Genomic DNA, 144,179 nt, shown 5'->3' on the forward strand with positions numbered 1-144,179 from the left:
AGCCCTTTGATGTTTTTGTGGCTCAGGGATAACTGTTACTTCATATGAACCAGCTGTTTAATCAAAAAGTTCCCTCCCTGGTGCTCCACTTTTGAGTTTTCCAGAAAACTTGCTTTATTGACACATGCTCCTGCTAATTTCCACAATAAAGCAGCAAAAGTCCCCCTTTGCTGCTTTCGGCGGAATCTTCCTCAACCTGATTTCTGTTCCTTTCTGCCAGGATAAGGCTCCAAATGCGTGAAGGTTGGCAGTATTTTCGCCAAGACAGTATGGGCAAGTGGCATTTGTTGTAATAGCAAACGTTTGAGTCTATTGAAGGTTGTGTTCGTTCGCTGATTATTCTGACTTTTTTCCTTCATGGCGTGAATTTATTCCCATGGCATTTTAAGGATTTAAATTATCTACTGCTGCAGGCCACATCTTTAAATTATCTCCTGCTGGCAGCCATTGTGAACCCTGCTTGAAACTCTGGAAGCGTGGTCTATTTTAATTCAGAAGGATTTCTTCCATTGGTAGCAATTTGAAGGCATTTGTTGATAATATTAAGTGCATGGCATAGTTCCTGCACACTGCTTTTATTTAGGGCAATTTTGACAGGTACACTCTCTGGAAAGAATTGCAGACAAGTGATAAAATGTTTTACTTCATAATAGTTGTACTTTGTTCAAGCACTTATTGGAATGGATTTGGGGTGGGCACGAGGATCCCTTCCCTAAAATTGCCCGGTTGTAACTCACAGATTCCTTTTTACAGCTTTAAATCTGCAGCTGGGAGAGAAGGTAATTGCAGCTTCTTCTGCCCACCCATTCTGGCAGCCATTGCTTGCATTCATAAACAGTTTTTTGTGGTCTTTCAGTCTCCTGCTCTATTATTTCTAATAGAAAGGCCTCTGGTTCTTTGGTAAAAGTTACCTTTAACTCCCCGCCCCCAGCTCATTATAAATCATTTCCCAGAAGTCTTTGACTTTCTTACAATGATAAATGATAAAATGTACCCATCTGACAGTAACTAGTGAGGAAGATTTCATTTGTTAGATTGTGTTGGCTGTCTGAAGCTAGCTGTCTCACATTGGCCAAATTAATAAGTTGGTTCCCTATGACCTTGAATGTGGGGTTTGCTTATTGCATGTATATTCCACCTGTCCTTCAAAGAACTTAAGGAGGCATACATTGTTCTTTGTGTTCATCTCTCCCCCTGTCCCATTTTTTTTTATCCTAACAACTCTGCGAGATAGGTCCTAAGCTTTATGACTGAGGATGTGAACCCTAGTCTTCCTGGTTCTTGTCCAGAACCCTTTAACTACACTGTACTAGCTTTTAAAACAAAAAATGGCTAATGTAAGAGATTCTTGTTTGGGTCAAAATCCTAGTGTGGTGGCTGGGTCTGGGTAAGAGGCTGGAATTGGGCTGCCTGTGTGCTAGCAATGGTGAATCTCCCATTTGCTTCAGTGTGAAATTAAACTGTGTTAGTTCCCTCTATTGAAATTTTGGGTCTTGCCATAAGAAGTAAATCACAAAATAACAAAGCATCCACGATGAAAGCTTTGGTTAGGAGTGCTCCGCCATGGGTTTTCTCAGATACATTTTTCTGATGTTGCAGAATCATACAAAAACTTAAATGATTTTTGTGTGTGTGTGATAGTCCTTACCTGGTCCACAGTTCACCTACTTGCGTTTTATCTAAGTTATCTAGGTTGCAATCCTATAGCACTTTCCTGGGAGTAAATCTTACTGGATTGATTTCTCAGCAGAAATGCACAGGGTTGTTACAGTTCCTCATACACCTTGGAAGTAATTCAGTGATTTTATTGGAACATAAATGCTGAAGCTTGCAGCCATACTTCTGCTTTCTTGCGTGGGCCCCAAATGCCTCAAAATCCAAATGTTCTACAGACTTCTTTGTGAACTAGTCTATAAATCACAGAAAGCCGCAATGATGCTCTCTGCCCAAGAAAGACAAGTTATTCATGTAAAAGAAAACAAAGGAGAAGTCAAATGTTATAAATTTATTTCGGGACATTGATTTCAACCTCTTTGGAAGCTTATGAAAACTTCAAGCAGAAATTAATACACTCCCAACAAAACTTTTTTAAACTTCCAGTAAAACAGTATTTTAAATGTGTTTATATATATTTATATTATATATATTTATATGTTAACTTTCAATTTAGGGAACATTTTAGCAGGGTTAGCTTTTTTAAGAAGGTTTCATCATATACTTCATTCCTCTGACATAGCTCTCTCTTTTTTTGTCTGGTTGAAAGGATGCAAATGAGGTAAGAATTAAGGCAAACCTAAAAGTCATGCAAATGAATACATTAATATTCACTGACAGTACAAGCACATGTCTGGACCAGACTCAAGAACTGAGGAGCTTCCCTCTGTCCACTACATACAGCAGAAGGGTGTCATGTTTGCTAATGAACAGTTTACACTACCATGGGGTTTTCAGTGTCACTAACATTACCCAGTTTAGGAGACATATAACTAGCATCAGTAAAACATGAACAATAAATAGTATATAGTTCATTGCAGCATGGAAGTGCTGCACAGGCATCGGAGGAATAAGACTCATGAAATGACATTGCACACATCACATCGTGGCATTTTTTTTCTTATAATATATACTTTTAAAATTCTGTAGCAATTGACATTCTCATGCACACAAGTGTTTCAAACACAAGAAGCAAGTCCATTGATAGGTAGTCCAAGCAATTTTTTTGTTTGTTTTGTTTGTTTGTTTGTGTGTGTGTGTATGTGTGGAAATAGCTGCAAACTGAATGGAACATTTAAATTTCTGTGCAGTCCATGAAAGCATTTTTACACGAGCTCATTTCTGAATGTCACACTGCAGGAGTAATACAATGGAAGGGTCGCTCTTTGCAGCTTCTTTGAATTCATCCAGTGTGATCTGGTCATCATGGTTCTTATCCATCTTGCTGAAAATCTTATCCACTCTTTGCTCCGGTGTGAGGCCATCTTCGTTCATTTTCATCATTATCACAGTGCCCACCATCTTATAAATGGCCTGGAGGAGAGAGAGAGAGAGAGAGAAAGAAAAGTTCATAAGGTCCAGCACAATTAGCCTGGCCTTTGAAACACAAGTCCACTCAGAGGCAAGTCCTTTTGAGTTCAGTGGCACTTATTTACAAGTAAATGGGTATAGCTTTGCAACTTAACTTGTAATTGCGCAGTCTTGCACTTTTAAATTTAGATTTCAACTAGAGAGTTAAGCAGGAAACATGAAATGCATTATGCGAGGCTGAACTGCTATACCAACGAGTATTTTCATGTTTGCTACATGGTGTTCATAAGCTAGTGAGAATCTTGCATGAGCATCAGCTATTCTGCAGCGAAGTTCACAAACCACTAGAGATAATGTCTAGGGGATGCTCAACATTTGGCTTTTGGAAATGGGAAGGCTACAGTGAGAGAACTACTGGGGATGCATCTGCCAGAGAGGGCCGGGAACAGACAGCAAGTTTTGCAGTTACTGCAGAAGCATATTTCTATTTCTCATGGGACTTAATGATGTCAGGTATATAGGACAAAATCAAGAAGTCCACTCAGTGACTATGCCCTGCATTTGGCATTGCCAGTTACTGGGGGTCAGACCTACTCTTATCTTCTTAACCCCATCCTGTGTTAAATTTATATAGGCTACAACTCTACTCATCAACTAGAAGGAAGGTCATTAAATTGAATGTCTACTCTGCTTTGGAGTACATATGCTTAGGATTGACAGTTTACCCACAAAGGCCCCAAGGGAATTGACATTATAATCGTAACTATAAAACTAATCACAGAACGGTTTTCTTTTTTAAAAGCTGTTTCTTACGTCACGTGTGACAGAATACTGGAAACAGGCTTTCAGTGTTCATTCAGCCTGGATAGGTCAGTTGCTTAGAGCTGATAATGGCAAGGTTGCAGGTTCAATCCCCGGTATGGGACAACTGCACAGTCCTGCATTCCAAGGGGGAGGGCTAGATGATCCTTGAGGTCCCTTCCAGCTCTGCAATTCTATGATGATGCGTGTAAAATCTCACCTCTATAATTTCCAGCATCTCCACTCTTGTGATTTTTCCATCTCCATCTAAGTCGTACATATTGAAGGCCCAGTTTAGCTTCTGTTCAAAACTGCCCCTTGAGGTGATAGATAGCGCGCAGATAAATTCTCTGAAGTCAATGGTTCCGTCGCCATTCTTATCAAAGGTTCTAAAGGCATGTTGGGCAAACTTTGAAGCATCTCCGTAGGGGAAAAACTGCAAAATGAAACACAAATGAAAGTATTAGGAGGCAATGTAAACCTCTGTATTGTTCCCTTTGTGTATTGAAGTATAAAATGCATGGTAGGAGCCAGGCATTAAGCACCCCTAGCCCTACTGAAATATTTGGTTTTTTAAGTGCTTCCCTCTCTTGCCCATTGGACACCACTGTAACTCAGCTGACTTCAGTCAAACTATTTCTGAGTCTGTAGCCTTGGGTCCCTTTGAAGATGACATCTTGGCTCTAATTCTATAAAGTGCCTGCAGAATTTATAATATTATAAATCAAACAGAATTAGCTATTTCCAGCTGCTGTCATCTTATGCCAAGAAGCCTGAGACTTATTGGCTTTCATCAGGGCTGCATTTCTCTTTTTTCCTTTCCTTTTGGCCTTACTTATGAATTCTAATAACCATGAAATTGTCCATTTATGAAATGAAGACAAAGTGTGTCTGTCTGACCTTCTGTAGCATTGAATTTCATGGGTGCCTACATATCGGCTATCCAAAGGGAGAACAGAAAGTTATATTTATTCTCCTTTGCCATTTCTGCTTGTCCGGTCTCATTTTGTCCATTCCTTTATATTATGACGATCTGGAGCAATCAAGATATTGCTTAGCCTTGATAGCACAGCAGGACTGGGAGAGGAGCACAGGATCCTAACACATCTGCACAAAGGCATGGTTTGGCCGTCATGACATGCACACCAGGCTGAGAGGTCCAACTCCTTCCTCTTTACACATCTTTTAATTACTTGAAAATGAAAGTCACTCCCATATTTGTGATTTTCATTTAAAGCAAACACCTTACGGGTGCCCAATGTTTCTAAGAAGGATGCACTTTGCCATGATAGAAATTATACTTAGGAGGGGAAAGGGAGTAGTTTCAATTTCCTCGCGGTTGCTGTCTCTTCTCCTTTCACACACACCGCCCCCCCCCAGCATATTTTTAAAATTCATACAGTCATAGTTTGGGTTGCAAATGTGATCCGTGCAGGAGGCACGTTCGCAAGCCACAGTGCCGTGTCTGCGCACGCAGGTGACACGATTCGTCGCTTCTGCACATGCGCAAAGTGCAATTTAGCAGTTCTGTGCATGCACAAGTGCTGAAACCTGGATGTAACCTGTTCCAGTACTTCTGGTTCGGTGCGGTCCGTAACCCGAAAATGCGCAATCCGCAGCATTTGCAACCTGAGGTATGACTACTACGCAACAATGCTTGCTCATGGAACGTGACTGCATTTCTGAAACCTATTTCTGTTCAGAAAGTAAACCCTTCAGGAACAAGACTGACAGAAGGAAGTTAGACCTGCTACTAGGAAAACCTTGCTCTGTGGCCTTTCTGGCTCTGTTTCTGCTGAAAAGACAATCCAGCAGAGCCAGCCTAAAACCTAGAAAGATTTATAAATTAGCAAAGTGTGGGTAGCATTAGGATCTTTGGTTTGGGCAGTGGATCGTCCTTGTAGAGTTCCTTGGGAGGGAAAACGCAGCAGAGATCAATGCGTTGCCAGAAAAGGCTATTCTAAAAGGGAGGTTGTCTGTTTGAGTACCAGCGAGCCAAGGCTGAATCCAAGCTGGAACAAGACGGAGGAGGAACTCAGGATAAAGAGAGTGGAGCCAAAAGACCAGACAGGCAAGAGAGAGTGAAAAGGTGACTTTGACCTTTCCCTGTCCTTGATTGCCAACCCTTGTCAGCTAGGCAGTTAGAGAAGATGGCAGACCAAGAGACAGAAATGGGGACAAGATGGAGGCAAGCTGGCAAAAGCAAAACTTTTGATTCAGTTAGTCATGGTCCCAAATGCCAGCTTTATTTTGATGTGGGTTAAACCACAGAGCCTAGGACTTGCCAATCAGAATGCTGGCGGTTCGAAACCCCGCAACGGGGTGAGCTCCCGTTGCTCGGTCCCTGCTCCTGCCAACCTAGCAGTTCGAAAGCACGTCAAAGTGCAAGTAGATAAATAGGTACTGCTCTGGTGGGAAGGTAAACGGCGTTTCTGTGCGCTGCTCTGGTTCACCAGAAGCGTCTTAGTCATGCTGGCCACATGACCTGGAAGCTGTATGCTGGCTCCCTTGGCCAATAAAGCGAGATGAGCGCCACAACCCCAGAGTCAGCCACGACTGGACCTAATGGTCAGGGTTCCCTTTACCTTTACTAAGACATTCTCTTGTAAACCATAATTAGTTGTGATGGGATGAGGAGAAGCAGACAGAGGGATGCCAGGACTAAGAACATTCATAAAAATAGTCACCAAAGTAGCGCACGGTGGATTACAGTTAATGCGTAGGTTTACCTAGAACTAGTTACTCCTGCATCGGAGAGTGAATGTGCATGCACTGTAGGTCCGTCCCAGGGGGGATATAATTAGGTCATTCTCCTATTGGGGAGGGGGGCAGGAAAAAGAGGGCAACTCATTTTGTAACTAGCTCTGTAATGTAGCAATGGGAGCTGTTAAAAATATGTGCAATTCTTCCTGTGTGTCGGTGACAGTGTGGAGTAGTGGTTAGAGCATTGGGGTAGGACTTGGGAGACCAAGTTTCAACCGTGCACGTCCCTGGGATCCCATCTGCTGTACACATTTAAAGCGGTATCAGCCGTGGCTTCCCTCAAAGAATTCTGGGAACTGTGGTTGGTTAACGGTAGTGAAAGTTAAAAAGGTAAAGGGACCCCTGACCATTAGGTCCAGTCGTGGCTGACTCTGGGGTTGCAGCGCTCATCTCGCTTTATTGGCCGAGGGAGCCGGCGTACAGCTTCCGGGTCATGTGGCCAGCATGACTAAGCCACTTCTGGCGAAACCAGAGCAGCGCATGGAAATGCCGTTTACCTTCCCGCCAGAGTGGTACCTGTTTATCTACTTGCACTTTGATGTGCTTTCAAACTGCTAGGTTGGCAGGAGCAGGGACCGAGCAACGGGAGCTCACCCCGTCACTGGGATTCGAACCGCCGACCTTCTGATCAGGAAGTCCTAGGCTCTGTGGTTTAACCCACAGCGCCACCCGCGTTCCTTTTTTTTAGGCAAGCCCTATTTTCCTACAGTTCTCAAGAGTGGTTTAACAGTTTATATTCATGGAACTCTGGGAGTTGTAGTTCCATGAGGACAATACTCTCAGAACCCTTAACCAACCATGGTTCCAGTTCTTCTCTGGTGGGGAAGCCATGACTGTTTAATGTGCCACAATACTGCTTTTAATGTCTAGTGCAGGTGGGCCCTTGCTTTGAGCCAGTTAGTACCTATCGGGTCAAATCTACGAGGGACATAAAAGGGGGCGGGAGAGGAAAGCTTGCTCTGAACAACCTGGATTAGAGGAAAAGTAGAATATAGTGGTGCCTCGCAAGACGAAATTAATTCGTTCCGCAAGTCTCTTCGTCTTGCGAGTTTTTCGTCTTGCGATGCACGGTTTCCCATAGGAATGCATTGAAAATCAATTAATGCGTTCCTATGGAAACCGCCTTCAGACCAGGTCCGGGGACAGTCTGTCCCCCGACCTCTTCTGAAGGCTGGGGGGGGGACAAGGGCTTTTCTTCCCACCCCCAGCATTTTAAAAAACCCCGGGACAGCGGAGGACTTCTCCGCTGTCCGGGGCGATCTTAAAATGCTGGCGGGCGGCATTTTAAAATCGCCCGGGACAGCGGAGGACTTCTCCACTGTCCGGGGCGATTTAAAAGCCCCCGGGAAGGCAGGCAGGGGGGACAAAGACTTTTGCCCCCCGCCCGCCTTCAGAAGAGGTCCAGGACCTCTTCTGAAGGCGGGCAGGGGGCGAAAGTCTTTGCTCCCCCCGCCTGCCTTCAAAAGCTGTCCTGGACAGGCTTCGCGGACCTCTCCGCAAGCAGCGGAGCCTGCGCGCGCTGAGATCAGCGCGCCCAGGCTTCGCGGCCCTGCCGCCCGGCTTCGGAGCATTGTTCCGAAGCCGGGCGGCGGCGGGAGGCGTTCCCGCCCCGCCGCCCGGCTTCGGAGGAGCCTTCCGAAGCCGGGCGGCGGGTGGAGGTCCGAGTATAGTGGGGAAGACCCGCTGCGCTTCCCCGCTGTCCCGGAGATTTCCCTATGGGCTGTCGTCTTGCGAAGCAAGCCCATAGGGAAATTCATTTTGCGAAGCGCCTCCAAAACGGAAAACCCTTTCGTCTAGCGGGTTTTCCGTCTTGCGAGGCGTTCGTCTTGCGGGGCACCACTGTATAAATGAGCTAAATAAATAAGGTGAAGTTGCTCTGAGCAGAATGCACCTACCCACTGCTCTGGTCGTCTTTCCTCCCAGTTTGGAGGATGGGTATGTCTGTCCCATTTCTGCTGCATATGTGACTGAACAATTCCCAGCGCACAGACTCGGAAGACACTGTCCTGTTGCATCTCTGAATGAGTTAACAGACCTAGGCATTGCCTTGTTTTAATGAATAGGCTCACTCTGCACTGGGCCTCATGGGAAAACGGCCTGGGAGCCCTTCTAGAGACGGGTAATTCTCAACTCTTAATTCTTGGGGGCGGGGAGTGTGCTTTGGAGTAGTTTGTTGCTAGCTTCATTCAAGCTGATAATGAAAAGCTAAGGCATGTTGACATGCATCGTATTAGCACGAGAAGGAGTACTTGCTGAAATAAAATAACACCTCGGGCTCTGTTGCCGCCCGTGTGCATAGGCTCAAACTGATACGATATACTACTTCTTACACTTCTGAAGGTTTCCTTCGCAACTCTATTCAGAGAGCTGTAAATGGAATACAGTGGTACCTCGGGTTACATACGCTTCAGGTTACAGACTCCACTAACCCAGAAATAGTACCTCGGGTTAAGAACTTTGCTTCAGGATGAGAACAGAAATCGTGCTCCGGCGGCGCAGTGGCAGCGGGAGGCCCCATTAGCTAAAGTGGCGCTTCAGGTTAAGAACAGTTTCAGGTTAAGAACGGACCTCCGGAACGAATTAAGTACTTACCCTGAGGTACCACTGTATGTGAATCCAGTGAAACAGGCAGAAGACACCCATGCAGAGAGACCACAATTCCCCCCAAGTTATGTGCCATGAAGAACCACATGGCAGGCAGAACATCAACAGACGTAGCCTTTTCTGCCGCGGCACCCTCGTGAGAGGAAATGCTGTCCCAGTTTCAATTTTCTGCCCGCCATGCGGCTACCGGGGCCCCTGTCAGGAAGAGACATGGCAATTGTGTTGCTTGCCTTTCAAGTATTCTCTAACTCAAGGATAGGGGCCCTGTGGCCTTCCAGATGTTCCCAGACTAACCTTCCCATCAGCCCCAGTCAGCATGGGCAATGACCAGGGATGCTGGAACCTGTAGTCCAAAAATTGGAAAACGCAGAACGCCTACAGTGGTACCTCGGGTTAAGTACTTAATTCGTTCCGGAGGTCCGTTCTTAACCTGAAACTGTTCTTAACCTGAAGCACCACTTTAGCTAATGGGGCCTCCTGCTGCCGCCGTGCCGCCAGAGCACGATTTCTGTTCTTATCCTGAAGCAAAGTTCTTAACCAGAAGCACTATTTCTGGGTTAGCGGAGTCTGTAACCTGAAGCGTATGTAACCTGAGGTACCACTGTATATGTTTCCTACAAAAGAGACACACCTGAAGGCGTACAGGTTCCCCATTCCTGTTCTAATCGCTCCTGCCTGCAGCTCTCCCTCACTTCTAGAGAGAGAGAGAGAGCAGAAAACAGGGAGGCCGAAGAGCTGGGCTGCGCTTACAGTTAAGTGGGCATAGGAAGCAATTGAATGAGCAAGTAACAATGGGTTACTGCCCACAGGGATCTGCCTTGCCATGTCTGTGCAAAGGTCCAGGCACAAATTTTAAAAATAAGTCACCTGCAAACAAAAATAGGTTCATTTTTAATCCTGCTCACGTGCACTAACATTAAACTGGCAAAGTTGGAACGCCATGTGGTATAATAACGGGCAGGGAAATATCTAATGACAAGCATCTCAAATGCTCTCAGTGAAAAACGAAGTCTTCCAGTTTCAGGTGTAACAATAATAAACCTTAGGTTTTTGATCTCATAGCTGATTCCTGAACCTAGAGTGGACCCCCCCCCCTCTCCAATACTGGGATTGTGTAAAAAAAATATTCTTCTAATTAATTTTTTTGCTCACTCTTCTAAATAACATATTCACATCTGTATTCACACACCAATACCTGCGATTAAGTTTCCACAAGAAAAATCAATGGGTAGGTAATTTCCCTAACCTTCTTGAAACAAACAAAAAAACCTGCCAACTGAGATAATTCTCTTAATCAACTTAATCAAGTGAGCTGGAAATGATTTTGTATCTTGCTATCTTTCGGCGCAAACATTCACACGAAGTGGAAATTGGTGATTTCACTGCCAGCTGGGACTGCCTCGGAGGATGGTCGCATACTATAAATGGATGTATCACGCTCGTATGCAAACACTTTGTGCCTGGAATTCCAATTAGCCTGGGGATTCCCAATATCTTAAACATGGGTATAAAAGGGATTAATTTGTTTCAAAAGTGTCAATCCTGCTATTCTTTTATTGGGGAATTCAGAGAGGTCAACAGAGTTGAGCTGGGGTTGGGAAACGCTGGCCGTTCAGATGAGCTCCATCTTCCCTGATCATTGGGAGTGATGGAGTTTGGAGTCTCACTAAAAAAAAACCTTGGTTGGGGAAGGGAAGAGACCCATAGATCTCAGATGCTGAATGAAGTACATGCGGTTTGCATCTGTAAACATCGGCTGTCCACAGTTTACTGTTTGTTGCACTGCTTTTTTATTAAGGCTATGCATCCCATCTAATATAGGGATGCGGGTGGCACTGTGGGTTAAACCACAGAGCCTAGGACCTCCCGATCGAAAGGTCAGCGGTTCGAATCCCCGCGGCGGGGTGAGCTCCCGTTGTTTGGTCCCAGTTCCTGCCTACCTAGCAGTTCGAAAGCACCCCTAAGTGCAAGTACATAAATAGGGACCGCTTTCTAGCGGGAAGGTAAACGGCGTTTCCGTGTGCTGCGCTGGTGCTGGCTCACCAGATGCAGCTTAGTCACACTGGCCATGTGACCCGGAAGTGTCTTCGGATAGCACCGGCTCCCGGCCTCTTGAGCATGATGAGTGTGCAACCCTAGAGTCGGACACAACTGGCCCTGATGGGCAGGGGTACCTTTATCCCGTCTAATATCTATATATGAAAGGGCAGATCCAACTCAGCCCTGAGCTGATTGAGGATTATCGGACTGGGCTCACCATCTAGCAGCAAACTACACAGTAAAGCTAAGCAAAGCTGGAAGCTGCACTAATTAATGAACAAAAGCAATGTGTTTAAATAATGCTGACATGATTAAACTACTACCTGTCGTGCTTAAAGTCACACTTTTAAAATTTCTACTGGGAGAAGAAGAAAAAAGCTGTTGGTTTTTTTCTTCAGAAAATGCTTTAATGAATTAGATTTTCTGCAGAAACTGCTAACATGCTAATGATTACACTCTATAAATTCAAGCTGCAATGACTTCTCTAAATCTGTTGGCTTGTGTGTGCAATATTTTGAATAAACTAAGTTTGAAATTCTATCCTTCTGAAGAAAATGTGTTATGATCACACAGTACCAAGTTGCAGAAATTAAATTTCTGAGACCACCCAGACCATAATCATTCCAGTATTTAAACAACAAGAAGTAAATCTTTTCCCTGGGAATGAAGTCCTTTTTTCCAGAATTGGTTCACAGCAAAAAAAAGGTGCTTGGGGGGGGACCCATAGCTTTCATTTTTAGAAAATAGCTGGACTTTTTTTGAACTTCTGAAGAGAGGAAAACTTATCTATTATCCCTGGAAAGAGCTACAGAAAAAGAATACATGTGAAGACGTGTTGTTAAACTCAGCAGATGTCTAAATTTAAAACACCACCTTCTACCCTTTACAATATTTTTCTCTTGTGTTAGCTGTGGATTGGGTGTAGCTTTCTGTTTCTGGATTACTACCAAATTTTAAACAGCCACAGGAATTATGCAAATTCAACAGGTGAAGTTTCCACCACCTGCCCTTCATTGTCATACTAAAGAAGCTGCATCTGTTGTATTTCAATCTTACTGCACAGTCCTCTTGCCAAGAAAAAGTGGATGCCCTAAACGAACCATGGATTGCTAACATATTTCCGTGCATGTTCTCTCTTTTTAGGACATGCAAAATGTTAGCAGGTAACACGTGTCCAGAAACCACCCACCAGGTCTCTGTCTTATCAGTTTCGCCTTACTGTTAGCCCAATAACACCTGGAAATTTCCATGTTGGCTACTCCCGAGTTAGAGAATTGGAGCTGGACGGGGAAAATCCAGGTTCAAGTACTTATTCAGCCATGGCACTCACTTTGGATCAGTCACATTCTCCAAAATGTGAGAAAATTCACAGGGCTGTCGTGAGAATAAATGGGAAACGGCAGTGTAGAATGCTTTGAGAAAATTAAAAAAATTGCGGAACACAGGAAAACGTAATCAATAACATAAATATGAGAAGAATCATTCCCTTTGCTCGTGCCTCTTCTAAGGCATTCCCTTCTAATAAAACATGACTTGTACAATCCATTATAACAAAGAAAGGAAACTAACTCCCCTACACTAGATTAAGTGAAGCATGTACAGTGGTACCTTGGTTCTCAAACGGCTTAGTCGTCGAACAAATCGGCTCCTGAATGCCGCAAACCCAGAATTAAGGGTTCCACTTTGCGAACGTTTTTCAGAGTTGAACGTCCAACGCGGCTTCCGCTTGAGTGCAGAAAGCTCCTGCAGCCAACTGGAAGCTGCACCTTGAGTTTTCGAATGGTTTCAGTAGTCGAATGGACTCCCAGAACGGATTAAGTTCAAGAACCAAGGTACCACTGTACTCAAAAGAAAGGGGGTGTCAGGGACTGCCATCAGCTTAGAGGCAAGAGGGAGAAGGGCAGCTGGATTACAGAGAGCCTCAAAAAATCGCGGGAAGCAGCACTTCCTCAGTGGAGGAAGGAAGCCCCGCCTCTAGTGGGGAAGAGCTGCAGGGCTCGGAGGACGCAGGAAAGAGCCAAGACGCCGTGCCTGAGCAAAGCAGGGAGGTCCCCCTTTACCCAAGCCTTCCCTGCACAGTAGGCTTTTGCGCAGAGAGGGGAGGCGTCGGTTGGGGGTCAAGAGACTACTCTGCTGGGGAAAGTTTAAGGACCGCCCATTCTCAGATTCTGCTAGTGTGTGAGCAAGACATGGAATAGAGGCATTGTGAATATTTTGCACCAATAATAAAGCCTTTGAGAAGACCAGTGAGGGACGTTGCCTGATGGCTTTCGAGCAACCACATAACGGGGGGTTATGTTTTCTGGGAGAAGTTGTCTTTGCCCTCTCTGGGGGATACTTCCAATCTCATATAACAAAGATGTTTAACTCTAATTGATGCAGGGAGAGATTAAGACCAAAGAATAAGCTGTCCTGCCAGGCTTAGCTAGCTCGATACCTTTCACCTTGGGAGGGTTTTTGCCCTCTCTTTTCCACCATGCAAACCCTGCCAGTAAGAAGGTCTAGGATGGATGCTGCAAGCTTGGACTGCATAGCTTAAGCAAGCCATCTTTGCCCTTAAAGGTAAAGGGGTAAAGGGACCCCTGACCATTAGGTCCAGTCATGGCTGACTCGGGTTGCGGCGCTCATCTCGCTTTATTGGCCAAGGGAGCCGGCGTACAGCTTCCAGGTCATGTGGCCAGCATGACTAAGCCGCTTCTGGTGAACCACAGCAGCACACGGAAATGCCGTTTACCTTCCCGCCGGAGCGGTACCTATTTATCTACTTGCACTTTGAGGTGCTTTCGAACTCCTAGGTTGGCAGGAGCAGGGACCGAGCAACGGTAGCTCACCCCGTCGTGGGGTTTCGAACTGCTGACCTTCTGATCAGCAAGTCCTAGGCTCTGTGGTTTAACCCACAGCACCACCCATATCTTTGTCCTTACAAGCAATTTAGAAACATTTACCATTTTGTAACTTAAGATCAAACCTATCCATTCTGAAGGAAATCAGCCCTGAGTGCTCACTGGAAGGACCTCATGAGAAGAGAAGACTCCCTGGAAAAGACCCTGATGTTGGGGAAGATTGAGGGCACAAGGAGAAGGGGACGACAGAGGACAAGATGGTTGGACAGTGTTCTCGAAGCTACCAGCATGAGTTTGACCAAACTGCGGGAGGCAGTGGAAGACAGGAGTGCCTGGTGGGCTCTGGTCCATGGGGTCACAAAGAGTCGGACACCACTAAACAACAACAACCTAAGTTAAATAGCCCTATTCTGCGCCATTGCTGCGGTAGGCTTTGCCTTTGCAGGGTTCAGGTACAGTGCATCACCCATGTGAGACCCTTCCCTCTCCACTAAAGCACCTTTCTTTTAACTAACACGAAAGGCTGAGAAAGATGTCTGCTTCTTGCCTGTTGTTTATCGCCTGCACACACGGCTGGTCTCAGGTGCAACTGTAGCTTAAATAAAGTTCTAGCCTGCAAAAATAATCTCTTGACTCACACTGATGGGAGAATTAGTTACTAACCAGCAGGAAATGAATTGATTTTGAATTACAGTGCCCTCTAATTAGATCTGAACAATGAGAAGCCGAGGGCACTCAAACAGTGCCATAGGCTAGCACACTGGCAGTCTTCCCCTTATGCAATGCTCACCAGCAGTCCCATCGGGCATTATGGCTGAAACAATTACTCTGATAATGACGTCAATGGTTGGGGCTAAATATGTGCGACTTTGTTGTTGATTTTCCTCCAACCCACTAACTGCACTGAATATCCGTGTTTGAAACTCTGCTGAAGACAATATAGCACCTTAAAATCAAATTGAGATGTGAAATATATTGGAATCCTAAATTGTTGTGGTTATTCCAGTTATTTATTTGTCACTTTTCAGGGCCGGCTATCACTGAAAGCTATGAACAGGAAAAGAAAAACCCCCGCAGAAATTCAGTATAAAGCACTGTGTGTATACAGGCAAAGTGGTGTGTGTGTGTGTGTGTGTGTGTGAGAGAGAGAGAGAGAGAGAGAGAGAGTGAAATTCAGGGGGTCACTGAATTTTATGTGAGGGAAAATTTGGATGCAGGTGATACCTGACAAAACTTCACCGGGGTTGGGAAGGAGGGTCACCATATTGGCTTTGCACTGCAAACAATGGGGAAGATTCACCTTACTGATATCAGTAAGAAAGCTACTGCAGCCGGATACCTTACTCCCGCTTATTACCTGTGAGCGTGTCCCACTGAATATTGTGGGAAATGTGAATTTTACTTCTATGCCTAGGATTGCATTGCACATCCATCCCATGGAAACCAGTGAATTGGCTGGATTGTACCCATTGTTCTCAATCAAACTTAACACTTGCTTCATTCTCGTTGGGCTGCATCCACACTATATCTTTAAAGTACATTCGATGTACATTTCCCGTCTCAAAGAATGCTGGGTACTGTAGTGGGCTAAGGGTTGCTGGGAATTTTCACACTGTGGGGGTGGGGTAAACTACAGTACCCAGAATTCTCTGGGGGAAAGAATGTATTATTTCAGTGGCCTGCAGCATCACAAAGCATCCAGTATACAGTGGTACCTCAGGTTAAGAACTTAATTTGTTCTGGAGGTCAGTTCTTAACCTGAAACTGTTCTTAACCTGAGGTACCACTTTAGCTAATGGGGTCTCCTGCGGCTGCCGCCGCGCAATTTCTGTTCTCATCCTGAAGCAAAGTTCTTAACCCAAGGTACTATTTTTGGGTTAGCGGAGTCTGTAACCTGAAGCGTCTGTAACCCGAGGTACCACTGTAATAGATGCTAGTCATCATCTGCATCTCTCCTCAACTGGTACGGACTGGAGGGTGAATGTGGGGTCCTGTCTTCTAATCGAGACATGATACACAAAAAAGCTACAACTGGCAAGGGCAGGGAAGCAGCCGGTTGTCTTCTTATTGAAGTTTCCTTACACTTTTGATAAAGGCGAATGCAGACAAATCCAGGATCAGAGACTCGATCAAATAAGGGGAATGATAAATGCAGACGGGAAGGCAGGGAGCAGGCATGTAGGTTTTATGAAACCCTGTCTTTCATCAGGAAATTTGCCAAAAAAATAAACTCTAGATCAAAGGGATAATATTCATCTCATGGGCCCTTCGTGCTTTCAGTGTGATCCCCTGATCTGAACATTGTTAATTGCGGACAAAAACCTCAAAGTTCCAGTTGTATATTGATTACATACTCAACTAGTCGTTCAAATTATAGACATGAGTAAATGCAAAAAAATGGACTTAAACTGCGTATGTTATCAATACAATCCTAGGCACACTTATCTGGGAGCAAGCCCAGAGAGTTTTGTGGGCAAACATGCACAGGGCTGTACCGTACGAGATGCAGCTTTTAAGACTTGGAGTTCCTGGGAATTCAACTTACAAGTGTCTAAGCTGAAGCCATAAAATTCTCCTCAACCCAATGTGCCATGGACCAAGAAAGAAAGGGCAACCATCCAACATGGTTTCCAGTTATGAACATACAGGTACAGTGAGACTTCTACAGTACATAACTTGTAAGGGCAAGAAAGCAGAACGTTCATTAAAATTTCTTTTTCTGGGATATTTACAACTTGAGTGTTCTGTCTGAACTGTTCGATCCTTTTCATACAAATGCATGTCCCAGACAGAAACAGTGGAGCAACAACACACAGCGGTTCTTGAAATCTGCCAAATGTTAAAGAGCTGGTTTAACGTTCACCTTCTGAAATTCAATAAAGCCTCTGGGTAGCTGCCTCAAGAGACCAAGGAAGAAGGAAAAGCTCAGGGTTTTTTTACCCTGAGGAAATAATTTTGATGTCAGTTTCAACAGAACTGTATTGAACACTTGAGGATACAGTGGTACCTCAGGTTAAGAACTTAATTTGTTCTGGAGGTCCGTTCTTAACCTGAGGTACCACTTTAGCTAATGGGGCCTGCCGTGCCGCCGCTGCACGATTTCTGTTCTCATCCTGAAGCAAAGTTCTTAATCTGAGGTACTATTTGGATTTTGACTTGCATCCTGTTCCCCGATGAGTTCTGCCAGGGGCAGCACTGAGATAGAGGAAGCAAGAAGGCTGGCAAATGGCAGACTGGGTTTGGTGACACAGCACCCAAATGGACCAAACCCTCCGCAGACTGATGGAATTGCAAGAAATCGCTCAACGATGTGAACCAGTGGCTCCAGGTGGGTATTAAACGTAAAGGGTAAAGGGACCCCTGACCATTAGGTCCAGTCGTGGCCAACTCTGGGGTTGCGGCGCTCATCTCGCTTTATCGGCCGAGGGAGCCGGCGTACAGCTTCCGGGTCATGTGGCCAGCATGACTAAGCCGCTTCTGGCAAACCAGAGCAGCGCACGGAAACACCATTTACCTTCCCGCCAGAGTGGTAACTATTTATCTACTTGCACTTTGATGTGCTTTCAAACTGCTAGGTTGGCAAGAGCAGGGACCGAGCAATGGGAGCTCACCCCGTCACGGGGATTCGAACCGCCGACCTTCTGATCGGCAAGTCCTAGGCTCTGTGGTTTAACCCACAGCGCCACCTGCGTCCCCCAGGTGGGTATTACTCGTAGCACAATGGCCAGCTCTTGCATGCAGGTCTCAGTCAATACAGGTGCCTCTTCTGTTAATCCCAGCCAGTGTGTGAGCCACCAATCAGAAGGGCTGTGAAGAAGAAGGGAGGGCATTTGGGCTGGTGTAGTAGCTTGCCATGGCACCCGCTGAAATTCCCTCTTCCACCCAAGTCTTAAAGGAGTTTGCCACATCTGGTAAATCTAACGTAATGGCTAAGTAAAGATGCTCTACATTATTCACACGTGCTGACCGCTGTACCTCTCCCTGCCAGTACATTGATTCCTATTATTATTATTATTAACCTGCCTTTTACCCCAAGGTCCCACGGTGGGTTACAACATTAAAACACAATTCTTTTAAAGAGATTTGGGATCTGGCAGCAAATAAAAGCGTAAGATGCCTAACCAAACTACAATGTACATTGCTTTTTACTGGCAAAGCAAACAGTTGTTGTTGTTGTTGTTGTTGTTGTTATTAATTCAACTTATACACCGCCCTATACCCAGAGGTCTAAGGGTGGTTCACAACAAGACCACAACATTAAAAGCAAACCAAAAGCAATACCCCAATAACCCACCCAGTGCAATTCTAATAGCAGTATGCATTAAAAACGAGAGCAGATTGGCCATGTGAGCCACCCAGGAAGTAATCTAACACTAGCTCTACCTTTCATGGCAGGTGGATATTGGCCCTAGTGGGGTAGAGGGAAGGGGTATAATATCGTTGCATAATGATGCCCCCTTTTCCAAGTCGTACAACTTAGTGCTGTCTGCTTTTTTCCTCCTCTGCCCCTGCAATGGCTCCTGCACCTTTGATGGAAGGCATTAATTCAACAGCTGAAACTTTCTCTCAAAATAGAATTTACTTCTGTTATTATTTAGATTGCCAATTTGTGTGTGTGTGTGTGTGTGTGTGTGTGTGTGTGTGTGTGTGTGTGCGTGCCTAGTTATGCAGACCTTAAACGCACGAAGGCCCTGCCAAAAAAGAGTTGGCAATTTTAGCCCCATCCTCATTTGTCCATTAGGGAAAAAACATTGTGGGCTCAACCACCATTGCCTGGGCACAGTCTTGTGCCCTTGTAATTATCAACACATATAATAAATATATCATTTCCCTACTGAAAGGGGAAACACATTTTTATTTCTAATTTTAAACAAGCCTCCTACTCCCCCCCCCCCAGCTGTTTTTCATTAAAAAAATATTTCCAAGCTTATATTGAATATTTAAACTCTTGTCAAGAAGAAGCTGAAAACAACTATTTATAGACATCACAATGTGCAGATGAAGAGATGCTTCAATATTATTTGTTTCTTTTCATAAACAGTATCTTGGGAAGGCACTGGAAAATTCACCCTGACGCAATGCGAGCCACCCAACCAGCTAATTAATGTGCTTACACCAGGGATGCTATTGATGCTTTTCCACAGCGAATAATGAATATTGGTTTAACATAGTTCTCCCGACAGGCTTGCAACAAACATTTCAGCTTATTTTTAGACGGGAACGGACAGCGAGCATCCCTACAATATTTCAATATTCACATGCTAATATAGAGGATCAATGTTTGTGGATGTAAAAGGATGCGGTCAGGCTCTCTGACTCTGAATAAACCAGCACACATGGGCTTAGATGGACAGGCAATCATTAATATTTCCTTTTCAAATCCTTATTGCAGAAACCCATGAATAAAATAACCAATTCATCTTTTTTTTAAATGGAGCAACTGTGTGACCTTGACTTTCAGCCTCCACAAATTAAGATTTGACTCCACCAATTGAAATTATCCCCACTGTTAAGCCAACAATAGCACTAGTTGATTAATCTCATTCTAGTCTACCTTGCAGAGTTGTTGTGAAGATAAAATAAGAGCTTGAAAGACGGAACCATGTACGAAGCCTTGAGCTTTTTGGAGGAAAAGCGGGGGAAACAAACAAATATGTAAGATGCCTTCAGCAAACTTGATTTGAAAGGGAAACACATAAATGTGTTATTTATAACACATAAATGTTATAATTAAACAAGGCTTTTGTGATGAAGGTATTATATCACTGGTGACTAGATTTTTTTCTTTTTAACTAAATTAAAAATATAAACATATCTCTAATTTGATAGACAAATAAATTACAGCATTTCAACATTCAAAATTAAAACTAGCCATGTCCTTACATATGGTATAATATAAATATTGTCTCTGAGTATACAAAAATTCCCGTTATCAGATCATCATGAATAAATTTACAACAAGCAATAAAATAATCATAACTTATAGAAATGGAAATCATAACCAATTATAATACTCTCTTTCAAATTCCAATAGCCCTTTGAAGGGCTCTTATTCTTCCTCACATCTCTTAGCATCTACTGAATAATTTTATTCGGTATAATGAATAGGCAGTCTTGAATAAATTGGTAATATTGAATAACATGTTGCCCAGAGCCGATCTGAAACAGTGTCAAAGTTTAAACATTGAATATTGCAAATATACGGCTAAGTCTACCAACTGGAAGTTAAAAAGCGTCAAACTGGCCAACTTTCCCCTTGTAGCCTGAACTTTAAACCCTATGGCCTATGCCTGTCTTTAATTTAAATTCAGATATTGACATATCTAATTCAGTCAGTGACAGTATAAACTACAGAATGGGTTTTCTCTAGCTAACTAAAGCTGCAATCCTTATATGGGGGTAAGCTCGACTGAACTCAATGGCACTTACTTCTGAGTAGACACTGTGTAGGCTTGCACTTTACGTGAGTTATTTCCAGACGGCTCTTATCTGATTAATGATACTCACTGAACATTTTGCGCCCCCTGACAATGCAATGATTGATTACCTAATCCTTAAGCCTGCAATCCTATGCAGTCAAGCTGATTAACATGCCAAACTTCATAATGGTAATTCATGCCTCATTCCTAACTGGCCTGGATTAAAACTAATGATGAAGATGTAAAAGACTTTGCATGGTATTAATCCGAGGCTATCAGTTCCCAGAACTCTGAAGGTCAACAAGGCAGCATAGATGATCCCAGAACACACTAAAATTAGGTTTTGGGGGGATTTCAGCTAGCGCTATTTGTAGAGACACGCAACAGCAAACATGAGATTAGGAGGGCCAGACCCCAAATAGCCCTATTTTTACTGATGAGACAGCAATGAATCCAGAATCTCACCTCCGAGTGATTATCATTTATTTCTACAATACCTAAATCCTCTCTTTAAAATGGCTTGAGGCGATGTGCAAAGCCGAATAGCCCCCATAAAGGCTCAAATACAAAATCACAATAACGGAACAGCATCGATTGTTCTCCAAAGCCTGAAAATACTGGTAGAATTTTCAACCATCATTTTTTTTTTTTTTTTAAAGAAGCTACTCTATGGGTGCCATTGTTTTAGGTGTACTTTATATGTAAATTGAGAATTGGGGAATTCAAATACACGTGCTTTGTCTTTGCTTCTTTTGTACTGTTTGCACGCGGGTGGCGCTGTGGGTAAAAGCCTCAGCGCCTAGGGCTTGCCGATAGAAAGGTCGGCGGTTCGAATCCCCGCGGCGGGGTGCGCTCCCGTTGCTCGGTCCCAGCGCCTGCAGTTCGAAAGCACCTCCGAGTGCAAGTAGATAAATAGGGACCGCTTACTAGCGGGAAGGTAAACGGCGTTTCCGTGTGCGGCTCTGGCTCGCCAGAGCAGCGATGTCACGCTGGCCACGTGACCCAGAAGTGTCTCCGGACAGCGCTGGTCCCCGGCCTATTGAGTGAGATGGGCGCACAACCCTAGAGTCTGTCAAGACTGGCCCGTACGGGCAGGGGTACCTTTACCTTTTACCTTATGGCCACAAGCAATAAATACTGATTATTTCCCATCTGTGTTGCCATTGAACAAACCCCCATAAAACACAGGTGATAAAACAGGGGTTCCCTTATGATATCTGTTGTGGGTGCTTAGTGGACTACAAAATTTTAAAAGCTAGGGGATTTCTGAAAGCCCATTGAACCTGTTTGTGTATCTTTTAAGACAAGGAACAACGTATCTTTTTCCCTTTGTTAAAAAAATCCAATAGCTGAAGATATAAGGAGAAAGGGCTGAGAACATGTTTTTGGGCTTCCCATGGGTATCTGGTTAGACACCATGAAGAATGGGATGGAGTAATATAAAATTATATATCAGTGGAAAGATAATTTAATGAAAAATGTAATGCAACAGAGTTTGTTCAGTTATCTGTATTCTATCAGAAGTTATAGCTCAATAACCAGAACAAGGAAGGTAGCTTTCCTTCATTTGAATGTAGCCAATGAGCAGGAGTGTTTAGAGAGCCAATCAGGTGCTATGAGCCATCAAACCTCAGAAATACACTTTCCCCAAAAGGTTTCCACAATTTTGGCCACTGGTGTAGGTTGATAAAAACCATCCTTTACCCAGTGGTGGAGCTTCATGCTCCGGCACTGAGGGGCGGAGAGGAGGCAGAGAGCAAGCGTAGCGTGGCTGGCGCGTGTCTCAAGGGCATGGCGCGTCCTGGGGGTGTGGCACGCCGCTTGCAGGGGCATGGCACCCAGTGCAGGGGGGGGGGCAGCCGCGATGGCACCCCACCAGGATCGTGCTGCCGGGGGCAGTGCGCTCACCCTTTTCCTCCACCAGTGCCTTTACCCGGGTTCTGCCAAACCTCTCTTCTAGACTTCCAGTCTGTTTTCTGCCTACTTTCTTTCTATGTGTTTCCTCCAGTACCCGACTTTGTAGTTCACTCTCTGTCCTGTCAAGCCTGCCGTTTCTTGTGCAACACTGAAGGAACTGTGGCGTTGTCTCTGGCTCGCTACGGACAAAAATTCCTACTCACTTCCTGCCACGTTCAAAACCTTCAGCGCCTAGCCACTGTTAAGCTCCGAGATAAGGTAACTAGACAATACTTTGCTCAAAAGTTGAATCCGTTGTGCAGAAACTGAGCTGCAAAGCTTTTCGCAAGACCTTCGCTATCTTGCAATCCTTTCAAGATAAACTTTATTCAATCAGAATTACTTCGCTGCACAGACTCAAGGTTTTGCTAGAATGTCAGAGGCTTAACTGGAGTTCAGACAGGCCCCCTGCCCACCTAATACCCCAGAGTGCTCTTCAGAACAGGGTGGACCCTGCCTCTCTTAGGGTGGCAGACATTACTCCTGAATGCTTTCCACTGATAAAGGTGCTTTCAATTAACAGTGCACTACCAGAGCCAATAAAGCGAGATGAGTGCCGCAACCCCAAAGTCGGCCACGACTGGACCTAATAGCCAGGGGTCCCTTTACCTTTTTACCAGAGCCTCGTGCTGAAAGGTAGAGTCAAGGTATTAATTTAGCATAAAGCAGGAAAATGCAAAGCTGTGCTAGGCTTAATTATACAAAAAAGGAAAAAGGAAAAAACCTATCTCCATAGAGACCTAATGCATGTGACTGAATTACTCTGGGGTGAGCTTTTGAACGGAAAACCATTATTGGAGGAGAAGTGTAGGATGCATATAGTTCAAGCCACGCTTCAGTGAAAAATTGGTACAATTAGGAAAATCATTAAACCTGCTTCCGTAACCTACACTTAAGAGATCTTGATTCCGGAACGAAGGAAACTTAACCAGCATCCTACCTCTCAGCAACCCTGGGATACTGCTTCACGACTCTATACTTTCAGAATAAAATATGGAGCACAGATTAGTGGGTGCGAGACCAGCTGACAGATCATAACCGTGAATGTCAGTAATCTGAGAATAAAGAGTTCTGAATATGGCTCCTCACATCACCATCTTGTAACTAGTGCAACCCACTGAAAATTAGCAGAATGCCTTGGGCTTGCTCTGGAGATGCATTGCTGCATATCAAAAAAAGCACCAATGGCTGATGACAGCAGACCAATGTAAAGTGGTCTTACTTTCTTTTCTTATTTCAAGCCGAACACCCAAGATTAAAAAGGGTTGGATTTCACCAGAGCTATTTTTCCAGAAAAAGGGGTGCCGCAACTCACCATGAACGCCTCCCTTGTTCTCTTATTGTTATTATTTATTGAACTTATATACCGCCCTATACCCGGAGGTCTCGGAGCGGTTCACAGAACAAAATCAAAATATAAAACCACAAAATATATAATCAAAATAAAAAGAACAACCCAGTAACACCCCCCCCAAAAAAAACACATTTTAAAAGGGCACAGGATGCCAATCAAGTCAACCAAGGTAAAGGTAAAGGGACCCCTGACCATTAGGTCCAGTCGTGGCCGACTCTGGGGTTGCAGCGCTCATCTCACTTTATTGGCCGAGGGAGCTGGCGTACAGCTTCCGGGTCATGTGGCCTGCATGACTAAGCCGCTTCTGGCAAACCAGAGCAGCGCACGGAAACGCTGTTTACCTTCCCGCCGGAGTGGTACCTATTTATCTACTTGCACTTTGATGTGCTTTCGAACTGCTAGGTTGCCAGGAGCAGGGACTGAGCAACGGGAACTCACCCCATCAGGGGATTCAAACCGCCCACCTTCTGATCAGCAAGCCCAAGAGGCTCAGTGGTTTAACCCACAGCGCCACCCGCGTCCCTCAAGTTAACCAAAGACCTGGTTAAAAAGGGACATTTTTTGTCTGGCGCCTAAAGGTGTACAATGAAGGTGCCAAGTGAACTTCCTTGTGGAGAGCAATGACAATGACGCCCACCTGAAAGGTGCAGGAACCCACCTTAGAAATGCAGGAACTGAGTTCTGCCAAGTCCTGGCTGAAAAAAAGCCATGGATTTTACAGGTTTTTAAATGTACCAGTGCTGGGCAAACTGTCAGTTGCGGAAAAGCTACAGACTCCTCTATTTAACAGGAGACTTGCAGGGATGATGATCAGCTCTGAGGCTGCCAAGTTCTCCGTCAAATAAAGGCCAGCTATTCTTATATCCAGGCACACACATCCCTCTCAGCCATGATTTTAACAGGATTCATTTAACAACGTCATGCACATAATAATTCCAACATTGTGCCGGGCTTCATGGCAATTATAGCCTGCTGCCATCTGTAAAGTTTGCCGGGTCTTAAATCTGCGATTGCTGTCGCCGGTGATGCTGTGCGTGAAACTGTCATACTGCAAGGTCCCTGGAAATTATTTGTTGGTTCACTGATAGGATGGGACAAAGGGCTAAAGCCCTTCTGAAGGGAAGGAAACAGTCACATTATTCATTCCCCTATCTAAACGAAGAAGAAGAAATAAACAAATAAATAAGGGAAACCTTGATCGAGGAACATTTAGAAGTGGTAAAGGACTAGGATTTAAGAGACACAACGTCAGCACTAATGATAGTGGTATCTGGTCTGAACCCGAACACACAAACACTTGCTATCATTTTCTCTCCAATAGCTGGGATTTATGGGATGGGGTGACGTACTAAGGCAACTGGTAAAAAGATTTGCTTCGGAGTTTGATAACAACAAAAATGCTTCAATCAACTTTAAATCAAAGCAGCAACAGCCTTGAGAGCACTTCAGGATCCTTGGAGAACAAATAATAACCTAGAACGGGAGAAACAACTCAGACCTTTCTCATTCTAGATTGCCAGACATGGCTTGTAGAAATTATCCCATTTGGTGAAATAGGTTCTCTGTGTTCCTAATAATAATACTAATAATCTGTTGCCTATTTGCATTTGCTCATCTCTTTTATACAAATACTTCAACAATGTTGTTGTTGCTTTCCTGTTCAGTGAACTTAACTCTTCCCTTCGTCTTTTAAAATCTGTTCTAATAGGTTAGTGTGATTTTATTATATATTATTATATTGTGCAAGCGTCTAGGAGGCTAATTGCATTTTGCTACCCATCTGCTTTGCATTAAATCCAGTGCTGGGATAAAATGCTAAGAGGAGAAGTCTACATCTAGGGGTTAATGCTTGAAAAGAGCCTCTGCGGAAGCCATAGCTTGGATGGAAGCATTCTACCATAGTTTCAGAAGTATGGGGAGAGCAAGGTCTGATTACGCAAGTGGCTGACAAAATGTATTCTGCACATGTTCAGACACTGCAAAATATTTCAGGGCTGGGCTCTTTCTAAAATGAAGACTTGTCTCTCTGCTGGCTGCTCCAAATGCCTGGCACCAAATGCACATCTTCCCATAATTGCATTTCCATACTGGAAAGGATTAACCTATTGAATTTCTGCATGCCATACAGCTGCTAAAGGCACAAACCCCTACTTTTCTCCAATGCCAACCCTATAGTAAAGCCTAGGCTGCCTTGGTAGACTCAGCTTACCTGTGAATATGCGAAGAGATTTCTATGCAAAGAGATATGAATTCAGTTTTATTATAAGCTAACTAGATAACTTTTGAATTATGGTGCTGGAGGAGACTCTTGAGAGTCCCATGGACTGCAAGAAGATCAAACCTCTCCATTCTGAAGGAAATCAGCCCTGAGTGCTCACTGGAAGGACAGATCCGGAAACTGAGGCTCCAATACTTTGGCCACCTCATGAGAAGAGAAGACTCTCTGGAAAAGACCCTGATGTTGGAAAAGATGGAGGGCACAAGGAGAGGGGGACGACAGATGACGAGATGGTTGGACAGTGTTCTCGAAGCTACCAGCGTGAGTTTGACCAAACTGCGGGAGGCAGTGGAAGACAGAAGTGCCTGGTGTGCTCTGGTCCATGGGGTCACAAAGAGTCGGACACGACTAAACGACTAAACAACAACAAAACAACAACAACTAGATAGTGAATGCTTTGACTTTGGAGAAATGCTTAACCTGTTTGCAAAGTTCTCACATTTCGCATTTGCCATATGGGGAGGGGATTCTTTAACATCCACTTCCAGTCATACCTTGGAAGCCGAATGGAATCCGTTCCGGAAGTCCGTTTGACTTCCAATACGTTCAGAAACCAAAGTGCGTCTTCCGATTGGCTGCAGAAAGCTCCTGCAGCCAATCGGAAGCCCCATCAGATGTTCAGCTTCTAAAACTAGTTCACCGTCACTTCCGGGTTTGCGGCATTCGGGAGCCAGAACATTTGAGAACTAAGCTGTTCGAAAACCAAGGTACAACTGTACTGTGTAGTAGTATTTGCAGAAAAAATTACTAGGGAGTACCTCATCTCAGATTAACCCACCACAGGAAAGAAGCATCCTGCTTTCTAGGGGAAAACAGAAGGACAAACTACAGAGATGACTAGAAAATAGGACAGACACAGGAAAAGGGGCATTTAGGGGGAGAAGAAAGAGCAGCTCTTTAGAACCACAGGGGTTTCTATGGCCTACCGTCCAAACGCTTTGGGTCCCTTCCAAGTCTACAATTCTGTGATCAATCACAGCTCTGACTTCACTCACTAGCTAAAAACTCTGATGAGCAGAAGCAAGCAAGCTGCCTCATTCCACAGAAATCACTTAGAAGAGTACTTGTACATTGTGCTTTAGAATTTTCTTTCCAGGGGGTGGGGGTGGGGTTAGAGACATTTTTTTTTAGAAATAATAATAATAATAATAATAATAATAATAATAATAATAATAATAATTTATTATTTATACCCCACCCATCTGGCTGGGCCTCCCCAGCCACTCTGGGCGGCTTCCATAAAAACCAAAAATACAGTAAAATATCACACGTTAAAAACTTCCCTGAACAGGGCTGCCTTAAGATGTCTCCTGAATGTCAGGTAGTTGTTTATCGCTTTGACATCTGCTGGAAGGGCGTTCCACAGGGCGGGCGCCACTACCGAGAAGGCCCTCTGCCTGGTTCCCTGTAGCTTTGCTTCTCGCAATGAGGGAACTGCCAGAAGGCCCTCGGCGCTGGACCTCAGCGTCCGGGCAGAATGATGGGGGTGGAGACGCTCCTTCAGGTATACAGGACCGAGGCCGTTTAGGGCTTTAAAGGTCAGCACCAACACTTTGAATTGTGCTCGGAAACGTACAAACATAGAAAAAGAAAAAGAAAGCTCAAAGTCTGAGCCTGTTGCTTGGGGACACCACTGATGGTTTTCATAGGGAGATGGAGCAGGTTTTAGAGGTAGTGCCACAAGAAGCAGCCGGGCAGATCCAAGACAGCAGCAACATCAGTGGCCAGCAAAATCTAATTGCTTTGTTCCAGAACTCCCTTGGAGTGCAATCCAATATATGCCTACTCAGAAATTAGCTCCATTGCGTTCAATGGGACATACTCTGGGTAAGTTTGAGGTCAGGTCAATGGTTTGGGTCATTTGCTTTCACGTCATTCAAAGGGGCTATTATGGAAGATAAAATAATTCATAATCTATAAAACAGCAGCCAACGAAATAAATTATCTTCTTCATTATGTTGGAACCTAACATTATAACCACCATGCCTTGCAGGAGGGTTTGATTTTCAGGTCAATTCCTGAAATTTCTGAAGCTGATGGGCCTGTTAATCATCATCTAGTAGCCTCAGCTGTCGAGCACATCAGGACAACCATAAATATTGGGGAATGCAGCCTGGATAGAGTAATTCAAATGGTGTATCTTCCTCCTCCCTGCTCCTCCGCAGAGAAAAACCAAATATAAACCTTATCATATGAACCGCAGCAATCAGTTTCCATGGCCTGATATGGGATCCGACCCTGTAAGGGGCAGGTCTATATGAACCCAATCAGGAGTATTAAAAGAGACCCATTAGTAGGTTTAATGAGTCAAGTCACTCTCACTGCCAGGCACTATCTTAGCATGGAAGGTTATCACAAAAGGAGAGCATTCACACTGAATATTGGATCTCTGCTAAAGAGGCGGAACTGATTCCAATTAAATGGAAGCTTTTCTTTCATTTGATCACCACATGATTTCTCCTTCTGCAAAATGCCTGTTAGAATTTGTAACTAACAGTATTTTTTAAAAAATTATTTTAAACATCCTGGGTTAGTAATGGTGTATTTAGTAAGATGCTGATTCTTTCTGTTTCAGCACTGCTGAAAACTGTTGCTACTGTTATGGCCTCCATCAAAAGAATTTATGCGTTTGGAAGAGTAAAGATAAAACTGAAGCCTTTGAAATAACAAGGGTAACTATAATGCAAAACAAATGGCTTAGATAGCATATCCATTGTTTAAGCATTTCAAGTAAACGTTATTTTGCTCATAATGTTGTTCTGTGCTATAACAAAAAAACACACCAAAGTTTGTTTTGGACTAGAAAAGTTCAACATAACCTATAACTCAGCTAAATATAGGTATCTGGATTTAGGCCTATTTAGTTACATGGATATGAAGAGCGTTTAAGGTCCTTAAATACAAATACTTTTTAAAAAAAAAAAAATTATACCCCACCCTTCCTGATTCAAAAACCGGGCTCAGGGCGGCTAACAACAAATTTAAAACACTTAATTGTAAAAGCAGCATAAAACACAGTATAAAAACATGAATAACGATAAAATTCAAAGTTCAGAAATCAATTTAGGGGAAATCCACCTAATAAGCATTAGATAATCACCAGGGCTTGCTGGCTGAATTAGTCCTACTTGGGCCTGCAAGGAGGCCAGGGGAGAATTAGCTGTGGGGTCTCAGAGAGGGGAATCTTCATAAAAGGGGAGGGGGAAGGAAGAGAAGGGAAATAAAAGATCAGGTTGAATTCAAATTAAAGGCCAGGTGGAATAGCTCTGTCTTACAGGCCTGACGGAAGGAGGTTAAATCTTGAAGGGCCCTAGTCTGATGGGACAGAGCATTCCACCAGGTGGAATACTTGGGTGTAGGTTGCTCAGGTTAGTTATATCATATGACAGTCACTTTTCAGATATCTAAAGGGCTGTTACAGGGAAGATGGAGCAAGTTTGTTTTCTCCTGCTCTGCAGGGTGGGACATGAACCCATGGCTTACCCAAGTTACCAGAAAGGAAAATTCTGATTAAACATCACGAAAGCCCTTCTGACAGTGGACTGGACTCCCTCAGAAGGGGGGGGGGGGCTCTCCTGCCTTGGAGGTTTATGAGCAGATGTTGGACGGCCATCTGTCATGGACCCTTTCTTTTCTTTTCTTTTATTAATTTTTATTAAATGTTACAAAAACAATCAATAGGAAAAAAAGAAAGAGAAACAATACATAACCATACATAAAAACATTTTGTCTACACAATTTTCCAGAATGCAGACTAGAAAAGAAGAAAGACAAAAGATAAAAGAAAGAAACAAGAAAAAGAATGAAAAGAAAAAATACTTTTCATAATCAATTATTCCAAATTCATACTTCAAACATTCCAATATTTAAATCCTAGTCTCTTGGTTATCTAATTCACCTTTACATCTGTTCTTCAGTCACTTCCTTTCCTTTAATTCTTTCGTAGTCAATCTAATCTTTGTATTCTAAGTATTCTTCACAAGGTTAGTCTAAGCACAACCAAACTTCCGTGTTTGATCCCTGTTTGTGTAATGTCATGGACACTTTCACTGAGATTCCTGCATTGCAGGGGGCTGGGCTAGATGGCTCTTGTGGCCCCTTGCAATTCTACAAGTCTATTATTCTGTGATATCAGGATTCCAGTAAAGGGAGGCTACGTGCTGTCAGTCCTGAAAGGAAACTAAGTACCGAGGAGGCGAAATCCAACTCCCTGCGCCCCTTCTGCCAAGCTCTGTGGGATTTGGATTTTGTGGAAGCATCACTCGGCCACTTGCCCAGCACAGACTTCTGCAAAACCGCAAGCAATACGCTTGCCTGTGTAGCCTCACGGAAGGCCCCGGAATGGGGTGCTCTGAGGGCAGGACTGATTTGTTGGATGCCAAGCTGTTCTCAAGCTGACGCTGCTTACAGGACCTCCGCAAGAGCCTGCACCTCATTTCTGTGCCTGCTCCAGTCTATCTACCCCCAAAACCATCCTGGGCCACTTTTTGGAGAGCTTGGGCAGCAGATGTAGTGATGAACTACATCTGATGAACCTCAGCAGCTAGCTGGGATTGCTCGCTAAACTAATCAGTCCCCCACCGACACCTCCAGGTAAAAGGGAAAGGGAAAGGACCCCATGACGGTTAAGGCCAGTTAAAGGCGACTATGGGGTTGTGGCGCTCATCTCACTTTCAAGCCAAGGGAGCTTTCCGCCTCATGTGGCCAGCACGCCTAAACTGCTTCAACTAGAGCCAGGGCTTTTTCAGCTGTGGCTCCGATCTGGTGGAACGCTCTGTCACAAGAGACTAGGGCCCTGCGGGACTTGACATCTTTCCGCAGGGCCTGCAAGACAGAGCTGTTCCACCAGGCCTTTGGCCAGGGCACAGCCTGACTCCCTCCTTCGGCAATCTTCACGGAGCTCTGGCCCAATGGTTGCCATTGGTTTTATTTGAATTAATTTTATAATGAATGATTTTAGAGTGTTGTGTTGTACTGTTGCACTGTTTTATTGTTGTTAGCCGCCCTGAGCCCGGCTTCGGCTGGGGAGGGCGGGATATAAATAAAATTTATTATTATTATTTATTATTCTGGCGCAATGGGGCACCATGATGGAAACCAGAGCACACGAAAACGCCATTTACCTTCCCGCCACTGCGGTACCTGTGGCGTTTGCTCGTTCATTTAGAAAATGTTTGAAAAGGGGGAGAGATAGGGTTAAAAATACAGACCAATAGGAGAGCCGGAGGTGGAGCCTACCTGTGTATAAAAAGGCTTAGCCTGAGGTTTGAGTGAGTTGTTGGTGGGTAGTTGGTTGGTTTTAGTGGGTTGGCTGGTTGGGAAAGGCAGTTGGAGAAACAGTTGGCAGGCAGTTGTTAATAGAGAGACAGGGCAGTGGGTTCTTGAGTGAGGGGAGGTAGAAGAGACAGAGAGAGGAAAAGAAGACTAAGAAAGTAAAGAGTAACCACGTTTGGAATGCTGGAAAAGTTTGTTTGTGTTTGAAATAAAATACACTCTTCTTTATTAATTGAGAACCTGACTGAGGCTGAAGTGATTTTACCGGGGAGGACCTGGTTGGTGGCAGCGGATTAGTGGTGTACGGGTCAACAGTCCGTGAGACGACTAGGGGCTTCATATGAACGCCACAGTACCTATTTATCCACTTGCACTGGCATGCTTTCAAACTGCTAGGTTGGCATTCTGTCTATAGGTAGGGCTGGCCCTGCCTCGCTACCTTCCCGGTGCAGTGGTATTTATCTACTTGCACTGGTGTGCTTTCGAATTGCTAGGTTGGCAGGAGTTAAGACAGAGCAACGAGAGCTCACCCCGTTGAAAGGATTCGAACCGCCGACCTTCTGATTGGCAAGCCCAAGAGGCTCAGTGGTTTAGACCACAGCGCCACCCGCGTCCCTCCAGGTAGGGCAGAATACGACTCCTGTTTGAAAGTCACTGCCTGCCGCAGTATAGACAACACCTGTGTTAAATGGACCAGTCACTTGACTTGGTGTCGGGTATCTTCCTCTGCTCTGAGTGCCAAAGTTATGACTATCATTTACTGGGAGGAATTAAATAGGAAAATTAACTAGTTTGCCAGGCAAATCTGGTCCAGCTCAGTAAATTAACAGTTCTTTCTAACTGGCTATCATGAATAATCTTTACAGATCTCCCCAACTTTGGCATCACAGATGTGAACAGGAAGCTCTACGGAAGTCACTGGAGAATATGCTACTAATAATAATAATAATAAATTTTTATTCATACCACGCCCTCCCCGGCCAAAGCCGGGCTCAGGGAGGCTAACACCAGTAAAATTACAATAAAACATAATGGGGGGGGGGGGGACAATTTAAAATACAGGTTAAAAATACAATTTAAAATGCAGCCATAGATCAAAACCATAAGGGGAGGGAAACATAAGAGTCAGACTGAGTCCAAACCAAAGGCCAGGTGGAACAGCTCTGTCTTGCAGGCCCTGCGGAAAGATGTCAAGTCCATCAGGGCCCCAGTCTCTTGGGACAGAGCGTTCCACCAAGTCGGGGCCAGTACTGAAAAGGCCCTGGCCCTAGTTGAGTCAATTGTGTAAATGGCCACCACTGAAGATATAGGAAGTTCCATCTGTGTAAGCCCTGAGCAAGGACACCTTGTGCAACGGGGCTTTCCCAGCCTCTTCCCTCGCACCCCACACCCAAATTGGCTTGGGTGGGGGCTTGGAGAACACCTGGAGCAGCACACAAGATGGGGGGCTGAGGGGAGAGGAGGGATCCTTCTGTCTGTCAAGTCAAAATGCTTGCATGACAGAACTATAGCGCGAAGCTGAATTCTTCCCACTGCATTTAAATCTTATCCCTCATACGTGAACTACAGTGGTTATTATCACAGCGGCAGTCAAGTGATGAAAATCATGGATATTCTTCCAAGGTAAGTAGGCATAGCATCAAAAACTTAAAGCAGTAGGTTGAATCAATAAATAGAATTACCTGTCTATGGAGAGAAATAAAATATTTGGGTGAAGCAGCATGGCTCCAAACTCACAGATACGCAGCAAATTATAAAGTTATTAAGATAAATATTTAGTTAGGGTTGTCATATTTCAAAAAATGAAAATCCAGACACAAAAGTTGTTGAGCTTTTTAAAAATTCTCTCTTTTTAAAAATGAAGTTTTTGAGCTATTTTTAAGGAAATTTGCCAAAATCTACGCTTCCGACATGGGTTGCCATCCATCCGGATTTTCTTGGACATTTAAGCGATTTCCGCCTGGGCGCTGTTACAAACAGCTGAATCCCGACTATGTCTGGGAAATTCTGGATATATGACAACCCTAATTTAGCTGAAGAAGATCTATTTTTAATTAGGCCAAGGTCAGACTGAAAGGGGCAAAAGAGCTACCATAGAGTTGGGACGGGGCCAGTTTGGTGTGTGACAAAGCAACAACACCCAGCCAATAGACTCCTACAGATCTGTGTATTCCACAACTGGGGAATGGGTACAACATGGAGGAAGCTTTGTGTCTGAGCTGTTTTTCTAGAAAATGAGGTGCAGGAACTCATCATGAACACCTCCCTTGTTCTTTTATAATGGCAATGGTGCCTACCTCAAAGGTGCCAGAAATGTGTGCCAATGAGTTCCGGCTGAAATACAGTGGTAACTCAGGTTACATACGCTTCAGGTTACATACGCTTCAGGTTACAGACTCCGCTAACCCAGAAATAGTGCTTCAGGTTAAGCACTTTGCTTCAGGATGAGAACAGAAATCGGGCTCCGGTGGCACGGCAGCAGCAGGAGGCCCCATTAGCTAAAGTGGTGCTTCAGGTTAAGAACAGTTTCAGGTTAAGTACGGACCTCTGGAACGAATTAAGTACTTAACCTGAGGTACCACTGTACCCCCTTGGTCCTGCCAATGTTACCTTGAACAGCATGGAAGCCACTTCAAGTAGCATCTTCCTGCACCCCTTGATAACCCTTGACCCAGCTCCATGCATCCTTGGCATGAGATGGGAGGTGTGGAGACACTTCCGACTTGAGCTTGGACCTCCAGCAATCTAAGAGGCACAGGAAGAAGCCATGCTGCAGCAATTCCTAGGATGCTATATGCACAGAGATTGCTGCTCCAGCATCTCATTATGGGACCTTCGATATTCAGCATACAGTGGTACCTTGGTTCTCAAACGGAATCTGTTCCGGAAGTCCATTTGACTTTTGAAACGTTTGAAAAGCAAGGCGCAACTTCCAATTGACTGCAAGTGGAAGCTGTGTCAGACGTTCAGCTTCTGAAAAACGTTCAAAAACCAAAACACGGTTTTCGGTGTTTGGGAGCAGATTTGTTCGTCAACTAAGCCGTTCGAGAACCAAGGTTCCACTTTACATCAGTATAACAGAGGGAGGGCAGAGGGGAACGTACATCATCTGCTGCCTGGAGGAAACCATTACTTACCAGAAGTGACTAGGTGACAGGCTAATTACACTGCTGGCTTAAACACATTACGACGGTTATATACTTATACCCTCCAACTTGCCTCATGTGAGTGTTGCTCAAACACACCCTTGGCTGCTCTCCTAATTGCAACTTCAGAGACAAGCTCTACTGCAGTGGTTAAGAACATGAACTATCAAGCTGGACGCTTGCCGGTTTTAAGGCTCAATAATTCTTTGCGAGGCAGAAAATAATAATTGTTGTTAGTTGAATTTATATACCGCCATATACCCAGGGGTCTCAGGGCGGTTCACAGAATAAAATCAAGATATAAAACCACAAAACTCATAATAAAAAATTTTAAAAAACCCAATAGTCCCCCCCCCAACACATTTTTAAAGGGCATAGGATGTCAATCAGATCAATCAAAGGCCTGGTTAAAAAGGAATGCTTTTGCCTGGCGCCTAAAAGTATATAATGAAGGCACCAGGTGAACTTCCCTGGGGAGAGCATCCCACAGACGGGGAGCCCCTGCAAAGAAGGCCTGTTCAAATGTGAGAAATGGGACTCTCAGTACTCTCCTGATGTACATGCCTAAACTGGTTTGGGCATTCACGACTCAAAGCTCAAGATGCATTCACTTTCCAAGGCATATCATAATGGGTATCCTGTGAAGAGAGTGCTTGAATACTGTAGCCAGAATAGCACCCTCTGGATGTTATAAGACAATTCTCACCATCTCATTGAAAGAGATGGGTTTGCTTAGTGTGGAGAAGGGATGTTTAAAAGGGAAACATCAAGTACCACATACTAATATTACTATGGAAGGAAAATCAGCATGCTGAAGGGTTTTGTACCTTGGCTGTCCTTTGAAAGATGGGCCCTGGGAGGCAGGAAGGGGAGGAAGACAAGCAAGATATTACCCTCTCCAGAGGACATGCTTAATGCTCCCATGGCGAGTTATCAAGTGACTCTTGTGCCACTAGACTAAAAAGAACGCCCTTTTCCAAGGCATGACATCTTCTTAGTTTTCCTTTTCCTAAAGTGTAAGCAGAATCCATAGTTACTTCCCTTCACTGTTACAAAACAGTGGGTGGAGTCATAAAGATGCCCAGAAGGGCTGGCTGAAGCATTTATATTATTCCTGACCTTAATCTCTTAAATGTTCCCTAAGACTCTCATGGAGAGTTATCAGCACAGAATGCAGATGCTGATGAGAAAGTCTACTTACATCTCCATCCACTTTCTCTCTCACTCGCTGAATGATCAAACCAAAGGAGATCGCTCTGCCTTTAGAGCCCTAGTGACCAAGGAGCCAGCAGAGGGAGGTGTCACAATGAAGGGCGTGTCACAAGGACCTCCGCAACCAGGCAACCACCAGCACTCAACTGACACTGCTCTCAACTGACCCTACTAAGTTTCCTTATATGGCTTTTAATCCATGTTCAGCTTTTTACAAGTATGAAAAATGAAATTTATCCCTTTATATTCAAGCTTCCGTTGTTCCTGCACCTACTGAGCATTACCTATCTAATCTACCTCTCTGCCTCTTTGGTCCTATATTGATGAACAGTGGAAAACCACAAATCACCCCGTGTGTATTTATTCATTTTATTAACCTCCTTCACTAGCAGGTCCTATGGCAAGTTACAGCTATCTAAATTATAATTATTAGTGTTGCTATTAATTAAATTTGTATACCGCCCTATATCCACAGGTTTCAGGGCAGTTCACAGGATAAGATCACAATATAAAAATACATAATAAAAATTAAAACCTAATTACCCACCCCCACCCACACACAAAAGGGCATTGGCTGTCAACAGGGCGAGTCTTTAAAATACAACTCTCTGGTGTCAAAGGCCAGGTAGCAGACCCCCTAAGTGCCCCCATTTCCCAGGGACAGTCCCAGATTTACAAAGGTGTCCCAGTTTCTGATTTGATCCTGGAATGTCCTATTTTAAATGTTCCCTAAGACGGTCATGGAGCATTACCAGCACAGAATGCAGATGCTGATGAGAAAGTCTACTTACATCTCCATCCACTTCTCTCTCACTCACTGAATGATCAAACCAAAGGAGATCGCTATGCGTCTAGAGCCCTAGCGACCAATGAGCCCCCAGAGGGAGGTGTCACAATGAAGGGCGTGTCACAAGGACCTCCGCAACCTAGCAACCACCAGCACTGAACTGACACTACTCTCAACTGACACTACTAACTTTCCTTATTTGGCTTTTAATCCATGTTCAGCCCCAACACATTTTAAAAGGATATAGGATGAAAATCAGATCACCCAAAGGCCTGGTTAAAAAGGAATGCTTTTGCCTGGCACCTAAAGGTGTACAATGAAGGCGCCAGGCAAACTTCCCTGGGGAGAGCATCCCACAGTCTGTGAGCCACTGCAGAGAAGGCCTGTTCTCGTGTTGCCACCCTACGGACCTCTTGAGAAGGAGGCACACAAAGAAGGGCCTCAGAAGATGATCTCAGGGTCTGAGCGGGTTCATATGGAAAGAGGCGGTCCTTGAGGTATTGCAGTCCTAAGCTGTTTAAAGCTTTATAGGTCAAAACCACACTTTGAATTGGGCCCAGAAATTAACTTGTAGCCAGTGCAGTTGGACCAAGATCAGTGTAATATGCTCAATCCGCCTTGCTCCATTGAGCAACCTGGCCGCTGAACTCTGCACCAGCTGAAGTTTCCGAACTTTCTTCAGAGGCAGCTCTATGTGTAATGCATTGCAGTAATCTAACCTGGAGGTTACCAGAGCATACACAACAGTAGTTGGCTATCCCTGTCCTGATAGGAGCGTAGCTGGGCCACCAGCCGAAACTGATGGAAGGCACTCCGGGCCACTGAGGCCACCTGAGTCTCGAGCGACAGCAAAGGATCCAGGAGGACTCCCAAGCTACGAACCTGCTCCTTCAGAGGAAGCGTAACCTCATCAAGAGCAAGAACAAGAACATGTCTATTACCAAGGTTTAATAGGCCACTTGTTGGCCTGAAGGCTCTTGGAAAGACTCGCAATGATTTAAAAGAGCAAAAATAGAACATGGAAGCGCAACGCTAAAATCACCACAAAAAAATACAGTGGTAACTCGGGTTACATATGCTTCAGGTTACAAACACTTCAGGTTACAGACTCCGCTAACCCGGAAGTAGTACCTTGGGCTAAGAACTTTACCTCAGGATGAGAACAGAAATCATGCGGCGGCAGTGGGAGGCTCCATTAGCTAAAGTGGTGCTTCAGGTTAAGAAAAGTTTCAGGTTAAGAATGGACCTCCGGAACAAATTAAGTACTTAACCTGAGGTACCACTGTAATACCACCAGCAGCAAAGTCAACATGAAAACAGAGCAACAGATTGGAAGGGTTGGACGCATTAAAAGCACCCAAAAGATGCCAGGCTATGTCAAGTGAATCACTCCATTGGTCACATTTATGGAAATTCATGGGACAATGAAAAGGACCTCGGAAGACTATCTTAATCACTTTCTGTGTGTCTCAATATTACCATCTGCAATACAGACATAATACTAGCGTGCCTCGTGGAGTTGAGGCAAAACACATTAGAAGCATTATGATAGCTATCACAAGGAGCTTAAAAGTAATAAATAAGGCTTTTCATTTTTTTCAGAATAATGGTTATATTGCTAATACACCATTTTCTTGAGCCTTTCTGTATTAATTCATCACCCCCCCCCCCCGCATTTCTATTCAGAGATTCAGAAACACAGGCATTTGTGAAAGCACATTGCGCACAGTAATTTGCCTATGTAGTCATCAATCCATCTTCCCCTCTCCCTCTTAAGAGAATCAAGATTTAAATCCCGGCTCCGGAAAGCAATTCACTCCGGTTGCTAAGCAGCTGCCTTATGCACATGGAACAGGCAATCACGAAGATTCTTAACAGTTGCAAAAGTGGAAATCTCTTGTTGGTAAAAAAAAAAGGCACAGTTACAAATCAGCTAGGAACCCACTAAGTGGGAATATTAGATTAACAACGTTCCTTCCGCTAAAATATAACAGTTTTAACAGCTTCATTGAGCTTGATAAGAGTGTGCTACCCAGGGGGGAGACAGTCAACTGCTCCTTCTGCCTTAAGATGAGCTCTGTGTTGCTTGAAAGTGTATGGATGTTCTTTAAAGGCAATTGATCCCAAAGAAAGCATGTCTTCGTCTTCATATTCTCTATGCCAGGTGTGGGAAACTTGCAATTCTGCAGGTGTTGTTCGGCTCTTTAACTCGCATTGGCCCCAGCCAGAATGCCCAGTGGGGAGGGATGATGGGAGTTGTACACCCAACAATATTTGGGACGCGGGTGGCGCTGTGGGTTAAACCACAGAGCCTAGGACTTGCCGATCAGAAGGTCGCCGGTTCGAATCCCCGCGACGGGGTGAGCTCCCGTTGCTCGGTCCCTGCTCCTGCCCACCTAGCAGTTCGAAAGCACATCAAAGTGCAAGTAGATAAATAGGTACCGCTCCAGCGGGAAGGTAAACGGCGTTTCCGTGCGCTGCTCTGGTTTGCCAGAAGCAGCTTAGTCATGCTGGCCACATGACCCGGAAGCTGTCTGCGGACAAACGCCAGCTCCTTCGGCCAATAAAGCGAAATGAGCGCCGCAACTCCAGAGTTCGTCACGACTGGACCTAATGGTCAGGGGTCCCTTTACCTTTACCTTTAAGTGGGGGTAGGCTGTGCTAAATCAACAAGTTGTTGAACACCAAGAGTAGCACTTTAAAGATGCAGAGAGGAGAGGTTATAGCCAGTGTTTCTCCAAGCTTTGCAGCTGGGATGTGGCGGGAACCACCATGCAGCAGCCCAAATCAGACTTTCTCATCACCATCATCATCATCATCATCATCATCATCATCATCATTTATCATTTGTACCCTGCCCATGTGGCTGGGTTTCCCCAGCCGCTCTGGGCGGCTTCCAACAAAACACTAAAATACAATAACCTATTAAACATTAAAAGCTTCCCTAAACAGGGCTGCCTTCAGATGTCTTCTAAAAGTTTGGTAGTTGTTTTTCTCTTTGACATCTGGTGGGAGGGCGTTCCACAGGGCGGGTGCCACTACCAAGAAGGCCCTCTGCCTGGTTCCCTGTAGCTTCATTTCTCGCAGTGAGGGAACCATTGAAGGCCCTCGGCGCTGGACCTCAGTGTCTGGGCAGAACGATGGAGGTGGAGACGCTCCTTCAGGATCTAAACTGTGGACATCCTCTCTGCCCATGTGAGCCACCCCTGTGTTCATGAGGATTGGAAAAATCAGCAGCACATCCAGTGACACAATGTTAAGGAAAAACAGTGTAAACAAATGATGGGAAGACACCATATATTGTATCATCCTCGGTTCCCAAGATGTTGTTGGACTACAACTCCCATCATCCCTCGCTAGCAGGACCAGTGGTCAGGGATGATGGGTGTTGTAGTCCTACAACCTCTGGGGAACCGAGGTTGAGAAAGGCTGGCCCAGACAATCATCTCTCCCGCCCACGTACAACATGCAGATTGCACCACAGAAGGCGCAACTGAAATCATCCGGTGGAGGAGGGAGCACTTAATCTGAGTGCGCAACCACCAATTTCTAGGGCTCATCTAAATTATTTTGCAAAAGCTAAGAAAACGGAGGTGCTTTGACTGTTTCAGCTGAGTCAAAATGCACAAAGCCTTTTTTAAAAACCAACAACTGATTAGCCGATAGACATGCTTCAATAAAAGCGCAAGTGTGTTTTGTATGTGGGATTAAAAAAAAAAGCACAGTGAAACCAATATTCTTGCACTAGTGTAATGCAGGCATCCCCAACCAGATGTTTTGGACTACAATTCCCATCACCCCTGACCACTGGCCATGTTAGCTATGGATCATGGGAGCTGTAGGCCAAAAACATCTGGAGGGCCGCAGGTTGGGGACACCCAGTGCGATTTTTCTAGAAAAAGAGGTGCCGGAACTCACCATGAATGCCCCCCTTGTTCTCTTATAATGGCAATGGCACCCACTTGAGAGGGGCCGGAACTGAGGTCCGGTGAGTTCTGGCTGGAAAAAAGCCCAGCTGATACCAGAGGTAATGGTGGCACAAACTGTGTATTACAGTGTGGGTCGTGCCAATGATTGGAGGTGCGCACTTGAACTGGAACATGTGCCAAGTGGTTTGCAAAGAACCCTTCTTTCTTTCCCCTCCACAAACAGCTTCTCCCTGGCTGTTTTTCTTCTAGACAGGCATTACTAGCAATTGGAAAGAAATGTGGAAAACTGGCAAAATAAGATGACATTTTTTTTAAGGGGGAAGTAGGTGTTGTTTTTTTAACCAATTCTAATACACGAAAGTATGCTACAAAAATGTGAATATAAAAAATCTGCCCATTTGCTGTATAATTTGGTGCATAATTCAGCAAATACTTTGACCCCCCCCTTTTTTTTTTGTCAGCAAAGCACAGACAACGGATATCATGTAAATAGTTTTTGGTGGCGATCACATGAACAGGGATAATTTCTCTGTTTATCTCTCTTCCTCCAAACCAGTATGACTCAACATTGCTCAGCTAGAGAGAACGGCCACCCTGGAGATTGCTTTTTGTGCTGCAGAGGTATTTCAGAAATAACTCCAGCCCCCACAAAGTAGTTTTGATGCATTTGACACCAGCCATGAGACTACTGTGTGTTAGCTATGCAAGATGCTAGCCAAACCCTCTGTGACTATTACAGCCAGCCTTGATGCATGCTGTTCAGCGGGGCATGTTCTCTGATTGTTTCCCAGGACGTCCCTTGTGGGGGGGGGGGGGTAAGGTCAAAAACAGTCATGTTCAAACCAGAATGCAAATTATCCCAGATGCATTGGTTCTAACTTATGCATGCGGCTTAGTTCCGAATACAAGGTCCGGTTGAAACCAGTCCTTTCCATTGGGCTGGGAAACTAACTGGGAGTATGTACAGTCAGGCCAGGATCAGTGTTATATGCTCAAACCAATCTGGCCACTGAATTCTGCACCAGCTGATGTTTCCGAACTGTCTTCAGAGGCAGACCCACGTATAACACACTGCAGTAATCTAACCCAGAGGTTACCAGAGCACAGACGATAGATGTTATGATGGACATGTAAAAGGGTAAAAGAGTATTGGGAAACAATCCATAATGAACTGGAAAACATGTTTAAAAGTACTTTACCAAAAAACCCCAGAGTCCTTTCTGTTGGGGATAATTCAGATTGAAATTCCCAGGTGACAAAAAACTACTACTACGGCCCATGTTTTGTTAGCCCAAAAATGGAGAACGAGTGAGGTCCCAACCAAAGAAGAATGGCAACTTAAGTTGGCAGAATATGTACAACATAACGTATAGAATAAGAGAACAAGAAGAACATACCTTTAGAGAAGACTGGAAAACGTTTATTGAATATATGGGAAATAATTGTGTGCAGCTGAAAACGCCAGCAGCATTAAGATAAACCCAACAGTGTAAATCAGTTTTGATGGAGAATATAACATGCTGTTTTGTACTGAACTATTTTCCATCAGAGAAGATTTAAACTTCAGCAACAGCCAATGGTCAGGGATGGTGAGCATTCTGGTACAAATCGCTGGAGGGCACCAGCTTGAGGGGAAAGCTGATTTAAACCATGGTATACTGAAACAAAGCAAGATCTGTAAACATATTTTGATTTTGGCTTGTTTCTATAAGTCATGGTTGAAGCTTTAAATGAACCACAGTTTCGACAGGAGGATTCAAATGTTGTTATCAGGCCTCAAATGTTGAGCGCTGCCCTGTTTAAAGCTGAATCATGTATAGACTCTATGGGGATAAATCTTTTCTCAGTCAATTCAATATCTGGTATCTCAGTCAACTGAGACATCATGTTGTGCAGATGCCTGATGATCATCTTCCAAAGCAACTACTCTATTCCAAACTTAAAAATGGAAAGCGTAATGCTGGTGGTCAACAAAAGAGGTTTAAAGACTTTCTCAAGGCAAATCTAAAAAAAATGTAGTATAAACACTGAAAACTGGGAAACACTGGCCTGTGAGCGCTCCAGTTGGAGAACAGCCTTTCCCAAAGGTGTCATGGGCTTTGAAGACACTCGAACTCAGGACGCAAGGGAGAAACGTGCTAAGAGGAAGGCACGCTTGGCAAATCCACACCGTGATCAACTCCCACCTGGAAACCAATGTCCCCACTGTGGAAGGACGTGTGGATCCAGAATTGGCCTCCACAGTCACTTATGGACACAGCGCTAATACCGTATTCATGGAAGACAATCTTATTTGGCTATGACTGATCGCCAAAGAGAGAGAGAGATCTTTTCTCAGTCAATTCAATATCTGGTAGAACGTGGAACAACACACTGAAGAGATGAGGCAACATCTTATTCTCCTGCAGTTTTATAGCTGAGAGGGGGATCTTGTCGCCTGGGCAGCCCAAGACCTCACTGCTGGGGCTTGTGCCCTAGAGAGGTCACTTATCATGCTGCTAACTCAGCAAAAACAATGTGGGAGGCAGCAGTTATGAGTTACTGGCCACTGCAGCCACAAAAGGTGCTGTGATTCTCCAGCGGTTTGGCTTCACCCCGGGAGGCGCATTCCATTGTCTCTCAAGACAAGATGGATGCCAACAACAGCAACTTCCAGTTACCCAAATATTTCACTTGTATCACCAGCTGTATTAACAAGAAAACAACAAAGAAAAACACTGGATTTGGATTTATTCCTGAGTCAACAGGTGATATTATTCAACCTCTCCACAGCTGTGGAAAAAACATGCCTGCTTGGGGAAGAGTTTTCTGCTATAATTTCTGATAATTGATAGTTATTTAGATCACATCACTATCCCTTGACATGGCCTAGTCATAAGGGGCTCGTGTTCTAGGATGATCAATGGATATTTTTATTGATTGACTGATTTTGATGCAGGTACAATTGGAAAGCGAAACAGGTGGATCTTTTTAAATGACATACCTGTTGGTTTTTTGTTCCTGGTTAACACAGCCCAAGGAATGCTAAATAATATTTGTCTTTTACTTAGCATCACATGCCACGACAAAATCTTTGTTTTACTATCTATTGCAATCTCGGGAGCGAGCTTAGAAAAGTTAGCATTGCAATTCAAAACCTGTTAAAGGTGATTTCTAGGGAGCGTACAGGTCCACATGACTGACAGGTTTCGACATTCCTCCTGTCAGGGTCATTCTGGTGAAAAGCTCTCCTGCTCTGAGGAGTGGATGGGGATAAGTTGTCAACTGCCCTGTGAATCTAATAAAACAACAACAACAACTACCGTATTTTTCGCTCTATAAGACGCACATTTTCCCTCCTAAAAAGTAAGGGGAAATGTGTGTGTGTCTTATGGAGCGAATGCAGGCTGCGCGGCTATCCCAGAAGCCAGAACAGCGAGAGGGATCGCTGCGCAGCGCCCCCTCTTGCTGTTCTGGCTTCTGGCTTAGCCCCTCAGTCTCTTCCCCCACCTCCCGAAAAAGCCCCCAAGAGCCGCGCTCCCTTTAAAGAGCTGTGTGGCTCTTGGGGGCTTCTCCCCGAGGAGGGAGAAGGGCAGCCCATCATTGACGGACTGCCCTTCTCCATCCTTGGGGGAAAGCCTGCAAGCGCTCCACGCGGCTCGTGAAAGGGAGTGCTGAGCAGAGCCTGGGGTGCATACAGGCTCTGCTCAGCGCTCCCTTTAAAGAATATTCTTTTTCTTGCATTCCCCCTCTAAAACTAGGTGCGTCTTATGGAGTGAAAAATACGGTAGTCCTGGGAAATTTTACTATTGTCTGTGATGGCTATTAGCTCCATTCAAAAGGCACAGAAATGCAAGACTAATCAGTCTTGTTCCATTATTTAACTGCAGCAAGATGGGAATCCAGCTTTATTATTTTTTTTAATGAGGCTAGGGAAGAGAGGCTGGATCATCGCTTTTGATCTCCAGCCTTTATGCAGTCAATCAGTGAGTTCTATAATTTCAAAACACCAAAAATGAAGAAATAAAAGGGAGCAAGGAATCAAGCGAGGAGATAGTTACTTCCCTCTTTTTCTTCAATGGGATTCCTACTTCAGACTTAAGAAAACTTCTTTGCAAGATTGTTTGCATTTCTAATTAAAAGCCAAAGCTTGCAAATCAGCTGCCTTTGTTAAACAAATGTATTTTACAAGCCAAAACCTAGGCAAGCACATTCCCAGTTTGCATAGGACTGCACTCTGAATTAAAGTAAGAAGAAGGGTGCAGAGGGAATTTCGGCAGTGCTTTATAACTGGAATTTAGTAGATTATTCCAGCTTACTCTTAAATTTTGAACTGACCTTTACTCAGTGTTTTCTGAGATTATGGAAGTATCAAGAAACTCTGACAATCCATGTAAATAAGTTTCTTTTTAATCTGCCAAATTTTGCATTTCTCACCAGGCAGAAGAAAAAAATTGTGTCTGCTTCTGATAGCGTGATTTTATCATATCATTTGCCATGCAGGCTACTGAAGGAAGCAAATTACTATTCTGGGGACCTTAAATAAAGGAGATCAAGTACAAAAAGAATTTGTTTCTGATAAACTCCAGTGTAGCTTTGCTAAACCCCATGGGCAGAAAGTTTCAGTGATCCAGCTTAGTAACTGGGCTCTAGCACATGAAAACTCATGCTACAAAGGAATTTAGCCTTTAAGTTACAACCAGACATCTTATTGAAAAACTGCTCCTACTTCTTTCATTTTTGTAATGATATTTCTTAGTGGGAGAATTAAAATAAGCACTCTACTGGCCAAATCCCAAGCTCTCGCTCAATTTGTGGCTGCACCAGAAAACAGCAATGTAAACATTGTTTGATATATGAAACAAACAAACAAAAAATCCTTCCAGTAGCACCTTAGAGACCAACTAAGTTTGTTATTGGTATGAGCTTTTGTGTGCATGCACACTAAAGCTCATACCAGTAACAGACTTATTTGGTCTCTAAGGTGCTACTGGAAGGAATTTTTTTATATATTTTTTTCAACTATGGCAGACCAACACGGCTACCTACCTGTAACTTGATATATGAACTTATATACAGTGGTATCTCAGGTTAAGTACTTAATTTGTTCCGGAGGTCCGCTCTTAACCTGAAACTGTTCTTAACCTGAAGCACCATTTTAGCTAATGGGGCCTCCTGCTGCTGCCGCACTGCCAGAGCACAATTTCTGTTCTCATCCTGAAGCAAAGTTCTTAACCCGAGGTAATATTTCTGGGTTACTGGAATCTGTAACCTGAAGCGTATGTAACCTGAAGCGTATGTAACCCAAGGTACCACTGTACAAGATATGTGGCAGAGCGAGGAACAAGTATTTGAAAAGTTTGAAAGCAGATGGGGAGGGGGAACTGCCAGAAGCTGTCAAATGAATCACCCAGTAAAAGAAAAAAAGAAATTAAGGATTAAGAGGAGATTTAAGAAGAATGAAGTGGCAACATGAGGAAGAAATGGACACATGTTTGCAACAGGAGTGGGAAACCTGATTTTTTAAAGAAGAAATTGTATTAAATTAAAATGATTTGGACTGATTTGTAATAATTTGGAAAACCAATAAAATAAAGAAAGAAAAGAAATTCACCCTATGTAAACTGGAGTTACGCAACTTTACCAGACAACACCAGTGCTGATAAACACGTACAATGATGCATGTCCTGATTTTGCTGTATTTTATGACATTTTGATTTTAAATTGCTATCTGCAACTCTCGAGTAGCACGTAGAAGAGCAGGAATAAAAATCTCCCTCTGTATATAAATGAATCAGATTGTTGCGCTAGCATGGACTTCACAACCTTGGCTACCAAGCCCAGCCACAACTTGTACCATCCAAGGGACCCAAACAACTGGTGAAATGAAATCAAAAACAAAGACACAAAGACAAGGTTGGTCAAGCAATTCAAGGCTCAAACTCATGAACAAGGAAGTCATGATTTGGAAGAATTCGTGACTCCGGCTTAGGGCCACATCCAAGCCATCAGTAAGTCAGGAACAAACCTTGGTTACAGATCATTGTTTATCGATAAGGAAACAAACTGAAATCCTCGATTTGGACTAAAGCAGAGATTGTGGTTTGTTTCCTAAGAGTGCTACTGTCCTACAAGTCATTGAAGCAGCTGCAAGAAGAGAACCCTTTACTGCAGATTTCTATGGGCCACCAAGCAAGGTGGGATAATCAAATCTCAGATAAATTGGATCAGTCAAGTACAGTGGTACCTCAGGTTACATACGCTTCAGGTTACAGACTCCACTAACCAAGAAATAGTAGAAGAGGCGTTTGGATTTGATATCCCGCTTTATCACTACCCGAAGGAGTCTCAAAGCGGCTAACATTCTCCTTTCCCTTCCTCCCCCACAACAAACACTCTGTGAGGTGTGTGAGGCTGAGAGACTTCAAAGAAGTGGGACTGGCCCAAGGTCACCCAGCAGCTGCATGTGGAGGAGCGGGGAATCAAACCCGGTTCACCAGATTACGAGACTATCGTTCTTAACCACTACACCACACTGGCTCTTGGGTTACCTTGGGGTAAGAAATTTGCTTCAGGATGAGAACAGAAATCGTGCTCTGCGGTGCGGCAGCAGGAGGAGGCCCCATTAGCTAAAGTGGTACCTCAGGTTAAGAACAGTTTCAGATTAAGAACGGACCTCCAGAACGAATTAAGTACTTAACCCGAGGTACCACTGTATACTTGTTCTGGGACCCAGCAAAGCATCACTTCTACCCAACTCATCTGCAAGGGGCAGGTTAGCTGGGCTCTGATGCCACCCATAACCACATCTGCTCACACAGAGATTCAAGAAGAACCTCCCATGCGGCCCCAGTGTTCCAATTCAGGCCAGGCAAATCGCTTCAAACTACTGGCCCTCCAGTGTGCGTCACATTGCAAGATCAGGCAGCACTGCTCTTCCTCAGTCCTCCCGCATGCGGGTTATTTTCAGCAGAAGTAGAAATGGGGCCATGTGCACAGCCTGGGGGCGAGTGGCTGACAAATAACGCGATGTGAGATGCAGGAAGGCCTCTGCCAAAAACAGCTAAATTGCTTGACTATGCTGAAGCGCACTCTGGCACAGTAGTGGCAGCAAGAATGGAAAATAGTCCGTACCGTAGCCTCAGAGAACTAAGGAGTCTTGTTCAGCTAGTCAATGAACATGGGGAGCAAGACCAGCATCTCTTGGCCCTGGCCATTACCTCTACAAGGGCAATGTCTGCACACAGCTCTCCTAGTACACTGGGAAATGTATGGTCTTCCTGGATCACATGTGTGGATGTGTGCAGGCCTGGGCGATGTAGCGATACATTGCCGGAAACCGGTTTAAAGTTAAAATCATGAGCTGGCAGATGAAGTTGATGGACTATGCTGAAATGGCTAAAATGGCCAGCATGACTAAACCGGTTCTGGCTCAACGGGACATCATGAAGGAAACCAGAGCACACGGAAATGCCATTTACCTTCCCGCTGCAGCAGTACCTATTTATCTACTTGCACTGGTGTGCTTTTGAACTGCTAGATTGGCATTCTGTCTATAGGTAGGGCTGGCCCTGCCTCGCTACAGGCAGATACTTCTTTTCGTGAGCGAGATCTGGCATGGAAAGAGGCCATGCACTGATCCATCCAGAAAGGTCCTGAACTTACCAGAGGTTCAGAAAACCAACTTGCTCAATTCTGACAAACTTAAGTCTAGCCAGGAGGATAAACAATTATCCTTATCCCGAGCACAGAAGATAGTGATTGTGTGAATGGATCCGCACATAAGGAACTGTTATTATGTGCTTTGATATGTTGTCTTACAGGAATAAAAGCATTAGGAATAATGGACTCAGTTTCTTTCACTGATGCTTTTAACAGTTTAGCAATACGCTCAAGTAGACTCTTGGTGTTAACACCTCCATATGTATTTGGGCTTTTTAATAAAAAAAATTAGAAGACAGGCTGAATAATATTCTGTACTTTTCATAAACATACCTGCTTCTGACATGGAAATAGCTAGAAACCCCCTAAGCAGGAAGGTTTCTGTAAAAATATATGAAACAACCCAACCTAATTCACTAGCACCAACCAGAAAAACAGCACGTTCACTCCCTTTGTTCTCTCACTTGTAGCTTCAGCAACTTAATTTTCCAGCACGAACGTTTCCCCCACTGTTGTTTTGTCACGCTTGAAATATATAATTAAGAGAGCAAATTTGCGCAGCAAGTTCGTTGGAAGAGCTCTGCGGTTCTGTTGGCAAAAAGACGGCAATTCGTGCAAACCCTAATGGAACACAAAGAGAGAAATTTGCTTTCCTTCAGGTTGGAAGGAAAAAAATAAGGCTGATGTCCCAAGGTGCTGGAAATGTTCAATCTATGATTAGCAGAAACATGACCTGAATCTCAACGGCTGCCTTTCACAATTACACAAGGTATCTAGACTGATGACTCACAAGGTGTTTGGCTACAGTTTGATGCCACACAAAAACCACCGCGTACAGCGTGGCAGAAATTGGTCGTGACGGTGCATAATTGCTCATTGTTGATCTGCCTGGGCTAATGACAGTGGGATACGAATGCCATGGATAGAAAACATTAGAAAAGCGCTTCTTCCAAAGTTGCCTCAAGTGGAGGAGAAGCCACCATAACATGCCTTCACCACAAGGAGGTCCTTCTAGGAACCAGGCTAATGTTTGTGTGGGGAGAAAATGACTCAGGAATGCCTCCCACATTAACTGAGGCAGGAAGTTCTGAATAGCGCTTTTTTTCAGCCGGAACTCTCCGGAACTCAGTTATGGCGCTTCTCAGATGGGCGCCATTACCATTATAAGGGAATAAGGGAGGCATTCATGGTGAGTTCTGCACCTCTTTTTCTAGAAAAAAAGCACTGATTCTGATGTACTGGCGCAATACAGGAAGTGGTTCTCCTATGCTGCTAAACATAGGAGCCAATTTCTGGGGGCCGAGCTCGCTTCAGGCCCCCCCAATAAAATATTTGAGGGTGCCACCCCCACCAAAGTTGATGGGCATTGCCACTCAAAAGATGTGTCCGTGCCACATCTTGTGGTCAATTTATATGGGGCCACCTGGCCCACCCACTGCATTGGTGCTCTGGCTGCTGAGGTGATAAGGATTTACAAGTCCCACTGCCTTTGAGGAGAGCTTCAGGAAACATTGGGAACCGGAATTGGTCCAACATCGACAAAGCATTTCGTGAAAGTTCGCCGCGAGGTGGTGCTTTGGGGAAGGTGCTGATCTTGTGTGGGAAAGTGTGGCGTTTGTACAGGTTCTGCCGCCTCACGGCAGGCCAAAACCGGAAATACACCGACAGCACAATCCTAAGGGCAGGCTGCAGGTCAGGGCAGAAGGGGTGGTTTGTTTCAGAGTGGATGCTGTGGTTGTTTTCGCCACACCAGCAGAGAGAGGGTCTTGCATCAGCTCTGTCTCCAAGAAATGGGCCAGCTTTGGATCCATTGGCCCTGCTGTCACTGGTCCTGCTCCTCTTCCCCACCGTTCGGAAAGCCTTCCGCCAGCTACTGCTGGCAGCGACGCCAACATTAGCTTCCAATGCCATCATAGTGTTTGAAACTCCCATTGTTCTAGGTGCATTTTGCGACGGAATTTCATTAGTGCGAGCAGTTTCTGAGCTCTGGGAGCAGTACTGCGCCTAAGATTTCAGATTAAAACTGTAGAGTGGAAGGAAAGGGGAACCTTTTTCTGCCTCCCTACTTCCGGCTACTCTATGGAGACTGGAGAAGAGACCCTCTTAAGAATATTAGGGGGTGGGCAGGGGAAGGACTAGACCTTGTGAAAAATGAACGTAATATTTTAGCTTTGGGAAATCCTGATCTAGATGAATGTTGCTGCCCTGTGCTGCATTATGTGCTCGCACATGTATGCAAAGGAAATAATTAGACCGTTTACTTGAGGTTACCATTCTAAAAAGCATGCTTTCTGATGGATTAAGCCTCATTGAACACAGTGTGACATACTTTTGATTAACCTAGCATAGGATTGCACTGTGCATCCCGAACAGACGGTAGTTGTTTTTACTTTGAAACACTTTTAAAAAGAAAAGAGCAGCAACTTGTTTAAATATTCACTTTATGTCCCTAAAACTGATCAAACTTCTCAGTATTTCTACCTAGCAAAGTGCAACTGCGGGGAGCGGGGGAGAGAGAGAACGGAAGAATCTTTTCCCTCTTTATTGAAGCACACTCTAGGTCAACGTTGTGAAACCTTTACAGCCTGAGGCCAGCTTAGCACCTCTGGGAATCCCACAAGTCGTGTAGGAGTCCGAGGCCACAGTCCTCTCTTAATATTGCTCCCATCAACTGGCATTCAGCGGCACACTGAATCCGAACAGACATTGCCGGGTGGATGGGACGACTCCAGAGGAATGAAAAAAGACAGCTCCATTGTAACATGTGAAACTGACGACATGTGAAAAGCAGCCGGTGACTGCAAATGTTTGGCAAACTCTGCAAAATTCTGACCCATTCATTATGGTACGTGAGGAGCAATGGGAGCTCACCCCATTGCAGGGATTCGAACTGCTGACCTTCTGATTGGCAAGCCCAAGAGGCTCAGTACGTTTCCGAGCACAATTCAAAGTGTTAGTGATAACCTTTAAAGCCCTAAACGGTCTCGCCTGGATACCTGAAGGAGCGTCCACCCCCATCATTCAGCCCAGACACTGAGGTCCTCCTTCGAGGGCCTTCTGGCGGTTCCCTCACTGCAAGAAGTGAACTTACAGGGAACCAGGCAGAGGGCCTTCTCAGTAGTGGCACCCTCCCTGTGGAACACCCTCCCACCAGATGTCAAGGAAACATAAAAGGAAACATAAAAAAGGGAAGTTTTTAATGTTTGATGTTTTTTCGTGTTTTTAATATTCTGTTGGGAGCTGCCCTATGTGGCTGGGGAAACCCAGTCAGATGGGCATGGGAAGAAGAAGAAGAAGAAGAAGAAGAAGAAGAAGAAGAAGAAGAAGAAGAAGAAGAAGAAGAAGAAGTTATTGTTGTTGTACCTGGTACATGAGGAAGTATCACTGACTCCGAATATTCTGCCCCCCACCCTTTGCGAACACCCCTAACCCATACAAAAAATCTGAACTGTTAGGAAATGAAGATATGAGATTCTGGAGGGCCTGCCCCCGGTTCTTGCCCCAAGGGAAGATTTGGGCCTAAATATGAATCATTTTAGCAAGCGTGGCAGGAGGCACAACATTCCTGGCTCCCGTAAGAGTCGCGAGGTCACAAGCAACGCTTGCTGCCTACTATGCAAGGGAGTGTTTGGCGCAACACCCTCTTTTCATAGTGCAAGTGTGGAGGAGGTGTATTCATAGTGACAACAGAAGCGTTACAGGAAGCTGAGGAAAGGCAATGCAAAATGTTGCATTGCCAACAATGCATCCTTTATGAAAAATTGCTGGGTTGTAAGAACTCAGATTACCTTTTTTCGCTACATAACAGCACTTTCAGAGATTCAGTAGCAAACTCCCAGTGAAAAGGCTCACGGCTTGATTAACTTTGTGTTCCCTTTGGGTGTAACCAAACCCGTGTGAGGCACATTTAAGTTGTGTTGAGTTGAACAGGAAAGCACAATCTTCACTCTGTGACTTTAGTTTTGAAGGACTGCTTGTTGTTGTTTTTCCAGATGTGCTGTCTTTCCAAAGGAAACCCAGATTAAAATCCCCCATTTGCTATGAAGCTCACAGGGTGATCGTGGGTGCTATCTGTCAGCTTAACTTATCCCTTTACAAAGCTGGCAGAATTTTTATTATGAAAGCACGTATTCTGGGGAGAATGCTTTCAATGCTCCCTCCCCTTCATCTCTCCAGCTTCATATTGGATGCATAAGTGCATCGTTCTCATGCATACCATGTACACAATTGTGGGCAGAGGTAAAGGTAAAGGAGCCCTGGACAGTTAAGGCCAGTCAAAGGCGACTAGGGGGTTGCAGCACTCATCTCGCTTTCAAGCCAAGGGAACTGGCGTTTGTCCACAGACAGTTTTCTGGGTCATGTGGCCAGCATGACTAAACCACTTCTGGCACAACAAAACACCGTGACGGAAACCAGAGCGCATGGAAATGCCATTTACTTTCCCGCCGCATTGGTACCTATTTATCGACTTGCACTGGTGTGCTTTTGAACTGCTAGGTTGACAGGAGCTAGGACAGCAACAGGAGCTCATCCCATTGCAGGGATTCAAACCGCCGACCATCTGATCGGCAAGCCCAAGAGGCTCAGTGGTTTAGACCACAGCGCCACCCGCATCCCTATATGTGACTCAATGGGAGATGTATCTTGCCTAGTAATGAGCAGTGATGCTCTCCCAGCTTCCCATCATAATGGAGCGCTGGCGTCTACCAAGAGGGAGAAGAACTGGGCATTGGACCATTGGACCGGCAGCTGGAGCTGCCTTTACCTCATCCACTCCCCCTCTCATTAAGCATCAGCAGCCCAGTATGTTGGGAAACTGGGAGAGGAACCAAACCAAACCATTGTCATCTCACCAGCTACTACTGACCTTGCCATAAAGATGGGAGTTGAGTTTTAGGGCCACTGTCTAGAGCAGGGATGGGGAACCTTGGTCCAGTATATCTGAAGGAGCGTCTCCACCCCCATTGTTCTACCTGGACATTGAGGTCCAGCACCAAGGGCCTTCTGGCGATTCCCTCACTGTGAGAAGCCAAGTTACAGGGAACCAGGCAGAGGGCCTTCTCGGTAGTGGCGCCCGCCCTGTGGAACACCCTCCCACCAGATGTCAAAGAGAACAACAACTACCAGGCTTTTAGAAGACATCTGAAGGCAGCCCTGTTTAGGGAAGCTTTTAATGTTTGATGTATTATAGTATTTTAATATTCTTTTGGAAGCCGCCCAGAGTGGCTGGGGAAGCCCAGCCAGATGGGCGGGGTATAAATAATAAATTATTATTATTATTATTATTATTATTATTATTATTATTATTACCTGAAACGGTTTAGATGTTGTAACTCAGCCCCACCGGCCATTTCTGGGACTCAGCTACATTAGTCAAAAAACAGTGTTTTGAATGCGTTATAAACATGCAACACCAGATGGCACCAGAGAGCAAAAAAAAAATTGATAAGGGGTTTTCCATAGCATTTTTTTTCTTTTGTTATAGCAATTAAATTTCTGAGTTAATTATAGCTGTAGATCCACCCATGATCAGGGATAATGGATACATCTGGGAGGGACATAGGTCTATTCTTGGTCTAGAGCTCCAGTCCTATTCTGTGTTCCTATTACCTACTGAAAGGGCAACTTGCACAAAAGTCATAAATTCAATGTGTGATTTATTTATTTATTTATTTTAAAAAACTATTCATTTGAAACACTGTCAATCAGCCGGTGGGTAGGTAACTATTTTTTTAAAAAGCTTACAAGGGATTCTGCGTATCCCACACATCCAACTTGGCATTTGAGGAGGGGGACAAGTTGTTGGAATTATGCATTACGGAAATATTTTGAAGACAGACAAAATGCTTGTTGGTCTGGTTTAGTCTGTGCAAGGACGTGGATTGCTATCAAACAATGTGAAAAAGAAGCCCACGAGGTCACTGAGTGGCCTTCAGCAAACTGTTTAAAAGGATGGATTGGCATAAAGATTCATATACGAAGCTCTATGGAGTGCAGCTTCAGGGATATTTGAAGAGAAGTCACAACAAGTGATAAGATGCATGTGTAGAAAGGTCAGATCCTACATACGCCCATGAGTAGTTGTTAACATTAAATAGAGTTTATGAAATGTTTAAGCAAGCGTCTAAAGATAAGTTCAGATCAAGTTCCAGCAACATCCCCCTGAGATGTTTGCAAGCATTAATTGCTGACAGACTATCAAACGTTATCATGAACCTCAGAAAAACAGTCCCGACTATATCTCTAATCCATGATACAGAACCAAGTGTTTATCATAGCTCTCATTTCCAGTTCTCAGGTCTTCAGGGGCATACCAAAAAATTCAGGAACATGGTTCTCCATAAGCTCCAATATTACCACCCTCTCAGGAGTACAGTAGCTTTCTGAGGCTAATCTTATTTAGATTCTCCTAGGGGAACCTTATTTCAGCCAAGCTATCCTTGATTGCCCTGTCATAATGCACTTCACTGCAAAACTCTGGTCTAACTTCAACTTTGCTCCTAGCATTTCCTCAGGTTTTCTTCCACACTGCAGTCAAATGTCACAACTCCAACTGAGATCTTTGGTTACAATTAAGTGTAACCAAATAGTCTTATCGGTCTTCCGTGATGGTCAGTGTTAAATCTGTTGCGGCAAAGCTACAAAGAGTCTGCTGGCAAGCTAAAGACAGACAGAACTAATCAGTACAGTGGTACCTCGGGTTAAGTACTTAATTCGTTCCGGAGGTCCATTCTTAACCTGAAACTGTTCTTAACCTGAAGCACCACTTTAGCTAATGGGGCCTCCTGCTGCCGCCACACCGCCGGAGCACGATTTCTGTTCTTATCCTGAAGCAAAGTTCTTAACCTGAAGCACTATTTCTGGGTTAGCGGAGTGTGTAACCTGAAGCGTATGTAACCTGAAGCGTATGTAACCCGATGTACCACTGTATCTGCTTTTATTTTATGTCACATTTGTTATTATTCTTTGTTATGTTATAAATAAATATATGTAAATAATTATCATAATAAAAAAGATGAACCCATTTTCTTACCACATAAGATTTTGCCAGTCAGGGCCGACATCAACCGTTCATTTTTCAACAAGTCGCTTTGTCTTTAAGATGCCACAAAGCTCTTTGTATTTGATGCAACAGACTAACACTGGGGAGTTTGCTACCATGACTGGGTCATGCCGCTTGGGGCTTATGGGAAATTGAGGCCCCCAAAACACTGAGATAGCCACAGGTCTAAGGGTTCTCTATTTCAGTGTTTCCCACACTTGGGCCTCCGGCTGTTTTTGGACTACAGCTACCATCATCCCTAGCTAGCAAGACCAGTGGTCAGGGATGATGGGAACTGGAGTCTACAAACAGCTGTAGACCCATGTTTGGGAAACACTGAAACAGATGATTATAAAACCTGGATTTTCCTCTTGGCACTATATGCATGTGAGCCGCAATACGACGGCAGGATATCACAGCTCAAACAATTATTAACAGGTGATGTAGAACCCTCAATGTAGAGAATTGATAGGTTTGTGCTTCCCACTTTAAAAAATAAAATAAGGGAGATGTGCATTTCAATAATGGCAGGAGAGTGAACAAACCTGAGGGCTAGGGAGGCAACAAAGCATTCCCAAAATGGAGGAAGATGTGTTGCGTGTGCCTTGTCACCACTTAAAAAAGAAAAGGGCACAACACAAGTTGTTGTGCACTGGAGTGGCACAGCTGCTAAAGAAATTGAAATCCAACACACAAAGGTCACAAAACGGCATGGCGCGTGCAGATGCCAACTTTTGTCACTCATCACGAATGATGTCCAAGGTGCTCTTGAAGAAGTGCTAATGTCAGCTGGGCAAATTGGCTGAGGAGATCACCGTGCTAACTCTTAGAAGAAAGAGGGCAAAAGACAGTAGAACCACAGGAAGACAATTCCATTCCAGAAAACCAAAAGTTGCTAAGGCAGAGCCTTCCAAACTGTGTGTCGCGACACACAGTTAGTGTGTCAGCTGCAGTGCATGAACGCTCGCCACGCTCCTTCCGGGGCTGGAAAACAGTTACTTTAAAAGAAAAGGGGGGGGGGAGTAAAGGACCCCGGATGGTTAAATCCAGTCAAAGGTGACTATGGGGTTGCGGCGCTCATCTCGCTTTCAGGCTGAGGGAGCCGGCATTTGTCCAGACAGCTTTCTGGGTCATGTGGCCAGCTTGAGTAAACCACTTCTGGCGCAATGAGACACCGTGATGGAAACCAGAGCACACGGAAACACTGTTTACCTTCTCGCAACAGCAGTACCTATTTATCTACTTGCACTGGCGTGCTTTCGAACTGCTAGGTTGGCAGGAGCTGGGACAGAGGAACAGGAGCTCACCCCCGTTGTGGGAATTTGAACCGCCGACCTTCTGATCGGCAAGGTATTCAGTCACACCTTGCAGTGTCACATTCAGAGTCGCCATGCAGACAGAAAGAAAGGAAGAAGAAAAAAACCAACTTACCTTTACATAAAGCTGTTGGAACTCCTCGAGGTTCAGTCTCCCACTAGGGCAATCCTTTAGAAACCCTTTGTACCACTGTTTGAGTTCATGCTCATTAAACTCTGTGCTTTTCACCAGATCCTCCATTACTTCAGGAGCCAGTTTGCTATTCTGTTTCCCCATTATGCCTGCAAAAGGCAAAAGAGAAAGCAAAAAAGATCAGTTCTCCATCCCAAGGGCTGCCCAAGATGGTTCACAGTAAGTCATCGGCATTGTTTTGGAGTTCAATACAACTGAACGGAATTGGAATACCTTTTCTCCAAGCTACCTTTGGAATCAATCCCACGGTTGTTTTTATCTCCACATGTGGTGATGGGCAGGCATACAAATGCCTCCCACTCCTTGGGAAAGGAAATCTGCGCCATGCTGAGAAAAATCAGCAGAGTGGGCGAGATCCTGGCACCAACACCTTCCTGTCACTTTTGCAGTCAGTTGGTGTGCACGGTAGTCAGAGATACCGTTGTGCTACTATCTGATTCTGACTGCATACATAGTTTGCCTTGAACAGTTGCAAGTGTTTAGTTATAATATATAATACCAAAGTGCCTTTATGTATGCTGACTTTCAGTCCTCCATCAAAACAATCATATTAATGAGGCAGCTACTTCCTCCAGCTTGTCCCATTCCAAATGGCCTGGCACCTTCAACTAGACTTTTATGTATGTACATAAGCCAAGAATCTCTTGAAATGTCAGTGCTAATTTACAGTAGTTTTTCATATATGAGCCTTCCTTAAAAATCCTAAAAATGGGGAGGGAGCTGTAATCTTCTGGACGCATTCCCTTGTATTTGTTCGTTCAGTAAAACTGAGCTATTATCTGCCTTGTTCTACTTGGTACAGAGAATTCTGCAATAATCCTTTATCCTAATTATACCCCTTCAGCCTTCATCTTCTTCCCAAAAGCTACTTCTTTTATTAGCAAAACTACATTGTTAATTACAATCCAAACTACGCACAACATTTCTGAACAGCTATCAAGTGTAAATCAAGGGCTTTTGGCTGTAGATCTAATTAACAAGAGTAAGAAAACGGTAATTCGTGGATTATCTAGTTTGCCACAAAACGGATCCCAACATCTTCCAAGGCTTTGCCAGATGCCAAAATGCTGCCCATTCCCCAGATGTGTCGAAGAAAATCGGGACGGATGGCAGCCCTACCTATGAGCGACATCCTCATTTATATTAGGGCAGTGTGTTTAGCTTCAGCCCCAAACCTGCTAATAAAACAAAGGAGGAGTTCAATCCAACATCATTCCAACCAATGGGAATTTTGGAACTGGTTTCAATAGAGTTAGGCTTTGGAACTTAAGAGCCCCGCTCTGTTGACACTGCATGGACCTGTTGCGTGGCGAGTTCCCGCCTCCCACCAGTAGGAATAACGACACGTGACAATTAATTTAGGTTAATGGGCTAAAATTGGCCACAACTTTATTGGTTACAGGTAAAGAGCGGTATTGGCTTAGGCATTGGTCCTATCCGACTATCTGGCTTCAGCCTGTTTGCTTGAAGACCAGGAAGGGTTACCACCAGCAGGGGGAGCCCTGCTGATGCACATCAACTAGGGACTCCCCCAGGGTCACCGCTCGGGGGCACGCTTTAGGCCCTGACCTCCATAGGCTTCGGACGAGGCCACGCCCCCCGGAATCCTTTACCGGACTACCCTTCAATATTTGGTGGAGGTGATGCCGCTCCTCCCCCCCAACACATCTACATAACAATACCCCTACCAATGCCTAACCTCCAAAACCAAAGAAGTTGTGACGATTTGCTACGAGGTAGGCGAAAAACCGGGGACGCGGGTGGCGCTGTGGGTAAAAGCCTCAGCGCCTAGGGCTTGCCGATCAAAAGGTCGGCGGTTCGAATCCCCGCGGCGGGGTGCGCTCCCGTTGCTCGGTCCCAGCGCCTGCCAACCTAGCAGTTCGAAAGCACCCCCGGGTGCAAGTAGATAAATAGGGACCGCTTACTAGCGGGAAGGTAAACGGCGTTCCGTGTGCTGCGCTGGCTCGCCAGATGCAGCTTTGTCACGCTGGCCACGTGACCTGGAAGTGTCTCCGGACAGCGCTGGCCCCCGGCCTCTTAAGTGAGATGGGCGCACAACCCTAGAGTCTGTCAAGACTGGCCCGTACGGGCAGGGGTACCTTTACCTTTACCTTAGGCGAAAAACCAAATGGCCGGTGCCAATTTGCCAAGTAGGGCTGCCGTCCGTCCCGATTTTCTTGGACACATCCAGGAAATGGGCAGCATTTTGGCATCTGGCAAAGCCTTGGAAGATGTTGGGATCCGTTTTGCGGCAAACTAGATAATCCATGAATTACCGTTTTCTTACTCTTGTTAATTAGATCCACAGCCAAAATCCCTACCAGGCCCCTTAACAGCGACCAACCGAGGTCCATAGCAAGGTCAGAAGGGGAACCCTGAAGGGAGGGTGGGTGGGAAACCTAAGAAGCTGAGAGGCCAAAGAGGGAGATCCCAGGCCGCGCTTGCCTTAAATGAGGCAAGCCACCCCCATGAGCCAGCCGATTGGCTGGCCAGGGGATGATGCGGCCCGAGGATTCCCCTGATTGTGCGGGGCTGGAAGCCAGCCTCCGAGCGCGTGTTGGGGGCGTGAAGCCCGCAACACCACCTCCTCCCGAGCTCAGAAGTGGGGCTTTGTCTTACACCAACTTTCTAAGCCAAATTGAACATCCCAGCTGAGCACCTCTGCTTAGAGGTGCGGATCATAGCAGCGGAGATAAACCGTCCTGCATTGTTTTGTAATGTTTCTGGCACCATCTTTCCTAGTTGTGAATCCGAGAGGTTACCCACCCTATATTAGTCATAGAGACTCAGCCATAAAAACCTGCCTGCATTGTAACTGGATGGAACTACCCAACCAGTTGACCCTGCGTTTTGCAACATAAACAGAGAGGAAATGGGCCAGATATGTGCAGAATCCTGTGCAGGGCGATAATAGGCCAATTTCCGTGTTATTTTTCATGAGTAAGTTTTAACAAATCCCCTGCTGCGCCCTGGTAATAACTGCAACTCCTGACAAACCTCTGCATTGTTCCTTTCTTCTGGGGCTTCTTTTGACACTGCCTTTCGTCTTAGTCATGTCAGCAGGAAAAGCAGAGGGAAGCAGCGCAAAGCTGTCAAATCCCTGTCACGTGTTTCACCCTTTCATATATAATTCTTGGTTCACAGTAGGGGGAGAGATTAATGTAAAACTTCATCCTCGCCCTCATGCTGACGGAGCAAAATCTCGCCCGCAAAATAAAATAAAATGGCTGAATAGAACAGTTGCCAGAACGTTCCACGAAGATTGAGCGTTAACAGGCTCCCAACCGGAGAAAGCAACAGAAATCTTAAACGGCGCACCAACCAAAGCTATCATCAGGAACTCCTTGCAAGGTTATGCTATTCACAGGGGATATAAAGAACTTCAGCATGTATTTAGAGAACGTCTGCACCACAAAATACAAAGTAACACACCCACAAGATTATTAATTGGAAAGAAATCTACTGTTTCCTTCTTTCTCATCGACAAGAAGCAATTAGTTAATTTAATCAACTTATACACCAAAGTTTCCCAAACTTGGGTCTCCAGATGGACTACAACTCCCATTATCCCCAGCTTGCAGGATCAGTGGTCATGGATGGTGGGAATTGTAGTACAACAGCAGCTGGAGACCCAAGTTTGGGAATCCCTGTTATAGACTGACACAGAATGAAAACCGTAAAATCGCAAGTCTAGACTGTAAAGCAAATGAAAAAACCCACCATCGACAAAAAGGCAGAATCAGAATACTAAAACAAAATATGAAGCAGAGCAACCTAAATATAAACAGTCAAGGAACGCCTGAACAAACCAGTATATTTTTAATGGGTGTTGAAAACACATCACGGTTTATGCCTTTTGGATTGTATGGAGGTTGCTGGTGGTTGGTGACACTGCAGAAAAGGCCCGCTATCATCCAGCCGTTTTCAGTTTGTTCGATGCCTCAGCTGCTCAAAAACCAAGGCCTTAAACAGGATGAGATTTCTTCTGTATTCAGTTACTTAATTCGTCAAGATCAATTACATGACAGGAGTTCACCAGGGCATGTACTACTCTGGCAAGAGAGTACGCAAGCAGGTAGGGTCTTAGCCGCGTACCAGATGGAGCTGGTAGACAGCTGCCCTGGACACCAAATTAACCTGCGCCTCCATAGCTTTTTGGCTGGCACTCTAAGCAGGAATATTCTGGTGAGAAGGCAACATTCATGACATTTAAAGAGGAGTTACAGACGTGTCAGGCTTTCAGCACCCTGAGAAGCACCGGTACGGAGACGCACCCAAAGCAAAAATGTAAACAGTGTACCAGGGTGCAGAGTTTAGGCACAGTATTTATTTGTGACAAACTAGTTTCCTGTGGTGGCGTTCGCCTGGATATGGCATGGCACAGATTGTGGGTTTACACCAGAAAGAGCGTTCAAGGTGGGCCAATAGGTAAAAGGTTAAGGTAAAGCAGTGTTTCCCAACCACTGTTCCGCGGCACACTAGTGTGCCGCGGGAAAAATTAAAAAATTGAAAGATTTTTTTTTTAAAAGTCAAAATTTCGATTGGGGCGCCGTCACTAGATGACCCCTGGGGTTCCCTCCCTCCCTCCCGCTCTGCGCCTCCCTCCTCCTCCTCCTCCTCCGGGGAGGCCCTTCCTGGCTCTCGGCCAAGGCTTGGCGGCTGCCACTCACTCACTCGCTCGCCCACCCGTCCCTCCATCCCTGCACCCGGCCTCTCCCCCTCCGTCCCCGGCGCGGGGGCTGCCGGGATCCGTAGTCCCCTCGCCCTTGGGCTCCGCGCCCGCGCGGGGTGCGCGAACTACGTTTCCCAGCGTGGCCTGGCGGGCCGGGCGTTTTGTTTGAAGTGCTCTTCTCCCGGCCATGGAATGAGCGCAGCGGCGGCGGCCGGGCGGGCAGGGGCTCTTCCGTGCAGACCCCACGCAGCCTGCCTGCGCCCCCCGGAGATCGGGCGGCAGGATGGAGCCCGGGGATCCCCGCGGAGGCGGAGCGGCGGAGGCAGAGGCTGCCCCCCAGGTAGGGCTGCGTCGGGGGTTTTTTATTTTTGCAATGCTGCATCCGCGCCGGAGGGGACGCATCGGACCGCGGGGAGACCCCTTGGCGGGCGTGCAAGGCAATGCATGCGTGCAGGCGTTGCATGGAGTGCAGTGCAATGCAATGGCAACGCGGCGCCCTGCATGCATGTATGCAACTTCCACCGGCGCTCCGGACTTGGCAGGTGAGGGGGGTCCCCATTGGGCGGCAGAGAGAGCCGGGAGGGCGAAGGGGAGCCGGGGGGGAGCAGCGCTGCTCCCCGAGCCGAGCCCGGGGGAAAACTTCGGCGTCGTTGCGCCGGGTGTTGGAAGCGGAGGCTGGCGGGGGCCCCTCACCTGCAAAACCTGGTCGCCTCTCATATATTTCGTGCATTGCATTCATCGCCCGCTTTCTCCTCCAAGGAGCTCCCGGGGGCGCGCGTGGTTCTCCCCGTGTTATCCTCGCAACAACAGCCCTGCGAGGTGGGTCAGGCGAGTGGCCCAAGGGAGCACCCAGGGATTGTCCTGGCCAGGTGGGGTGATTTGAACCCTGCTCTCTGCCCGGTCTTCGTCCTCATTTAGCCCCCACATGTGCATGACTGTGCATGACTGAGGTTTTCCCCCCTCGTCTTGGCTATGGTGTGAGTCTGTGCTGTTAATTAATGGGGTTCTGCCTTCAGCCCTCAAGGAGGTGATTATGTAATTTGCTAGCAATTCATGTCCCTCCCGGCGTGACGCTGCGCGCTGACGTCACGGGGCTGTAATGGTGGTGTGCCTCGAGATTTTTTTCATGAAACAAGTGTGCCTTTGCCCAAAAAAGGTTGGGAAACACTGAGGTAAAGGACCCCTGGACGGTTAAGTCCAGTCAAAGGCAACTATGAGGTTGCGGCACTCATCTCGCTTTAAGGCTGAGGGAGCCAGCGTTTGTCCATAGACAGCTTTCCGGGTCATGCGGCCAGCATGACTAAACCGCTTCAGGCACAACGGAGCACCGTGACAGAAGCCGGAGCGCATGGAAACGCCATTTACCTTCCCGCCACAGTGGTACCTATTTATCTACTTGCGCTGATATGTTTTCGAACTGCTAGGTTGGCAGGAGCTGGGACAGACCAATGGGAGCTCACCCCGTAACGCGGATTCGAACCACCGACCTTTGGATTGGCAAGCCCAAGAGGCTTTAGATCACAGCACCACCCGCATCCCTGGTGAGGTGGGCTAATAATGCTGACATGTCACTGGGAAGTGATTTGTTTATGTCAATACAGATTGTTTTCCAGACAGCAATGATATGGTGATCCTTAGAAGGGACTAAAATACAGGACGGACTACTAGCATAATACAATACAGTATTTATAGTATTTATAGCATTATAGTATTTATAGTATTTCAACGGCTTAGGACTGCAATACCTCTAGGATCGCCTCTTTCCATGTGAACCTAGCAACCTAAAGGACCCTGAGATCATCTGCTGAGGCCCTTCTTTCCTTGAGAGGTTTGTAGGCTGGGAGCATGAGAATGGGCCTTCTCTGCAGTGGCTCCCCATCTGTGGAAAGCTCTCCCCAGGGAAATTTGCCTGGCGCCTTCATTATACACTTTTAGGTGCCAAGCAAAAATGTTCCTTTTTAACCAGGCCCTTTCGTTGATCTGATTGACATCCAATGCCCCTTTAAAATGTGTTGGGGCTGAACATGGATTAAAAGCCATATAAGGAAACTTAGTAGTGTCAGTTGAGAGCAGTGTCAGTTGAGTGCTGGTGGTTGCTAGGTTGAGGAGGTCCTTGTGACACGCCCTTCATTGTGACACCTCCCTCTGCTGGCTCCTTGGTCACTAGGGCTCTAGAGGCATAACAATCTCCTTTGGTTTGATCATTCAGTGAGTGAGAGAGAAAGTGGATGGAGATGTAAGTAGAGTTTCTCATCATCATCTGCATTCTGTGCTGATAATGCTCCCTGACAGTGGCTCTTTTGGCGGGAAGGGGGGTTATTGGCTTGTTGTTTATATTCTGATTATATATTTTGTGGTTTTTATGTTGATCTTTTCTGTGAACGGCCCTGAGACCTCCAGGTATATGGTGGTATATAAGTTCAATTAATAATAATAATAATAATAATAATAATAATAATAATAATAATAATGGTACAAATATGGCAAGAAATATAATATCCATAGGAAAATATGTGGAATGATAAAAAGACTACCGCCAAACATTGCGCTGACATCCCTGTGCTCTTAAGGATTTGGTTTCCATCTTTGTGTGTACAAGAAAAAGTACACCTGAGGGTGTGTTCACACATTTTTGTTTTTACCTTTTGATTCTATTAAGATAATTCAACTAAAAAATAAAAAAGCTGTCACATGGAAGATGGAACAAGCTCTGGAGGGTAGGACCCAAATCAATGGATTCAACTTACAAGAAAGGAGATTCCAACACAACCACAGGAAGAAATTTATGACAGTAAAAGCTGTTTGACAGTGGAACGGTCTTCCTCAGAAGGAGGTGGACCCACCTTCATTGGTGTTTTGTTAGTAGAGGTTCGATGGCCATCAGTCATGGTCGCTTTAGTTGAGAGTCCTGCATTGCAGGGGTTTGGACTAGATGACCCTGAGGATCCCTTCCAACTCTGTGATTCCATTATTTACTTCTAAGCCGTCCCCTTGTTGTGGTCCCGTTCTGCTAAGTGACGGCAGAGCTGAGTGGCGGGCGAGGCCAGGGGATACTTGCCTGAGGGCAGAGTCCGAACACAAGGTTCAGTCCACTCCTAAGGTCAGCAGTATCTCAGTTCAGTCAGATGGTCGGGGGGGGGGGGTCAAGAAAGGCAAGAGCCCATGGTCACGAAAAGCAAGAAGCAGCAAGGTCTGGCCAGGAACGACTAATGTTGTTTCCGGCAACTGACTGAGGCTGGAAACCCTGCTTAAGAAAGCTGGAGCCAGCTGGTTCTCATCAGGAGCAAGAAGGCTGATCAGCAGCAGGTGGAGTCACTTCACCTTTTGTTCCTTCAGGCTGCTGCTCAGCAGGTGAAGCCGGCTCTTGGCCCTTGACTCTTGGCCCTGTGCAGTTAAAAAAGTCTAACAGTGGCAGGCAATCTGAGCCACACACAGCCACCTTAGGTGCAGCAGGAAGGGCAGGGAGTGGCTTGCCATCTTTACCGCTCAAGTGGTCTCTTGTAACTTCCACGCAGGAAAGAGGTAGCCAGCGCTTCCCAGCGAAAACACTCCCCTCCTCGCTTCCCAGTTCGCCTTTCCGCAGGGTAAAGCCCAGTTGCACAACAACTGTGGCAACTATAGGACTCAAAACACTTAACAGCACCCATTTGTCTGATCCTCACAACCTTGTGCGCAAGGCAGGAAGGCTTTGTCCGGATCATGCTCGGGGAAGGCTGGATGAACCTCTTCATGCACTGAAGATCCAGGGACAATCATGATCCCCTGTCAGGAAGCTGTCATTGTCTCCTGGCTGGTTGCCCAGGCAAGTATAAAGACAAGGAAAAGTTTCTTACAGTTCTTTATTTATTCCAAACTTTACAGAGAGAAACTATGGAACCCAGCTTCTTGGATAATGGCGTTGCCCCGAGTGAATCTCCACCCCCCCCCCTTCTCTCCCACTTCCTCATTCATCATCATGTCCTCCACAGGTGCCACTAAGTGCCCTCTGTCTTTGAGCTCTTTGCTCTCCTACTTTCAAGGCTCGCCGGGTTCTGGGAGAAGGTGTGTCTGGAATGCTTTCTAGTGACGACGTGTCAGCCAACTGTTGCTCTGGCTCTGTCTGTTCCTCCTCTCCCATGATTTCCCAACTTTTCCCTTCATCTGCCTCTGAGTTGTGACCTCCTGCAAATCCCTGTTGTAAATCTATACTGTCTTCCTCTTCCTCCCCCCTGGAAGGGTCAGAATGGGGAGGCAGTCTCCGCCACTCCTCCTCCTCTGCCCAGCCCCTGACATTCCCCAACTGTAGTTAAGCCAGGCATAGGCAACCTTCAGCCCTCCAGATGTTTTGGACTACAACTCCCATCATCCCTGACCACTGGTCCTGTTAGCTAGGGATCATGGGAATTGTAGGCCAAAACATCTGGAGGACTGAAGGTTGCCTATGCCTAAGTTAAGCAAAGAAAAAAATAGATCTAGCTGCACATGTAGTATAAAATGTGTCATTTGGCCCTGTGGGCGCCATCTTCAAGTAATGTCCATGCCTCCTCTTCCTAAGCCGGGATGCAGGTGGTGCTGTGATCTAAACCACTGAGCCTCTTGGGCGTGCTGATCTGAAGTTCGGCAGTTCGAATCCCTGCGATGGGGTGAGCTCCCGTCGCTCTGTCCCAGCTTCTGCCAACCTAGCAGTTCAAAAGCACACCCGTGCAAGTAGATAAATAGGTACCACTGTTGCAGGAAGGTAAACGGCGTTTCCGTGCGCTCTGACTTCCGTCACAGTGTTCTGTTGCACCAGAAGCAGTTTAGTCATGCTGGTCACATGACCTGGATAGCTGTCTGTGGACAAATGCTGCCTCCCTCCGCCTGAAAGTGAGATAAGCACCGCAACCCCATAGTTGCTTTTGATTGGACATCCATCCAGGTGTCCTTTACCTTTTTACCTTCCTATCGTACCTAGCATGTCACATTTATGCCCAAGCAGTGGCAATGCTCCACCAGCACATCAGCAATTACAGGTCTGGGTTTACAGATGGTGCGAAAACTTCCATTTTGCTCTTGTGCCAGCGTCAAGGCAGTGAAGCCTGATCAGATGCAGCCCTGCACAATCCTGGTGGCCATTTGCAGAAATAAACCAATAATTTGCATATAGATGCTAGGCAGATCCATCGCAAGTATACAACTTGAGCATACGGGAAAAGATTAATCTTGTCACTTGCACTACTTGTACTGATTGAAGTCTATTTGCAGCGGATAGCAATGGAAATAGATGGCACAAATGTAGTTTAAAGCTTTTTATATCCACTCCCCCATCCTCCGGAAAACCCCTTTCAAATGTTAAAACAAAGCTTCAGTAGTTATTGTAGCTATTGCTCCCCAGGTACATCTGCCTTTTAAGCCATTCATTAATCATCAGTCATCAGATTAATAACGTCCTCTGTGAATACCTTTTGACAATCTGCAATTAAATACCGTGGAAACATTACTTTATTTTTATTTATTTTTAAATGAATCATGCACCGGCAGAACAAAATGAGTGGATTTATGCTTTCGACTTAAGACGTCAACAGTGGTCAGGATGGTTAGTCAGCTAGGCGAGTCAACATATGATTCATACAGAAAAACTAGCTATAATAACTCAAAGAGAGAGAAAATCACAGGCAGATTAATATTCTAGTTATGGAGATGCCTCCCCCCCCCCCAAAAAAAAACCCGCTAGAAAAGAAGGGGGGCAACTGATTTGTGGGGAAAAGAAAGTATGATCAAACATGGGGTTTTTAAAAATGCCAGGTGATGGGACTCATTGCCCACACTTTTAAAAAAATAAATTAACAGTGGGGTTCAGTAAGGAAATTAGCCGGCAGTTGCGGACTTCCCTTCAAAATATTTCCCCCTCCTCTCTAGGAAGCAGTGGGCAGAGCAGGTAGCAGAAGTGAAGGTCAGATCTCTATGGGGGAATATCACCTGTCATTTTACCTGTCACTCCACCTTGTAAATAGAAGGCATTGTTACTTCCTGCCTTTCCACCCACACCGTCCGCTCACTAAAGAGGCTGATTCACACAACCTCTGGGAGAAAAGCCAACTGCTTATATCCTACAGGGGCTGATGCTTTCGTTCAGCCTGGGTCCAAGCAGTGCAGGATTTACATATAAGCTAAACAAGCTATACCTTAGGGTCCCACTCTCTTGGGTCACCCCCCCCCCCGCAAAAAAAAAAACCTAAAGGGGAAAAAACTGGATGTACAAAATATAAGAAGTAAAACTAATAAAATAAAACCTACATACAGCAACAGTGTTTTGTTGCGTAGGCTCCTATTTATTATGTGCAAATGGCTTTAGATACCTATTAGGTCCATAAATTACCATAGAGCATACATTCAACACAAAAAAAAACAGTGACAATATGTTGTTGACAAAGGACAACTGGACATATAAAGGGCCCCATATAAAGGGAGAGCCAGTGTGGTGTGATGGTTAAAAGCGGTGGACTCGTAATCTGGTGAACTGGTTTCGCTTCCCTGGTCCTCCACATGCAGCTGCTGGGTGACCTTGGGCTAGTCACACTTCTCTGAAGTCTCTCAGCCTCACTCACCTCACAGAGTGTTTGTTGTGGGGGAGGAAGGGAAAGGAGATTGTTAGCCGCTTTGAGACTCCTTCGGGTAGTGATAAAGCGGGGTATCAAGTCCAAACTCCTCCTCCTCCTCCTCCTCTTCTTCCCATTACCTTCAGGACCCTTTAGATCGGCAAGCCGAAGAGGCTCTGGTTTAGACCACAGCACCACCTACATCCCTAACACTAATATGACTCCTAAAATACCACGTTACTTTAAAACTGTGTATGGGAGAGTAAAATTCTTAGGAAGAGCAAGTTTTCTAACAAGAAGCTGTTGGCGATGAAGAATGCTGAGAGATCAGAAAGCGTCCAATTCAAAGTGATCTATCTCTGCGTAAACAAAGCAAAAATACTTTGTGTTCCCTAATAAAAGAACTTCATTATTATTTCATAGCTACTCTATAGTCTTATACGACTTGGCATATCCTCTGCAAAACTAAAAGCACCGTGTGGCCACAAGCTGGAAATGGTAGGATATGCAATGGCAGGGAGTCATTTTCTCCGTTAGATAAATTACAGGACCTTTCTGCAGAAAACGTGACTCAGAACTCAAAATTCTGATGGGGGAACTCAAGGCCAGGGATCTGAAAGCACATCACCCATTTAAAGCATTTCCCCCAAATACTCCTAGGATCTAGGATTCGATAGTTTACCCCTCACAGAACTACCCCCTTAGTTACGCCCATGGGTGAGGAGAAGCTGCACACTTTAAATGTAGGGTATTTATGCCAGAGGCCATGGTGATTTTCATGATTAAATGGGATCTGAGGCCAGGATTTCCTGATCCAACACTCCAGGGTTTCACGAAGCACCCAAAATATGTACTTTCAGTGCCTGCCTACCAATGAGGCTATAGTCATACCAAATTATTTTTCATGACACAATGAAAAAAGGCCCTACTCAAGTATTATACTCATGAGTAAGCAGAACACATGAGTATGGCATGCTAGCTCCCCCACTCCCAGGGTTGCGATCTCTGCTGCCCTCCTTGAGTTGGAGGGCAAGTGCCCGCAATGGGGAACTCATACCCTCCAACATTTCTCCAATAAAAATGGAGACGTCCTATTCCATCCCCTCCAACATATCTCCGATGGAAATAGGTATGTCCTATTCCAACCCCTCCTTCATGGATCACTGCCTTGCCGTGGCGAAGGGGCTTGAATAACTCAGAGAAGCTATGAGCTATGCCACCCAAGATGGACAGGTCATAGTGGAGAGTTTTGACCAAATGTGATCCACCTGGAGCAGGAATCGGCAAGCCACTCTAGTATCCCTGCCAAGAAAACTCCATGGACAAAGGCATATAAATATTATGACACTGGAAGATGAACCCCTCAGGTCGAAAGGCGTCCAACATGCTACTGAGGAAGAGCGGAGGACAAGTACAAGTAGATTCAGAGCTGATGAAGCGGCTGGGCAAAGCCGAAAGGTCGTTCAGTTGCGGATATACCTGGAAGCGAAAGGAAAGCCCAATGCTGTAAAGAAAAATATTGCATAGGAACCTGGAATGTAAGAACCATGAACCTTGGTAAGTTGGATGTGGTCAAAAATGAGATGACAAGAAGACTCCCTGGAAAAGACCCTGATGTTGGGAAAGATGGAGGGCGCAAGGAGAAGGGGACGACAGAGGATGAGATGGTTGGACAGTGTTCTCGAAGCTACCAGCATGAGTTTGATCAAACTGTGGGAGGCAGTGGAAGACAAGAGTGCCTGGCGTGCTCTGGTCCATGGGGTCACAAAGAGTTGGACACAACTAAACAACAATTCAGACCCCTCCAACATTTCTCCAATGAAAATAGGGACGTCCTAAGGAAAAGTGGCACAAACAGCAAAACCCAAATAGTGGTGACGCAAAGGAAAAAAATCCAAAACAAATCCTAAGAGCCATTAGTTCAATGAATCTGAAACAAGAAAAACTGGAACATCAGGTTAGAGGGTGAAGCCCAAGACAGCCAGGGAGTGCCAGCAGGCAAGAATCTGTCTCATCTGGTTATGGGTTGTATATGACTACATCATTTTTAGAGTAGGCCCACTGAGATCAGTGGACATGAGTTAGTTTATGATTAAGAAGTCCAATGATTTCAATGAGTCTACCATGAGCATGACTTAATCAACCTTATGTTTACTTCCATCCACGAGAAGCGTCTCTTTGCCAAATTCCCCTTCCTCGGGTCCAGTGAGGGTGGGCAAATGGCAGACTTTAAATGTTCGGAGAAATAAGATTCAACAACGATGGGGAAATAGCGCCAAGTAGAATTTAGCATAGGCAGTCAGGCAAGTGAGAGATAAACTCACAGCATTCGAGAAATAGCTGCAGGGGAAAAGGATCAAGAACTCTATTTTCTCTCCTCAGCTGAAGTGCATATTTCATGTGTGAAGAAAGAGGGGCAGGGGGGAAAATGGTATCCAAGGAGACAGCAAGTCCACATTATGCTTCAGGGCCCAGTCAGCCTCAAGTGCCTAGCAACACTGGACCCACATGACAAGCCTTCAAGACCACCTTTTGCTCGAAAACCCTGCAGTTAAAAAGCTTATCAAAACTGAAATTAAAACATTAAGAGAAAGACGAGAAGGGTGTTTGTAGGGCCTGGCAAGTAACCTCTTTCTCTTGGTCTGTATGTTTCCTCAACCCACAAGGGTCTGTGTTGTTCCACTCTATTTATGTTGCGGGCTCCTCAGGAGACAGGCTGGGTCTTCGCATCAACAACCAAGCAAAATCCATAGCACTCTGTGTGTACCAGACTCATTGGAGGCTAAAGACGACAGACGTTAAAAGAATATTAAAGACCCCACAGGGCTGAATCTGTGGGTCCCTAGCAGACTATATTGTTGGCCTTCTGACTCCCCAGTATGGGGTATTTGATTCTCCTCTCTCATGAAGGAGGCTGACACAAAAATATGTCGTATCAACGTACACTTTCATAGCATATTTTCATATTCCTTGGCAATATATAAATTGGCTCCCAACACTTACAACTTCATATGGCAAAGAACGATGGTTGGCTCAGAGATCCTTGTTGCTTTCTCTACACCTAATTGTTCCTTCTGTTTCTAGCCAAACCACCATCACTCATGGACGAGGAGGAGACAACAGTAATAATAATAATAATAAATAGTAATAATAGTAATGATGATGATGATAATAATAATAATAATAATAATAATAATAATAATAATAATAATAATTTATTTATTTATTTATACCCGGTCCATCTGGCTGGGTTTCCCCAGCCTCTCTGGGTGGCTCCCAACAGAATATTAAAAACACAATAGCACATCAGACATTAAAAACTTCCCTAAAAAGGGCTACCTTCAGATGTCTTCTAGAAGTCTTATACTTGTTTATTTCCTTGACATCTGATGGGAGGGTGTTCCACAGGATGGGTGCCACTACCAAGAAGGCCCTCTGCCTGGTTCCCTGTAGCTTCATTTCTCACAGTGAGGGAACCACCAGAAGGCCCTCGGAGCTGGACCTCAGTGTCCGGGCTGAACAATGGGGGTGGAGACGCTCCTTCAGGTATACTGGGAACAAGCTTGGGAGACCCCAAAGTTTGAAGAAATACAGTGGTGCCCCGCAAGACGAACGCCTCGCAAGACGGAAAACCTGCTAGACGAAAGGGTTTTCCGTTTTGGAGGCGCTTCGCAAAACGAATTTCCCTATGGGCTTCCTTCGCAAGACGAAAGCCCATAGGGAAATCTCCAGGACAGCGGGGAAGCGCAGCGCGTCTTCCCCACTGTCCTCGGACCTCCTCCGAAGGCTGGCGGCGGGGCGGAGAGACCTCCTCCCGCCGCCAGCCTTCATTTCTCCGCTATCCCGGACGGCTTTTGAAGGCAGGCGGGGGGGGAGCAAAGACTTTTGCCCCCCGCCGGCCTTCAGAAGAGGTCCAGGACCTCTTCTGAAGGCCGGCGGGGGGCAAAAGTCTTTGCTCCCCCCTGCCTGCCTTCCCGGGGGCTTTTAAATCCTCCGCTGTCCCGGGGTTTTTTAAAATGCTGGCGGGTGGCAGCGGAGGCTTCGCTGCCGCCCGCCAGCATTTTAAGATCGCCCCGGGACAGCGGAGAAGTCTCCGCTGTCCCGGGGTTTTTTAAAATGCTGGGGGTGGGAAGAAAAGCCCTTGTCCCCCCCCCCCCAGCCTTCAGAAGAGGTTGGGGGACAGACTGTCCCCGGACCTGGTCTGAAGTCGGTTTCCATAGGAACGCATTGATTGATTTTCAATGCATTCCTATGGGAAACCGTGCTTCGCAAGACGAAACACTCGCAAGAGGAAAAAACTTGCGGAACGAATTAATTTCATCTTGCGAGGCACCACTGTACCCAGTTCTTGGGGGAGGGACTCTTTAAATCTGGGAGGGGGAATCCCCAAACAACCCAACGAGGATAGGAGATATTCAGTAGCACAGACTGCTGTCCGACTGCTGCTGGGATGGAAGGGGCATGGAATAAATTATTGTGGATGGAGGGCCTGGGTGACTGACTAGAACAGTGAACCAGAAACATTTCATGCTGCGACATTTTGTTGCAGGTCTGTTTTCTGAGTGCTGGTCAGGAGTGATTGGTCCATCCACCCACCCCTATGCCAAGCTCCTTGCTGCCTCACCCCTCCCAAGATCCAGCAGTGATGCTTAGCACCGGGAGGCTAGGTGAGTAATCCCTCCCCCACCAACCATCTGCCCCATCTGCTACTATGCTGATCCTTACTGAAACACCCCATTTATGTGCTAGAGGGAGGTATCATCAAGATCAAGGGAACCCCAAGGTTTGAAATACTTTTTTAAAAAAAGTAGGGCTGGGGGTGGGGACTAAGTAAGATGGAAGAAACCTCCCAAAACAGTCCAGGGAATAAGAAAATAGAAGCTGCCTTATATTGAGGCAAGCCATTGGTCCATCTGGTTCATTATTGTTTACAACGGCTCTCTGGGATTTCAGCTCTACCTGAAAACGCTGGGGACTGAACCTGGGAAAGCAAAGCAGATACTCTACTACTGAGCTACAGGCCTTTCCCTAGAGCAAACATACTCAGTAGTCTTGGGAGGGCTGTCAACATCAGGGACGGGGCAGAGGAGGAATGGTGGAGACCACCTCCCCAGTCTGACCCTTCCAGAGAAGGAGGAGACAGGTCAGAATTGCAACAGGGGATTGAGGGAGGTCACAGCTCAGAGGCAGATGAGGGGGAAAGCTGGGAAATAATGGGAGAGGAAGAGGAGGAGGAGGAGGAGGAGGAGGAGGAGGAGGAGGAGGAGGAACCACCAGGAGGGCATCAGCCAGGGCCAGATTTAGGTTTGATGAGGCCCTAAGCTACTGAAGGTAATGGGGCCCTTTATATGTCCAGCTGTCCTTCGTCAACAACAAATTGTCGCTGTTTTTTGTGTTGAGTATATGCTATATGGTAATCTATGGACCTATAGTGGTACCTTGGGTTACATACGCTTCAGGTTACAGACTCCGCTAACTCAGAAATAGTACCTCGGGTTAAGAACTTTGCTTCAGGATGAGAACAGAAATCGTGCTCCAGCAGCACGGTGGCAGCGGGAGGCCCCATTAGCTAAAGTGGTGCTTCAGGTTAAGAACAGTTTCAGGTTAAGAACAGACCTCTGGAACAAATTGAGTACTTAACCCGAGGTAACACTGTAACAGGTATCTAAAGCCATTTGCACATAACAAAATATGTATTTTAACAAAGTAATTGTTGAACTGAAATACAATTGGAATTGTACATCCAGGTTTTTTCCCCTTTAATTTTTTGGGGGGCCTCCAAGAGAGTGGAGCCCTAAGTTATAGCTTGTTTAGCTGATACGTAAATCTGGCACTGGCAACAGCTGACGGACACAATGTCCTTAGAAAGCATTTGAGACCCCCTCCTATCCCAGAACCTGGCGAGCATTGAAAGTAGTAGAGCAAAGGGCTCAGAATCAAAGGACCTTCAGCGCCACCCGTAGGGGGAGAAGGTGACGAATGAGGAAGTGGGAGAAAAGGGGCCAAGGATCACTCGGGGCAACGCCATTATTCAAAGAGGCTGCATTTCCAAGCCTCTCTCTGTGAATATTGAATAAAAAGCAGTTGGTAAGGACTTTCCCTTGTCTTATCCGTTCCTGGCAACCTACCATGGGGGGTTGGGTCCTCTGCCGCCTGACAGTCGGCATGGATAAATGAAAAACCTGACAAGAGGGAGAACGGACGGAATTGAATAGCCTCAACAGGAGTGATCCACAACAGCAAAACTGAGTCGCAGGTCCCGCTTGTTCATTTTAATACATAGAGATGAACACAGAGGATTGGGTCCAGAGAAATTCAGAGCACTCCTGTGCTGCTGGAACCGGTCCAGGCTTGCTTGCTTGGCTTTTACATCCGCTGCTGCTCCTACTAGTGCAAAGTATTAAAAGGCTTCATTCAATGAAAGGTCAAAAGCACCTGGCACCCACCTGCCCGGAACCCTCACACTATTTGCCATGGATGGGACTAGTCTATTATCCTCAGGCTCCTATGGGCAAGGTGAGATTTAAAGAGCCGCAGCACAGTGATAGGGTGCATGTTTGACTGCAGAAACTCACAGGTGCAATCCCTGCCATCTGCAGGTAGGAGAGATCCCCGCCTCAAATCCTAGAGAGTCAGTGCAAACAACCACGAGCATGATAGACCAGTGGCCTGACATTATAAGGCAGGCTTCCTCAACCTCAGCCCTCCAGATGCTTTTGGCCTACAACTCCCATGATCCCTAGCTAGCAGGACCAGTGGTCAGGGATGATGGGAATTGTAGTCTCAAAACATTTGGAGGGCTGAGGTTGAGGAAGCCTGTTGTAAGGGATGCGGGTGGCACTGTGGTCTAAACAACTGAGCCTCTTGGGCTTGTCGATCGGAAGGTCGACGGCTCGAATCCCCACGACAGAGTGAGCTCTTGTTGCTCTGTCCCAGCTCCTGCCAACCTAGCACACCAGTGCAAGTAAATAAATAGGTACCCCTGTGGAGGGAAGGTAAATGGCGTTTCCGTGCGCCCTTTTTTCCGTCACAGTGTTCCGTTGTGCCAGAAGCGGTTTAGTCATGCTGGCTGCATGACCCGGAAAGATGCTGTGGACAAACGCCGGCTCCCTCAGCCTAAAAGCGAGATGAGTGCCACAACCCCATAGTCGCCTTTGACTGGACTTAACCGTCCAGGGCTCCTTTACCTTTTACCTTATAAGGCAGCTTCCTATATAAACCAGTGACTTTGGGACACTATACAACGCCAGCATTTTCCACTCACTTAACATTGTCCTTGTAATTACTAAGCTAGCATCCATACAGCAGTTCTTTTAATGAGCAAAGTGACTTAGGCATTCTGCGATCGTTTTGTCCTAATTACAAAACTGCTCCTAATCATTATCCCTCTTTGATAAATGGGCAACAGTCCTAGGTGAGATGTGCTATCTGCTAGATCACCTTGGTTCTCAAAGGCCTGGTGTTTACACCACATCAAGCTAAACAATGGGTTAGCAGGAGAAAGTGAATGCATGGGCTCTCCTGGAATCTGTTAGTTAAAAAAAAATTATTAAGCTTTATAGAGAAAAATACAAAACTTAACATATTACCGCGCTTTAAAACCATACCTAGACTTTTATCTAGATACAATAAAAGCACAAGGGGGGAGGGAGAGAAAGAAAAAGAAAAAAATTAAAGAGTAGAAAAGAGGTTAGAAAAGTAGAGAAAGGTTAGAAAAGGTAGAAAAATTAGATTCAGAAAATAACTTCACCTGTCCGCTTTATAAAAACATTATTCACTTCATAGAATCCAATATTATACCCAAAAAAGCCATTTTCTATAAACAAAATTGTCTTCAATCCTCAAATCCAGATATCATTATTTCTTTCTCTTTTTTTCATGCAAAAGGTCTATGGGAGATTTCCAATCTTTAACAAATTTTAACAATGACTTTTCTGTGATTAAACATGTTGACTTCTCTATCTCATCTAAGTCTGTTAGTTTTAACAGCCATTTCTTCCATTGTTGGTGACGAAGGATCCTTCCATCTTTGTGCATATATGGAGAGGAGCTTGCAAAGGAGCATAGAGAATATGGATCCATCAGTACTGTCTATGCTGACTAGTGGACACACTCCAAGATTTCAGACAAGGTTCTCTCCCAGGCCTACTGAGACATGCCGGGGATTGATAGGAGTCCTCTTTCTTGACATTTGACCCTAAGTTTTAGGAAGAACTCAATAGCACAAGCTGTTCAACAGCAGAACAGGCTGCCTCAGAAGGCGGAGAACTTTCCTTCACTGGGGCAAGAATTCAACTTTGTGCTCTTCTGATACAGTGGTACCTCGGGTTAAGTACTTAATTCGTTCCAGAGGTCCGTTCTTAACCTGAAACTGTTCTTAACCTGAAGGACCACTTTAGCTAATGGGGCCTCCTGCTGCTGCCACGCTGCCAGAGCACGATTTCTGTTCTCATCCTGAAGCAAAGTTCTTAACCTGAGGTACTAATTCTGGGTTAGCGGAGTCTGTAACTTGAAGTGCATGTAACCTGAAGCGTATGTAACCCGAGGTACCACTGTAGTTCCCATCAGCGAAAGCAACTTGGCTTGCCAGATGGAACGATTCCTCCTCTCTTCCCCACCTGTTTGCTGTTGCAGGGGTTCTCCTGAACCCCTCTCCAGCCAATTTTGGGGGAACACAGGGGCAGGAGTAGGGGAAAAGACCCATTGTGCAAGCAAGAAGTCCTTGCACAGTTGAATCCCATTCTAGGAGGTTTTCCTAAGCCAAGAATGGATGGCCACACCTATCAGGGATGCCATCGTGGTGGGTTTCCTGCAACAGCTGGCAATGGTTGCATCTCAGGTCCTTTCCAATTCTATCATACTAACACTACCCAATATAGATCTGTCAAAGCTCAAATCCGATTTGATCTCTTAGAGGGATAATTGACGGTTAAATGAGGGCTGCCTGGGCCAAATATGGCTTCCTATGGTGCCCGCAAGTATTGAAACATTATGTGAATCATGGGGCAAGCCGTGGGTTCACATGTACCTGCTAATCGGTAGTGAGCAAATCAGCTCTAGGGTTTTGTACTTCTCAATGTACTAGCCCCCGATCTGTTTTCTCAGGAACGGCTTCCTTATTCACCTAGAAAACTGTTTGTATCAAAATGAAAATGGTACACAGGAGGCCTCTGGCGAAGATTTATTTTAACTTGTTCCTTTGATTTCCCCTCAGCAATGAGCAACGCTCCCATTGTCCTTGCTTTCTCTCTCCCTGGAGCTCTCTGAAATGCCTTTTTCAAAAAGAGAAAGGAAAAAGGAGCACGTTGTACTGCATGGAAAAATAGCTATGATGGAAAGGCCAGTCTCATGAATAAAAAGACTGAAATTAGACGAATAGGGTTTCTTTCTCATTGCTGCAGTAGGCGTTAATAACATATCTTGAATGAAGCACGCCATGCAAAAAATAAAAAAAGGTATTCTGGTTAATCCACTTGTTGAAATAAAAGTTGGATAAGTGATGAAATAGATACAGTGGTACCTCTGGTTACGTACTTAATTCGTTCTGGAGGTCCGTTCTTAACATGAAACAGTTCTTAACCTGAAGCACCACTTTAGCTAATGGGGCCTCCCACTGCTACCACGCCACGGCGTTGTGATTTCTGTTCTCATCCTGAAGCAAAGTTCTTAACTCGAGGTACTATTTCTGGGTTAGCGGAGTCTGTAACCTGAAGCGTCTGTAACCTGAAAGCGTATGTAACCCGAGGTACCACTGTACATCTTTGGGCCACAGAAATATTCTACAGCTTTCCAGGCCTGGATAAATAATAGGTATTGTGAGCCTTTTTCTCATTGGTATAGATGGCCATTTAGGAAATGGCACGACATGCAAAGACATTTTAAATACAACAATAACATGGCACTATTCTGTGCTAGGGTGTGACATAATATCTTACAGGCAATGTTTCTCTTTATAAATATAGCTTTAGTGGTTCAATTTGTCATATTCAAAGCAGTACCACTGATACAAGCTGACCTGGATGTGTAGAATTTGGGTATATTGTTCTAATCCATTTTTTGTTTATCATTGATTTTATGTTTCGAATGATTTAAAGAGCTGTTTTATCTTTTTTTTTTTAACTGATAATTTTATTGTGTTATTCTCTTTGTAAAACCACTTTGAGGGGTTCTTTTAAACAATCAAGTGTTGTGTGTGTGTGTGGCAGTGTTTAGAGAATTAAGAATGTTTAAATCTCTTCCCCTGAAATAAATGAGGCTTCAGAGTTCTTCCAGTTTGGCTGGGTCATGCTTGCTGTGGTAGATGGTGACGATGTTAGTTAATGACTTAATAGTTGCTTTCTCTTACAAAAGCAACTCAAAGCAACTTACATCAATAAATAAACAACACAGGCATTAAAACCAGCATTAAACAAAACAGAGAAAAATTAAATTCTGATTGTCTCTCACCTCCACCATTACTATTTATGCAGTTTTATCCTTGTACTTTATGAGGAATACGAGGGGAGGTCTCTAAACCCAAACGGCTGATACTCTAGAAATGGACACAAAGGAAGCAAGCTCTCTGCTCTTTTACTTAGAACTTTACTGCTACCAGAATTATTGTTATCATTGATTTACCTGCGTACTGCTTACATGCCCAAATGGCATTATTTTATCATCAGTTATAAAATATTGACACATAATTAAAGCACGCAATGAAAAACAACTCCATCAGAATATCCAAAGCACCCACGATTAAAATAGACAATAAAACTAGCCCGTTACAAAGCACAGCAATTAAAACGGAGGAGCAATCAAAACAATTAGATCAGGAAGCTCAAGTTCAGGGGAACGCTTGTCAAAACAAGCGTGCCTTCAAGAGTCAGCAGAATGACAATATTGATGTGGCTTCTACTATTTCAGCATGGAGGCTGTTCACAACACTGGCACATCTACTGAAAAAGCCCACCATCATGCATGTTGTACGCTGAAAGAAAATTATATGAAAATGATGTACCGGTGGTATTTGACTCCTAATAAGTTAGTAAAAATGTATAGGATTAGTACAAGTATCTGATGGAAATCTAAAGAAAAAGGTGGCAACTTTTATCATATGTGGTGGACATGTAAGGTAATAAAATCATTCTGGGAAATGATATAAAATGAATTGAAGAAAATGTTTAAAATAACCAGAAGCCTTTTTATTAGGATTTGTAGGTACAAATATTCCAAAGGAGCAGAAAAGACTTTTTATGTATGCGACAACAGCCACACGGATCTTACTAGCCCAGAGATGGAAAGAAGACAAAGTCCCTACCAGAGAGGAATGGCAAACCAAGCTGTTGGACTATGCTATGGGTAGGCAAACTAAGGCCCGGGAGCTGGATCCGGCCCAATCGCCTTTTAAATCTGGCCCGTGGACAGTCCGGGAATCAGCATGTTTTTACATGAGTAGAATGTGTCCTTTTATTTAAAATGCAACTCTGGGTTATTTGTGGGGCATAGGAATTCGTTCATTTTCCCCAAAAAAAATTTAGTCTGGCCCCCCACAAGGTCTGAGGGTCAGTGGACCAGTCCCCTGCTGAAAAATTTTGCTGACCCCTATGCCAAAATGGCAAAACTGACCGGAAAGCTCAGAAACCAAGACGACCAAACCTCAATAAAGAATGGGGAAAATTTATAATTTACCTAAGAGACCACTGTAAGCAGATGAAAACATTAGCAGGATTGCAGTAACACTTGTACTGTAGCAAACACTAGGAATAAAATGGAGTGATATAAAACATGGATTATGGAATAATACGCAGTTGAAAAAGTTGACATTTGGACCCAGGGAGGGGAAGATGGGACGTCCAGAGATTCGGAGAAATCTCTAAACATGGATATGCATTTTGTATTGTTATAATTCCATATTTGGGGGCGCGGGTGGCGCTGTGGGTAAAAGCCTCAGCGCCTAGGGCTTGCCGATTGAAAGGTCGGCGGTTCGAATCCCCGCGGCGGGGTGCACTCCCGCTGCTCAGTCCCAGCGCCTGCCAACCTAGCAGTTCGAAAGCACCCCCGGGTGAAAGTAGATAAATAGGGACCGTGCAAGTAGATAAATAGGGACCGCTTACTGGCGGGAAGGTAAACGGCGTTTCCGTGTGCTGCGCTGGCTCGCCAGATGCAGCTTTGTCACGCTGTCCACGTGACCCGGAAGTGTCTCCGGACAGCGCTGGCCCCCGGCCTCTTGAGTGAGATGGGTGCACAACCCTAGAGTCTGTCAAGACTGGCCCGTACGGGCAGGGGTACCTTTACCTTTTATGTATGTATGTATGGGACGCGGGTGGCGCTGTGAGTTAAACCACAGAGCCTAGGACTTGCCAATCAGAAGGTCGGCGGTTCGAATCCCCGCGACGGGGTGAGCTCCCGTTGCTTGGTCCCTGCTCCTGCCAACCTAGAAGTTCGAAAGCATGTCAAAGTGCAAGTAAATAAATAGGTACCGCTCCGGCGGGAAGGTAAACGGCGTTTCCGTGCGCTGCTCTGGTTCACCAGAAGCGGCTTAGTCATGCTGGTCACATGACCCAGAAGCTGTACGCCGGCTCCCTCGGCCAATAAAGCCCAGAGTCGGCCACGACTGGACCTAATGGTCAGGGGTCCCTTTACCTTTACCTATGTAAGCAGCGGGACCTAAGATTATGCACTTCCTTCATCACTCCTGCAGCCCTGCCTCAAATCCTTTCACCGAGCGCAAGCTCCTTGCCTTTATTGCTAACCATCTCTACAGTTTTGCCCCAGTCTCCTTGCCTGTCCTCACAAATTGTTATACCTTCACCTGCATTCTTCTTGTCTTGCCCAGACTGCCCTGCTCAATTCTTTTCTTGCATGGCTTCTCTGCGGATGAGCAGACAGCTGCATTGGGGAAACCCAATGGGCGGGATATAAATTAAACACTATTATTATTGTATTATATATGGCATCTGCTCTGTTCCTGTCTCTTTCTTGTGTAAACACTGGGAAGACATCTGAGGGAAAGAAGGAACGGAAGAAGGAACAGTAGCGAGAGAGGAAGATGAACAAGAGGAAATGCTTTGGCTTTCTTCCAGTTGTGCAGGATAACTGATGGAATTAAGGGGCTGGGCAAAAGGCTTTGTGGGAAAAGTGGTTTTGGAAAGGAACACATCTTGACATCCATGGGAGCACTAAGGGAGAGTAACTTAAAAGGAGGAGAAAACCATCTATCTATCATCTTTCTTTCTTTCTTTCTTTCTTTCTTTCTTTCTTTCTTAACCTGAAACTGTTCTTAACCTGAAGCACCACTTTAGCTAATGGGGCCTCCTGCTGCAGCTGCACCACCGGAGCACGATTTCTGTTCTCATCCTGAAGCAAAGTTCTTAACCTGAAGCACTATTTCTGGGTTAGTGGAGTCTGTAACCTGAAGCGTATGTAACCTGAAGCGTATGTAACCTGAGGTACCACTGTATTTGATACCATGACGAAATAGCATTTTGAGTCACTATTTCCTTAGGAAATAGGAATCCATGCGTCTCCTATTCAGTTTGTAGGCCTCCTAAGGGGCAGAGCTCATGCAGAAGATCTGAGGTTCCATCCTTCATCTCTCCAGGATGGTCTGGGGAAATGCCCCCCCCCATCAGAAACCCTGCCGCCCATCAGTGTTGATAACCCTGAGACAGATGGACCCCAGGCTCTGACTTGGTCTAAAGTAGCTTTCTATGTTTCTGACTGTCCTTGCTACCCTTTTGCTTTTACTGGAAAAAGCAAACAGATGGGCTGAAACACTGCAGTTATACTGTGTAATTATGAAAGAATGCACAATTAAACATTTCCTAGAAGGGCCCAGAGCCAGATCACATTAGCTGTGCTCAATTTCCATTGAAATGAATGGGAACTAGTGATATAAGTGGAAGCAGCCCCAATCAATGGGTCAAGCAGAACCTCCCATTGATTTCAATGGGTCAGGGTTTCCCATACAGCATGCAAGTGCTATTCAGACAGATTCTCCCCTCCCGGCAAAATAACGAGATCAGGTCTCAGGTCTAAAGTATATAGCCGGTGCAGAACATTATCTTGACTGAATTGGTAATTTTTCGATTTTACCATGACAGCCTGTCTGACTGCCAAGGCTACAAAGATCTGCCAGGGGGCATGTGGAGAGCAGGAGAAGGAAATATCTTAAGCACATCTGTGTCTTTATAAAGCATCTCATTCCTTATGGGGCTTGATGAAGAAGACATGGGTAATTCATGGATGACTGAATCAAGGTTTGCCTTTTGAAGAGTGTTGTTGTTGTTGTTCAGTCGTGTCCGACTCTTTGTGACCCCATGGACCAGAGCACGCCAGGCACTCCTGTCTTCCACTGCCTCCCGCAGTTTGGTCAAACTCATGCTGGTAGCTTCGAGAACACTGTCCAACCATCTCATCCTCTGTCGTCCCCTTCTCCTTGCGCCCTCCATCTTTCCCAACATCAGGGTCTTTTCCAGGGAGTCTTTTCTTTTCATGAGGTGGCCAAAGTATTGGAGCCTCAGCTTCAGGATCTGTCCTTCCAGTGAGCACTCAGGGCTGATTTCCTTCAGAATGGAGAGGTTTGATCTTCTTGCAGTCCATGGGACTCTCAAGAGTCTCCTCCAGCACCATAATTCAAAAGCATCAATTCTTCGGCGATCAGCCTTCTTTATGGTCCAGCTCTCACTTCCACACATCACTACTGGGAAAACCATAGCTTTAACTATACGGACCTTTGTTGGCAAGGTGATGTCTCTGTAGCCAATGCTAGTCCTACTTAGAGTAGACTTACTGCAGTTAATGGGCCTAAGTTAGCCATGTCTACTAAGTTCAATGTGTCTACTAGCATTGGATCCAACCCATTGTGTCCTCTGGCCAGGAAGCAACAAAAGAAAGCAAAAGAAAACAATGTACACTTACTAGACGAAACATTTCTAGCCCACCCAGGGGCATCAGTGCCCAGCGAATTGGCAATGCCAGCAGCCTACATATGATTTTTATCTAAAATTGTATCTGGAGTTTTAGGCTCTCCATATGATGGTGTCAGGAAGCCCAGAACTGGCCAAATCCCAAAGCTATTAAGGAGAGAGTGAACAGGTGGCAGCCAGACGCTGCCAGTGAAAATCAAGACCGAGGTCTGCTACTCCAGTCTCCTTTGACCTTCTCTTGTGCTAGGGAAGGAATTCAAGAAGCAAAGGTCATAGCTACAGCAGAGATGGGCAGACTTCAGCCTTGTAGGCAGTGGAAGTGCTGGACCAGTGCCTTGCCTCAGTAATGGACTGGATGAAAGCCAACAAACTGAAGCTCAATCCAGATAAGACACTGTTAGTGGGTGGTTTCCTAGACCAGATGGGTGGGAGATCATCTGCTCTTGATGTGGTTATACTTCCTCAGAAGGAGCAGGTTCATAGCTTGGGAGTCCTCCTGGATCCTTCGCTGTCGCTCGAGGCTCAGGTGGCCTCAGCGGCCTGGAGTGCCTTCCATCAGCTTCTGCTGGTGGCCCAGCTACGCCCTTATCTGGACAGGGACAGCCTAGCTACTGTTGTCTATGCTCAGGTTAGATTACTGCAATGCGTTACACATAGGGCTGCCTCTGAAGATGGTTCGGAAACTTCAGCTGGTGCAGAATTCAGCAGCCAGGTTGCGCACCGGAGCAAGACGGTTTGAGCATATTACACCGGTCCTTGTCCGACTGCACTTCCATCATCCCTAGCTAGCAAGACCAGTGGTCAGGAATGATGGGAACTGTAGTCCAAAAGCAGTTGGAGACCCAAGCTTGGGAAACATTGCTCTAATGTGTCCTTTTCCAGAAAAAGAAATGGGGGGGGGGATGAGGGTTAGTTGTTGCTGTTATTCGACAATTAGGAGGTAGAAATACTTTCAAATCACTCAAGAGATTTGCTAGTAGAGCCCAACCTTGGGGCCATCTTGAATATAATATTGAGGGGCCCAGTTAAGCCCTGTCCTGCACAACTGATCACAGGGCACACATATCATTTGACTGCCAATGCCAATGTATAAGACATGTACAAATACCTGCTGGAAATGTAAGGGGAAAGAAGGCATCTTCTACCGTATGTGGTGGATGTGTAAGGTAATAAAAGCATTCTTGGAAATGATATACAGTGGCACCTCGGTTTAAGAACAGTCCTGTTTATGAATGATTCGGTTTACGGACACCGCAAAACCGGAAATAGTGTTCCAGTTTGCAAACTTTACGAACGGTGGAAGTGCACCGGCGGTGGGAGGCCTCATTAGGGAAAGCACGCCTCAGTTTAAGAACGGATTTGGTTTAAGAACGGACTTCCGGAACGGATTAAGTTTGTAAACTGAGGTACCACTGTATAATGAACTGGAAAAAAAATGTTTAAAACAACCTTTGTAAAAAACAACACAGAAGCTTTTTTATTAGGAATTGTAGGTACTGATATCCCAAAGGAACATAAAAAGTCTTTTTATGTATGCGACAACAGCCACGCGGATGTTACTAGCCCAGAGATGGAAAGAATGTCCCTACCTGAGAAGAATGGCAGACCAAGCTGTTGGACTATGCCAAAATGGCAAAACTGACCAAAAAGCTCAGGAACCAAGAAGGCGAAAACTTCAGAATGGGGAAAAATTATAATTTATCTAGGAGACTAGTATAAACAGATGAAAACATTAGCAGGATTCTAATAATCTAATATGGATTATGAAATAATATGCAGTTGAGAAGGTGTACAATAGGACCCATGGAGGGGAAGGTGGGAAGTCCAGAAATTTGGAGAAATATCTAAATATGGATATGTAATTTGGATTGTTATACTTTTATATTTGTAACATCATTATATATATATACCATTAAACAATTATTCAACATGTTAAAAGGGGGGGGGGGAGAGAATGGCAATGCTCATCAACTGGGAGGGGCAGACTCCTCAAATATTTTATGGGGGGGGCGGGACAGAAAATATCTCAGCCCCTAGGGATTGGCTCATATGATCCTAATCTAATTGAAAACTTTCCATTTCAGTTTCTTTTCCAAGATATTTTCTATTTGTTTTAGAGAAACACAAACAGAACAAAAAGAAAGAATACAAGGAACCCAAGATGTAAACCATAACAGTTAATTTCAGTTTCTCTGTCACCATGTTTTCCGTTTTAAATTAGGTTCTCCACACTTCCACAAGAGATTGAGAATTATTATTTTTTTAATCTTCATGAAAATGCACTAGCATTTTCTCCTGATATAGACATGTGTGTATGCCGTTGCACCTAATAGGGATGCTTTTGCAAAGCAAGTTCCCCAAATATAATATATTCTTGCATGTTATTTTTACTAATACATGCACTTTATTCCCACTAATACCAGTATATGCATTTTTGCCCACACTGATGGAAAACTGCATATCAAAATTCACAGATAGCTGTGTTTCGGTTCTCATATTGTTTCAGAAACTGAGAATTGGGTCGATTTGTCTTTAAAATGCCAACAGAATCAAATTTCTTCCCTACTCTTTTCCTCTAATCTACAGCACAACCTGGAAAATTAGGCAAGGACAACGATGAGGCAAGAAGCAGGCATATTGAAAACATCTCGGAGTGTCTGTAGCAGCTGCAAAAGGAATAAGCGAAGCATATCAGACAATCCTCATTTCTCAACCCTTCCCAACGATGCAGGAAGAAGAAAAAATCACAAAATATGAGATTAGATTATGGGGTTTTACAGTGGAAAAGGTTTGCATTAAAATTCCTTGGGTTTTCACTCTCAGCAAAAGACACGCAAGTGGTTTCTTCCAGCAGTAGATCAAACTCTTCACTGTTTAAAATAATTTCAGCCTTGCATGTCCCATATCTTGTAAAAGAATCACATATCCATGTCTGAAAATCAAACATTATGGGATGTGTTTATGATTGGAACAGTTCCTTTGGAATTAATTTAAGTCATGCAATTGATTTGGCTTTTTAAATCCTCTGGAATGTTTTTTGGAGTAAAATGCAGATTGCAGTTGTCTAGCAATATAGTATTTTATTTATTTTAATGCCAGTTCCAATAATCCAGGATGCTAATTTACAGGACCCCAAGAGCTTTGGGCTGATTTCTTTCTTTCTTTCTTTCTTTCTTTCTTTCTTTCTTTCTTTCTTTCTTTCTTTCTGCTGGGCATCATCCCCTCTGCTGTATCTCAAACTGCTTGCAAAAGTCCAAATTCCAAATGCAGCTCTGGCTGAAGGCCTGCTGTCCAAAGAACAGAAACCCAAAGCTTCAATGGGTAGGTGGCACTAGTTGTGCTGTCGTCTGGATCGTGGCCATCGCTTTTCTCTTCTGCAGCATTAATTACTAGTGCACAATGGTCTGCTGGAGCTGACGATTTGCTGGCTGTTACTCTCCTTTTTTAAAGCTTTAAGGAAGTCATGTAGCACTTGATTAATAACAGCTTACAGCAGCTCATGCCAATGAAAGATATTGGCTGCTTTCTTACCTCTTGGCCCTTTTTGTGCCTGACCCAATTCTGTACCACATTTCGTGGTACAGGTCTGGGCTTTAAACCTCCATGTCTGAGTGTTTTGGTTTTGGGGGTTTGTTTGTTTTTGTCCTGGCGCTTTCCCGAGGAAAACTCGTGTTTGACCGCTGAATCAGAGCAAATGGCAATCCAAGTTTTCCACAGAATACCATTTGCTCTAATTCAGCGATAAAATGCAGAGTTTCCTGCGGAAAGCGCTGGAAGGGGAAGTCTGGATAAGCCCTTAATTGTGTTGTTCGAAACAGGACTGGTGGTTAAACTCTGCCCTTGCTAACCATGAAGCTGTACAAACCTAGGCTACAATGAGGAGCCTTACCGCTGCCCTTAATGACTTAGCGTATTTTTCGCTCTATAAGACACACTTTTTCCCTCCTAAAAAGTAAGGGGAAATGTGTGTGCGTCTTATGGAGCGAATGCAGGCTACACAGCTATCCCAGAAGCCAGAACAGCGAGAGGAATCACTGTGTAGCAAAAAACTAGGTGCCTCTTATGGTCTGGTGCGTCTTATGGAGCGAAAGAATACGTTATTTGAATTGTTCCATAATTGCTGAGAACAACGTGTTATTGGGAATGGTAATGAGTCCCTTTCTACGCAGAATAAAGGTTTAAAAAAACCAAAAGGTAAAGGACCCTTGGACAGCTAAGTCCAGTCAAAGGCGACTATGGGATTGCAGCGCTCATCTCGCTTTCTGGCTGAGATAGGCGGTGATTGTCCACAGACAGCTTTCCGGGTCATGCGGCCAGCACGACTAAACCGCTACTGGCGCACAGAGGACCATGATGGAAGCCAGAGCACACGAAAACGCCATTTACCTTCCCACCACAGCGGTACCTATTTATCTACTTGCACTGGTGTGCTTTCAAATTGCTAGGTTGGCAGGAGCTGGGACAGAGCAACGGGAGCTCACCCCATTGCAGGAATTTGAACCACCGACCTTCTGATCGGCAAGCCCATGAGGCTCAGTGGTTTAGTGCAACCCGCAAAGCCACTAGAAAGAAATTGTGTGGGTAGAACTGCATACGGTGGGCCATATGGAGAGACAGTATAGCTCAAGGACATAGCACACACTCTGCATGTCCAGGTTCACTTCCCGCCATGTCCAGTTAAAGGGATCTGATAGCAGGGATGGAGTCTCTGTCCGAGAAGCCCTGGAAAGTCACTGCCATTCAATGTGGAGAATATTCGACTAGGTGGACAAACAGAGAGCAGTTCCCAGGTCTGTTTCTGTGATCTGCTACCCAAGAAACTCACAGTGTAGTTTAGGCATTTCTGTACAGTCTCCCCTGCCCCCCACCCTTTTAGTACAACACTTTCCAGAGTAGTTATTACCTTGTTCCTGAAAAAAGCCTTGCCTTTTGGGAACCAGAAGCACATTCCCTGCACGCCTCCACAGAGAAAAATGGGAGAGCTCACATAAAGTTGTTACTTCTCAATAGAGAGCTGTTTTAGGGGAAATCAGTGCTCTTGTTTTACTTCTCCCCAAAGAAATCGAGGGCAGCACCACAGAGAAATCAATACCCTCCTGCTACTCTAGCAGTTCATATAAATCAAGATAGCTATCAAAGTTTCAAGCCAGGGAAACAGCGTTTTTTAAAAATGCTATGTGCTGACACCCACAGTCTAATATATGTGACTAGGTTACTAAAAATTTGTTGTTTTCCCCAAAAAGATCGGAGGCATTTTTGCTAGGAATCATTCAGAGGTCCCCAGGTGACTGGGGGGGGGGGGGATTATTTATGCAACAACAGCAGCCTGAGTTTTGTTAGCCCAAAAATGGAAAGTGAGGGAGGTCCCAGGTAAGCTTTGGCAACTTAAGATGACAGAATTTGCAGACGGAGCTGGTGTAACGTATAGAATAAGAGAGCAATAAGAACATGCATTTAAAGAGGAGTGGATTTTTTTTTTTCTTTTTCTGAGTATATGGAAAATGCGCACAGCTGAAAATGCTGGCAGCATTAAGGTAAATTCAACAGAATAACAAACACTGGAGTGATGTGAGATAGGAGAGCTTCCTGTTGACCACACTTTTTGTGTGGCTCTTTCCCCTCCCAGAGCTTTCCCGAAGAAACTCTGCATTTTATTGCTGAATTGGAGCAAATGGTATTCCGCGGAAAACTTAGACAGCCATTTGCTCCGATTCAGCGGTCAAACACGAGTTTTCATCGGGAAAGCGCCAGGACGGAATAAAACGGTTATAGTAAAATATGCAGGAATGGTGGATAAACTAATTGAACCATGGAAGGGGAAGGATGGAAGTCCCTGAATGTATGGTACTATGTAAGATTTTTATTTTGAGGCATAAAATTGAAAACTTAATAAAATCTCTCTCTCTCTAGCTTCCCAATGCAGGGCTGCCTTCAGATGTTTACAAAGGTCATGTAGTTATTTATTTCCCTGAGTGGCTGGGGAAACACAGCCAGATGGGCGGGGCATAAATAATAAAATTATTTTTTCCAGTAGCACCTTAGAGACCAACGAAGTTTGGTATTGGTATGAGCTTTCGTGTGCATGCACACTTCTTCAGATACATCTGAAGTTTGTCTTAGTCCCACGGGGCAATAGCAGCCCAGGGAGGACAATGTAGACTGAAGAAATTTGCCCAGGAAAGGAAGATTAATTTTCCCAATCCCACAGCAGTCCTAATAATAATTTTGTACCCCTCATCCTACCCAGGGCAGTTGCTCATTTTTATAAAACAAAAACGTGAGAGATCCTTGCAACGTTTGAAGAATTACTATCACGTTTTCCCAAGTATTCCTTACATAAGAGAACTATGAATAGTTCCAATCCAGGTTTGACTCAGGATGATTTTTAACCCCCCCCCCCCCAACTTACCTAGGCAGCTATGAAAGATACTTGTAGGTCTCACTCTTCCAGTTCCTACAAGAATCGTTTTAATAAAACAGTTGGCCAATTGGTGTTAAAGAAGGATAGAACGTTTTTTATGTATGCCACAACAGCAGCAAGAATACTCATCGCAAAGTACTGGAAGACGCAAGAACTACCCACCGTGGAAGAATGGCAACTGAAGGTGATAGACTACATGGGACTGGCAGAAATGACGAGCAGAATCCGTGACCAGGGAAGAGATACGGCGCAAGAAGAGTGGGAAAATTTTAAAGAGTATTTAAAGAAATATTGTAAAATTAATGAAGGTTAGAATAACGCTGGATTGGAAATTAAGGGGTTAAAAGCGGTAAGGGATAATTTGAAGAAATAATTGTTATTAAAACTAATTTAAAAGTAAGGGAAGGATTTGCTGACAATTGAATCAGAAATTAGAATACAGAAAGGGAAGGCATGAGGAAGTCGTGAAAGTAAGTTAAAAGAAAGTAAAAACTGAAGTTATACGTGTTTTATTTCCTGTATTTCTTACTATGTCGTTTTTCTTTTTCTTTTTTCTTTATTTGTTATTGTGATGTGTTGACATGTTAAAACTTTAATAAAAATTTAATTAAAAAAAAAAGAATCGTTTTAATAAAACCATGTTTTGCCTTAGGCCTCTTTGGCTTTCCCTGGGTCCCTGAAGGATCTTCCACACTGGACCACAGATCAAATGTGTAATAGCTAATGTAACCCTCGAAGATGGCATTTATTTCAAACTAATCAATTCAGGTAAAAGAGTATACTCCCAGACTCAGATGGCCCTTTTAAATCATAACATAGAAATTCAAGAGATTCAGCGCCTAATTCAGATCAGTGCTTTTCTCAGCTGTAGCCTAGCACAGTGTTTCCCAACCTTTTTTGGGCAAAGGCACACTTGTTTCATGAAAAAAATCTCGAGGCACACCACCATTACAGCCCCGTGACGTCAGCGCGCAGCGTCACGCCGGGAGGGACATGAATTGCTAGCAAATTACATAATCACCTCCTTGAGGGCTGGCTCATCTTCTCCGAAGGCAGAACCCCATTAATTAACAGCACAGACTCACACCATAGCCAAGACGAGGGGGGAAAACCACAGTCATGCACATGTGGGGGCTAAATGAGGACGAAGACCGGGCAGAGAGCAGGGTTCAAATCACCCCACCTGGCCAGGACAATCCCTGGGTGCTCCCTTGGGCCACTCGCCTGACCCACCTCGCAGGGCTGTTGTTGCGAGGATAACACGGGGAGAACCACGCGCGCCCCCGGGAGCTCCTTGGAGGAGAAAGCGGGCGATGAATGCAATGCACGAAATATATGAGAGGCGACCAGGTTTTGCAGGTGAGGGGCCCCCGCCAGCCTCCGCTTCCAACACCCGGCGCAACGACGCCGAAGTTTTCCCCCGGGCTCGGCTCGGGGAGCAGCGCTGCTCCCCCCCGGCTCCCCTTCGCCCTCCCGGCTCTCTCTGCCGCCCACTGGGGACCCCCCTCACCTGCCAAGTCCGGAGCGCCGGTGGAAGTTGCATACATGCATGCAGGGCGCCGCGTTGCCATTGCATTGCACTGCACTCCATGCAACGCCTGCACGCATGCATTGCCTTGCACGCCCGCCAAAGGGTCTCCCCACGGTCCGATGCGTCCCCTCCGGCGCGGATGCAGCATTGCAAAAATAAAAAACCCCCGACGCAGCCCTACCTGGGGGGCAGCCTCCGCCTCCGCCGCTCCGCCTCCGCGGGGATCCCCGGGCTCCATCCTGCCGCCCGATCTCCGGGGGGCGCAGGCAGGCTGCGTGGGGTCTGCGCGGAAGAGCCCCTGCCCGCCCGGCAGCCGCCGCTGCGCTCATTCCATGGCCGGGAGAAGAGCACTTCAAACAAAACGCCCGGCCCGCCAGGCCACGCTGGGAAACGTAGTTCGCGCACCCCGCGCGGGCGCGGAGCCCAAGGGCGAGGGGACTACGGATCCCGGCAGCCCCCGCGCCGGGGACGGAGGGGGAGAGGCCGGGTGCAGGGATGGAGGGACGGGTGGGCGAGTGAGTGAGTGAGTGGCAGCCGCCAAGCCTTGGCCGAGAGCCAGGAAGGGCCTCCCCGGAGGAGGAGGAGGAGGAGGGAGGCGCAGAGCGGGAGGGAGGGAGGGAACCCCAGGGGTCATCTAGTGACGGCGCCCAATCGAAAATTTGACTTTAAAAAAAAAAACTTTCAATTTTTTAATTTTTCCCGCGGCACACCAGGCAACATCTCGCGGCACACTAGTGTGCCGCGGAACAGTGGTTGGGAAACACTGGCCTAGCAAGCATCTGACACCATCTACAATTTGACATCTTAAAGTACTAGGCAAATTGGTGGACGTTTTTTCAAGGAATGCAGAAGCACTTTTAAAATATATGCATGTACTCAGATGTTGAGAGAGACACAGAGAGCCTGAGCTGGCTTTTGATTTTGCTAAACAAATTTATTCAGAGTTAGAAAGGATTGTCGCAGAGCCTCACAGAAGTGGCCGGCTTAGCCTGAAAACCCCTAGGAAGATGCCATGCATATGTAAGAAGAGGGACTGTGGAAATTTACTAGCTAAAGCACCGTGGCTCTTATTGCAGCATCCGACCTGTTATTTTGAAGCACAGCTCAGCATAAGAATTTTTTCGTATACTTTTTTATTATTAATAATAGAAACTTCTTAATTTATTTATTTTATTACATTTGATGGATTGATCTACTGATTAAATCCATTCAAGTATGCAGACAACTTATTTCTGAGTCTGCAATCCTCCATGTGCCTCAAGAGATTCCATCAACCTTGCCTCCGAAAATTTTTACATATCACTTGGGGAGACAAGCGAACTAATTCCAGTGTACTGGAAGAAGCAAAGATCCCCAGTGTCGAAGCAATGATTCTTCAACATCAACTTCATTGGACTGCTCATGTTGTGCGGATGCCTAATGATCGTCTTCCAAAGCAACTACTCTATTCCCAACTCAAGAATGGAAAGCGTAATGCTGGTGGTCAACAAAAGAGGTTTAAAGACTCAAGTCAAATCTTTAAAAATGCAGTATAAGCACGACAATTGAGAAACATTGGCCTGCGAGCGCTCAAACTGGAGAACAGCTTTTACCAAAGGTGTCATGGACTTTGAAGATGCTCAAACTCAGGACGAAAGGGAGAAATGCGCTAAGAGGAAGGCACACTTGGCAAACCCTCACCGTGATCAACTCCCGCCCAGAAACCTATGTCCCCACTGTGGAAGGACATGTGGATCCAGAATTGGCCTCCACAGTCACTTACGGACTCACTGTTAAAACCGTGTTGATGGAAGACAATCTTACTCAGCTATGAGCGATCGAAGAAGAAGACCTGGAGAAAAAAGTCAAATTGAACTAAGGGGCATTGACTTCTGAGTAAGCATCCATTGGATGACTGCACAGATGTCTATAACAGCATTATGATATTGGCAGCTTTATTTTCAATTCCTTTCCTAATGATCCCTAGAACGGAATGTGCCTTTTCCACACATGCTGTGCAGTGGATCGACACTTTCATCCAGCAATGGTCCCAAGATCATGTTCCTGGTTCAGACCCTGCGAGCATATACGTGAAATTAATATTTTTGCCTCATGAGACACATCACTTCACATTTGTCTACTACACAGACTTGCATTTGCCGTTTTATTGCCCATTCCCTCCATTTGGGAAAGTCCTTTTCAAGCTTTCTGCGATCTCTGTTTGTCCCCCGAGCAATTTATTATCGTCAGCTGACTTGGCCATCTCACTGCCCACCCCTAACTCTAGATTGTTTGTGTTATGTACTGAGTTGAATAGGCTCCAAATTGCAGCAGTCCTAGAACAATAGGATTCAGAATGCAGCGGTCTGATTGGTCCGCAGGAGCCACCCAATCCAACTCCAGGTGGAAGTGAATCCGCAACCTGATTGGCCTACGGGAGAATCCCAGAATTAGCCAATCATGTGGGGCCCATTGTGTAAATAATGTATATAAAGCAGACATTTTGGGGGAACTTCCATTCCTCACTACTATGAGCTGAAGAAAGAGCATGAAATCCACACTCGACTCCGAGTATATTTCAGTTTGTTAACAAGTTAAAAAACACAGGCCCCCAAACTGACCATTAGGAGACCCTGCTTTCTATTTATCTCCCTTCAAAAAACTGTCCATTTATTCCTTCTCTCTGCGTCCTGCTACTTAAAGCAATTCCTGACTCATAAGAGGCCTTCTCCACTTATTCCTTGACAGCTAAGCTTACTCATGAATCTTTGGTGAGGTACCTTGGCAAGCAATTGCTGCTGTGGGCCAGGCAGGAAGAAAATGTGATATTAGCAGTGCTTTTTTGCTAAAAGAAATATTAAGGGGTACTCTCATTTTCCTACTCATATTGAAATACTGCCCCTCAATGAGGCCAAACTTAGATTCACAAAATGTTTAGAGGTATGTGTACCCCTGCGTCCCCCCAGAAAAAAGCACTGGATATTAGTGATACCTCTGAAATGCCACCCCCCCCCCCAATAACCTGGAACAATAAGAGAAAGAGTGATGATCTCTTTCTCTGCAGTGTCCTCTCCTAAACATCTTGGAAGAAGCAGGGGAAAGGTGATACAGTGGTACCTCGGGTTAAGTACTGAATTCGTTCTGGAGGTCCGTACTTAACCTGAAACTGTTCTTAACCTGAAGCACCACTGTAGCTAATGGGGCCTCCTGCTGCTGCTGCGCCGCCGGAGCACGATTTCTGTTCTCATTCTGAAGCAAAGTTCTTAACCTGAAGCACTATTTCTGGGTTAGCGGAGTCTGTAACCTGAAGTGTATGTAACCTGAAGCGTATGTAACCTGAGGTACCACTGTAATTATTATGATGGTGAGAATAATGATGACGCCTCAGCACTGGGCTTCTCCCCAACAACTTTGGAACAATCATGTTATAGAGCATGCTGCGGAAACGATTGCCATATCCCAGCCCCTTGCACCCTCTCTCAAGCAGTTGTTTGTTCCAATGCCTGCAGGAAGGAAAACAAACACAGCAGCAATAGTAAGGTCCCCACATTTCCCAAAAGCTCTACATGGCCGGCAGGCAGCAAAATAAGAGGCATGCAATTCCTGAACTCATTGCTCCACCCCAAAAACCTCTCAAGTGGCTGCCTGCTCCAAGTGCCCGGCAGGCAGCAAACCAATTACCCAGAGAAACAGGCAGGTGGATCCTGCAGATCTTTCCAATATTGTATTTCCACACAGGAAACGGATTAAACTGTTGAATTTCTGCCTGCCTCACAGCTATCAAAGAGACAACAACCCTGTTCTCCCCCAATGCCAACCCTAGACCAAAGACTATGTTGCCATTCTGTGCCCACTTACCAGGCAGTAAAGCCTATTAAACACAAATAGATTTACTACTGAACAGACATTTATACTACTGTACTGTAAATTAACTATACAGTGGATTATTAGCGAGCGCTTGGTTTTTAGCTCCAGTACTGCAGGAGACATACTTAAGCATCTTTGCAAAGTTTTCACATTCTGCACTAACCATTTGGAGAAGGGATTTTTGCAGAAAATAACTTCTAATGACTACTTGACATCAGATGAATCCACCACAGGAAAAAATAGAATCCTAGTTGCTAGCGAAAAAGGAAATGCAGACTACAGTGAATCCAAGGACTAAAAAATAAAACGAAAGGGAAGGGGAAGCAACAGCTCTTCAGGAACCCAGGATGTGCAACAATTATCTGCAGATTCACAACTCTCAACAAAACATATATGCATACAAAACTTTTTGCCAACCTTGATAACAAACATATCCTTACGTTACAGTGTATAATGAATGTTAACTTGCTGCCGCTGCAGGGTGTCTATAAGTATTTTATGGTTGTATTTGCTGATTCATTCGCGTTTTATATTTCTGTTTTATGGTTACTGAATATTAATAAAAAAGCATTCCAGTGATGACAAGCAGATCAGTAAGTGAGGAACATGGGAAAACAGGTGGGGCAGGGAGTGCAATTGTGCAATGTCACAATTTTTTTGCTCAGCAGGAAGGAAATCTCATTTATTTCAAGCAAGCTGCTTCGGAATAAAACATACCAAAGCAAGCTGTTCTGTAAAGGGATTGAATGAAATAATGTGGGCACAAATAACGTGCTCAATCAAACATACCCCAGCCTTCTCCTCCATCCAGCTTCTTCTGCTGCTATGGGAAAGCTCCCCTCCCAAATGGAAGTGATCAGCCTCCCTCAGCTGCCTCTGAGTTTTGTGCTCTTAACTTTCTGCAGAAATGTCCAATAGATTTGATGTACAGTGGTACCTCGGGTTACAAACGCTTCGGGTTACAAACTCCGCTAAGCTGGAAGTAGTACCTCAGGCTGAGAACTTTGTCCCAGGATGAGAACGGAAATCGCGCGGCAGCAGCGGGAGACCCCATTAGCAAAAGCGTGTCTCAGGTTAAGAACAGTTTTGGGTTAAGAATGGACTTCCGGAACGAATTGAGTTCGTAACCCAAGGTACCACTATGTACCACCGGCACATTTTGTTGCATAACTTTTCCTTAAAAAAAAAAAAAGTTTTCTTATTTGGTTTTACAAGTTCGTTCACAGAAATAATATTCTTGCAAATATTATAATTTTACACAAAATTCTTTCGAATCCTAGGACTCCCCTCCTCCCCTCCGTGGATTCTTTAAGTAACCTTTTCAACTGCATATTATAAGTACATCTAGTTTACAGTCCTCCATTATATCCAAAGTCTATGGACCAGTGCAAGAGTTATTTAAAGGCTGCCAAAGTGTTCAAGTGTTTACAGTGGTCTTTGAAATACAATCTATACAGTGGTACCTCAGGTTACAGACGCTTCAGGTTACAGAATCCGCTAACCCAGAAATAATACCTTGGGTTAAGAACTTTACTTCAGGATGAGAACAGAAATTGCGCGGCGACGGCACAGCGGCAGCGGGAGGCCCCATTAGCTAAAGTGGTCCTTCAGGTTAAGAACAGTTTTGGGTTAAGAATGGACTTCCGGAACGAATTGAGTTCGTAACCCAAGGTACCACTATGTACCACCGGCATATTTTGTTGCATAACTTTTCCTTTAAAAAAAAAAGTTTTCTTATTTGGTTTTACAAGTTCATTCACAGAAATAATATTCTTGCAAATATTAGAATTTTACACAAAATTCTTTCGAATCCTAGGACTCCCTTCCTCCCCTCCGTGGATTCTTTAAGTAACCTTTTCAACTGCATATTATAAGTACATCTAGTTTACAGTCCTCCATTATATCCAAAGTCTATGGACCACTGCAAGAGTTATTTAAAGGCTGCCAAAGTGTTCAAGTGTTTACAGTGGTCTTTGAAATACAATCTATACAGTGGTACCTCAGGTTACAGGCGCTTCAGGTTACAGACGCTTCAGGTTACAGAATCCGCTAACCCAGAAATAATACCTCGGGTTAAGAACTTTACTTCAGGATGAGAACAGAAATTGCGCGGCGACGGCACAGCGGCAGTGGGAGGCCCCATTAGCTAAAGTGGTGCTTCAGGTTAAGAACAGACCTCCAGAACGAATTAAGTTCTTAACCCGAGGTACCACTGTATTTGTCCCATTCTCTGTTGAAGTTTTAATACTCCTGATTTTTTTATTTTCCCGGTTAATCTTGCCATCTCTGCACACAGTCATACCTCACGTTACGTCCCCTTCATCTTACGTTCTTTCAGGTTACATCCCGCGGCGACCCAAAAGTGCCGGAAAGGGTTACTTCCGGGTTTCCCCACTCGCGCATGCGCAGATGTGCAAAACGACGTCACACGCATGTGCAGAAGCGGCGAATTGCAACCCACGTGTGCGCAGACGCGCCACTGCAGGTTGCATTCTTTTCATGTTGCAAACGGGGCTCCGGAACAGATCCCGTTCGCAACCAGAGGTACCACTGTAGTCCAATAATTTCATCTGCCAGTCCATCCTAGTAGGTATCTTAGCATCTTTCCAGCTCTGGGCAAGCAACATCCTTACATTTTGTTGCATAACTTTTCTTTCTAGGAGAGCAAGACTTCCAAAAATAAAAAATGAAAGCTCAGTCTGGAGCTTGTGCACCTGTCAGGTTGGCAAACCCCACTCTAGGGCTTCGGCCTTTCCAGACCTATCTGGATATGATGGGAACCCAGCCATTGGACATCTGAGTACAAACAAGTGCTCTACCTTGAGCTTTCGTTCTTCTATATCAGCCTGCCCCAATCTGGTACCCTCCCTAGGTTTCAGACTACAGTGCCCATCAGTCCTAGCCAGCATGGCCAATGCTCAAGGATGATGAAAGCTGTAGACCAATATATCTGATGGGAGGCAGTTTGAGTAATACTGTTCTATGTCCTTATCTATTCAGATCCTAAGGTTATTTTCCACCAACAGATCTGAAGTGTACAGAAGTGCTCTTGACAGGAGATTCATTTGATCCGTGACGCCTAAATTCATTTCTTAATAGGGCCAGTTTTCCCAGTTACATCAGCAACAAAATACATTTCATTACAAATATAATTTTTACCTCAAGTATCAATTAAATGACTGCCTTATTGTAAGAGGTAATTCTTAGTGTTGTTCTTAATTGTAAAATGTAACTTGTAATAGTATGTGTGGTGAGTCAAGTAGACACAGGTGTAACGAGTTACCTCACATTAAGCCAATATTGTCTACTTGAGTGTAGACAGTTTTTAGGAGTCAGGCAGAGGCCATTATTTTCAAGAAAAGCTCGACAGATTGCAAGCAACCCATATTCTTAATTATGAGCTTTTATGAACGAGATGTTCTTGTTTTAAATTAATTTGGCCTGGATAAAAATGTTCCTCAAATGAAAAGATATTCTCTCGGTCCTATTACTCAGAGGAAATAGCCTTTCAGGTATAACATTTAATATAGAGCTTTTCGTTTCTTTTTCCAAGAAATGTTTTGCTACGGCATCGCTATAAGACGTCTTCGCTGCCAATAACATGCTGCTGTGGAAAAAATTATGTTGCAAAATATTGGAAACGGAGATATAGATCCTTAACAGGAATTCTGCTTAAGAACTATTTGCTTAAGTTTAATTAAAACAGCACTTTGGGGACCAGCTGGCTCCACGATCGTTAATGAAACAGAAGTTAAGTACATTTTTATCAGAAAGGATAATCAAGCGCTGGAACAAATTACTGAGGAACGTCGCTCGGGAGAAAGGACACTGAGGAAATCGTGTATATTAAGGGTAAGTTTACTATTATATTTTTAAATGACCTGCTATAACAAGCCATTGAGGACCGCAGACAAAAATGTGATATTGCACTTAAGACTACAGCAGGGAGGCTGGGGTGTCACAAAGAAATGCAGAATGGCGAAGATGAATTTATTAAAATTATTTTAAGGGGGGGAATTGAATTTTAAAAACTTTTTTTTCTTTTAAGGAGGGGGCGGGGTTTGAACGTTTGTCTGTTGTTATCTAAGTGCCAACCCTCTGGAAGCCTGGAATAGGTTTGCTTCTCACCAATGCAATTGGGAAGACTATTACATACAGATTTTCTCTCCTATCTCTTCTCAGGGCTTAGCATCCTAAGGAAACACCTCCTCTCCCTTATCTAACCACAAAACCCCCAGTTGTTTCCAGACATTTGTGGATTCTTAATCTCAGGGTTGTGGGTTCGAGCCCAGCACTGTGATTCTATCATTGCTCTTCCCTCCTGAGTCGAGTATGACAAAGTGCTCCATGCTTTCGGGAGTGCCACCGTTGCTTTTCCCACCCTACTTTTGATTTTTCATGATTTATTCTCCCCTCCATGGGTGGATGAAGACCTGCTGAAGGAGGAGGGGTGAGATCTCGAGGGGATCAGCTCTCCTCCTCCTCCTTCCTCGCATCCTGCCACTGTGCCACTACCCAGCCCAGCTTGAACCATGGATGCTTTTCCAGAAGCCCACCACCCCTGCTGCCGCCATCTTGGGTCTGTGGCAAGTAGGGTGGGGTGGGGTGAGGTGGAGGCTAGTCTGTCCTTCGCCGGTGGCGAAGCAGGAAATGGAATTGGGGCTAAGGGGGGGTTGTCCCTCCCCTGTAGTATCCCCCAAAAGTTTTTTTAACTTCCTGACAGTGGTGAGATGGGTGGAGAAAACCCACATCATGGATCCCAATTCTCTCTGAGGACCGAGTCTCTGCAATAGAGAGGGTTGCCATATTTCAAAGAGTTGAGCTTTGGGGGGGGCTGGGGTTATGAGGTATTTTAAGGGACGCGGTGGACACTGTGGGTTAAACCACAGAGCCTAGGACTTGCCAATTAGAAGGTCAGCAGTTTGAATCCCTGCGACGGGGTGAGCTCCCGTTGCTCGGTCCCTGGCTCCTGCCAACCTAGCAGTTTGAAAGCACGTCAAAGTGCAAGTAGATAAATAGGTACCGCTCTGGCGGGAAGGTAAACGGCGTTTCCGTGCGCTGCTCTGGTTCGCCAGAAGCGGCTTAGTCATGCTGGCCACATGACCTGGAAGCTGCACGCCGGCTCCCTCGGCCAATAAAACGAGATGAGCGCCGCAACCCCAGAGTCGTCCGCGACTGGACCTAATGGTCAGAGGTCCTTTACCTTTACTCAGCTATTTTGGGAGGTGGGGAGTGAAAGTCGCTGAAACCTACACTCCCGACATGGGTTGGTTACCATACATCCGGATTTTCCCACTCCTTTCAGCTACTTCCGCCCAGATACTGTTTCCAACTGCAGTATTCCAGCTATGTCCAGAATCAGATCTATGCCTGGGAAATTCCGGACATATTGCAACCCTAGAACAGGGGTCTCCTAATGACTCACAGTTTGCTCCCAGGATCCTCTGGGAGAAGCCATAACTGTTTAAAGCAGGGGTAGGCAACCTAAGGCCCGTGGGCCGGATGCAGCCCAATCGCCTTCTCAACCCGGCCTGTGGACGGTCCGGGAATCAGTGTGCTTTTACATGAGTAGAATGTGTCCTTTTATTTAAAATGCATCTCTGGGTTATTTGTGGGGCATAGGAATTCGTTCGTTATTATTTTTTTCAAAATATAGTCCGGCCCACCACATGGTCTGAGTGACGGTGGACTGGCCCCCTGCTGAAAAAGGTTGCTGACCCCTGGTTTAAAGGGATTATGATTCAGTTCTGATCATAGTGGAATTTAGTGGGGGAAAGGCCTAGGTCTGCAGTCTATAATTACGGTATGAACGGGTAGATCAATTGTTTGGGCCATGTTTTTAATGTTCAAGGGACATTTGCTCAAGGGACATATCTCTGTGAACCGACCTGAGGCCTCCAGGTATAGGGCAGTATATAAATTCAATAAATAATCATAATAATTAATTAATTAATTAATTAATTATTATAATAATAATGTTATATTACAGGCAAACTGTGCCAGTTCAGAAGCAGAAAATAATGGTACATTATTCCCCTGTACTGTATTACTTTATGCTGCAGGCAGCAAAAAGCTTGGCTACATTTGCAGCATACATTTAAAGCAGCATCCTATCGCTTTAAGCAGTTGTGGCTTCCCTCAAAGAATTCTGGGAGCTGTAGTTTGTTTAGGGTGCTGACAGTTGTTGAAGACCCTCACAGGGCTACAGTTCTCATAGTCTCAAACGGTGCTAACCGGGACAAGTCTTACCGAATGGTTCTGTTGCACAATAGTGCAGCCTCTGCAGCTAAGCCAAAACCCTCCCTTCATGTGTCCAGTGAGGTCTGGTTTAGTATTTAGAGCAGAGTACTAATAAGCAGCAGGGACGCGGGTGGCGCTGTGGGTAAAACCTCAGCGCCTAGGACTTGCCGATCGCATGGTTGGCGGTTCGAATCCCCGCGGCGGGGTGTGCTCCCGTCGTTCTGTCCCAGCGCCTGCCAACCTAGCAGTTCGAAAGCACCCTCAGGTGCAAGTAGATAAATAGGGACCGCTTACCAGCGGGAAGGTAAACGGCGTTCCGTGTGCTGCGCTGGCTCGCCAGATGCAGCTTGTCATGCTGGCCACGTGACCCGGAAGTGTCTGCGGACAGTGCTGGCTCCTGGCCTATAGAGTGAGATGAGCGCACAACCCTAGAGTCTGTCAAGACTGGCCCGTACGGGCAGGGGTACCTTTACCGTTACCTTACTAATAAGCGGCAGAACTGGAGAGTCTTCTTCAAGAAGCATCATTTGCCTGGAGTTGCATATTGAGCGCACAACACACCTTAGCTCATTGAATGATTCATAAGCGTTCCTGGTTTATTACGACTCCTTGAGGCTTTATATTATATTAGCTGCAACAATAACAGAGACCGGCACCGTGATGCCCTTAGGAGTCCAAGAAAAAGCTCATGTTCTGCCATCGCAAGACATTTAATTGCAGGACTCTTGATAGGACCGCTGATCAGTCGTGTCATGGTAAAATAGCTATCTTGACATGGAGGACTTCAGTTATTTCAATTAATTTATATAGTACCACCCAGGTATATGGACTTTTCCTGAATAACACAAGCAAAAACCACAGGACTCTGCCCCAATGAACTTACAATTTAAATTTAGACACACACAAACAAAATAAAATATAATAAAATGGGAGGGAGAAGGAGCAGTTCCATACATAAATGGGTGGTGTGGGAGAGGGAGTTTAGGGATAAGAAAAGCAACTGCGGCAAAGCTTCACAGGTCAGGGCCCAGTGCCAGAAAAACTGCAAACGCTTGTCAAAAAAAAGGTAAGAGTGCTGGCCAGACTGGGAAAAGGAACAAAGTAGGTTGAAAATTAGGGTCCCGAGGAAAAGATGGATGATAAGCGTCATGGAACTGAGGGGAAGGAGCAGCTAATAAAGTGAAGAGGGGCTGTTGTGTGACATTGGCCAGCTTTAGCCACCATGAACTGGAAAGCCAAGGATGCAATGAGTTGTTTTTTTTTGGGGGGGGGGGTATAATTCCGTATTTCAGGCTTCCATCACCATCAAGGTGATGTGGAGGGTGTGTGTGTGTGTGTGTGTGTCAATAATAAGAAAAAGAATTCATTGCAGCTGTCCCAAACTGCCCAACCTACAAGAAACAATTGGAAAACGGGGATAATAAGGTTGCCCGGTCAGGAAGGCAAACTGCAAGGATAAAATGATTCTACAACAAAGACTGTGGTACTGCGAACACTGCTTCATGTGTCTAAGCCCACATGTCATTTATGTACAAGAGGTGGCACTAGTAACCGTGGGCCAAATAGGCATCCGTGAGACAATGCAGCATGATTTCTGTAGGTTTATATTAACGGACATCTCTGACATTTACCTCAGCAGCGATGAGATTACACAACACTTCAGAGCAGAGGAAAAGCCGAGCGCCCTGAAAAATTTGTGGCGGAGTTTATGTCTTGTGTATTAGAAAACTTCCTAACTCCTTTTTTTAAAAAAAAAAAAAGCCAAAAGCAACGTGGCACTGAGCTGTCCAAATGTTTTGAAGTTTCCTCAGCCATTTGATGTCTCGTAAAGGTCCCCAACGCAGCCCCCACAGATGTATCACTCCTGCACACAGCCCTGTCAAATAGTTGCCAGTGGTTTCAATGAATAGAGCTTAAAAACACACACACACAATGTAATTCATAATCACATATTTTTAAGAGGTCAATGTGTACAATCCCATCTCTAGAATGGCATATTTTTTAAATCGAACAGTAAAAGACCCCGCAGTCTACATATATCCCTCAGGAAACCCTCCCCCCGAAAAAAAGTCATTTTCACAAACTATTGCCACATTTACTCAAACCAGCCAGGCAGGCCTTATTCTGAAAATGGTTGAATTTATTAAAGTGATGTTTTGCTCTCCCTCTTTTTCTCTCACTAGTGACTTGCAATATTTCAGGATCGCTTCCTAGATCTGAGGGTATCCAGTGAAATCTTATTCCATTAGATTCCACTAATAAATGATTTCTTGGTTAATGCCTTTTCTTCCTCAGTTGAACCGACACTGCGGAGTTCACTTCATCTTTGCAAGCGCAAAGGAGCTGTGCCCATATTAAGACCGTAAAGACGGTTATGTAACTCTAAAGTTAGCTACAGATGAAAAACGACTGTGCTACAAACCACAGCAATTTTGGTCACGATTCATTTTATACCGACGCAGTCCAGCTTCTCGCCTTTTAGATTGCTTTCTGTCGTTAAGGCTCCGTAATAGTGCTGCTTTAACACGCCGGGGCTGTTTTCACTTATAGTTCCTTTGTATAAAGGACAGGCGTTTGGGGTCTCTTAAATCTCAAAAGACTATAGTGAAGAATTTGACGCTACCCCATCTGAAAATTGCATGCTGCTTTGGCTCAATATATCCTCTAGAAAAGTGCCTCATAATCCAAACACCTTATCTGAAAGCTTCCCTAAATGTTTCTCCCTCTGAACTGGAAATTGGGGGGGGGGGGGACGACGACTATCAGAGAATACTACTAAAAATGGACAGGAGAGAGGGGTTAAATATTGCAACTCTTTCATTGCATCCTCATGCAAAGCAACGCTTGGCAAGTTTGCTGTGTGAAGACGGGTTAATTCAGATAACAGCGTATGCCCAACATACTGGAGCATCACAAAAGGGAAATTACTTTGTCGGGTGGGAGGGAGGGAATGCTGCAGAGTGAGTCAATCCCTGGTGCAGAAACAGCAGCAGCAGCAACACCACCGAAAGGCAGCCTGGTGCGTTCACACACCATTGCTCTGCAGTGGCTGCCAAAAGAACAGAGCAGTCCCTGCTGCTGCCCGTACTGCTGCTGCTGCGGTGGCTGCAGGAGACGACTTTGGTACTTCCAAACTAAAAAGGGCTGTCGCCGCTCCTTGCGGATGCTGCAAAGAAATCACTCTGTGCCGTGCCTATGCAAGCCCTGTATTGGTTTCATCTCAAAGCGACGCAAGCTGCAGACATTTCCACACCTGAAAAAGTAAAAAAAAGACACTTCCTAGCCACGCCCTCGACATTCTAGCCTGGAACTTGTTTTTGGTTTGCTTTGACTATATGAAAGGGACGGACTGGAAGCAACCCTCTTCAAAGCACCAGCCTCCCATTGCTTCACGGTGAGGGGTGGGCTGTGTCTCTGTGGGATGAACTGCATGCCATGTAAATGCTGCTCTCTCCCTTCCCCCCAAATCTGATGGGAACAACTCCAGCAGAGGGATTGACGACTTGATAGCGATGCTCTTCAGAGAAGGCAAAGCAGCAGATAAAAGCAAGGTCAATGAGGTCGACTGGGAAGAAAGTATTCTAGTTGACTGGGTGCGCAGAAGCTTGACGTGATCTAATTTTAAAAGGCACATTTAATAGCAATTATTGCTGCTCTGGTAGTTTCATATCCAAATTCTTTGCAGCCACCAAAAATTGCTGTGCTCACCAGCCCCACAACCTACCTGCCTGCCTATCTTCTTGTTCCCATCACTTTATCTCCAGGAGGAGTCCTTCCTACAGCTCCCTTATTGCAGTTATGTAAGGTTAGCATTGTGCGTTCCCTGCCAGTTTCTGTTCCTCAGACCTGCTCCTTAGGGTGGGATGTCCTGGGATTAAAAGACCATGAACTAAAAGGAGTTCACAGGCTATAAAGAAATTTAGCAGCATGCTTTTGTAGAATGAGAATGTCCACCACGTCACAAACAAACATGGAGGGAGAAACACAATGGGTATAAGATTGTGGAGGGGGGGAATAGGATAGGACTGAGTTCTGTTAGCTGATTCATGTTTGCTAGCAAAAGAAAAAAGGAATTGAGGAAGTTGGTGGGAGCAGGGGACCTCACAGCCAAGGTGTTTCAGGTCAGCTTGCACAAAGAAAGCCTTGACGTAGTAAAAAAGTGAAAAAAGCAGGATATTTTTTCTGTCCATACCAGAAAACTGCAAAGGGACCTAGCATTCATCAAGGGGAAAAAGGGGGGGTTGTAGGGTTTTTTGTTTTAATACAGTAGTATGAGCAAAGAGCAAACTTTAAGAACAGCTAGGTATGTGCATGCAGATAGTGCTCAAGGTTGACGCAGGGTTAAAAAGAAACGCTATGCAAGGAGAAATATAGGCTATAGAATCTGGCCAGTGTAAATAGCCAAAGCCAAAATGAATACTTCAGAAAGGGATACAAAGGAAGCATGGAAGAGTGTGTATACATTTTTGTTTGTTTTGTTTGTGGATGGGGGAGAAGCAGCATCGTTTGGGAGCGACAGCAAAGGGCTTGATTTTACTCAAATGCATCCACTGACTGAATTCGAATCCCTCTGCCAATGGGTCTTCCCACAAACATCACACCATATCCTACTGTCAGGAAGTGTGTGGGCTTTCCCGAAGCATGGAAGAGTGTGTATACATTTTTGTTTGTTTTGTTTGTGGATGGGGGAGAAGCAGCATCGTTTGGGAGCGACAGCAAAGGGCTTGATTTTACTCAAATGCATCCACTGACTGAATTCGAATCCCTCTGCCAATGGGTCTTCCCACAAACATCACACCATATCCTACTGTCAGGAAGTGTGTGGGCTTTCCCGAAGCGGCACCTTCTCCCCGCCCCACCTATCTTTAACCCTACAGATATGGGTCAAATAGATTCCTAGACTCAGCCTTTGGTTTCGGATGTTCCGGGCCAAACATCACATGCGGCGACCTCAGCGCTGCCTCAGATTGTTCTTGCTCGAGCCAAACTCGCTAAAAAGAAATGCCTTGCAGTGGAGACAATCCCTAAGGAAAACGTGCATCTTGCGCAGGGGTGCAGCCGCACTGCACTATATATATCCATGTATTTTTATTTTTTAAAGACTCTTTACTGCTTCTTTCCTCAACAAGCACTCCCATGTTAACAGCACTGCCTCAAGGAGCTAGGCACTGGAGTCAAGCAAGCCAGAAAACAGATCCCTTGAAGGAAATTCCAAGGGAAGCCACAAGATTCCAAGGAGAGAACGCCCGCAGTCTCCATCAGGTGTAACACTGCAGTGAGCTGGGCTGTGTGTGTGTGCTTCAGATCTGCCTCAGCCTGCTTCTCCCTGTTGTTTTGATTCCCTCCTCTCTCAAAAGCAGCCTCACTTCCCCTCCCAAAGCCCCTTCCCTCCCCTGTCTCCCATATGGCGCTTCATGAAGATCTCCCTTCCCACCCCCACCCCCTCCGCCCTCTGTCTCCAACACCCACCAAGCAGTTGCAGCACTGGTGAAGGGCTCCCCGTCTCTCACACCTCTGTTCACGCACAAACAAGCGCACGGTCTCTCGCACACATTGAATATATAGATCTACAATGCCAGCCTCGGTTCCTTAAAATATGCTGCACGTGCAGCAGTCGCGTGCCGCTAGGAAGAGGCGATCGATCACTTCAAAGCAAGAATGCCAAGGAAGCAACCTCACTAAACAGTGTGTGTGTGTGTGTGTTTAAACAAATAATCACAACGAGTTGGATGACCTTGCGGAGAATGATCTTTTCATGCAAACTCTTTCTACTGGAAAACAACACAGCATTGGCATTTTCTCTGGATGCTTCTCAGGGGGGGAAGTGCCTGGGAATGTCAGAGGCTTTCATCTGACATCAGTTCCTTTTTTAAAAAAAATAATATGCAAATTACTAACCTACACTCTTTTGATGTCTTTCTTGGGGGGGGAGGTTTGGTTGGTGTTTCGAAATGCCAGATCATTTGGGTGGTACATCTTAAAACAAGCTCATGGCGATTTGTTGTGGGTACCTGCCCCCCCACCTCTCAATTTGACACACACACACAAGAAAACTCCAAACCACCCAAAAACACAGCACACAAAAGGGGGGGGGGGACTTTACAAAGATTATTTCTAAGCACTCCACGAAAAAGGAGTGGGGGCAGCGGAGAGATAACCGAAACACGCTGCTTTAAGCTTCTAAGTACCAACATATGGCACACAAGCCCAGTATCTAGATACGTGTCTCAATCTCTCCCTTCTCATCCAAATGCCTCTGACCATTGGGGGGCGGCGGAAGGGACCGACAGCTTTGACATCCATTCGACAGTCTCCTTTCACACCCCGGGGTTGCATCGATGCGAGTCTAAACAACTTTGCCAGATCTGCATCTTCTTCCTAGAGATCGGTGTCTACGTGGGGTTCTAAGCTCCTATTTATAGGGATTTACAAGCCACTGGCAATTACGTCCCGCCTGTTTTCTATTTCTTCCTCTCTCCCTCCCGCGCACTCTTCGCAAGAACAAAACCAAACACAAAAAAAGCAAACCTCAAAACTCCCTTTTGGGTCACCGTTTCCAAGCTGCTTGCCGCCCAAGCCAGTAATGTGATGCGCAAAGGAAAAGCCTAAATATTTGAGAACCTGGACCACTTACAGTTTGCGATGTCCTCTGAAGATCGAGACGGAACGGTGCAGGGGTTTTTTTAAAAAATAATTTAAAAACGCTAATAATTCAAGTCTGCTTAAGGGTCTCAAGGAAGGAACGGATCCGTGCTTTTGCCTCTCCGGTTTAAAATCCCGTTTCGGATCGCTTCCGCGAAGCCGGTAGGTTAGCAGCTGCAACACGTTCCTGCGCTTTTTGCTCTGCACTGCAGATCAGCAAATCCCGGAGAAATTCAAGGTTCCCTTGGCTGGAGGGAGCCGCTGTGCGCACGCGCTAGCCGGCAAAGCCACTTCTGGCCTGCCCAGGAGGTGGGGCTGCGGGCTTCACGCCCACCCCCCACGTGAGCAGGGGCTGGTTTCAGCCCCCACGAAAGCAGGGGAATCCCTGCCGTATCTGCCCTATTTAGGGCCGGCGCAGAGGGGGCTCACCCTCTTTTTTCGCCGGCTAGCCCCCACGTTTGTTTCCCGCATATCAGCTGTTCCTGTTTGTCGGAGATCTTATCTGCCTTGCCTGGAGCCTTCCTGCCTTGCTTCTTTGTTGCCTTTGTTCTTGAGCTGCAGGGGCACCTCGTGGAATATGCTGTAGCTTCACAGAAAAAGCTCCCTTTCTTTTACAGAGCATTTCCAGCATCCGCTGCTGGTGTTGCTTGATTTCTCAACTGCTTGATGTTCAGGAGTTGTTATCTCTAGTTTTGGAGCTGAAACCAATTTGGGGCTTTTCTCCTTCTGGGGGTTTCCCCCTTTGCGCTCCATTCCAGCTGCTGCAGTTTAACACCGGAGCTGTAATTGAGCTAAAATCACTGTGTGTGTGTGTTTGTGTGCTTTCCTTCCAGCATCTCTTTCACGTCTACAGTTTTACAGGGAGCTCTGTGTGTTTCGGTGCAAGTTCCCTGCCCCCGTGCCTGCTGCTGCATGCCCCCTTCAGAGGAATTTATTCAGCTTTGTGGAGCTTTTTCTGCTGTGATCCCTTGCTTGCCCTCGGCTGTTGACTGCCTGTTTTGCAAGGAGCTCAAGGAAGAACGTTTGGCTGCGTTTGAACGTTTGACGCAGCGCACCCATCCAATCAGGTTTTGCTGCTGGGGCTTCAGGTTTTAGCCTGGGGTTTGTGCAGGGGAGCATGGTGCAGTTAGGCGGAATGGCAGCTGCGGGAGGAGAGCGGGCTGCGTTTTGTGCCGGTTGCGTTTCATTTTCTTGCCGGGGTGAGGGGCAGAATTTCTTGTTAAATAATCATTTCAGCAGCATTCTTGAGGGGGTGAGTGGCTTCCACAGAGCATCGCTTCCTCTACAGGCTGTTTTATTTTCGCGCGGAAGTTTAGACTTGGAAAGCAGCAGCTGCGCCGTTGCCGGGCAACCAGTGTGCCCCGGCCGCCATTTCATCCGCCCACATGCCCTTCCGGGCGGCCGCCATTTTACTATAGGCATTCCACGTGGGAAGTAACTTTACAAACCCTCCCTTTTAAGCTTAACCGGCGAGAAAACCAGGGGAATAATTAACGTTCATAAGGGGTACGTGGGGAATGCCTGCAGGTTTTGCTCTTGAGGCTGCGGAATTTTTCAATGTTAAAGGGCTAGCGTTAAGTGTTTTGGCACGTGTTCATTGTCGCTAGGCAACGGGAACGCATTACGGCCGCCATTTTAGGAGAGGCAAAAACGTGGCCTTGCGGCGGCAGCCGTTTTAGGAGAGGCAAAACCACGTGGGAGCTATCTCCTTTTTGAGTGCCCCTCACTTTCTTGTTGGTTATAAATTCAAAAGCAATATAAACAAAGGAAATAAACATAAGCAATATAAACAAAGGATGATGGCGCAATTAAAAGAGCCTAGCTTAAATAAGAGCGCACAAGGGGCTGCAGGGAGCCCTTCCTCTTGGTGCATAAGCTTGTATAGAGCTGGCTACAGCGTCTCTGGCTAGGCTGATCTTAGAATTGATATCCTATAATTAATTTGACTGCTTTTGTTTATACTTACACTCTTGAGAATTTCATTAGTCAATTCATAGTTATAAGGAAAAAGAGATCCGGGTTTTATATCATTTGATTTATTAAAGGGCTTCTACGCCTGCAAAATAATCTTTGCATACAGGTTTATAGGGAATCTAAAGTAAATAGCTCATGCCTCTTCTACGTTCATCTCTTTCTGGTATTTCATCTGTTAGTTTATAAGTATATATTTAATCTGGCAATTTAATTCATTTGGTTGATTTTGATAATAGTGCTTAAGGGCTCTTGGGAGCTTTGCTTTGCTTATAGGTTTGTTGCATAAGTCAATTTATCATTTTTCACTGCTATATTGCTGGGTTACAATTTATAATTCTACCTCTAGCTTGCTGCATAGCTGCTTACATTATCAAAGGTTCTCTTCTGTTTAGTATAGACTCAGTATTCCTCTAAATTGCTCAGGACTGCAATACCTCAAGGACCGCCTCTTTCCATATGAACCTACCCAGACCCTGAGATCATCTTCTGAGACCCTTCTTTGTGTGTCTCCTTCTCAAGAGGTCCAGAGGGTGGCAACATGAGAACGGGCCTTCTCTGCAGTGACTCCCCGTCTGTGGAATGCTTTCCCCAGCGGAGTTCACCTGGCGCCTTCATTGTATACCTTTAGGCACCAGGCAAAAATGTTCATTTTTAACCAGGCCTTTGGTTGAGCTGATTGACATCCTATACCCTTTTAAATGTGGTTCTTTTTTTTTGGGGGGGGGGTGTTATTGGATAATTGTTTTTATTTTGATTTTATATATTGTGATCTTTTCTGTGAACTACGCTAAGACCTCCAGGTATAGTGTGGTATATAATTGCAAATAATAATAATAACAATAAAGTGGAGGGGAAAGTCCTGAGGATGGAGCATGGGCGTAGCTGGGGGTGGGGAGCAGCTGCCCTGCAAAAAAACAATACAAATCAATACAAATCGGAGGTTCTGCCCCTCCCTATCAAAAGTCTGAGCCATGGGTGTAACCAGGATTTTTTTGTTGTGCGGGGGCAGGCAGAGGCAGAGGGCCTTTTCAGTAGTGGCACCTGCCCTGTGGAACACCCTCCTATCAGATGTCAAGGAAATAAACTATTTGGAAGACATCTGACGGCAGCCCTGTACGGGGAAATTTTTAATGTCTAATGTTTTACCATTTTGTGTGTTGTAAGCCACCCAGATGGCGGGGTATAAATAATAAAATTGTTGTTGTTAGGGTGGCCAAAACCTCAGTTAGCAATGTATTTTTAAAAATATATATATATATTGATTTAATGTGGGGCAACTGCCTCTTGCCTCCCACACCCATGGACTGAGCCTGAGTTGCCAGCATGGGCTGCAGTGAAAATAGGGGGTCAACAAGCACTTTTACTGAGCCTAGACATAGAAGCAGAGAATTCCAGAGTTGGAAGGGACCGCAGGGGTAATCAACTCCAACCTCCCTGCGATACAGGAATCTTTTCACCAATGAGGGGCTTGAACCCCCTACTCTGAGATTAAGAGTCTGCTGCTCTAGCAATTGAGCTATTCTCACAGTGCAGCTTGCGTTCTCTCAGGATGGAGATAGACCATAAGATACCCCTCCACACACACACACTCACTCACTCACTCACTCACCCTTGCGGAATTAAAGGCAATTTGAAAGAAAAAACACTGCTGTCCATAGTGCAAACACTCATCATAGTTTTGCCTCTGGCCAAACAGGTTTTGCAGGGGGCTTGTGTGCTGTTTTGAATACCTGCGCCAAACATTTGACCAGAGGCAACTGAAATCAGGAGAGAAGTATGTGGCAAAGGTGACTGCCTTCAATTCACCGTAAAAATGTGCCTTGTGACTATTTGCATCAGTATATGAACTGACGTTATGCTCTTCATTGGCACCCATATGTCTTGGGAGGCAATGGAAGAGAGAGCCTTTGGGGGCAAAGCCAACAGTATGTTATGGTTTTATTGATATTCCGCTTTCTTTTGCTGCCGAAACAGTGGCCGTATGAGAGAAAGATGCAATCAAAGTATGGAAATGCAATCAAAAGGTAAAAGGTAAAGGACCCCTGGATGGTTAAGTCCCATCAAAGGCGACTATGGGGTTGTGGTGCTCATCTAGATTTCAGGCCGAGGAATTTGGCGTTTGTCCACAGACAGCTTTCCAGGTCATGTGGCCAGCATGACTCAACTATTTCTGCCGCAAGGGAACACCGTGGTGGAAACCAGAGCACACGGAAGTGCCATTTACCTTCCCGCCGCAGTGGTACCTATTTATCTACTCAAACTGGTGTGCTTTCAAACTGCTAGGTTGGCAGGAGCTGGGACAGCAACAGGAGCTCACACCGTTGTGGGGATTCAAACTGCCGACCTTCTGATCAGCAAGCCCAAGAGGCTCAGTGATTTAGACCACAGCGCCACTCGCATCCCAGGTACAACCCGATCGTCCACTGTATAAATGCTATGAAATAAACCAATAAGCTGCCCACACACCCCAGAAACCACCACCGATATGTGAAAGTTCTTACTTGTCTTCATGGGTAGAGCTAGCTGGCCAAACCTGACACCTCCAGCAGACTGCTATTCTGCAGGTGAAGCAGGAAAGACAGTATCCACCTCCCAGCCAGCGATAGTCTTGCTGCTGTTCCTTGCCTCCTGTCAGTTATGGGGTTGTTGGTAAATTTTGCATATGTGTCAGATCATGGAAAGGTAACAGTAAAAACATACTGTATAGAAGGGATAAAATGCAAAAATGTTTTACAAGTCAATTGCTTCTTTTTTTTGTTTTGCATTTTTTCTTCTATGGTATGCCTAGTATACTTATTTCAGAGCTTTCCTGGCATGTTTTTTACCCGTTCCTATCCTTCTCCAGCCACGCTTCAACCTTATTTACCTTTGGCTTAATTGTATGTCTGTCCGTTTGTTTACTTGTATTGCCATTTTTACCCTGCCTTTCTGTGGCAAGCATCTGCAAGGCAGTTTACAGTGCAAAAATCACCGATCAAAAAACGGGTTGAAATGCAGTCAAAGCCATAACAGAACAGCAACGTACTCTATATAACATCATAGGTAAAGGTAAAGGGACCCCTGACCGTTAAGTCCAGTCGTGGACGACTCTGGGGTTGCGGCGCTCATCTCACTTTACTGGCCGAGGGAGCCGGCGTTTGTCCGCAGACAGTTTTTCCGGGTCATGTGGCCGGTATGACTAAGCCGCTTCTGGCAAAGCAGAGCAGCGCACGGAAACGCCATTTACCTTCCTGCCAGAGTGGTACCTATTTATCTACTTTCACTTTGATGTGCTTTCGAACTGCTAGGTTGGCAGGACCAGGAACCGAGCAACGGGAGCTCACCCCGTCGTGGGGATTCAAACCGCCGACCTTCTTATCAGCTAGCCCTAGGCTCTGTGGTTTAGACCACAGCGCCACTCACGTCCCTTAAAACATTATAGTGCACAGCAAAAGAAAAGAAAAACTTTTAAGGAAAAGGCGCCTGCCTGGAAAAAAAAGTACAGTAAACCCGCAACTTATGTGCATTTAACTTGTGTGTGTTCAGCTTTATGCTCTTTGCAAATTTTTTAAAAAGAGAGAAAAGGGCTGCGGCAGGTGTCCAGGGAAAAAGACTTTGACCATTCTGCCCACCATTGAACCCAATATGTTCTGACTATACGCAATTTTGGCTTTAGGCATGATCCCTGGAATGCTACTCCCACATAAGTTGTGGGCTTACTGTATCTGAAAGATCCCATTTCAAAACAGATTAAAAAAACTCACATTGTTGGCTGTTCTACAGTTTGGGTGCCCCGATGGCAAATGCTCTTGCTCGAATCCCCCATACTTGGTGTGGCGAGGGGACCATGCCTTCAGAAACAGAGCACAGATCTCATGGAGGCTCATACAGAAGAAGGTGAGTTGCTCTCGGGAACAAATCCAATTCAATATGCATGATGCCAAATGTATTTCCTGGCCTTACTAAGGGAATCCTGTCCATTTTTTTACTGCCAAACAAGACTGAAGACGGGAAGGCAGTTCTTTGAAATGGCAAAGATTCCTTTATGTCTATACTGCAAAGCCACTAATTGAAGAAGAGAAGGGAGAGGCTTGGCTCCAGACCCAGGCATGACGATGACCTGGTTTGGATGTAATGTTAAATCATACTTTTGAGATGGGTATTTAAGCCCATTTTATTCAAGTGGGGCATTAAAAAAATGTTTTGTTTTTTTACTTAAACCTTGGAACTCATTCACTTGGTACTAAATTACGATTTAGTGTTACATCTGAATGCAGCCATTATGTGGAGAGAGATGGGCTACAAGTTGATATGTACTCATTTAGCCCACAATTACTGGCTGATCCCGTGATTTCATGGGCTCACTTCCTCCCCACCCCCCCCCCCCCGGTTCCAATATCATAATCTCCCATTCCCTTATTCTTTAGAGAAATGAGAGCATTATTATTTTTCCATATACAGAAGAATATTGTGTCCTGAATACTGGGGGAATTTGGCGTTTTCGTAACGGCATCAGGAGGAGTTATGTATGTCCAGATCATGTGCGACCAACATGCTGTCATAAACTGTGCAGATCATCCCCAAGAGATGGCCGGACGGAATAATTCCACCACGTTGCTGGCACATATTAACATCAAGGAGACAGCAATAAAAAGGTCTATACTCTGATCTCATGGCAAGAGCTCTGATTTCACAGCAGCCTCTTTACTGCATAACACTTTTATGACTAAGTAAAAGCTAAAAGTAGCAACTTAAGCATTGGCGAGTAATGGTTAACGCAAACTTGATTCCTGACTCAGTTATATTCAGGTAAATGACAGGCTGAGTTCTCCTCACTTTTGACTCTCCCACTTAGTGCAAACATTTCCTGACTTGACCGGGGGTTATTATATATGACTTTAGAGATGACTGATGTCCTCCAGTGGTGTCCAAATGTTTTCAATTACCTTTGATCCAGCAGTGGGGATTATCATTTCACTTCTCCTCCTAACCTCCTGTTCTTTCATACTTATGTCAGAACTGGTCTGCAGCTATTCTCTCAACTACACTTTATTAAATCTGCTTCTCCCTCAGAGACATTTCACAAAGCTGTTTTAAAATATACAGGGGGGCAATCCAGATAATGTTAAATACACTTCAGTACCCTTGAAACCAACATTGAATGTATGCTTAGATCCCATTAGTTTCAATTGGAAACTGGAAATCAGGAGCCCAGATTTTACACTTCCTGGGCAATACCCAACTAAGGAATACAGTGGTGCCTCGCAAGACGAAAAGAATCCGTTCCGCGATTCTCTTCGTCTTGCGGTTTTTTCGTCTTGCGAAGCAAGCCCATTAGCGGCTTAGCGGATTACCGCTATTAGTGGCTTAGCGATCAGCTGTTAAGCGGCTTAGCGGATCAGCTGTTTAGCGGCTTAGCAGATCAGCTGATAAGCGGCTTAGCGGCTTGGGGAAAGGGGGGGGGGGGAGGAAAAAAACCCTGCAGGAACTCGCAAGGTATTTTCGTCTTGCGAAGCAAGCCCATAGCAAATTCGTTTTGCGAAGCACCTCCAAAACGGAAAACCCTTTCGTCTAGCAGGTTTTCCGTCTTGCGAGGCATTCATCTTGCGGGGCACCACTGTACTCAAAATAGATGTGCTGAAACCAGTGGACTGGATTTCAATAGGTCTACGGTATGAATAACATTTCAGATATTGATTCCTTCCACAGTTCTATTTTCTAATGACACATACAATACCATCCTAAAGCTGCAATCCTATAATACCTACCTGGGAGTAAATCCCATTGGGAAATACTTCTGAGTAGACATGCATAGGATTTATCTTCCAACTGAGTACTTCTAAGTAGGGTAAATGTTTTAAGTAAATATTGGCAATTATCAGAAAGTTAAAAATGACACTTTTTAAAGCTAATTTAAATGCCATTGTTTTCATCAGGACTAAAACCCGCGGCGGGGTGCGCTCCCGTTGTTCGGTCCCAGCGCCTGTCAACCTAGCAGTTCAACCTAGCAGATAGGGATAGCGGGAAGGTAAACGGCATTTCCGTGTGCGGCTCTGGCTCGCCAGAGCAGCGATGTCACGCTGGCCACGTGACCCGGAAGTGTCTCCGAACAGCACTGGCCCCCGGCCTCTTGAGTGAGATGGGCGCACAACCCTAGAGTCTGTCAAGACTGGCCCGTACGGGCAGGGGTACCTTTACCTTAAAATGTGACTAACACTAAAAAAATCTTTGCAAGTTTACTTAGAAGTGAAGTCCACTGAGTTCACCAGGGCTTACTCTCACATGAGTATACATAGAGTATACCTTGAGTCTCTGTTAGGGGAAAAGGTGGGATACAAATAATAATAATAATAATAATAATAATAATAATAATAATAATAAGGATTGAAGAGCAACTTTCTCTAGACTGGGCCCAAAAATGCACCCCAGGCTGCTACTAGAGTTAATTCTCTCTGCTTATCCATCCTGGAAAGTAGCAAAAGTGATTAAGGAGCATTATCAAAATGAGAGTGAACGTTAAAGTGGGGGGGGGGGACAACCTCCAAACCCTCTCAAATAGGAGAAGTGGAAAGAGAGTTAAGAAGGGAGTTTGAAACATAGAATTCTCTATTTCAGGTTTTAAAAACCTTTTTTCTAAGATTTCTCCTACACACACAAAAATAAAACCAGCAGGGGCACAAATGCAATTTCCTGTCCTATCTTTCCCCCCAGTTCATCTTCTGTCTTAGCTATAGTGGTTAAACGCTACAAGAGGTTTTCATCAATAATTAACAATTTGCGAGAAATGTTAAGGCTTTGCTATGATGAACTACCTTAATTGTCAAGAACAGACCTATACTCCACCAACAACATACAAATCAATATGGCTAACCTGATCCAAAACACCCACCCACCTCACTCACACACGAAAACAAAGATCACCACAGCCAATCACAAGCAAACAATCACCCCCTAGGCCAACCCCAACCTCTCTCACCACCAAAGGAACACAAGTGAACAACACAAGCAACGCTGACACTAAACTCTACATACATTAAACATAATAGAAACACCGCCACCCGACCCCACCCCCATCCATCTTCCCTCTCTCCACCCCCCCTTTCTTTTTTCTTTTTTCTTCTCCCCCTAATGCCTCAACAAATGAAACGGATTTGTAAAAATGTTACATGGAAGAAAAACACACACGAGGCATTACACTTACTTCTGTAAAACAAGAAAATCCTTAATAAAATATTTTTTTAAAAAAAGAACAGACCTATACTCCAGACTTTTTTTCAGGGGAAACTCACTGGAACCCAGTTCCAGCACCTCTTGGGTGGGTGCCATTGCCACTCTAAGAGAAAGAGGGAGATGTTCATGGTGAGTTCCTGCACCTCTTTTTCTAGAAAAATAGCACTGCCCATACATGGATGGCTTGTACACCCCAGGTAGTGTGGTTGCTGACCTTGAGCCAGACATCCTGGAGAGTGAAATCAAATGGGCCTTAGAAAGCACTGCAAATAACAAGGCCAGTGGAAGTGATGGTATTCCAGCTGAACTATTTAAAATTTTAAAAGATGATGCTGTTAAGGTGCTACACTCAATTTGCCAGCAAGTTTGGAAAACTCAGCAGTGGCCAGAGGATTGGAGAAGATCAGTCTACATCCCAAAAAAGGGCAGTGCCAAAGAATGCTCCAACTACCCCACAATTGCACTCATTTCACACGCTAGCAAGGTTATGCTTAAAATTCTACAAGGAAGGCTCAAGCAGTATGTGGACCGAGAACTCCCAGAAGTGCAAGCTGGATTTAGAAGAGGCAGAGGAAGCAGAGACCAAATTACAAACATGCGCTGGATTATGGAGAAAGCTAGAGAGTTCCAGAAAGACATCTACTTCTGCTTCATTGACTATGCAAAAGCCTTTGACTGTGTCGACCACAGCAAACTATGGCAAGTTCTTAAAGAAATGGGAGTGCCTGATCACCTCATCTGTCTCCTGAGAAATCTCTATGTGGGACAAGAAGCTACAGTTAGAAATGGATATGGAACAACTGATTGGTTCAAAATTGGGAAAGGAATACGACAAGGCTGTATATTGTCTCCCTGCTTATTTAACTTATATGCAGAATTCATCATGCGAAAGGCTGGGTGGATGAATCCCAAGCCGGAATTAAGATTAAGAAATATCAACAACCTCACATATGCAGATGACACAACCTTGATGGCAGAAAGTGAGGAGAAATTAAAGAAGCTTTTAATGAGGGTGAAAGAGGAGAGCGCAAAATATGGTCTGAAGCTCAACATCAAAAAAACTAAGATCATGGCCACTGGTCTCATCACCTCCTGGCAAATAGAAGGGGAAGAAATGGAGGCAGTGAGAGATTTTATTTTCTTGGGCTCCATGATCACTGCAGATGGTGACAGCAGTCACGAAATTAAAAGACACCTGCTCCTTGGGAGAAAGGCGATGGCAAACCTAGACAGCATCTTAAAAAGCAGAGACATCACCTTGCCAACAAAGGTCCGTATAGTTAAAGCTATGGTTTTCCCGGTAGTGATATATGGAAGTGAGAGCTGGACCATAAAGAAGGCTGATCGCCGAAGAATTGATGCTTTTGAATTATGGTGCTGGAGGAGACTCTTGAGAGTCCCATGGACTGCAAGAAGATCAAACCTCTCCATTCTGAAGGAAATCAGCCCGGAGTGCTCACTGGAAGGACAGATCGTGAAGCTGAGGCTCCAATACTTTGGCCACCTCATGAGAAGAGAAGACTCCCTGGAAAAGACCCTGATGTTGGGAAAGATGGAGGGCACAAGGAGAAGGGGATGACAGAGGACAAGATGGTTGGATAGTGTTCTCGAAGCTACCAGCATGAGTTTGACCAAACTGCGGGAGGCAATGGAAGACAGGAGTGCCTGGCATGCTCTGGTCCATGGGGTCACGAAGAGTCGGACACGACTAAACGACTAAACAACAACAACAGCATACTCGGTGCATTTTCATGGAATGATGCCATCTACCATCCCTTACTGTTAAAAGCATGCTCTACAAAGCTGTTAAATCAGAGTACTTTGATAACTGCCAATTTTATTCTCTTGAAGGAAACAGGACAACAGGACTGAACTGAAGGGTTCCTATATATCTTGGTTCTGGATAACAGCCTAAGTGATTTATTCAATGCGTTTTAGAGAGCCTTGCTTATGACAGGCTCTGTTAACACAAACGTGAAACACAGTGCCACAATCCAGCCAGGAGTTTCCAGAACACTTACTTTAGCTCACATAAAATAACTTGGTACCCAACGATGAGCAATTAGATGTCCACTCTGCTAAACACCTGGACTACAAAAGGTGCTGAATCACTATCTTTTTGTAAACAAAATTTACAAAATAGGGACAACGCAGAGGGGATTATTGCATCTGGATTTTTATTAACGCAACTATTCCACCTCCTTATGCTTTAGCGCTAAATATATCTTTATGGTACTCACACTCCACCTCGGTGATGATAATGCTCTGAATTATTTTATGCGACCAGCTGCTTTTGTTTTTGTACTCCTTATCACTTCTACAAACCAGGGACATATTAACTGTTATCAGGTATCGCAGTACAGTGTGGCACCCCCCCTTATTCTCATTAAGGTTTTACATTCTCAAGTGGGGGGCTTGTTTTCTCTTGCTCAGTCACTTTCTGAGACGTGGCAGGAAGCTGTGTGTCAGCAATATTATATTTGGTTTCAAAGATCCCAGGGGAGAGGGTGATTTTTGAAATGAGCTCAGAGTATAATGGATCCCATGGCAGAATGAAGCTTTCTCAATGTACTGTGGTTGGGAGGAAGTCAGTATTCTGTCGCTTATCTAATCAGGTATGATACACATTTTTTAGGATTGCTGTAAGTCTATGCTGACTTGAATGAAGGCATAATATAAGACCAAGAGGTTTGTCTTTTAAACATCTGGGTGTCCCAGGCTAATAAGGTTCTGATCTACTATGGAGGACAAGGCAGTGGGGACCACTTCACATTCAAAACACACACACACTCACACCTCCAGCCACAGCTATTAAGATACCGTAAGCTCAGAGAGTCCTTTTCACATGTACCCAGTCTGAAGGGCTGGAACACACATTTTGTGTGTTCTTGGTGGCTATTTCAGTTGTAGGACTCTTGTCCCTATAAGTCCACAGAAGTCCATATTCAAATGAGTTTAAAGGAATGGGGAAATTCATACAGGAAGTTCAAGGAAGTTAATGTACTGATTGATTAATCAGTTAAAGCCCATATGGATAATCAACTAAGTTTAATAAATAAATCTCATATGGAAGCTGCTTACAAAACCCCAAGAGCCATCTCACATTATGCCTGCAGCAGCAGCCACTGCAGCCCATCTCCTTCCTCCATGACCAGGATTCCTAATTTTTGGCATTTCTTTCCCATCTCCTCCCCAATCTGTATGTACTATTCTGTTCTTAGTTAAAGGCTGCATACACAACTCTCTCCCCTCCCCCCCCCCCAAAAAAATATATTCAGGGATTCTTTCTCTGCGGATTTGTTCCAGCTAATTTGTTAGTTTTTACTCTAAACTGCTATTTTTAGGAAACGCGGGTATAATTGCAGATTGCTTGTTTCAGAGGGTGGAATTAATTTCGCTGCATGAAAACATGCTAAATTTTCCTAGTAGCATATTTTCAGTCTATATATAACATGATGCATTCCAAGGAACAAGACATATGATCGATAGCTGGAGGGGAAATTTATGGCATTGCATGTTAAATAAAAACACTTTCTAATGCAGATTTCCAAAACAGAAGGCAGCATTCATAGGCAAACCATTCCCTGTGTATTTACCATGCTATTTTGGCATCAGATCTGTAAGGAAAGGGAAATACAACAAACAGCAGCTAGAAAAACTGATGCTCCAGAGGAGAAAACAATGTGGGTTCCTATTCTTAGGCTACAGTATGTACCCATTTATAGCACAAAAAATAATTTTTCCTTACCTGGAGACATTCACACTTGTCTCCAATGTTCTGCTTTCAATCTAGATTGATTCTAGATCCCACTGTACATAATAATAATAATAATATAATAATTTATTATTTATACCCCGCCCATCTGGCTGGGCTTCCCCAGCCACTCTGGGCGGCTTCCAAGAAAATATTAAAATACAGTAATACCTGCAGCCATTCGGTTGTCTTCTCAGTTTTGTGGGCCCGTTCATTTCAGTGAAGGGTGTGCATGCAAAGGAAGGCATGTAAAGCTCAGCTCCTTCAGTTTAAATGAGCTTGAAGGTTCATACAGGAGGTCCAGGGAACTTCATGTATTCATTTGGTCACCTGCACTCATTACTACTTAATGGACTCTATGGGCATGACCCAACCAAAGTTAAGAACTTTGAATTTAAGTTGAGGGACTTCGTTGAAATCTCTTCCCCTGAAACCCATGGCATTTGCAAGGGCTCAATTATGCTTTGTGTTCCACTCACATCACATCAGCTTATCGTGACCAGTGCTTGCTTACTAAATAAATGCTAAACACATTGTGGTTGTTTTCCTGTGCTTGGTTACCTAGGCTGGAGTGCTGAATCCCTTATATCTTGCAGGTGCCATCCCCACCCTCATCTTTGTTTTGTACACAAAAGCCATTCCAGTTGGCAAATACGTGCAGCGCAATGGCCCCGTAACATATTGACACATCAATCTAAAGCATTACTCGACACCAGAAAAGGACAGTCCTCCTAAATCATGGCCCTTAACTTGCTCAATGACTGCTGCAGTGATCTGACTGCCACAGCGCTTGTTACAGATCTAGATCAATACCTTGTAGAGGCTTAGGGTGCACAAACTGCATTTCCTTAAGCGCATAGTTGCTTAGATCTAGCACAAAGAGCATTTGGCATTAATCACCTTGGCAAGCTGGATATATGTTTCAAACAGACCTTTTGTGTCAAGGCTACAAAGAACGTCAATGCCACCCTTAACTCCCGCCACATGTTGGTTATCAGGCGATCTCGGAGAAACAAATCTTTTTATTAACCAAACAACCTCCTGGATCTGACCTGAGAACAACAAAATATTAAACAAAACCCCATAGCCATGCCAGCCAGCATTCTTTGTCCTTATTCAGAAGAATAGAAAAATGTATCATCTTTGTTTTCCAATGCATTTGTGAATTCTCAAAATATTTTAACATTTTAACAAAATATTTTAACATTTTCAATCTAATCAGAACAGGCAAGGATACATAACATGTAAAATATGCGTCCTAAACCCCAACTATCAAATCAGTTTATCTGAGATGGAGAAGAAAACGAAAAGCATAACAATACCAATCAAACATGCATAAACCCCTCGACAGATTCCCACGAAATTATCCAGAATTATCCCCGAAAGGGTGGAGGGTCGAATCTCTTACGAGCCTAAGTGCATAATGAAAACCTTATATTCATCTAAATTTTGAATACAGATTAAAAATAATGGAAATGGGGATTCCCTGAAAAAGTCATTAGTTCTGGGGATCACAAATTTTAATGATCTTTGTTTATTTGGGTCACTGAGTAACTTCAAATGAAAGCTAAGTTAAAAATTGATGGGAGCACAGTTCCTTATTTCTGAAATAAAAGTTCACTATTATATAATTTTACCAAACCATCCCTTTGGGCTTCTTATTTGAATCTGACCATCCGAAGCCTAAGTTTGTTCATTAAGTTCAGCCTCAATTTGTTCTGTGCCCCATCTCTAAAGTGAAGTTAATATATTAATACATGATATTAACAGTTTCCTTTCTACCCCTTCAGGCACTCCCCTAATAGTTCAGCTTTATTACTATACTGGCCAGAGTCCATAACAGAACCACAAAAACACAACCCATACATAAAATGGTTAAAAATATCACTCATATCTGAGAAATTGTTTCCCAGAAGAAATGTGAGGTTGTTCTTATTACTGTGATGATGACTGCAGACTCTCTAAATCATAAGCTTACTAGTGAACTGATGCAAAAGATTTGGCTGGGTAGTTCCATTCAATATCTGAAATTCTTCCCCTTTAGGGTCTGGCCTACTTTTTAAGACATCCTTATCCTTAGCTTCAGAATGTTCCCTTATATTCTGGGTACTTTCAGACTCTTAGCATTTTGCAGGAGGTATTCAAGCACAAAATGAGAAATATGGCTTTGCGAATTAAAATGTACTAAAGTGCTCTGTTGCCCCTGGTGCAACAAATTCACTTCAAATAAAACTGGACCGTTTGCAGTTTGGAAAGTGACGGGGAATTGCAATGAAAAGTGTGGAATGAATGAATGATTAACAGGAAGATGTACAAAGACCCTGCCTGCAATTACTGCAAGTCCTGGGAGTGACCACAAGCCCTACCTGCTTCCCACACAACTTCTGGCTTCCTCTTTCTTCCCTGTCCTTTGTACCCTGGACTCTCTCACTCTCTGAAGGGATGCAAAGCAGGCAGATGAAGCAGGAATGGAGAGACAATGCACCCTCCCAGTGATGCCACCCTTTCTGACCTGCTGGAGTGTTGACTGAGAGGCTTCATTGCAACAAGCAAAAGACAAGAGATTTACAGCACCTTTTATTGTCTGAATTTCCCAGCTGCTCAGTTAATTTATTAACAAGAGCAACTCCTGAACTTTAATCTCATCCTCGAGTCCAGCGCTGCAAGTTTCCATTTCCTTCTCCACTTTTTCTGTGCAGAAAAGGTGCTTATTCGCAAAAGCCATCACAACGTTACTAATAGCCTTACCTTTTGCAGAAAACTTAGCCAAAGAAAGCAATTTTGTGCTCCGTGAGATTTTAGCTGCCTCGATTCTGCCAAAATGAAACCCTTCCGTTAAGTAAGGGTTAAAGTAAGTTGGGGAACAGATGTTCGTATCTATGGGGATACCCTGGAAAAAGAAGGTGGCATTTAATATATAGTTATTTAAAGGCGCTGTGGTCTAAACCACTGAGCCTAGGGCTTGCCGATCAGAAGGTCGGTGGTTTGAATCCCCGCGACGGGGTGAGCTCCCGTTGCTCAGTCCCTGCTCCTGCCCACCTAGCAGTTCGAAAGCATGTCAAAGTGCAAGTAGATAAATAGGTACCGCTCCAGCGGGAAGGTAAACGGCGTTTCCGTGCGCTGCTCTGGTTCGCCAGAAGCAGCTTAGTCATGCTGGCCACATGACCTGGAAGTGGTACGCCGGCTCCCTCGGCCAATAACGCGAGATGAGCGGCGCAACCCCAGAGTTGGCCACAACTGGACCTAATGGTCAGGAGTCCCTTTACCTTTATTCTGCTCTTTCAGCTGAAAGAAGCTCAGACATCTCAATGATAAGACAGCCCATGCTCTCAGGCTTACAACCTAAATGGCACCACATAAAAGTGAGACGTATGGGTCGGGTGAGGGAGCACTAGTTCTTGAAACAATATTGAAAGGAGAAATTTGGAAAGGAGCTACCAGACGTTGCTGGTCTTTCAGCAGAGCCCTGGTGGCTGTTTCCCCTTTTCTTATCTCCCCAAAGTATCCAGTCAAACAACTGAGTTCCCTCTGCTACAGGAACTGTCCTGAAACTAATTTTGGGTCTGGTCAGTACCCCTGAAATAGGGTTGCCATATTTCAAAAAGTACAAACCAGGACACTCCTGGGTTATTTAAAAAGTTGTTTAGCTTAGGCAGCCCTACCCTGTAGTAAGCAGCCTAGAAGTTGGTTACAGCATGGGCTCGATCCCCATATCGGCCACCTACAGATTCCTGCAGTGTGGGGGGGTTGGACTAGATGACCTGCAGAGGTCCCTTCCAACTCACTATACCACACCAAATTCAAAAAACAAAAGGCAGATATAAATGTAATGCAGACATAAATAAAGAAAACTGTATAGCAAATTAATCCAATTGGGTATCTTTCCCACAGACAGATCTAACAGATCCACTGACAAGAGCATTCTTATTAAGAAATGACTGCCTTACACCTACAAGGTTAGAACCAATCCATAAAATCAATTGTTATTGCTTGTTATATGAAAACCTTACTTTCCAATGTGTCATCGTGCCTTGCAAGACAAAATATCTGAAGCCTTGGCAGTATATGCTATTGTAAAACCTTGGGGTTTTTTGTTTTTAGTATTTATTATTCTGGCAAGGGTGTTTATGGCTCAGTGACTTCGCCCAAACAAGTTTCAGGTTTGCTAACAGTCATTATTTTGTCTTCAGGGTGCAATTTATATACATTACAGGGAAAACAAACTCCAGTTGGACCCACGCTAAATATATTAAAAGGCACTTTTAGAACTGTCCAGCCTTGCAAGCAATCTTATAAGTGGAAAGTAACCAACTCCTGAATCCGCACTCTGCTAATTGCTCTTTGCTGGATATCTTCCCTGTAATAAGCACAGGGTAAGGGGGTGCCACAAACATCACTTCTGTAAAATGACTGGAACTGGATTACATTACTTGCTCAATCTTCACTTTTTGTGGTTATTGCCCACCAGCAGTTGGTCACTTTATTTGTATACAGCTTTTCTGTATACACTACAATGGAAGCAGTTCGCAACAAAGCATGAAAAAATCCAACAGAAATATACAAAATACAAATGCAGAAACACTACATTATCATTCATATTGTCTCTCTATAAGAGACAAAACAAAACAATCTCATAATAAGTACCTAACAAAAAGCATTTCTAAATCAACATAAACAAATTAAAATTCATGACTAAAAAGAGTAAAGACACCCTTCTGATCTAGGAGGTAGCAGCAATAGAATAAGATATTTTAAAAGGTTGGAAAGAGAGGCAACGGCAATACTGGGTGCTGCAGAAGCCCCCTCTGTCCTCTATGGTCAAAAGCTCTCTTTTCTAGCATGTGTCGGTCATCGTGGTCTATCCATCATCTTGTTACAACCATCTTGTTAAAAACAGGTTGCAGGGGAGGATTGGTTTCTCCAGTGTGGATACAAATAACTAATTAAAACAGGCACCTTCCGTGACCATATACCAATGACACCCATGCAAATTACAGTGGTACCTCGGGTTTAGTACTTAATTCGTTCCGAAGGTCCGTTTTTAACCTGAAACTGTTCTTAACCTGAAGCACCACTTTAGCTAATGGGGCCTCCTGCTACCGTGCCGCTGGAGCACGATTTCTGGTCTGATCCTGAAGCAAAGTTCTTAACCTGAAGCACTATTTCTGGGTTGGCGGAGTCTGTAACCTGAAGCATATGTAACCTGAGGTACCACTGTACAAAGTTGACTGCAAATACCTACAAACAATTTGCACATGTGTTGCTGATCAATATGTTTCAACTAATTATTGGACTTCAGATGCTGTTGGAGTAGAACTCTCGTCATTCCTGATCCTTGCCATGCTGGCTGGGGCTGATCCGAGTTGGAGTTCAACAACAACTGGAGTGCCGCAGGTTCCCTACTCCTTTGCCAGGCTGTCATCTGCCAATGATTGATAAAAAAATGTCTCACTAAATGAATCCTACTTCCACAACCAAAACGTTGACTAAGCTGTATTCTTGCTCAGTCCATGAGAGAATAGGAATTTTTTTATAGAATAGCAATTACGTAAATCCAAGAAAGCATGTTGTGTTTTCCACTCTGAAAGAGGTATATTTGAATTAATCTTAATAGATAAGTAGGGCTATTAAAGAATTTGCTATTGATCACTTTCCATGCCAAGGAAGTGATTCATCGGTTGATCAAATCATTATATTTAACTAAATCTGCATATTAACCAAACCTCAATGACAGCACCTTTAGAGATACTGAAGAAGTAAGAATGACCATAACTTAGAATACTCCATGCTACAAAGTGGCAATGGGACAGGGGAATCTTTAATGCTTTGTCAATCTTGGGCTGGAGTGTTGTTTGGGACCTTTTGTTGTGGGGGGGTTTTTTTGTATCTCTATTTTAGATCTCTGTGATTTATGTGGAAATAGTTCAGTTTGTTTTTGTGTTTTTGATGCTTTGTTTGTTTATGACTACTTTTTCATGTTGTAGTTATGTATTTTTTTCATGCTGCAAACTGCCTGAACTAAGGAAAGGTGGCATACAAAAAAAATTATATATGTATGTATGTATGTATGTATGTATGTATGCCAATACCTAAAACAGAAACCAGAACCAAAATAATCTAAAACAACCATAAACAAGTGAGCTCTTAAATCACAACCCTCCAATTAAAGTTGAACCTTGCAGATTATAATTGGTCCATTGGATTGGTTAACTAAAACCTAAAAGACGCACTTAGTTAGAAGGAAGACCATTGATTTGAATGAGATTTACTTCTGAATAAGCATACATAAGTTTGCTCTGTTAATCTATGAGTCTATTGATCACAATTTGCAGGCCTAATTATTCACAGTGACTACATTTGAATGGCATGCATGGTGCAATGTGAATACGTTGCAGTGAACCTTGGGTTCACATGCTACCCCTCCACTCGTCCTGTGTGGTCAAGTGGGAGTCTGGAAACTTTCATTTCTGCTTTTGTTTAACTGTAGCTTGTGTCTGAATCTGAACCAGCAAACTGTGGTTAAGAATACATGAACTATGGTTTGTTTGAAACAAACAAACTTGAAACCACAGTTCTTTGTACTTCTGATATATGGCACATGATTTTCATTACAGCATAGACATGCGGACCATATCATAGAAAGAATGTTGTATTATATTTAAACACTACAAAGAGTCTTGTGGTACCTTACAAAACTTAACAATTTTTGCTTTAGTCATTAAGGTGCCATGCGGCACTTTGTTGCTTTTGCTATAAGAAAACACATCCCAGTTCTTGAAGCATGCCATTCTATATTTACAATAAAAATAGTGAATTGTTTGGCAGGTAATATTGTATTCATGATCTTTTACAGTTTCGGGGGGGGGGGATGGCAGGGGTATGCATACCCCTAAACATTTTGTGAATCTTTGTACTTTTGTCCATTTACTGTATTTATTTTTCCCAATTTGAACTATAAAATGGTGATTTTCTTGAGTCAAAATGAGAGCGCCCCTAAACATTTTGTTAAAGGAAAAAGGCACTGATCCTTTATAAGGAAAATGAAAGGCAGCAAATTAAATTTCTCTGAACATTCAATGGGTTGAATCTAGATCTTGCCACCCCTAGTGTAGACCTATTGAAATGAACAGGATTCAAATTAGTCATGACTAACTGGTAAAGGTAAAAGGACCCCTGGCCATTAGGTCCAATTGTGGCCGACTCTGGGGTTGCGGCGCTCATCTCGCTTTATTGGCCGAGGGAGCCGGTGTACAGCTTCTGGGTCATGTGGCCAGCAGGACTAAGCCGCTTCTGGCGAACCAGAGCAGCGCACGGAAACGCCGTTTACCTTCCCGCTGGAGCGGTACCTATTTATCTACTTGCACTTTGACGTGCTTTCGAACTGTTAGGTTGGCAGGAGCAGGAACCGAGCAACTGACTAACTGAAGTCCCTTTAATTTCAGTGTGATCCAAGTCTAGATCCAACCCAACATCTTCTTGCAAAGATTTTTCTTCTATTGATGGTTGGGGTTTTTCTAGAAACAAACATCCAATAATAAGATGAAGAGGTCTTTGAAAACCTGCAGAGGACTAAATAAAGCGCGGTATGATTCTATTGCAGCAACACAGGCAGCGGAGTGATATGGTCAAATTCTGTACCAGGCGATGGAAGAACCAGTTGTCAAAGATGCCAGATTCAATCAAGAATATATTTGGCTCAAAGTGACAGGTGTCAAATATACAGAGAACATGGGAAGAGAACCTAATTTCTTCCTGACAGAGAAACGAAAAGGGTCATAAAAGAGAATATTACTACTAGTCTTTCAGCTAAATGGTAGCATTCAGATACTAGCCAGCACCAGAGAAATTCAGTTGACATTACACCTGAATGCTGTCTCTTTTCCTGCCAGCAAAGATGATGAAAGGAGGAAGATGAACTGTAGAGGAAAATACACTACACATCCAATTTCTTCAACCTTTCCTCATAGGCTGGTTTACAGACCCCTCACCATCTCCATTGCATACTTCTGAACACATTCCAGTTTCTCGATATCCCTCTAAAATAGCAAAACCCAGAAGGATACAGGGAGGAATTCGACGTCATGCTCTTCGGATTGCTCTGTCAGTGTAAACAGGGGAGCATACCATTTGGGGGTTCTCCTGACCCTCCAGAGTGGATTTAGGGGAGGCATAGTGCACAGAGAGCCATTGCACTATGAGAAGCCCTTGTGCTGGCTTCTACTAGTGTGCCAGATTAGTTGCATCATATAGCCCACACTGTACCAGCTTCCCATGAAGAGTATCACAGGGGATATTGTAAAAAAAAACTTGCTAGTAATTCCATCAAAAAGGGAGAAAAGGTTAGTCTACCACAAGGGTGTCCAGGCTTTTTTCAAAGGGGGCCAGATTTGATGAGGTGAAGGGCTGTGAGGGCTGACCAAAGGGCCAACCGAAGTTGTTGACTTTTTTAGGATTGAAGTTGCTGAGGAGCTTTTTTTAGGATTGAACTGCCACAAGGGCTGGATTAAACCGACCAGCAGGCCAGATTAGAGCCCCAAAACAGACTTTGGACATGCCTGGTATAGCATGACATATTCTTAAGAAACACATACAGTGGTACCTTGGGTTAAGTACTTAATTTGTTCCGGAGGTCCGTACTTAACCTGAAACTGTTCTTAACCTGAAGAACCACTTTAGCTAATGGGGCCTCCCGCTAGAACTTCGTTAGCCCAAAAATGGAAAGTACAGGAATTACCAACAGTGAAGGAGTGGCAGACGAAGATGGTGGATTACGCGGAACTAGCAAAACTGACCTACAGGATCCGTAACCAGGAGGAAACAAAGTTCTGAAGAGAGTGGAGTAAATTTGCGGAGTATATAAGTAATAACTGTATAAGTCTGAAGATATTAAAGGTAAAGGTACCCCTGACCATTAGGTCCAGTTGTGACCGACTCTGAGGTTTCAGCGCTCATCTTGCTTTATTGCCTGAGGGAGACGGTGTACAGCTTCCGGGTCATGTGGCCAGCATGACTAAGCTGCTTCTGGCAAACCAGAGCAGCGCACAGAAACACCATTTACCTTCCCACCGGAGTGGTACCTATTTATCTACTTGCACTTTGACGTGCTAGGTTGGCAGGAGCAGGGACCGAGCAACAGGAGCTCACACCATCGTGGGGATTCGAACTGTCGACCGTCCGATCGGCAAGTCCTAGGCTTTGTGGTTTAACCCACAGCGCCACCCACGTCCCCTGAAGACATTAGCAGCACTGAAATAAATCTTAGGATGTGGACTGGATATTATTGTGAAACTGTGGAAAGGGGATTGTAGTAAGAAAACCTGCTGAAGGGAGGGTGGGAAGTCAGTGCTCGGCAGAGTGTTGAGAAAGAAAGTGGGTATATGGTCATGGAATAGTACTGTATTTGGTTTGTTTATATGAAATGAAAAACTAATAAAAAGCATTTAAACAAATATGTAGAGACTGATCTACATATGATCTATTCTAAAATTATTATTTTTTAAAATTCCAGGTATTGATGTTAAGCTGACTGGTTGATATTTATAGAATTATAGAATCATAGAGTTGGAAATAGACCACAAGGGCCATCGAGTCCAACCCCCTGCCAAGCAGGAAACACCATCAGAGCACTCCTGACATATGGTTGTCAAGTCTCTGCTTAAAGAACTCCAAAGACGGAGACTCCACCACACTCCTTGCCAGCAAATTCCACTGTCGAACAGCTCTTACTGTCAGGAAGTTCTTCCTAATGTTTAGGTGGAATCTTCTTTCTTGTAGTTTGGATCCATTGCTCCGTGTCCGCTTCTCCGGAGCAGCAGAAAACAACCTTTCTCCCTCCTCTATATGACATCCTTTTATATATTTGAACATGGCTATCATATCACCCCTTAACCTCCTCTTCTCCAGGCTAAACATGCCCAGCTCCCTTAGCCGTTCCTCATAAGGCATCGTTTCCAGGCCTTTGACCATTTTGGTTGCCCTCCTCTGGACACGTTCCAGTTTGTCAGTGTCCTTCTTGAACTGTGGTGCCCAGAACTGGACACAGTACTCCAGGTGAGGTCTGACCAGAGCAGAATACAGTGGCACTATTACTTCCCTTGATCTAGACTTGATTTACTCCTGGTTCTTCTATCTTTCGAAGGTCAGGACTATGGGATGGGTTTTAATGGGTAGGAGAGGATATATTAATTGCAATTTATCCTTCCAAGTGCCTGTGTGTGTGGGTTGAACAGTTTCAAAATCCCACCCTTGGCAGCAAAGTTAAAGAGCATAGGAATTAAGCTGCAAAGCCTTGTTTTGAGCAACTCCAGCTATGAAATAAACTGGCGCCCCTTTCTTACCCTGCTTAATAAACAATCAGGCAACAACCTGGGAAGTAAGCTTAGAAACATACTTTACTTCTAATGTTGCATTGGTTCACAGCAATAACAGCAGTGAAAACTATTAAGGCAGAATACTTCTATTTACAGGATAACCAGCTTCAGGATGCACCTAAAGCTGGAGCAAGCACGGACATGTCTGCATCCTTCAAAGATCAAAGGAAGAAAGAGAGGAACAGGGAGTACTATATGCTCCTTTCTCTTCAATATAGGAGGAGAAATGACATCACACAGAGCCCTCTCTACCAATTGCATTTCTATGGTTTGAGTGTCTGCCTATCAACAATACAGCTCTGTGGACTTAGCCCCTTCTCATGCTAACTGGTAAGAATATGCATTTGTTAGGTTTGGCTGCTAAACTCCCACAAGGACAACATTTATCCACCTCCACTTTCAATCTCACTGTACTTTGCTCATTCTCCGGTAATTTTTGAAAATGATAGACAGACACTGCAAGATCATAATTCAGAAGTGTCAGATGCAATAGCACTTCGTATTGTGGTGGTAACCCGGAAAATGGGAATTGAATTTAACAAGCCCAACTTGGGACATATGGTTCCCCCTGAGGGTTCTTCCACAGCTTTTGGGTAGCATGAACACCAGGGAATTGCTGCATAACTGCTAGTCTCCCCACAGGAAAAGATGAACCAGCTGGAAAAGCTTTAGCGATCTTATCTATGCCTCGGGGAACCTGTGTTTGTGTTCACAGCCAATAACCTTATGTTAGTTGGGAAGCCTTCCAGTTCCTTCTCACTGTTATTGTTTGGTTTCCCTCATTCCCTAGGAGATTAAATACAGGAAAATAGGATCTAAGCTGATCAAATTCAGCAGGCTGCTTCGGAGATTTTTTTTTATCCCTTTTGAGGTTACCAGAAGAAAGGTATATAAAGGATATATTTCCTGGTTCCTACACAAAGAAATACTTTGTCAACAAAGATATCAAGCTATTTTACTCCTTTTTTAAAAAAAAGGAGTAAGATTATTCCGAAATTTCCAGGTTATGACAATAAAGAGTGTAATTGTTTGAAATCAAGAATGGTTCTTAATTAATAAAATTAGTGTTGGAAAATTCATTACTTTGAGGAAAGGGTAGGATGAAGGAGAAATGTGTTTCCCTTGAACTCTCTCTTTCTCAACTCCATACTGAGAAACTGCCCCTCTTGTGCTGCAGGATGTCTTTATTTCATCCCCCCTGCCTTTGGCTCCAAGGCCAAACACGGCAAGACAAGTTCATTACCGGAGTCCTAGCTTTATTTTATTCTATTGGAACTTGGAGACAAACTCTGCCTAAGCTCTGCTTGCTGCTAACAAGGCAGCATACTAGTGTGATTTTTCTGCAGGTGGCCCTGCTCGGTTACTCAAGTTGCTTTTGGAGAGTAAAACACTTCCCTACTCCTGAATTCCCAGGTGTAATATGAGCATTAAATAAGACACTCTGCCAATCCCTACAGTTATGTTACTTAGGCGTTATAATGCCAGAGTAGGAAGCAACTGAGGTTTGGCATGACTCTGCGGTGGAAGGGAATTATTTAAGCTTTAATCAAAGTTGATCTAAAGTGATGTGTATAGAGAGGAATTATTTTGAGTTTTCCCTAAAGGGATAGGTTAATTTACTCAACCCTAATGTTTCTCTTAGAATTAGCTGCTTCTTATCTGCTATCCCCATGGAGAAAATTAAAATATATGTCTGAAAAATCTGATGTCTCCTTCATTGAAGGCTAGTTAAAATCATAAAAGATTTTTTTAAGATATGCATAATTTGACAATGGAATAGCATTTCAGGAACAAAGCAGGTATCAAGTTTTTGTTTTAGTAAGCCTTTTGTTTTAGTAAGCCTTTTGTGTTCCCATTTAGTATTTTTATGCTGTGAACCGCCCTGTGATCTTCAGATGAAAAATGGTATACAAATTTAATAAATAACATGAAAGGTGGTTGCTGCGCCAGGAAGTAAGTTCAGGGTACTTGCTTGGATTCACAGCAAGGTTCAAAATTCTCGCAGATGTTCAAAATTAAGTGGCAAAAAGAGAGTGTGTGCTCAATGCATTAGCTGGATTACTTTTTAATATATTTCCCTTACAGAGCTACACTCTTATAGTTCCTGGGAAAATGGATTGTTAAACCACTTTGTGAACTGCAGCTGTGTGCAGGGAATAGGAGTTTCCTAACAATTCTCAGCACCTTTACCAAACTAAATTTCCCAGGATTCTTTGAACAAGGCCATTACTCTTTTAAAGTAGTATGGCACAACTTTAAATGTAGAATGCACTGAGTAACTAGAACTAGCTTACTATAATAGCAGTTTTCAAACCTTCGTTATATTAATGTAAGGTAAAGGTAAAGGGACCCCTGACCATTAGGGCCAGTCATGGAGTTGCAGCATTCATCTCGCTTTATTGACCGAGGGAGCCGGCGTACAGCTTCCGGGTCATGTGGCCAGCATGACTAAGCCGCTTCTGGCACATGGAAACGCCGTTTACCTTCCCACCGGAGCGGCACCTATTTATCTACTTGCACTTTGGACGTGCTTTCAAACAGCTAGGTTGGCAGGAGCAGGAACTGAGGAACGGGAGCTCATCCCTTCGCGGGGATTCGAACGGCCGACCTTTTGATCTGCAAGTCCTAGGCTCTGTGGTTTAACCCACCGCGCCACCCGCATCCCAATGTATATTAATGTTTCCAAGGGACAGAACATGCCTTTAAAATGATCTAAATGCTTTCAGAGCTGCTTAACAAATGATATAAGTAAATAACACAAAATAGAGCATCGTTGTAAAAGCATCAATACTAATTAAGTTTGAATGCTAGCGAGCTGCTAACAACCCCCTCATCTCTTTGGACTCTTTACTATTTCTACTGGTTTTCTTTTAATTATTTCATTATTATTATTATTATTATTATTATTATTATTATTATTATTATTTATTAATATCTTTCCTCCAAAGAGCTCATGGTAGTATAAACAGCTCTTTCCTTTCCCGTTTTACTCTCACAACAACCCTGTAAGGTAGGTTAAGCTGAAAGGCTGAGACTGGCCCAAGAATACCCAGTAAACTTCATGGCTGAGTTGGAATTTGAACCCTGGTCTCCCAGTCCAACCAACACTCTAAATGCTATACCACAATGGCTCTTCTACCACATGCTGACAGCTAGGGCAAACAAATCCTTGATTTTCCAATCGGAGAGAATTCCATAATTATGGACCAATAGTAGAGAATGGTTCTTTGTGTGTGTCTCTCTTCCCCTATATACATCCTTGCAAACTTTTGTTATAAGGACTTAGAGCAACGTAACTACAAATGTGACTTACTTCCAGCTATGTGGGTATAAGAATGCATCCTTAGTTGACCCTAGAGATTGTAATTAGAGAAGAGGATTTATGTAAGTATATAAAGCCTAAATCATTAGGGACTTTAGAGTCAAAACCACCACTGCATCAAAACCATAACTTTGTCTGGAAAACAAATTTACGGCTTGTTGTACATTGAAAGAAAACTACATGAAAATGATGTGCCATTGGTATTTGACTCCAGTAGAATTAGCAAAAATGTATAAAACACCTCCAACTTACGTTGGAAGCATAAAGATAAAGAAGGTACTTTTTACCACATGTGGTGGACATGTAAAATGGCAAAAGACTTCTGGGAAATGATATATAATGAATTGAAAAAAATGTTTAAGATAACTTTTATCAAAAAACCAGAAGCCTCCTTACTAGGGTTAACAGGGGATGAAATATCAAAAGATTTAAAAAGACTCTTTATGTATGCGACAACAGCCACAAGAATGCTACTTGCCCAGAAGTGGAAGGAAGAGAAAGTCCCAACTAAAGAAGAATGGATAACCAAGATGATGGACTATGCTGAAATGGCAAAGATGACCGTGAGGATCAGGCACCAAGATGACATGAAATTCAGTCAAGAGAGAAAAAAGTTTATAGAGTATCTGAAAGACCACTGTATATGCTTAAAAATGTTAGCAGGATTGTTGTAACACTTATAAAGTAATATGAATCAAAGTAAAACAGGAGATAAAATGGATTAGAAAAATGTAATTAGATGTAAAAAAATGGGGGGGGGGGATTGGAAACCAGGAGTGTGGGGGGAAGTCTGAGGGATTTCAGTAATCCCAGGAGTGTAAAGCTTGAAAGGATGTGAATGTATTATATTATAATATATGGAAAACAATAGCCATGACAGATGCATGGTGTTCACAATGAAAAATTATCGTCATGACATGAACTGTCCTGTTCTATACCAGCTACACTTCTTCCCATAGGATTTTTCCTTTGGTAGAATCCACTTGGTTTTCAGTTAACTGCAAATGTCAGTGGAATCAAACCATTTGCATGCATATTTTGTGTATGAAAATGGAAGGAATAGTCTAGTTCCAAAAATAATGCAATTTAAATTAATGTGCCTTTTTTTGAGTTGCTGGCGGTTAATGTTGGCCTGGGAACTGTATTATCAATTCCTGCTGTGAGAAACGATATGATAAACTGCTGCTTCGCTGTTGTGGATTAATTAAGAGAAAAATTAAAGAAAACTACCTACATAAAAAGCCATGTTTGTCTTTGAGGTTTTGTAAAACTGATACAAGAAAACCACTGTAGAAAAAACATTTTGCAAATTGTTTAATCTAGTTCAGCAACACTGTGTCACTGGCTAATTTATTCACGCCTAATAGGTGTTTTTGCAAATACCATAGACTTTTGGATGCCTTTGATGGAAGGCCAAGGATTAAAAAAAAATAATGATCTTTGCATTGTGTATTGCTCACATCCTCTCCTAAAGTAAGTACAACTGCTTGTTGTGGGACAAACTGCAGATATTTCACGACACTGAAAATATAACCCCTGTCCATGTTTGTAGTAACAGCACAGTTATTCATTAGTGAAATTTTTTATATCATGCTTTCCATGAGACAATGTACCAGAAAAGGTAAACTCCTAATTTTATGGTCTGTCTTCATAGGATATTCAACTGACAGTCAAGATTTGTTTTTATCATCTTGTATAATGGCCAGTATATTGGTGCTTGCAAGCATCATGGCAATGTTTCAAACCTGAGATTCTTAGGCCCCCATGAATTTGATTCCCTATTTCTAATTCTTGATTTCTTGCCCTATGGCATCCTTTATTCTTCTCTTTTGCTATTTAGGCAATTCTCTAGAGTATATTGTTTTGCGGGGAACCATAGAGATATGGCCATTTTCACTACAGTGATCCTTCCCAACCATTTTTCACAAATTCTGAGGCAGAACTGGGTTGTAAATTTTAAATAACAACATTGCTGTGCCTGCACAGTTGGATCAGGGCTGAGACACAGAGCCCTGGAACTTTTCTTTACGATAAAGGAATGCTAGAATACCAGAATAAACAACCAGGCCAGAAATGAAGGTTCAAAACTTTATGTGCCACAAGGACTCTCCAGCTCTCTCCTGCCATTTCCGGATTTGAATTAAAATATTTATTTATTTCCTACCACCATATAGCCGCTCTGAGCCCGGCCTTGGCTGGGGAGGGCGGGGTATAAATAAAAAATTATTATTATTATTATTATTATTATTATTATTATTATTATTATTATGTGTACATGGTCGCAAGTGGGTTGCTTGTGTGTAAGTAGGGGGGGGGGGAGAGAATGCCTGTATAATACAGAATAAATATATCATAAGGGTATCTAAGAAACACTAACACATCAGGTTGTCAAATACATATGCTGTCCCTAGTGTTTCTGCTTGTTAGGGCTGCCAATCTACTACAATCTTGTTTGAAAATACAACATGAATTTTAATCATGGCATAGTTCCATTTGACCATTTATATAGCTTTTCTTTCTTTGCTTGTTAGATGTTTGTAATTTTCAGATTTTAGGAATGATCACTCCAATACATTTTAGGGAAGGTGCCCATTTTAAAACCCAATGATTCCTGTAACTTTTTACCATCGGGATTCATATTAAAGTAAAGAACTCCAGATATTTTAAAATTAATTTGCTAATTTTGTTGTGTACCTATTGTTTCCTCAGGGATAGCAATCTTTTTATTTGTCAGGTTTATTCTAACCCCTTTGCTAGAGGTTCTTTAGCCAGGACAAATAATGAGGGGGGAGCCTTTTTTGCTGCCCCATTCAACACATTCAATTCCTCTAATCTTCAAACACTGCTTTCCATTCTGATACAAGCACTCATAAGATACACCAACTAATTGCTGATATCCGCTCTTTCAACAATTCAAATTAACACTTCCATTCCAATTTATCAAGCACCTTAATGGCATCCCAAGGGAGCATTGCTAATGGTTGTTTGTATATTTCCTTGTATTAAGTTGTCTTCAGATAGGCTGTTTATCTTTTCCTTACAAACCATACATGATCTTTGTGCATGTAATTAGAGGCTATATTTACCAATTGTTCCACTAGGAGGCTAGTAAAACATGGAAGTGAAGTTGTTACCAGGGAGATAGGGCGATAAAATTCAACTACTTAATTATCTTTATTGGCTTTCACTAAGACTATAATCCTCGTTCGTCTCCGAGAACTAATAACTGATCCCCCTTCTTTTATTTTATTAAGTAATTTGGCCAGAAGAGAGCTTACATACTTACTAAATATTTTCTAAAAAAACCTACTTAGGTATGTGCCCAATCCTGGCACAGTGTTCAGTTGAACGTTCTTTTATTACCAAGGAACTACATGTGACATTCCAAGGGGGGACCTATTGGGTTGTTTTTATTTTTATTATGTATTTTGAGGTTTTATATATTGATCTTATTCTGTGAACCACCCTGAGACCCCCAGGTATAGGGTGGTATATAAATTGAATGAACAAGAAAAGAAGAAGATAACCTTGCAAAAGTACAATAGGTATTGTGGGGAGGAGGAGAAGAAGAAGAAGAAGAAGAAGAAGAAGAAGAAGAAGAAGAAGAAGAAGAAGAAGAAGATGATAACCCATCTTGGGGGAGCAGCACATTGAATACCCCATGATCTGTGGGTTCAGGCCAGAGGATATACCTCAAGTTTATTCTCTTATCCAAACATAAGCAAGTACAAACATAACCCATTGAGAGAAACGACGTCAAACCAAAAGCACTTTGCGGACTAAATACTTTTCACCAGTGCTGGCAGGTTGGTCTTTCTAAAGCAGCAAAACGAAACATGAATCCTAAGATTGTGATGTACCTTGATTGAAGAAATTAATTTTAAGCACAGAATAAACACCATGAAAATACTGTGCCTCTCTGTCAAGAACAATATGACCTAAAATTGTGCAAGAAGACTAAGCTTTGCAACAAATTTTTTGTTGGGTGTGTTACATTTTCTGTTTTTCTTCACTTAAAATACTTTTACAATCCTGCTTAGTTTGATTTGCATTGCTACATAGAATGCTTTTTCATGCAGGTTTCATTTCTTTCTAGAATCCCTGTGATATTTATTTGTTGAATTTATATCCTGCCCTGCCTTCCAAAGTGGTATTTGTTTTGCGGAGGAATGATCCAAATTTAAGAGTGTTTTATGAAAAACCACAAAATTCATACAACAATAAAGATTGTTGATGGGAACGGCATGTATGCAGCTTGTGGGTATTCCTTGATCTAGCTTTATTAATTTATTAAAATATTTCTATCCTGCCCTGTACAATTTATTAAAACATTTCTATCCTGCCCTGTATAATTTATTAAAATGTTTCTATCCTGCCCTCTCTAATATGACCCACCAAATGTTGGACTCCCAATTTCCACCATCCCTGACCATGACTATTGGCCATGAGATCTGAAAATTAAGAGGATCTCACTTACAGCCCATCATTTCCAGGAGACCACAGCTTTCGATCTGTACATTATACATATTTAGCACACATATTTAGCGGTACAGCCTCTTTAATTCACTTAGGTCAGCAAAAAGCCTTTAGGGGTTCTGCGACTGGATACTAAGCTGTTTCTAAGGACATACACCTTAACCACTTGCTTTGTACAATACCTTTGGTAATAGCAAAATGCAGAATTGTATTATATGGGAAAAAAACCACGTATTCATTATTAATACATTATAAATTAAAAATGTGGCCACGAACAGATCCAAACAGACAGCATTTTGCTGAGAGCCGCTAAAGGATCAGGCATGCGCTAGATATGGCTTTTACTGTTAATGAAATTCAGAGGGCACTTATTTTAGCAGAATGCCATTTGTTCAGGATTAATGCAATGATCTTTGGTTTTAAGTGAATAAACATTACATACTGGACCAGCTGAATCCGGGATTTGGGAGTTCCAAACTAAATTTAAAGAAATGAACATGTTCTCTCTGCTCCACCCCCACCCCCTTTTCAAACTGTGATGTGAAGCACAAAAGTAGAAAGATAAATAAAACGGGCGCAAAAAATAGAACAGGGAAGCTTTATATTTTGGAACTGTGAGCAATAGTAACATGGTCAAAATCCCCAGTCAGCCCTATCCTATAAATGTTTACTCAGGTGTAAGTCCCACAGAGGTCCAATGTGGTTTACTCTCAAGTAAGTGTACACAGGCTTGCAGCCTAAGCCATGTTTCCCTTCAACAAATCGGACAGAGAAGATGTAAGGAAAGCGAAAGGCCTGCCTTTCTTTCAAGCTGATTCTTCCAGGCGGGAAATATTGGAGGAGAAACTCCTCAACTGCAACGGCCATCTTCTACCCACTTTTTTGGGGGGAAGTCCCACTGAGAATTACTCCCAAGTAAAAGACGCTAAAAACATGAAGGAAAAATGGGTCACTATTGGGGGGGGGGGGAATACCAACTTTTTTTGTCCTTCCTGTCAGGTTTTATGATTCATGGGGGGGGGGGGGTTCGTAATAGAAAAATAAAATTTGTATTTAAAAACAACTACATAGAAACCAGGTGCTTAATTGTCACAACTTTTCTCTTTGTGAGGAAAGAGGGAAGATTACCCTCCGCACACACCCCATGATGGTGCTTGCGCTTAATTTTTTTCCGAACAGAAGGGCGGGGGGACAAGAGCCTTCGTTTCACATTAATCTGAATTTGAGCCCCACTGAGTTAAATAGGATTAACTCCCATGTAACTGTGTACAGGATTGCAGCTTAGGGCGAAGTCCCCATTTTCTGGCCCTCCTCCTGTGTCGCCAAACGCCTCACGACGTTTTCCCGCCTAAATGAGTCCTCATGCTGGAGGCAGTAGAAACACAGAGAAATAATAATCCGAGCAGTCATTGCTTGGAGACGGATTTTCAGGGTCCTTTTATGCACCCCCTTTCCCCCCTTTTTTATTTTGGCTTCCACTTAGAAGTAATAAAATCCCTCTTTTTGCTGACCCCCCCCCCCTCGGGTGGGCGAGGTGTTGCTCGACCACTGCTAGCGGTGCCATCTTGCATTTCTGGCTATTGTTTTCTATGAAAGGTAATGACTTCCAGTCTTGGGGAGGACGGGGGTCAAGGGTCTGAAGGAACATAAAAGTTGGAAGTTTTTTTGTAAGACCGACGTAAAGTCTGTCTATGTCCAGAAAGGGCACTGCCGCCTCAGAGTACACATGGTTTCTAAAAGTCACAATTCCTGTACGCCACAACACCAGGATTACCTGTGCACTTCTAGATATTTATCTCTAACCAACTCTGTTTGTATAAGTATGCTCTCAGAGACTATATAAATAACCAAGCAAACTCGACATTATAATAGCACCTCAATTTTGAACCATTGGCATGTAGACTTTTGTGTATAAAAAGGGAAGGGATAGTTTAGTTCCAAAGTAATTCAATCTCAGTTTCTACGCACACAAATATGCAAAAAGAATCACATTACATGAAAAAAAGATTAGTCCACAAACTAATGGGGGGGGGCATCTTCATGGTACATTTATATTACTCAGGAATTTACTTATTTTTTATATTACTCAGGAACTGTCACAATTAGAGGGGGGGGGGGACCATACTCCAAATCTCTTAGCCTCATCTACCAAGAAGTGATCACAATAAATTGCTATGATGCCTGAAAAGGTTATTTTTTGCAGGTTCCTCCTCAGAATCTGTCCACTGAGTTTTTGGTTTTTTGAGGGGGATTGAGTTTCATTCATGGTCTGTTCTTCTTGCTTCAGAGGCTGCACCATTGCCCTTATAGACGTAGTACATGGTGAAGCTGAATTCCTCAGCTCTGAGGCGGAGAAGGAGCTGGCTGAGGAGACAGCTAGTTTAAATTGCCCCAGATCCTGCAACAAGAGGCTTGCCATACGTCAGGAAAATTCCTGCCATGTCCTGGTTTTCGGGCGTAAAAATGGTGTCGGGGGGGGGGTGCCAAACCGGCAAAATGTCAGGGAAAACCCAGACGTTTTGCGGCCTTCCTAAAAAAAATAATTAAAAAATAAAGCTCAAGAACTTTGCGGGTGTTAGGAATTTTACTTTTTGAAATATGGCCACCCTTTGCAACAAGTAGCATTTGCTAACAACAAGAATCTGTGGAAGCCCAGAGAACAGTGAAGGTGTTACAACAAATACCCCATGGCGGAATTCCCTTGTTCCTTTCTCTCTTGTTTTTTTTACCTCAGCACAGTAACATAACAATGTGGATGTTCTAGAGTTGCCGTATTTCAAAAAGTAAAAACCAGGGCACCCTAAATGTTGTTGAGATTTTTTTTTTAGTAGAAAAATAGTGGTGCAACAACGTTACATTTCGTTTTCAGACAAGCAGTTTACTTTTCAAATGTTATCAGAAGAACCAGAATTCAGGGTCAAATAATTTCACAGAAACCGCTTCTTAAAATGCTATCTGAATATTAATGCTTAATTAATTAATTAAATTCATTTATAACCAATGAGCTAGGTCAGGATTGAGGCAGTAGTCCTAAATACACTTACTAGGGAGTAAGACCCGTTAAAAGAAAATGAAGCTTACTTCCATTAACACACATAAGATTGTGCTTCAGATCAGTTGCGCCTATGTGCCATTGCAATCGATGTGAAAAATTAGTCACCGCTAACTTGCACAATTGAATTGAACAAGAACTAAATGCAACACACTCTGAATCCAACCCAGTATGGTTTTAGTATGTCTTGCTTGACGTTATTACAGTACAAGGACATTTTATTTCGTTGTAGAATGCATGCCTCAGCCAGTCAATGCAATTAAATGTTTTTTAATGTCTCTTTTTTAAAAGCAAAACAAAACTGCAGAGAGGAAGGATCAGAAGTTTGTAGTGACTGAAGAGAAATAGCGCCGTTATTCCTGAACTCTTGATTTGTGTGAAAGGTTACGTATTTAAAACATTTTTATACTATTCTTCAACATCAGTGCCACGAAAGCTACTCTAGGATGTTCCAAAGCCAGCTAAAAAGTCCTCTCTTCCATTCCTCAGTACTACACCTCTGATAGAGGAAGTATCTGAAATAGGACTTTCTGAAGGTATCTGAAACTTCTGTTGGTCTCAAAATGTGGGTTAGATTAGCATGGGAAGAAGCACGCTTTCAGGTTATATTAAGTAGGGACACATGATGGAGTATGCAGGGAATGGCTAAAAGCGCTATCAGCCAGAGGGCCCATTTGAATTAAGCAAATATACTTGGGGATGTTTTCAGAAAGTAGTTAACAGTGCCCATTGTGTGCTGGTGATGTTCTCAACCCACACTGACCAAGAGCTATTAACTACCATCTACATGGGGTATGCAGTTCTAGCCCACTCCATGTTACTATAGTAGCTATACCGATCAGTAATAGGAAGACTCTCTTCCATTTTTATTGCAATATAGGAACTATGTGTGGCCTCCTCTGGTGGAATCCACACGCATATAAAAAACGCCGTGGAAATGCTTAAAAGAAAAAGAAGTTTTGAAAAACACATAGAATTTTGCGTAGCTCACTCATGCCACCTATTGTCACATTTGTATGTTGCACTTTACACCACATAAAACATTTTATTTGTGGCTGTGTCCTCTGTTTATTGCAAAAAAACTATGGCTTTCTCCACATTAGAGAGTACTTTGGGATATCCCGCACTCCAAACTTAAATTAAGATTTTCATGAATAGTGGTGGAACCACTCAGGGCTTTTTTCCGAGAAAAATAGCTGCCAATACTCACCATGAAGTTGTTACAGTAAGGGCCACACTTTTTAACATCAAAAAAGATGTGCTGTTACTGCATATCCTTTAGTGCCCCCCTAAAAAAACACACTGGAACTACTGTATATTTCTGTTTTTAAAATGTAAAAAAGTAAACATAGAAGTAAAGCCTACCATGCTGAATGACTGAAATACTGATCATTGTTTTTTTCTTTTTTCAAGAAATGAATCATGCCTAGTGCTGTGACCCTAAGCAAATTTATGGGGAAATAAGTTTACTTTAAATGTGTGGCCTCTTATTCCAAGTAACTATGTTTAGTACTTTTCTTTAAAAGCTCTGTAATTATATTTTTCATCTTTTAGCACACTCCTATGGTAGCTGAAGATCAAATGAAAATGATGTCATTGCTATTGTCTCATATGGAAAAATGATAAACATGAATAAGAGAGCACCATGTTACTCAAAATGCATTTTGTTAAATGTATGTTGCTAATGCTTAAAATACACAAATAGTTTGCATAATTTTAATTATGTTGGTTTAAATTTCAGAACAGGTCTCATCAAGTTTTGTTACTCAGAACTGAACATGGAAAGTTTACAAACACTTCTATCCATATCAGAAGAGATGGAAGAACCATGGCCAAAGAAACTCAAAACAGATAGTCAAGTGAGCTCAAATCAGCAGAGGCAGCTGCTAAAAAGTTTATGCTATGCAGATAAGAAATCACCAGACACACATCTAGGTTTTCTTGAAGGATCTTGGGATTTTAGTCAAAACGATTTGGAATTGCAAGAGAAAAACAGCACAAAAACCAGCTTAAGACAGGATCTACATTTTAGACTTTGTATGAATGCCCATTTGCATTCCAGATTGTTAGGAAATACACCATTCATAGAAAAATGGGCACTTGAAAATGATTACTGTAGCAATTTAAAAGATTCTGGTTCTGAATTTAATGAAAATATTAATTCATTGGTCACAAAACCTAAACCTTGGACCATTTTTGCTAAAGAAAAAGAAAAATCAATAGACAGTGGCAACATTTCAAAGGAGATTGAGTTACCATCAGTAAATACAGTTTCTTACGACATCTTGGCAGAAAATATTGTTGTAAGACTAGAATATTTACTTACAGATGTGCCAGCATTTCAAACTAATGAAAATGGCACAGGTTGTCATCATGTACATGGAGAACAAAACCATATTCCCAAACCAGTTGCAGATGGTAGAAGCATCAGTGACAAAATCCCACTGCTACGTTTGTTAGCTGGCAATTTCATGAAAGGAAGAAAATCAAACACTGGATCGTTCTTATATGAATATAAAAATGTTGTGGGTGAAGATGAAAATATTTTATTTCACAAAAAGCAAACAAACGCCTTGGCAAAGACT

General features: G+C 44.2%; 2 protein-coding genes across 13 annotated transcripts in view; one reads left to right on the forward strand and one right to left on the reverse strand.

The window, feature by feature from the left end:
- Positions 1-1,990: 1,990 nt before the first annotated feature.
- On the reverse strand, positions 1,991-107,727 carry VSNL1 (visinin like 1). The gene is made up of 4 exons (XM_028722292.2): positions 107,430-107,727; positions 56,545-56,711; positions 4,046-4,261; positions 1,991-3,027 (listed from the first exon to the last, which is right to left on the reverse strand). Exons 2-4 carry the CDS (start codon positions 56,704-56,706, stop codon positions 2,830-2,832), a joined length of 576 nt encoding a protein of 191 aa, XP_028578125.1. The 5' UTR covers positions 56,707-56,711; positions 107,430-107,727; the 3' UTR covers positions 1,991-2,829.
- Positions 107,728-138,612: 30,885 nt separating this feature from the next.
- Positions 138,613-144,179, forward strand: part of RAD51AP2 (RAD51 associated protein 2) — a 13,374-nt gene continuing 7,807 nt past the window's right edge. Inside the window, exons 1-3 of one of the 12 annotated variants that reach the window (XM_077926430.1) lie at positions 138,613-138,729; positions 141,886-142,130; positions 143,336-144,179. The exon at positions 143,336-144,179 is cut by the window's right edge and continues 1,969 nt beyond it. In XM_077926430.1, the coding sequence (XP_077782556.1) occupies positions 143,373-144,179 (807 nt within the window). In that variant the 5' untranslated portion in view covers positions 138,613-138,729; positions 141,886-142,130; positions 143,336-143,372. Of the gene's footprint in view, positions 138,730-139,300; positions 139,458-139,579; positions 140,964-141,885; positions 142,131-143,335 lie in introns of those variants that run through there. The other 11 variants (XM_077926434.1, XM_077926429.1, XM_077926431.1 and 8 more) reach the window with 11 other exon arrangements.

The sequence above is a fragment of the Podarcis muralis genome, chromosome 3 (assembly GCF_964188315.1).
Source record: "Podarcis muralis chromosome 3, rPodMur119.hap1.1, whole genome shotgun sequence".
In the NCBI taxonomy this organism is placed as follows: domain Eukaryota; kingdom Metazoa; phylum Chordata; class Lepidosauria; order Squamata; family Lacertidae; genus Podarcis; species Podarcis muralis.

Coding starts and splice junctions, on each gene's coding strand:
- VSNL1 (XM_028722292.2), bottom strand. CDS start 56,706: ATGGGGAAACAGAATAGCAAACTGGCTCCTGAAGTAATGGAGGATCTG. Junction 4,262..56,544: donor TCCAACAGCTTTATGTAAAG/GTAAGTTGGTTT, acceptor TTCATTTTGCAG/TTTTTCCCCTACGGAGATGC. Junction 3,028..4,045: donor AGATGCTGGAAATTATAGAG/GTGAGATTTTAC, acceptor TCTCTCCTCCAG/GCCATTTATAAGATGGTGGG.